The 133632-nt window shown below is 41.3% G+C and overlaps 1 protein-coding gene and 1 long non-coding RNA gene across 3 annotated transcripts; one reads left to right on the plus strand and one right to left on the minus strand.

The window, feature by feature from the left end:
• Positions 1-49819: 49819 nt before the first annotated feature.
• Positions 49820-89167, minus strand: LOC148150155 (uncharacterized). The gene is made up of 4 exons (XR_015756976.1): positions 89116-89167; positions 85157-85400; positions 68298-68407; positions 49820-49858 (listed from the first exon to the last, which is right to left on the minus strand). It is a non-coding gene; the product is annotated as an uncharacterized LOC148150155 (long non-coding RNA).
• A 341-nt stretch (positions 89168-89508) lies between these two features.
• On the plus strand, positions 89509-118775 carry LOC122549153 (14-3-3 protein beta/alpha-1). Of its 2 annotated transcripts, none has more exons than XM_043688498.2 (6): positions 89509-89651; positions 90382-90836; positions 108638-108761; positions 116081-116244; positions 116322-116417; positions 117266-118775. In XM_043688498.2, the coding sequence occupies exons 2-6, from the start codon at positions 90543-90545 to the stop codon at positions 117320-117322; spliced, it is 735 nt and encodes a 244-aa protein (XP_043544433.1). In that variant the 5' UTR covers positions 89509-89651; positions 90382-90542; the 3' UTR covers positions 117323-118775. The 2 variants fall into 2 exon arrangements, with proteins under 2 accessions (XP_043544433.1, XP_043544434.1); XM_043688499.2 differs by lacking the exon at positions 89509-89651 and adding an exon at positions 89945-90074.
• The last annotated feature ends 14857 nt before the right edge of the window (positions 118776-133632 follow it).

Genomic DNA, 133632 nt, shown 5'->3' on the forward strand with positions numbered 1-133632 from the left:
AGTGTTTTAAAACAACAGGGTTCCGGTACATTAGTTCTTTGAAATTTGTGTCACCGAGGGTGGTTAAAAAGGCATTTAGCATGTTGCCTTCATTGCAGACCTTTTGAGTATAGGGACAATATGTTGAGGTTCAAAAGATATTGGTGAGGCCTTTTATGGAGTACGGTTTCTAGTTCTGGTCACCCAGTTATAGGAAAAACAATATGAAGCTGGAGAAGGTTCAGAATAAATTTACCAGATGACAAATCTCTTGTCAGGAATGGAGGGTTTGAGTTATGAGGCTGGATAGGCTGAGAATTCTTTTTCATCGGAGTATCAGAGTTTGAGGGCTGGCCTTTTATAACAGTTTATCTACAGCCCTCATGATTTTAGAAGGTGAATGACAAGGGGGTACAGGACTAATGGGCATATTTTAAGGTGTTGGGAGAAAGTTTTTTTTTACACTCAATGGTTCATTTGTGGAATGAACTGCCAGAGGAAGTTGTGGATGCAGGTACAGTTACATTGTAAAATGGTATTTCGAATAATACATAAGTCTTTGCAGGGTTATGGGCCAAGAATAGTTTCGTTTGGGACTATGGTCGGTATGGACTGGTCGAGCTGAAGGGTCGGTTTTCATGCAGTTATAACTCCTTGTAAGACTGCCCCTATCCCTCCCCACCCCCACCCCCCCCCCCCCCCCCCCCCCCAAAAATACATAGTCGGGTAAATGGGTCTGAGTGGGTTCCTCCTTTTGACTTGTTGGGCTGAATGGCCTGTTTCCACACTGAAGGTATTCTATAATTCTCACCTTCCTGGGCATTACTCAAGTAGCAATTCTTCACAAATGAATCTAGACAAGTCTGATTTTGATTCTGTACTCTAACCAATGACATTTTTTATCTCATTGAAATCCGTGGTGGGGGCGGGGAGGAAAGAGTGTAAAAGCAGAGAATCTAGCATTAATGTTGGTAAACTATTCTCTTGGTAGAAAATATAGATGAGTCTTTCCATTCACCTTCTCTATCCCCCTCATGATTTTATAAAACCTCTTAGATCACCCCTCAATATCTATGCACCAGTGGAGGGGGGGGGGGGGGGAAGGGTAGAAATGTCCCAGCATATCCAGCCTCTCTTTACAACTCAAATTGAACTTCATCTAATTGCATGATTCAATTTAAGTTGAGTTTATTAATCCTTATTTTAAGTTATGTGAAACTAAATTTGAGGGATCACATTATGTACATACATCTCTGCAAAAGTTAACATCATTGCTATTTTGAATGTCAATACAGGACAAATATTTTAGACTTTCTGGCCAAAGGTAGGGACACTATCATTGAACAGCAAGAGTTCTCTCAATAGTGCATACCATCTATACTCGTGTAAAGGTTGATCTCGTGGCCAAAAATCTTGCATTTTCCATATCTCGAGTAAAAATCGAGTAAAAATTATAAACCTCTTGCAAAGAAACTGTGTGTTCTCATTAACCCACTTAAACACAAGCACATTCATCCATTCATCATTCATACTGGTAACTCTCTACTCATCATTCTTTATTCTCTATATTGCGTCTCTAGTCATTCATTCAAACTCTACTCAGCTCACTTAGTTAACTACAGTACGTTTTCATTCATTTAGACCAATGCTACATCTATTGGTACTTAATGCACTTTGTTCACTATACATCCAAAAGTTAATCATTTTAATTGTGCCATTATATCTGAATAGAAGTGAGATATATTAGCTACATATATCTTCGGCAAATTTAATATTGCTGAGGCTCATTACATATGAGAGTAAATGGGAGGGAAGTGGAAGAATTTGGTGGGAAAGTTACGCTTACACATTCAGAATTTAGTAAATATTTCATTAAGTGTGCCTTTATACCAGGCCATGACTATGTTGAGCAGTGTGATTTTGCAGGAGTTCAATGAACCATTGACGTGTTAAATTTTTGTCCAGTACGTAAAGTCAAATAAAATTTACTACCAGTAAATCATTCTTGTTTCTCTTGCTTTTATCTGCTAATTATCTTTACCCGGTTTTAGTTGAGCTCTCAGGAAAGATTAGATTGGTTGAGGTTGTACTCCTTGGAGCAGCAAAATTTGAGAGGAAACCTGATGGATAAGATAAGGGACATATATATGTAGGATGGATAAGGAGGCATTTTTTCCAATAGTAGCAAGAGGAATAACCAGGAAATGTAGACTATGTTGGATTTAATAGTTGAGGTATTTTTCACTGCAGATGGGAGTCCAGAATTCACTGCCTGAGAGGGTGGTTGAATTAGAAATTCTTGGAACATTTAAGCTGTATTTAGATAATTTATTTGCATTGCCACTACCTTCAAGGCTTTAAGGTAAAAGCTGGAAAATGGGATTTGTGTAGTCAGATTTTTTTGACCAGTGTGGACGTGATAGACTTGGATGTTTGTAGTAAAGAAAGCACTCACTTAATCCATCAGTTCATATCAGTTTCAAGTTTTATATCGCTTCCTTTTTTGTTTAAATTAAAGAACTTCCTGTCTAATGCTTTGGCATTAGTGGTATCCTCTAAACCCTTCAATGAGAATACTACTATTTGAGTACAATTTGTGAACTCTAAGCCAAAATATATTGATTGATCAAAATTTAAATTTAGTAAATTTCCAGTGTTCTCATTGCTACTGATTTGGATATTTTACAGCAATCTTGCTGTGATGTGCAACTGGTATTTTATCGAAGTTGTAACTAAAGCAGTATTCCAATTGCCATTTGTAAGGTACTTCCTGTTACTTGTGGCTTCCACTTCTAGAGTAATAGAGATGTACAGCAGGAAACAAAACCCTTTGGTCCAACTCATCCATGTTGACCAATATCCTAAATTTAGTCTAATCCCATTTGTCAACATTTGGCCCACTATCCCTTTGAACCCTTCCTGTTCATATACCCATCCAGATGCCTTTTAAATATATTAATTATACCAGCCTCCACCACTTCCTCTGACAGTTCATTTCATACGCACAATATTCTGAAAAAGTTGCCCCTTGGGTCCCTTTTAAATCTTTCCCCTCACTTTAAACATATACATTCTAGTTTTGGAGTCAGCCACCCTGGAAAAAGACCATGGCTATTTATCCTATTCATGTCCCTCATGATTTTAAAATCTTTGTAAGATTAGCCCTCAGCCTCCAACACTCCAGGGAAAATAGCCCCGGCCTATTCTTCCTTTCCCTATAGCTCAAATCCTCCAACCTCGTCAACATCTTTGTAAATCTCTTCTGCATCGTTTCAAGTTTCGCAACATCTTTCCTATAGCAGGAAGACCAGAATTGAAAGCAGTATTCCAAACGTGGCCTAACCAATGTCCTATACAGCCACAACATGACCTAACTCCAATATTCGTTGCACTGACCAGTAAAGGCAAACCTATCAAACATCGTCTTCACTCCCTGTCTACCTGCGACTCCATTTTGAAGGAACTATTAATCTCTCTTCCAGCACCTCTTCGCTGTTTCAGCAAAACACCAAAGGAACGTTCGTTACTAACCCAAGCAAGTGACTAGATGGAACTTCTCAGCAATCAGTAAATTTCTCCCTTTTAATGGCTAACATATCAATCCTTAATTAACTTTGTGAAAGTCTCTCCCAAACAGCCTTTTCTGATGCAGTTATACAGATTTGCAAACACCTATGTCCCAAGTTTCCCTTGCTTATGGTCATTATGTTCTGCTCCATTCATATTTTGCATATTGTCATGACTTGAGATGAGGTTGGGATAGTCAGCTGTACATTTTCAGTGTTGTCATTTTACTGCAGCTGTTTTATTTGGTATTATTATTGATAAAAGAAAAAGCTGTTCTTCCTGAAATAACTCCCCAGAGGCCAGTGTATTATCATCAAGCCACCCTTTATTTACATGTGGAGAGTCCTTAACACTGATCCAGCTCCCTCAAAGCTGGCTCTGAGTGAACAGGATGTCTAACTTTTTTATATCTCTCAGCCAGGGCTCCCTAATTGGTCTAGATTAACAGTGCCAGTCAGTGAAGTCCTATTGATGTCACCTGGCTGACCTTGTTACAATCACTACATCCCTGTCCCTCTGAGTCTAAGAACATAGGCTAGTTTTGTTTTTTGGCTTCTCCAGGAGTGTTTTTTAACAGAGGGCCAGATTTTTCCAACTGCCTCTGATATGGGTGGCATGGAATGCACAGTTGCTCTCTTCTTGTGCCTACTGCACCTTGAAAGAAATTCAGAAAGTAAAGATGTTGAGGTGGCAACATCAGTGTCCACCTCAGATTCTGAGGTGGTCTCAACACTTGGAGAGGGAGACCGCATGGGTTCTGAAACAGTCAGAAAGACTGTCGAGGGGCTGGGCACATTTTGCTCCTGTACAGTTTGCGAGTTTGCAACTTTTATTCTTTTGCACTAGACCTGACCTCCTGTTTACCATGCCTCTTACCCATGCAGGGCCATTTCCTTGCTTCCTTCACCAAACTTCATTCCCTGAAGTAAATTGTTCCCTTCACTTAGCGGAGTCTTGTGTCTGGCATTGGTGTTCGTGTTCAGGAAGATCAGATTTAACTTGGTGTGGAAGCTTCTCCCCATTAGCAATTCTGTTGGAGCTATCCCTGTAGTTTTATAAGGGGTGGTCATATAATCAAATGGGAACAGGGACCATTTGGTATTTAGTGAAACTGTAGACTGTTTCTACAGAATTTGCCTTCAAAGTTTGGACTGCTCTTTGTGTCAGACCACTGGATGATGCATGGTATGGAGCTGTCCTCGTGGTGAATACCATTTGATTTTAGAAAATGCTCAAATTCCCTGCTGGTAAATGATAGCCATCATCTGGGCCAACATATCTGGGAATCTGCATATTACAAAAAGATGTGCAGTTTTCTATTGTCATCCTCATGTTTGACAAATGAACTCTATGTACATTCAGCCACTGAGTGGCTCAATGCTCTTAGTCAATGAAATGACCTGCTTAGTTGATGTGAAACCAAGTGCAGGGTTTGCTAAGCCATTCCCAAGAATGTGGGGGTGCTGTTAGCAGTAAATTTGGCCCCTATTAGCACTTGGCACTGCCCTATCAACACAGTTATGTCTGCACCCAATCCTGGCCACTGACATAACTTCTTGCCAACATCTTCATTTTGGAAATCCCTGGGTGATCCTGTGAAGTTCAGCCAATATCTGGTGGTGACCTTTGCTTGGGACAATCTCACTCTTGCTTCCTGTAATAGTATACTGTCTGGCCTGTCCGGATGCAGAAAGGTTTCAATTCCGGTTGTCATGGCCCTTTGGTTTCCCCCTTCACCACCAGCTATTAGTTTTGCCATGACCGGATCTCTCTGCATCTGAAGTCTGATAATGTCAGCTGTGACAGGAAGTCTAACCAAAAAATCTAAACATTAGACTCTTCCAGTGGTGGTGCCATCACTGGTATATCTGCCAGCGGGAGGCATCTCAATGCATTTGCTACTTGGCCTTCCGAATGGTGTTCCAACTTGTAATTAGATTGGGTTAGTAAATTTGCAGATGACACTTAAGATCGGTAGAGTTGTGGATAGTTCCAAAGGATATTGTGGGTTACAGAGCTGAGCTGAGAGGTGGCAAATGGAGTTCAATGCGGAAAAGTGTGAGGTGATTCACTTTGGAAGGAGCAACAGGAATGCAGAGTACTGGGCTAACAAGATTCTTGGTATTGTAGATGAGCAGAGAGATCTCTGTATTCATGGACATAGATCCCTGAAAGTTGCCACCCAGGTGGATAGGGCATATGGTGTGTTAGCTTTTATTGGTAGAGGGATTGAGTTTCGGAACCATGGGGTCATGCTACAGCTGTCCAAAACTGGTGCAGCCGCACTTGGAGTATTGTGTACAGTTCTGGTCACCATTATAGGAAGGATGTGGAAGCTTTGGAAAGGGTGCAGAGGAGATTTACTAGGATGTTGCTTGGTATGGAGGGAAGGTCTTACGAGAAAAAGCTGAGGGACTGGAGTGTGTTTTCGTTAGAGAGAAGAAAGGTGACTTAATTGAGACATATAAGATAATCAGAGGGCGGGTAGACAGTGAGCCTCTTCCTCGGATGGTGATGGCTAGCACGAGGGGGCATAGCTTTAAATTGAGGGATGATAGATATAGGACAGATGTCAGAGGTAGTTTCTTTATTCAGTATTACGGGCATGGAACGGCCTGCCTGCAACAGTAGTAGACTTGCCAACTTTAAGGGCATTTAAATAGTCATTGGATAGACATCTGGATGAAAATGGAGTAGTGTGTAGGTTAGATGGGCTTCACATTGGTTTCACAGGTTGGCGCATCAACTATATTATGCTGTTATGTTCTATATGCACTTAGCTTAGAGCCCACTGCTGAATTTCGCCTGAAGATGTGGGTGGGCACTGTTTTGTCCTGTTTATGCATACCTAGGAGAAATGTCTAAGGTGAATTCAAAGTTCACTAAATGCTCCTTATTTGTCTTCCCTATTAGTAGCATGTCATCTAGATAAATGACAACCAGGGGTAGACCTTGTAAAATGTTCTCCATCGTCTGCTGAAAAACTGCACAGGCTGACGATACCCCAAATGGCGGTTTTTTATACTAGTACAAACCCTTATAGGTATCAACTCTTCTAGGAATCCGCTTCTAATTGCAACTGCGAGTACACATGGTTGTTCTCCAGTTTCATGAAGCCAGCTTTGTGCATAAATCCTCTATGCTGTGAAAAGCAGTTTATCATTTACTTTAAATCCCCACAAAGGCAAACCAACTTGTCAGACTTCACAACCAGTATGACTGATGCTGTCCATTCAGTAAATTGTATTGGTTTGATGATCCTTCACTTTCCAGCCTTCTGATTTCTGCGTCTATGTTGGCTCATAAGGCAAATGGTCTGGATTGGTCTTGCAGAATCATAGATTGCTTCCTGGACAACATACAAGGTGACCTTGACTCTTGTGATAATCCTGAAAAATCTCTGGGTATTTAATTAGGACTGCACTCAGGCAGCCATTTTGTAAACAAAAAATTGAGCCAATCTAGGTGAATCTTTCTCAACCAATTTCACTCCAAGCTTGGGTCCAAGCCTTTTACTACAATCAATAGTTCCTGAAGTAGCTGCTTCTCATGAGAGGTCGGAACCAAAATTGTACCATTGATCTATAAAGGTTCCCCAGTATAAGATCTCTGTCTAGCCAAGGTCTTGCGCAAATAGAAAGGTTGAAATACAGAGCAAAGTTTGTGAAGAATAGGTACTGTTATCACTTAAAAAGCTGCATTGGCATCAACCTCCATTACAACTGGGTGACCATTTAACCAGACTTTCATTTTTGGTTCTGATTTGGTTGTTGCTAAGCAATTTAACTGTTCCAAACCAGATGTAGGTGACCTTTCCAGGGTGTATACTAGCCTATGAGTTCTCTTACTCAATTTAGGTCTAATGGGACTGTTTTGCTGTTTTGGGTCTCCATACCAGTAGCAATTACATTGGCTCACTAGTCTGGATCCTGAAGAAAATTTTAACTGTTTGGCAGAGGCTTGGCTTTATTTTGGGTTTTGTGGGCTGAGGTAGAGTTCCTCTGTTCAGGATATGTTCTGAGTAAGGCTTTGCAATTGCCTTTGCCCAGGGAGTGTCCCCCAAGCTCAGTTGGACTGGTGAGGGTGTCCACTTCTAACAGAATACTGTGCAACTTGTATGCTCTACTTGCCATTTTTACTAATGATAAAGCCAGTTGTAGTGCCTGGTTGAAGTCCAGTTGGGCTGCAGCTAGTAGGTGCTTTTGCATGCTTACATCATTAATCCCACATACCAAATGATGTCTCAGCATCTCATTAAGGGTTAAACCAAAGTCCCATACCTCCTCCACCCTTGAACCCCGCCCCTCCAACCGCCACCAGGACAGAACCCCACTGGTCCTCACCTACCACCCCACTAACCTCCATGTACAGCACATCATCCGCCGCCATTTCCGCCACCTCCAAACGGACCCCACCACCAAGGATATATTTCCCTCCCCTCTCCTATCAGCATTCCGTAAAGACCACTCCCTCCGTGACTCCCTCGTCAGATCCACACCCCCCACCAACCCAACCTTCACTCCCGGCACCTTCCCCTGCAACCGCAGGAGGTGCAAGACTTGCGCCCACACCTCCCCCCTCACCTCCCTCCAAGGCCCCAAAGGAAACTTCCATATCCGCCACAGATTCACCTGTACCTCCACACATATCATCTATTGCATCCTTTGCACCCGATGTGGCCTCCTCGATATTGGGGAGACGGGCCGCCTACTTGCGGAGCGTTTCAGGGAACACCTCTGGGACACCCGGACCAACCAACCCAACCACCCTGTAGCTCAACATTTCAATTCCCCCTCCCACTCCACCAAGGATATGCAGGTCTTTGGACTCCTCCATCGTCAGTCCACAGCGAAACGACGGTTGGAGGAAGAACGCCTCATCTTCCGGCTAGGAACCCTCCAACCACAAGGGATGAACTCGGATTTCACCAGTTTCCTCATTTCCCCTCCCCCAGCCTGTCTCAGTCAAATCCATCAAATTCAGCACCGCCTTCCTAACCTGCAATCTTCTTCCTGACCTCTCCGCCCCCACCCCAGTCTGACCTATCACCCTCACCTTGACCTCTTTCCACCTATCACATTTCTGACGCCCCTCCCCCAAGTCCCTCCTCCCTATCTTTTATCTTAGCCTGCTGGACCAACTTTCCTCATTCCTGAAGAAGGGCTAATGCCCGAAACGTCGATTCTCCTGTTCCCTAGATGCTGCCTGACCTGCTGCGCTTTTCCAGCAACACATTTTCATCCCATACCTCTGTCAATCATTTTAACATAGTAAAAAAAATCCCAATGCGGATTCTGCTGGTTCTCAAATTAGGTGAAAACAATGACTGCAGATGCTGGAAACCAGATTCTGGATTAGTGGTGCTGGAAGAGCACAGCAGTTCAGGCAGCATCCGAGGAGCAATAAAATCGACGTTCCGGGCAAAAGCCCTTCATCAGGAATACAGCTGTGAAAATTGCTGAGTAACACCAGTAGCAACTCATTTTCTTTGCCTCTGTCTGATCTCACTAAAATCACTACACATTCTGAATAGGTTGCCTTACCATTTGTACTCCTCCACTCATCTTTCAGATTTTTTTCCAAACTCCAAGGGTAGCAAATGTGCCATTATTCAAGGGCTGCAAAGAAAAAAAGCCTTGGAACTATAGACCAGTAAGCTTAACATCTGTGCTGTGTAAGTTACTTGAAGATATACATGCATTTGGAAGACAGGGTTTGATTAGGAGTAGTCTACATGGCTTTATGTGAGGGAGATCATGCCTCACAAATTTAAGAGTTCTTTGAAGTGACCAAGAAGGTTGACAAGGGCAGGGTGGTAGATGTAATCTGTATGGATTTCAGTAAGGCCTTCACATGGTAGGCTGCTCTGGAAGGTTAGATCACATGAAATCCAGGGCAAGCTGGCAAATTGGATACAAAATTGACTTGATGGTAAGAAGCAGAGAATAATAGTGGAAGAACCCTTGTTGGATTGGAGGCCTGTGACTAGTGGAGTGCCTCAGGCATAGGTGCTGGACCCACTACTGTTTGTTATCTATATCCATGATTTGGATGAGAATGTACAATAGACAATGAGGAAGGTTATCAGAAATTGCAGCAGTTCTTTGATCAGCTAGGAAGAACTGGCAAATGGAGTTTAATATAGGTAATAGTCTTGCATTTTGGAAAGTCCAAATCAAGGTAGGAGTTCCATGGTGAATGGTAGGGCCTTAAGGAGTGTAGTGGAACAGAGGGATCTTAGCATTCAGGTTCACAGTTCTCTGAAAGTGGAGTCACAAGTAGACAGGACAGTGAAGAAGGCTTTTAGCACACTGATCTCCATCCGTCTGGGCATTGAGTATGGATGTTGGGAAATTATGTTGCAGTTGTACAGGACTTTGGTGAGGGTGCACTTGGAGTATTATGTTCAGTTTTGGTCACCTTGCAATAGGAAGGATGTTATTAAACTGGAAAGAGTGCAGAAGAAATTCACAAGGATGTTGCCTGGACTCAATGGTCTGAGTTGTAGGGAGAGGTTGGACAAGCTAGAACATTTGTTTTTAGAGCTTAGGAGACTGAGGGGAGATCTTAGAGATGTGTAAGATCAGTAGAGGCATGGATAGGGTGAATGCACTTGGTCTTTTTCCCTAGGGTTGGGGAATTGATGACTAGAAGGCATCAGTTTAAAGTTAGAGGGGAAAGAATAAAAGAGAACGTGAGCGGCAACATTTTCTTAGAGGGTGGTAGTTATATGGAATGAGCTGCCACCGGAAGTGGTTGAGGCGGGTTCATTAACAACATTTAACAGGCATTTGGACATATATATGGATAGGAAAGGATTAGAAGGATATGGTCCAAGTGTAGGGAAATGGGGTTAGCATGGACAGACATTTTGGTCAGCATGGATCAGTTCTCCTGTCTTCCTGTAGCTCCTTGCTACCTCAATTTTCCACTTGTTTCCCTTTCACCGTGTCAGTTTATAAACTGACATTCTGCTTACAATCCTTTGAAAAATTCCATTGTTGCTACTTTAACATTTAATGTTTATGTATCTTGTTAGCTGCTGCTACCTGGGGAGCTAAGATACAATGAAGTTGATGAATAAGAACTTTTATTCAAAATTGTACGCCCTTGAATTGGGAGAACTTAAAACTTATTGTCAGGGCATCTCCAATGTTCTCACTATTCCTTCTAACTATCCTAAATATAATGGAATTATTGGGTCCTTGGAATATAATCACTTTTTTTCTTTCTTCATCCTTACTGTTTTGCTTGTGTTGCTATGGGTGAGTCCTAATGCCTGATTCAGTATTGGCTTTCTTGATGTCAAACGTGCTGACATTTTCCTGTACTAGGGCAAAGTAATCATTCAGCATCTATTACTTTTTTATTTCATTAACTAACATCCGTTATTAGTTTTCAAGGTGCTCATGTTGCACGTAGCCATCTTTCTTTCTTGCTAACAAATTTTTGAAAAATATAACAACTTTGATTCTTTATACGTTTCATATTCCTTATCGGTTTTCCATAGTACAGTGTAGTTGGAAAAATTGTGAATGTATTCAAGGCCACTGAAATGGTTTGGTTGGGGGAAAACAGTATGGAATTTGATCCCTAAAACATTGATTTTTTTTTTCCAGAGTTCAGTGTGTTAAATTTTTCTTTATATCTGTTGCTCCAGTTGTAATGGTTTTCTTTAAAGATATAGACTAGGACTTCTAAGGTTAATTGGTGTGAAGGTGCCGGTTTTGGACTAGGGTCGACAAAGTTTAAAAATCACAGTGCTAGGTTATAGTCCAACAGGTTTATTTGGAAACACAAGCTACCTGATGAAAGAGCACTGCTCCGAAAGCTTGTACTTCCAAATAAACCTGTTGGACTATAACCTGGTGTTCTGATTTTTAACAAAGTTCATTGGAACAGTGGTGATTGTAACTCTGCAAAAATATGGCAGTACGAATATAGAGCCAGAAAGAACTAATGCTGTACCAACCAGAGCATGCTTTTCTTTTAGTTACTTATCATAGAAAGCTGGTACTGAAATTGAGAAAGTTTATGTTGTGAGCAAAAGTTTGCTTACAGAGTCGTTCAGGAGGAAATTCCAGGGGAGTGGGGTTGGTTAGTTTGAGACCACAGCTGCCAATGCTTGTATGACAGTAGTTGACGCTTATGTAATTGGATAGAAGTGGGGGGGATAAAGTGGAAAGTTCAGTTATAGATCTGGGTGTTAGCATTGTAATGAATTAAAACTGATTTGATTTTTGTCAACATTTTTCAAGTCTTGCCTTAAACTATGCCAAGGTGAGGCCAATACAGCGATATGGCAGATCAGGTGGAGCACGGAATAAGATTAAACATTTTTGTTCTGTTCCAATTAAGTACCTGGTCTCTCTCCTAGGAAGGATGTTGTGAAACTTGAAAGGGTTCACAAAAGACTTACAAGGATATTGCCAGGATTGGAGGGTTTGAGCTATGATCAGGAGAGGTTGAATAGGCTGGGTCTGTTTTCCATGCTGTATATCTCTATTACTCTAGACTCATTAGTCTTAGTAAGTATATCTGAGAAGCAACCACTGAATTTCAGTGCTCATTATCTGCCACCTTTTTTGTAATTTGTTTGATTGCTAATGCTGGTGGAATATATTGCTTTTCACAACTGAAACTGCCCCATTAATCTCTCAATCACCATAGCTAACTTAATTGCTACTGTTGGTCTGTGCTAGAGAAGTAATTTATACTGGTATACAAATACAAGCATTTGATATAGTCACTGGAATTTTAATTTTAAGCTGTACTTGCACTTGTTTAAAAATGCATTATTAAATTGCTGAAGAAATTATTTTTCCCAGTATGCTTTTTCCATTAATTGAAACAATATAAACAATTAATACTCTTGTTCTTTCTAACAGTCATAATTCCATTGAATGCTTCAGTCATTATTTACGAAGCATGGCATACCTGGACTACAACTTCTGTGTGGTTAAGTAATATATACCTTTTTGATTTTTTGACTATGTAGATGTGGCCTGTGGACATTTTTAGAAATTTCAGTCAAAAACTGTGGAATGTGAAGAAGCTGAACAAAGAGGACATGATCAAAAGACTGTTGCAAAAGCAGTTCTGTTTTTCTAGTTTGCATTTCCTATTAAAAGGATATGGGGATCTTGGAATCAAGAATTCCTTAGTGGTTTTTCATCCTAATTTAGGTTAGTATTTTTATATAACAAACAATGCATGATTTATTATTAGTGGAAGAACCTGCCTTTGTGTCCAATGTAGAACAGGTTTTAATTCAGATGTATTTCTCCCTGGTATGTGCTTAGTGCACAGTTTGTTTTTCATAACCCACGTTTTGGAGTTTTTTCCACACTTGTGTTTATTTGAACATAATTGTCCATACAGAGTTCTGTCAGAATGTGCTCTTTAGGTTGTCCATAGAGCCTATACAACTTAATCATGCTAAAAGCTTTTGATTTCTTCAAGGGTGATTCCTGTCCTTGAAAACTAAAGAACAATGTTGCTCCAGGAACATTCTTTGGAAGTGTATTTGTAAATCTTGTTTTACTCAAACTTTTAAAGGATTAAAATAAAAACATGGACAATTAATGAAACCACTGCCTTGGATTTGGTGCAGGAATTTTGAGAATAAAACTTCGTGGGAAATAGATCATCTGAAACTTAAGAGTTGGTTAAATGTACAACGTTCCTGCTACTAAACAAAATTACATGTTGTTCTCAGTCTGTTGGTTTTATAATATAACAGATCCTATATAGAAGCCATAACTATTGATTTTTTTCCTTGGTTACCCAGGATCTGATCCTAAAATATTCCTTTTGTTTCCTTAGGTTCAATGGGGCATTTTTAATGAGCTTTGCTCAAAGAATTTCTGTTTCAAATAGGAACTGGTTTTGAAAATTCTGAAAGTCCTTTAAAACAAATTTGAGTAGATGTTTTAAGGTATATGATATTCTCTGAATTGCACTGGCCATTTTACAGTTAAACACAATTGATTTTAATTAGTACTGATATTGAGGAATGTTGGTCAAGACCCTTGGGAGTCTGCTATAGCCTTTGTGCTTTTGACATGTAGGCCCAGAGAAGAATAAATGCAATTGAAAAAACACCGTCTGAAACTCATGAGAAAATATGAACCTTTAAACAATTTCTTATAGCTGTTCCATGTTCTCAGGTCTTGACTTTAGTCATAAAAAATGAAATACTGTGGTTAGTTATTGGCTACATGTAAGTTGATTGTATTTGTAATAGATCATATCATAATTTCTGTGTTTTGTATTAAACCCAGATACTTGAAAATAACATTTAAACAGCACTTTGCAAACAACCATCCTAAAGTATCAATGCTTGTGCAGTCATAAAGATGAGTGTGTGAACATGTCACTTCGGTATGCAATTTTTTGGGGCGGGGTGGATCTGCTTCATGCATCCAACTTGATCCACATAAATAATTGAGACAAATGAATGGCACTGAATTACAACTCTGCTTGTTCTACTTCAGAAACCTGCCCCAAGGATAAAGTCCTGATGCAACAGACTATATCGGTCATTCCTGATTAAATCGTCTGTGCATTTACAGTATGATTATTCAGTTTGTACTAGTCAGCACAGGAATTTACTGACATCATAACTTGGGAGTCCACTCATTCTTTTTTTGGGTGTGCTGAATGAATGACTTAAACAGGCGTTGTGCAAAGCTTGCAGATAGAATATTGCCTGCAGTGTACTTCAGAATCTTGGATCTAAGCATAAACTACTTTTGTCAAGTTAGCTGTATGTTTCATGGAAATTCAAGTTTATTTCAAAGCAAAATTCACTTACCAGCAAGATTCAATCATTTTATTAAACTTAATTTTGAAGTTTTTGCTGCAATCTCAAAATCCTATCCTAAAGCTTTGAATCAGAGCTTTCACTATTAATTTCTCACATCAATTTAAAGTTCAAAACTACTTTTAAAAACAGGTGTAATTTAATTGCAGTGATTTTTCAGAAGTCTAAAAGGGTGTCAGATTAAAATGCTAATTATTGCATTTTTGTTTCTAGTGACACAGATCCCATTTGTTTCTTTTGACTACATTCACATTGCACGGAGTTTTTTTTTGCCATAAAATAGACCCTTTCTATTAAGTTTGTATTGAACCTTAATCCAATTCAAGAATCAGCTTTGTATGATTTGGGCTGGGCCACTTTGCTCTCATTAGGTGTAACTATGTACTGGATCTAGAGCCTCTGTCAATGTAGGAGAAAATTACTCCAGATTCTGGAATCTGTACTGAAAACAGAAAAGTGCTGGAAATCACAGCAGGTCAGGCAGCATCCGTGGAGAGAGAGCAAGCTATTGTTTTGATACTAGATGTCTCTTTTTCCAAGCTGACGTGAAGTTTGAAGGGGCAGCACTTATGCAATTATGTTTGGGGGTGGAGTGCTGGGGGAGAAAGTGTGCTGTTAATGATCAGAATGTGAGAACAGCAGAACAATGGATGCCCAACTGCCAAACTGGAAAGAACAGATGGTCACACTGGAGTGGGAGGAGGGAAGGAGAAATGGTGACAGAATGCAACAAGTAAAGCTAAACTCAATATTGAGTCCAGAAGGTTGTAATGTGCTTACTCTGAAATTGTTCCTCCAGTTTGCGCTGTGATTTGCTGGAGGTCGCAACATGCTGAGGACAGACAAGTGGGCATGCGAGCAAGATGCCATGTTAAAATGACTGGCTGCGGAAAGGTTGGAGTCATGCTTGAGCATGGACTGGAGCTGTTCCACAAAGCGGTCAGCTAGTCTGTTTGGTCTCTCCAATGTAGAGTAGGTCACACTGGGTGCAGCAAATGCAATAGACCCAGCGTCTCAACCGTTGCTTCAAAAAATACTTTTTCTCATTCTTTCAGGCGTCAAGGACTGCAAGCAACTTTATTTTCTCCAACACCAGTCCTGCAGTGCCTTCCTCTTTCCTCCTATTGGACCCCATCCTCTCCTGTCATTCAGAGCCGATCCCTTACCCTCCCTTAGCATCCACCTGTTCCCAATCCTCAAGTGCCATCTCTTTCTGTAGAGGACCTGACTCGTTCACCCCCCACCCCCCCATCTCTGAGGCTCAACATACCGTTCTCGGCAAAGGACTCAGCTTCATAGTGTTACGCCTCAACCTTAATGAATTTTGGGCTCGCCATGATGTTGTTTTTTCTCAGTCTTCGTTTTCACTTCAGGAGGAACTCCCTACCCCACTCTCCAACAACCCCAAAGATCCCTTCACCCACTTCCAGTATTCACCCTCCACTTGGACCCCTTCTTCTGGCCTCTTACCTACCCTCCATCTTTTCACTGAAAACTGTCGGCGTGACATCAGCTGAGTCAATTTCTCTGCTCCTCTCACTCACTAACTTGTCCCCTTCTGAAATTGCTTTGCTCTATCAGGTCCAACCCTAATTTTGTCATCAAACCTGCCCACAAGGATTTGCAGACGTTCAACACCAACTGCCAGGCACTTCTTCATATCTCACTCTGGACTATGCCCCACATCAAGCCGTTGCTGCCAGGACTGGCACTGACCTTATTACCTCTGGAGATCTCTGCCTGGCACCCCAGCCCTAACTGTCTCCTCTTCACCATGGATATCTAATTTCTATACCTCCATTCCCCACCAGAATGGTCTGACAGCTGTGTCAGCTTTATCCTCGACCAGAGGCCTGCACAATCCCTATTTCCCATCATTCTCCTCTGCATGGCTAAAGGTGTTCCCTCACTGAACAATTTCTCCTTTAATTCATCTCACATCTGCCATGTCAAAGGAGTGGCTATGGGCACCCTCATGTGTCTTATACCTGCCTCTTTATGGGGTATGTGGAACAATCTTTGTTCCAGGCCTACACTGGCCCCCCCCCCCCCCCCCCCCCCAATTTTTTTTTGGAGTACATCGACTGTATCAGTACTGCTTTATGCTCCTGTCTTGACATTGAAAAATTTGTTAATTCTGTCTCCAACTTCCACCCCTCTAATTTTTCATGGGGTGGGGGGTTCCATGTCCGATACTTCCCTTCTTTTCCTTGACTTCTCCATTCCGGGTTATAAACTAGCCTTCCATAACCTTAGTTTCCTGCCTATTGTGGTTGACAAGGACATGGAAGATATAATGTCTTGAAACACACAAGTGGATAAATTGCCAGGACCTGATCAGGTGTACCCTAGAACTCTGGGAAGCTAGGGCAGTGATTGCTGGGACCTTTGCTGAGATATTTATATCATCAATAGTCATAGATGAGATACCAGAAGACTGGAGGTTGGCTAACATGGTGTCACTATTTAAGAAAGGTGGTGAGGACAAGCCAGGGAACAATAGATCGGTGAGCCTGATGTCAGTGGTGGGCAAGTTGTTGGAGGGAATGTGGCTTTGTGCGCGGGAAATCATGTCTCACGAACTTGATTGAGTTACTGAGTAGAGAAACCTTGTCGTCACAGGTAGATAGGATAGTGATGAAGGCGTTTGTTATGCTTTCCTTTATTGGTCAGAGTATTGAGTACAGGAGATGGGAGGTCATGTTGCGGCTGTACAGGACATTGGTTAGGCCACTTTTGGAATATTGCAAGCAATTCTGATCTTCCTATCAGAACGATGTTGTGAAACTTGAGAGGGTTCAGAAAAGATTTACAAGGATGTTGCCAGGGTTGGAGGATTTGAGCTACCGGGAGAGGTTGAATGGGCTGGGGCTGTTTTCCCTGGAGCATCGAAGGCTGAGGGGTGACCTTTACTGAGGTTTATAAAATCATGAGGGGCATGGATAGGATAAATAGACAAAGTCTGGAGTGGGGGGAGTCCAGAACTAGAGGGCATAGGTTTAGGGTGGGAGGGGAAAGATATAAAAGGGATCTAAGGGGCAAGTTCATGCAGAGGGAGGTATGTGTATGGAATATGCTGCCAGAGGAAGTGGTGGAGTCTAGTACAATAGCATCATTTAAAAGGCATCTGGACGGGTGTATGAATAGGAAGGATTTGGAGGGATATGGGCCAAGTGCTGGCAAATGGGAATACATTAGGTTGAAATATCTGGTTGCCATGGACGAGTTGGACTGAAGGGTCTGCTTCCATGTTGTATATCCCTATGACAGAGCAATCTTACCTATGAACCATGCTTCTGCCCTTGCCCCTTCCCATCACACTAAACGGTGTGATTGAGTCCTCTTGTCCTCACTTTTCATCCCATCGGCCTCTACATTCAAAGGATCACTCAGTTGAAATTGTCTGAAATGGTGCAGAATGCCACCACCAAACACATGGTCCCTCTGCTCCCCCTGTCTACATTTTGCAGGGATCTTTTAACTCCAGGACATCCTTGTCCACTCCTCGATGGCCATCAACAGCACCCTCCCTGCCCGTGTAACCGCAGAAGGTGTAACACCTGCCCCTTGCTCACCATCCAAGGGCCTAAACAGTCTTTCAGGGTGAAGCAGCATTATACCTGTACCTCTCCAATCTGGTCTATTGCATTCACTACACCCAATGTGGTCTGCTCTACATTGGAGAAACCAAAAGCACTTCAGTTCCATGTCTTCCTGTAGCCAATCATTTTACCATAACATCCTGCTCACATGTCCACTTGTCTGTCCTTGGCATGCTGCAATGCTCCAGCAAATCCCAGTGCAAACTGGGGGAACAACATCTCAGCTTCAGAATAGGCACTTTACAACCTTCTGGACTTAATATTGATTCAACACCTCCAGATTGTGAACACTCCCTTTCTTCAAGCTTTGCTTGCATTCTCTGTCACCATGTTCCAATCCCCATCCTCATTCCAGTGTGACCATCTGTTCTTTCCAGTTTGGCAGTTAGACATCATTGCTCTGCCATTCTCATTCCGGTCACTTAATCTGCACTATCAGCCCCCTTTCTACTCCAGTATTCCTCCACCACGCTATATTGTGTGAAAGCTTCATCCTCCACACTTCATGTCAGCTTGGTTGAAGATTCATCTAGACTAGAAACATTTGCTTGCTCCACAGATGATGCCTGACACACTGATTTCCAGCATTTTGTTTTCACTAAAGCATCTCACCTCCACTTGTTGAATCTGTCTGCAGTGCGTACCATTACCTTCTGATATATGCAAATATGTGAAACATTGACTTCTCCACCTCCCTGATGCTGCCTGGCCTGCTATGTTCTTCGAGACTCCTGCCTGTCTATATTTGCATATATAAACTGACCTCTGGATAATCCACTGGCTGTGAATATTTTTGGATCTGAAATAATTGCTATTTCATTTTTGGTAACATAAGATTTGTATAGGAATTTATATAGCCAGTTCTTTCTACTTGCCCTGATTGTAATTAGTTTCAGCTGGACCTTATACCTTAAAATTCATATTTGAATTTTAAGGTATAATTTTTCAGTTTAGTGCTGCATTGTGGATCTTGCCATCTGTCTGTTTGAAATATTGAATTATTTGGTACAAACTTGAATTTACTAAACATTATTAAAAATGTACAAAAACCTACAAAAATAAAGCCGGTTGGATCATCTTGAGGCATCAATGGTCTTGTCAGTCAACTGAAAAGCTAGCAGGAGACATGCTGTCTGTTTCAGAAAGGCCTGCTGAGTCAATATGTCAGTCAGATTGTGGCAAGGGTGCCAGCAGGCCTTCCATAGTCCCTGGAGGTGAAGCCTGACCTAATGAGTTGTTGACCAACCAGCAGCATCACAGGAGAGCATGGGTGGAAGAACAATTCTGAAGTCCCAGATTGTGAATTAACCACTTATCAAAGGTAAATGGTGAGGCTGGTCTTGGGTTGAATCATAAGAGTATGGCTTGCAGTAGGGAACCCCCTGTCCATCCAGTCACTAAATTTAATGCCAGCTACTTTTTTGAGTGAGATCCCATACACATGTGACAGAGTGACCACAGGAAAACTGCTGTCATACATAGTAACAGGCCCATTTGCAGCTAGGTTAATTCCAGGGACAGTGGGCTGACAGCACTTAAGTGGTACTTAATTATCCACTTAGCCTTAGTTGGTGGCAGAGATGGGAAGGCAACAAGGTTCATTTACAGTACCACCCTATCTGTTCCTGTCTCCTTGCTTGCCACTTCTGAGAGCAAAAGGTTGTGCCTGAAGCCTTGCATTTTTGGACTCTGTTTGCCCTTGTGGAAAATGAACAAAACAACTCAATTAAAGATTTGATCATTTCAATGTTTTCTGATCATTGCTGTAGAATTTATCTTTATATTTATTATATTGTGTATCGTAGCATTTAATAAATTACCAAATCAGTTAATTTGTGTTTAGTCTGAGTTATTTGTGTTAATTGTCAACAATTCTAAAAGTAAATTTCAGCAAGAGTACACTTAATATGCATTGCCTTTACGTTATGTTGAAAACACTAAATGCTATTGTGGTCTCTTTTGACATAATCTGGTATTTCATACAGAAGACATTATCATTACCATTATAAAGTAATACTTGATGATCAAGCTAAGCATAACTGCAGCTTTCAATCAGGAGCAGGGATCCAGTCGGTTCCTTGATTTGAAAATTGGAAGTGTTGTTTCTTTATGTAACTACTGAGTTTAAAAATAACAATACCAGACTTCTCCCTTGCTTTATCTCCTTCCACTTAAACTTTTGTTTTTATCCTATCAAACTTGTAGATTTTTTTTCCTAATCCTAATTGTTAAATGTTTATTTGAAATCTGAAGATATGCTGTCTGAAAAATCATAGACATTGTTCAATGTTCTACTGATCCAGATGAAGGGCTTTTTTTTAAAAAAAAACTATTTTTCTAATCAACCTGTTCAAAGATGTTATTACACACCTCCTGGAGGAGGTGGGACTTGAACGTGGGCCTCTGATGTAGGAACACTACCACAGTGCCACAAGAGAGCCGTCACGAAGAACTTTTTGTTACCAATTCACCCATCTTCTTTCATCCCCACACTCCTTTAGACATTTAAGCAGATGGTTGATTAAAAAGCTGAAATTCTCCAGTCTTTTCTCTATCTCAGTCTTTAATACTACAAGTTGCCATCCAATAATGTTAGTGACTGGAGTTGGATGCAGTCTTTGAGATGTGACCTGACCAGAGCATTGTGCAATTTGATTACAACTTCTTCTGACTTCATTGAATAGTTTAACATCTTATTGGCATTGCTTTTCTGCATACTTGGAAATGTGGAGTTCCAGGTCTGTTAAGACTTAATCAGTCAGCTCGTGGCTTAGTGCTTGGACTTCCGGTGTCTCTGTCAGAATGTTGTTAACTGAAGCCACACTCGAGACTTGGATATGTAATGCATGTTGACAATGCAGTGCAGTATGAAGGAGTACTGTCTTATGACTAGAATGAGAGGAGTTACAAAGCTTGCATTCAGGTGCAAAACAATCCCATGCTGTTATTTGCAGAGAAGAACCCTGGCCGAGCACAAATTAGCAGTAGCAGACTAAGCAAGTAGTCAGACGTATAGTTATTACTCAGATGGCATCCTGATTCTAGAAACTTTTACACAGATGACCACTGTATTTGCATGAGCAATAAACTGAATGTCCTAGCCTAGATTCATAATTTTCATCCTTTTAATCCAAAAATGTCTGTGCCATGCTCTACTGTCCCATTCTTCTAATGTCTGCATATTTCAGAACACCTTGACTCTTCTGGGTCTGTTGACGAGGCAGGAAATTTAATTCTGCGGGGTCTTCTGAAGTGCAATGGAAAGATACTATTGTTGGAGATGCTCCAGCTATAATATAGTTAGCTGGATAAATGTGGAAGCAAAGAAGGCAATCTCACGAAACTACACAATGGAGATACAATTGAGAGCTGCAAAACATCAGGATGAACTTGGAGAGGTATACCAAGTCAGGCTTGTTTAAAGCTGTGGCAGAGATGGAGTCCTAATTGAATCTTCACATGGAGTTCTGGACTAAATGGGCGTGCATTTGGATGATTTTTGAAAAGAAATCTGGTATACAGAGGAATGTAACTTCCAAGGACCAAAGTCTAGTGTGGGTTTGTGGTATAGGTAAAAACAATTTTGAAGATGAAGCAAGACAGTATATAAGTGTGAACCATATAAAATATCAGCTAGTATGGAGGTCAGGTTGAACATTTGGTCAGCAATTTAGTGGGATTGGAATCAAATGATCCCACCCCACTGTGTCTACATTCTTCTGTCATCATAGGTAAATACTGAAAATCTATTTTTCATTGATCACTTCATCTACATATCTCCATCATTCCTAAATGCTCATCCTCTTTTGCATATTAAAGCTCTTTTTCTACATTATCATCTATGAGCCATTTTTGTTTGGACTGTTGTATTCCCCTTTTATTTACCAATTTATTGTTTGCCCCAGTTTTTAAATTTGTTAGTCCACTTATCAATGGAGTGCTTATAAGTGGCACCAATTAAGAATCAGTTTTGCACTCTGTTCTGTTTCTGTTCTGAATATTTCCATAGTCCCAAAAACTATCTTGTGCTTTAACTCTCTTCTGGGCTAGATTCCTTCTTTCAGTATTATTATTTTTGCAACATCCAAATCAATACCAAATTTAGTTTCAGACCCACACTAACCACAGGGCACCCATCGTTTTCGGCAAGGCTTATACGACATAACAGGCTACAAAGCAAAGTAGAATAGAATCGCAGACAACAGTACATGAGCTCAATGCAATCTATGCTCTCTTTCAACAGAAAGGTAGTGAAACTATATCGCCTGTCTCAGATGCACCTGTGAACTTGGTGTACAGGACTGCATTATTGATTGGTTGCTATTCCTAATGGATAGCTTGGTGATCAGAATTTTGTAATTAAGTTATATTTGTCATTCAAAAGTCAATCTACAATAAATGTTTGAGTTCTGCAATTAACAGCAGATGGTTGTGTGTTTCAGTATTTCAAGCTAGAGAGTGTTGCTGAACAAAGAAACCTTGGAGTGCAGGTTCATAGCTCCTTGAAAGGGGAGTCGCAGATAGATAGGATAGCGAACAAGGCATTTGGTATGCTTTCGTTTATTGGTCAGAGTATTGAGTACAGCAGTTGGGAGGTCATGTTGCGGCTGTACAGGACATTGGTTAGGCCACGGTTGGAATATTGCGTGCAATTCTGGTCTCCTTCCTATCGGAAAAATGTTGTGAAACTTGAAAGGGTTCAGAAAAGATTTACAAGGATGTTACCAGATTTGGAGGATTTAAGCTACAGGGAGAAGCTGAACAGGCTGGGGTGTTTTCCCTGGAGCGTCAGAGGCTGAGGGGTGACCTTATAGAGGTTTACAAAATTATGTGGGGCATGGATAGGATAAATAGACAAGGTCTTTTCCCTGTGGTTGGGGAATCCAGAACTAGAGAGCATAGGTTTAGGGTGAGAGGGGAAAGATATAAAAAAGACCTAAAGAGCAACTTTTTCACACAGAGGGTTATATGTGTATGGAATGAGCTGCCAGAGGAAGTGGTGGAGGCTGGTACAGTTGCAACATTTAAGAGGCATTTGGATGGGTATATGAATAGGAAGGATTTGGAGGGAGATGGGTCAGATGCTGGCAAGTGGGACTAGATTGGGTTGGGATATCAGGTCGGCATGGATGGGTTGGACCGAAGGGTCTGTTTCCATGCTGTACATCTCTGTGACTCTAAGACTGTAAGCCTACCTGACCAGCAATAGGCCACTGTGAAACTAAAGCAAATGCATGTATTTTTACATGTCCATATGTGCATGTTTGTACATCTTTGAAAGCAACAGAACAGGTAAATAAAGTGATTAAGAAGACATATGGAATACTTGCCTTTATTGATCAAGGCACTGAATACAACAGAAAGGAGGTTATGATGGAGCTATGTAAATGTTAGTTAGGCTGTAGCTGGAGTACTGTGTGCAATTCTGTTTGCCACACTATCGGAAGGATGTGACTGCACTAGAGAGGACAGAGAAAAGGTTCACCACGATGCTGCTTGGGCTGGACCTTTGAGGAGAGACTAGATAGGCTGAGGTTATTTTCCTTAGAGCAGAGAGTGGGGGATCTAATTCAGGTGTAAGAAGTTCAGAGGCATAGATAGGGATAGGGAAAAACCTTTCCCCTTATTCCAGCAGGTCAATAACCAGGGGCATAGTTTTAAGGGCAGGAGAAGGATGTTTAGAGGGGGTTTGAGGAAAACATTTTTATCCATAGGGTTGTGGATTTCTGAAACGTAATGCCTGAAAAGTGTGGTAGAGGCAAGAACTGTCAAGACATTTAAGAACAATTCAGATGAGCACTTGAAATGTCATAGCATACGAGGCTACTTGAGGAAAAGGGATGAAAAAAGATGGATGTTTCATAACTGATGTGGACATGATGGGATTAAGGGCCTCTTTCCATGTTCCAAAAGCTCTGAATTCTCCTTAAATGTCTTGACCATTCTTGTCTCTACCATCCTTTTCAGGCAGTAAGTTTCAGAAAATGATTATAGTTTGAGATAAAATGAGGAGTATTCTCTTGACTTTACATGTAAAGGAGGATTGACTAATGTCTATTTCACGATGTTATACTGATTATGTTCATTTATCAGTTTTATACAAATGAGACAACTTGTTTGTTCAAAGCCTAAATTTTAATCTGTTAAGAGTATGTTTCCAGGATGCTAATGAAGAAAGGTGAATAAAACTATTTTGACACATAATAGATCCCAATAGTATGTAAGAGTTCTCTATAATGAACACTGCAACTGATCTAGTTATTTAATAACAAAAACATTCAGAGTTTATGGGGCATATGTCCACTTGTGTACAATGATACTGAACCTGAGAAAATACCTAATGTAAAAACTCACCGTGACTCAGACTCTTCCAATTAAGGCAGACAAAAAAGCTTATTTTCTGCCTAGCTGGATTACGATTGCCTTGTATTTAGTGTGGTTCAGGGGGCTCATTTCCTGTTTATCAAAGTGTAAACCTGTGATTATTGAATCTTTGCATTCACTTGAATGTCTTAATTTTCTGTTGGAGGATAATACCTGTCCACAGATTTTAACAACTATATATTTGGAAAATTATCCTTCTTGCGTTGACCTTTGGTGGTCTTTAACCTTTAGTCAATTTTTCTGCTTAAATGTACCAATCATTTACTAACATCTTAGGCAGCATGGTGGTTCAGTGGTTAGCACTGCTGCGATACAGTGCCAGGGACCTGGGTTCAATTCCAACCTTGGGCAACTGTCTTGTGTGGAGTTTGCACATTCTCCCTGTGTCTGTGTGGGGTTCCTCTTGAGTGCTTTGGTTTCGTCCCACAGACCAAAGATGTTCAGGTTAGATGAATTGACCATGCCAACTTGCCCATAGTATCCAGGGATGTTCAGACTAGGTGGATTAGCCATGGGAAACGCAGGGTTACAGTGATAGGGTGGGTTTGGGTGAGATGCTTTTTGGAGGGTTGGTGTAGACTTGATGGGCTGAATGGCCTGCTTCCACACGGTAGGGATTCTATCAAATGGAGAAATTTTTCTAATGACATTTATTGAGTTTACAATTCTAGAAAATTCCCTACATTGATCCAAATTTTGGGGTAATATTTCACAAACATTTTTACAGGTACTGCCAGGAATATGCAATTTGAATTCTACCAGTGAATCTTTAAAACATTCTGGAGATGTACTGCTTATGCAAAATATATCTCTGAAAATATTAAATCTAATTAAAACTGTAAATCAAAACAACTCATGGGTTAGTCGAAGGAGATGTGAGTTTGTGGTCTAGATTTTGAAATAGTAATGATGATAGAAGTATCAGTGTTCACTTTTAAAATGTCAGCAATGCCTGGAATCCACTCATATGCAGTTAAACACAGAAATCAAGAAGTGATTCTATACCTCCCCACTGGGGGGAGGTCCTCACAGACTGCTTAGATCTCTAAATTGCAAAGAATTTGTTATTTTGCACTTTACAGATCCCATTATGTGAGCTGGTGAAATTTAAATATAATTTATACAATCTAATTGAAAACTAATCTCAACTATGATGAACCATGAAATTACCATCAATTGTTGTAAAAATATGTTGGTTCACTAATATTCTCTCGAAAAGGAAGTCTGACATGTCTCTTCACACAAGTGTCTTCCAATCATTATTTTTTCTGTCTGTAAATTATTAATTAAAATTGAAAACCTAGTGCATTTTATTCCTTGTTTTCAAATCTATAAGAATATTTCAGTGGTCATCTGCCTAACCTGTTTGCTGAGATCAATGCAGCTAAACTGAGATATCTCTTTGAATTGGCACAAGATTCAAACTGACTTTGGGAACAAGGAAATCCATGCCACAGATAACACTAGATCTTTCTACATAACAGTCAGTGAGCAATTAATATGAGTCACTGGGTTTTAAGTTTTTACATAACATATTCACCATAACACAACAAACAAAGGCAAAAACAAACAAGCAAATTGTAATGTCAAGGCAATATGCCAATATTACTTGTGAACCATTTACGAAGGCACATGGTATCTTATTGTATATACAGGATCTAACCAGCTTTAGTTTAGTGCTTCTTCAGTGCAAGGTACTCTCCCTAAAACTTGTTACTTACGCATAGAAATGCATACATTCTATTCAAATCTGAAAAAGCTTTTTACTCTTCCAGATTTTTCGATATAATCAAGTCACTCTGACATCTTCATTATATTCATTATATACTTTCTGCTGATGTCTCATTATTCTACATCTCCCCCCAGGTCTTTATCCTCCTTATGAGCATCCCTGTCCTTCAATGTCTCAGACTTCATATGGTTAGTCTTCTTGGTGCTTTGAACAATCTTTGTGATCTGAGATGGATGCCTTTCCTGAATGTTTGTAGAGCTATGTCTTTTCCTCTTCTTCTCATGGGAAATTTTTCCACATTTCTATTAGTTTCTTGTTCAACTATGTTCAGTTAATTCTATCACTGCTTTTCCTGTGATCTTATGTAAACAGTTTTCCTCAATTTATCTCATCATCAGGAGTAACTCATGAAATTACTCCTTGTCTGACCATTGAATCCTCTTTTTAGTTTCCTTAATCTAGGAGTGGGTGGGGCACTTTCCTTGATGTGTACGAGTGAATTGGTATGATACCTCAGGGTAATATGCTCTGCTAGTTCTCCCAAACCTTTATACAATACAGTCATAGAGATATACAGCATGGAAACAGACCCTTCAGTCTAACTCGTCTATGCCGACCAGATATCCTAAATTAATCCAGTCTCATTTGCCAGCACCTGGCCCATATCCCTCCAAACCCTTCCTATTCATATATCCATCCGGATACCTTTTAAATGTTGTAATTGTACCAGCTTCCACCACTTTCCCTGGTAGCTTGTTCCATACACAGACTCTCTGCATGAAAATTTAGATCCCTTATATCCCTTTTAAATCTTTCCTTTCTCTCCATGAAAATTTAGATCCCTTATATCCCTTTTAAATCTTTCCTTTCTCACCTTAAACCTATGCCCTCTAGATTTGGACTCCCCTACTCCTGGGAAAGACCTTGTCTATTTACCCAGTCCATGCCCCTCAATTTTATATATCTCTATAAGGTCATCCCCCAGCCTCTGACTCTCCAGGTTAAATAGCCCCAGTCTATTCAGAACTCTTCCTATAGCTCAAACCCTCCAATCCTGGCAACATTCCTGTGAATCTTTTCTGAACCCTTTCAAGTTTCAAAACTTCCTTTCAAAAGCAGGGAGACCAGGACTGCACACATTATTCCAATAGTCCTGTACAGCCGCAACATGACCTCCCAAGTTCTATGCACTTGACCAATAAAGACAAGCATACCAAATGCCTATCCTATCTACCTGCGAGTCCGCTTTCAAGGAACTATGAACCTGAACTCCAAGGTCTCTTTGATCAGCAACACTCCCCAGGATCTTACCATTAAGTCTATAAATCCTGCCCTGATTTGCCTTTCCAAAATGCAGCACCTCACATTTATCTAAATTAATGAGCCACTCTTCGGCCCATTGGCCCATTTCATGAATATCCCATTGTACTCTGAGATAGCCTCCTTCATTGCTCAATACCTCTCCAATTTTGGTGTCATCTGTAAACCTAATACCATACCTCCTATGTTCACATCCAAACCATTTATATAAATGACAAAAAGCAGTGGACCCAGCATCGATCCTTGTGGCACACTGCTGGTCACAAGCCTCCAGTCTGAAAAACAACCCACTACAATAATCCTCTATCTGCTACCTTTGAGCCAGTTCTGTATCCAAACTGCCAATTCTTCCTCTATTCCATGTAAACCAACCTTGATAACCAGTCTACCATGAGGAACCTTGTTGAATGCCTGACTGAAACCTTATAGATCATGTCCACTGCTCGACCCTCAACGATCCTCTTTGTTACTCCTTCAGAAAAAATTCAATCAAGTTAGTGAGACATGATGTCCCAATTACAAAACCATGTTGACTATCCCTAATCAGTCCTTGCCTTTTCAAATACATGTAAATCCTGTCCCTCAGGATTCCCTCCAACAAATTGCCAACCACTGATGCCAGGCTCACCAGTTCCCTGGCTTTTGCTTTCCATCTTTCTTAAATAGTGGCACCACGTTAACCAACCCCCAGTCTTCCAGCACCTCACCTTTGGCTATTGATAATACAAATATCTCAGCAAGGGACCCAGCAATCACTTCCCTAGCTTCCCAGAGTTCTAGTGTACACCTGATGAGGTTACGGGAATTTATCCAATGTTACTTGTTTTAAGCCTTCCAGCCTCATCCTCTGTAACATGTACATTTTTCAAGATGTCGCTACTTATTTCCCCATGTTCTCTATCTTCCATATCCTTCTCCACAGAAAACACTGATGCGAAATACTCAATTAGTATCTTCCCCATCTTCTGCTGTTCCACCCATAAGTGGCCTTGCTGATCTTTAAGGGGCCCTATTCTCTCCTTAGTTACCCTTTTGTCCTTCATGTATTTGTATAAGCCCTTTGGATTCTCCTTAACCCTATTTGCCAAAACTATCTCATGTCCCCTTTTTGCCTCCTGATTTCCCTCTTAAGTATATAATCTTATAGGGATTCACTCGATCTCTGCTGCCCGTACTTGACACATGTTTCCTTCTTAATCTTAACTAAGACCTCAATTTCTCAAGTCATTCGGCATTCCCTACACCTACCAACTTTATCCTTCATCCTAACAGGAACATAGAGTTTCTGGGCTCTCATTATCACATTATTGAAGGTTTTCCATTTTCCAGCCCTTCCTTTACCTGTGAATATCCATCCACAATCAACTTTTGAAAGTTCTTGCATAATATTATCAAAATGTTCCTTCCTCCAATTTAGTTCTTCAACTTTGAGGTCCGGTCTATCCTTTTCCATCATTATTTTAAAACGCATAAAATTATGGTGGCTAGCCCCAAAATGCTTCCCACTGGCACCTCAGTCATCTGCTCTGCCTTATTTCCCATGAGTAGGTCAAGTTTTACTCCTTCTCAAGTAGGTACTTCCACATACTGAATCAGAAAATGTTCTTGTACATAGAGGAAAGGAAACTTGTCTGTTTACCCTATCCATGCTTCACAAATTCCTCTCCATCTAATCCCTTAACACTACAGCAGTCCTAGTCCATGTTTGGAATGTTAAAATTCCCTATGTTAACCACCTGATTATTCTTACAGATAATTGAGATCACCGTACAAATTTGTTTCTCAATTTCCTATTTGGGAGTCTATAGTACAATCTAAATAAGACGATCATCCCTTTCTGATTTCTCTGTTCCTTCCAAATAACTTCCCTGGACATATTACCAGGAATATCCTAAGTACAGCTGTAATGTTATCCCTAATGAAAAACAACACACCCTCCTCTCTTGCCCCCTTTCTGTCCATCAAACCCTGAAACATTAAGCTGCCAATCCTGTCCATCCCTGAGCCAAGTCTCTGTACTTATTATGATATACCAGTCCCACGTTTCCAGCCATGCCCTGATTTCAACTGCCTTACCTGTTAGGCCTCTTGCACTAAAATAAATACACAACACCAGATTATAGTCCAACAGGTTTAATTGGAAGCACACTAGCTTTCGGAGCGACGCTCCTTCATTAGGTGATTGTCCTAATGAAGTATTGTCACTCCAAAAGCTAGTGTGCTTCCAATTAAACCTGTTCGACTATAACCTGATGTTGTGTGATTTTTAACCTTGTACATCCCAGCCCAACACCGGCATCTCCAAATCATAAAATAAATACAGTTTAATTTATCAGTCCTACTTCATTCTCTGCTTTGTTCCTGCCTTCCATGACTATTTGACTTACTCCTCTACCCAACTGTACAGTCTCAGACTGACCTATTTTCTCAGTATCTCCCTGGGTCTCCCCCTGCCGTTAAATCTTCCTGAGCAGTGCCAGCAAATCTTCCCACCAGCATGTTAGTCCCCTTCTAACTCAGATGCAATCAATCCGTCCTTCTTACACAGGTCACTTCTATCCCAGAAGAGATTCCAATAATCCAAAATTGTGAATCCTTCTCTCCTGTATTAGTTCCTCAGCCACACATTTTTCTAGTCTATCCTCCCATTCCTACCCTCAGTAGCTCATGGCATCAGAAGTAATCCAAATATTACTATTCTCGAGGACCTCCTTTTTAAATTCATGCCGAACTTCCTATATACGCTCCTCAGAATGTTGACCTTTTCTTTTCCTGTTGGGTTAATTCCAATCTGTACAATGACTCCTCTTGGCTTTTGCTTCGAAATTCATTTCCATCATTTGTATCTACAATATTTTTGATCTTGTGAATTAAATTTCTGGTTTAAACACACATCTTAGATTAATAGAGAACATTCTTGATTCTGAATCACACTAAGAAGTTCTGTGATTTCTTTTCCCAATTACCTGAGCTTTGTTGCGAGTTGAAGTTTTATCCTCAATGATGTTCCTCTAAGTCACTGTAATTTCATTGATGATGACTGCATTTTGATCTTTTTTAAGATTAAGCCAGTATGATAACACTGAGACACATGACTTCATATCCAATTTAGACTTCATGGTTTTCAGTTTGACACTCCAAAATTCATTCCCAGAACCACTGACTTCTCCCAGAATTGTTTTTTTTTCTGGTTTTGTAGCATTTCCACTTCTTTTCTTGGGGACTGGTATTTTCTTAAAGATGATTGGCTCCAATATAAAAAAGCAATTTCTGTAGTTGTGGCACACCAAAGACTGGCTGATCCTAAAAGGTGTTTAGATTAATCTTCTCTGTATTAAGAGGTCTCTGGTAAAAAATCATGGGCTATACAAAACTAAGCGTGGTTACCTAGGCCTGATCTCAGAATTTCTCCTATTGTTGCCCTTCTCGATTGGATTCAATGGGGTCCTTCTTCAATGAGATAGCTGACTTGGCAACTTTTGTCTCCTCAATGTGAAAGCTCCTCCACTGAGCCATATTTTGGTCCATGTAGCAAAAAAAAACTCATCAACCTTGGTGATCCTTGCAGACATGTACTGGAGTGTTCCTTCAGTGTGGTCAATGTAACTGAACTAATAATAAACTATTCATAAGCCAGTGACCGACTCAATGATGTTACTTGCCTGCACATGACTGCTGTTCTATTGGTGCTGGGGCCCCATCTCCAGCTGCCTCAAGGGAGTCAGAAACAACCTCCTTAATGGTTACCTCTGTCATTCAGAAGCTAAGATCAGACCTGTGGTGTGGGCAGGAGCAGCTGAGACAGCCTCAGGACATACATTCAGAGAGGCTTTTTTGTGATCCCACACCATCTAAATGGAGTGGAAATTTTCCTGTTCATAATTGGTGTTCCTGTGGCTACATGTACGCAATGTCACATTTGTTGGAAAATTCATGTGAAATCCCCAGCAGATTAAAGAGTACACCTATGATGGTGGAAATGCATGATCAGGCACTCATTGCAAAATGTTGCAAGGATCAGTATCAAGACCTTTGCTTTTTATGCAATATACATTTGTGATCTACATCTTGCTGAGCAGGGAGTAATTTCAGAGTTTTCAGATCACAATAAACTTGGAAGAATTGTAAACTAAGACGAGGAAGGTGTGGAACTCCAAAAGAATGTTAACAAGTTAGTGGAGTGAACGGATAGGTTACAGATGATGTTCATTGCGGAGAAATTTCAGCTGTTGCACTTTGGTCAGAAGAACATTGAAAGATAATTCTAAAGAGGTGCAGAAATAGAGGCATCAGGATATATATGCAGACACACCATTGAAGGTAGCAGGACAGGTGGAGAGAGCAGTTAATAAAGCATACAGTTTTATCAGTTTATTCATAGAGCATATTTTATAATAGCAGTGAGGCTATTTCAACTTGTACATGACACTTGTTAGACCTCAGCTGAAGTATTTTGTACAGTTGTGGGTACCACATTGTAAGAACGATGTGAATTCATTGGAGAGATTGCGGAAGCGATTTACAAAAATAGTTCACGGAATAAAGAACTTCAGTTATGAGGATAGCTTGAAGAAGTTGGAATTGTTTTCTCTGAAAAGAGGAAAGGTGAGAGGAGATTTTGTAGAAGTTTCAAAGTCTTGAACAGGCTGGATAAAGTAGATTGGGAGAAGCTGTTCTCACTCATAAAAAAGTGAAAACAAGAAAGCAGAGATTTAAAGTGATGCTTGAACGAAGCAAGAGTGACTTTATCAATATTGAGTAACTAGACCATAGAGATAGTTTTAATCAACCTGTTTAGATATGTTACGATACAGGTACTCTGGCATAAGTGGAACTCAAACCCAGGTCTCCTGGCTCAGAGGTAAGGACACTGCCACTGCACCACAAGAACTGCAAATTAGGGTATGGATGCATTGCCTAGAAATGTGGTGAAGGCAGGTCCAATTAAGGCATTCAAGAGGGCATTGGATGATTATTTACATAGAAATGATGTACAGGGATATGGGAGATTTGCATTCGATGATCTGTGCAGGTATGATCAGCTCAATGGCCTTCTTCTCTGCTGTAATAATTCTGTGATTCTGAGATCTCTGGATGGAACCAGCAACATAGAAATTAAGTAACTCACTAACAGTACAACATGGGGATCAGTTCAGCATGGTTCCAGATATTGCTGACCATGCTTGCCAGACCATGGCACATCCAATCATTTATTTTGAGACTTATAACCTTTGCCTGCACTGGGTCTTGGTCATGCCAAGATAGGGCCTTCTGAAAGAGTCGACATTTCCCTCAGGGTAATATTATCTGCTGATATATCATACTCTTCCTCCTTCCTTCTGTGGTCTCTATTGACTCCGGCAACTCCACCAGGCTCTGGATGCACGTTGCCAGTGCTGCACTGCCTCTATGATCCATATTTGGGATGATATTATGCCACTTTATTTCCACTATTGTTTGCTGCAAAAATATGCCCTTCCAATTCCACAGGCTCCACATGCCCCTGACTCCCTCTGGGTGAGCCTCTGTGATGGAAAACTTTATGTAGCTAGACTTTAAAATCTATGTGCTCTGTGCAGGGAGGCCCTCAGAGCTTATATGATTTGCCTTACAGTCATGAGTCACAAAGGGGTCACAGGACCCAAAATGTTGACCCTGCTTTCTTTGCACAAATGCTGCCACACCTGCTGAGTTTCACCACCAACGTCTGTTTGTTTTTCATATTTCCAGCATCCGCAGTTCTTTGTTTTTTTTAGTGAGGGCTCGGTCACCTACAGCTACATAAAACGGGGACAGGACTTGTGAATCCAGCCACCATCTTGAATGCTTTGGAGAGTCTCCCCATTTGGTTCGAATATTTGGTCTTCATGGAAGTGATAGCACCTTGATGTATCAAAATATATCACATATGGAAGTGTGCTAGCCCTCTGTACCCAAACTTCCTGTACAATACGTTTCCCACATAATTGAGACCATTGGGAAGGCATTAAATAAAAATGAATAAATGTTCAAACCATGATTTTTTGACACCCAATTTTACTGTATTGTGTACATTTTTCTCAACTAGTATCCATAAATTCAGATTGCACTGGGCCCCCCACAGTTCTCTGCATGAGAACAATTAACTGGTTGTTTTCTTTTGGATAACTAATTGTCCTATAATTAGCCACAGCATGAGCTAATTTTGCAGCATATCTTGGAATGAGATAGTTGCCCATGCAACGCTGTCCTGCAGTCAACACCTAATTTCAAGTTTGCATAGTGCAACTATTTGTCTTCATCAGCAGTCAAGAATGAGGTATATAAATGCTGTTTATCTTTGGTATTGTTTGTACATCATAGATGACTATAATATACACATTTGCATTTGTTTTGCAGAAAGGGGAGGTAGCCTTCGATGCATGAGTTCAAGAAGGACAAGGGAAAGTTTACCTTTGTTATAGTTACATTGCATTGAGCTTCAGTAGAACACTGCAGCAGACCTATGATGGAAATGTTATTATGGGATAAGCTGGTTTGATGAAATGGCAAGCAACTGATAAGCTGGTGTCATTCCCATGAACAGAGCAGAGGTGTTCTGCAAAGCAGTCACCCGGTCAGAGTTTGATTTTGCCAATGAAAAGGAGACAGCATTGTGAGCAGTGATCACAGGAGTCTAGATTGAAAAAAACATAAGTAAAATACTGCTTCACCTCTGTAATGACATGGGAATGCGCTATTGGGGAGGGGATAGGAGTATTGTACCTGGGTATGGCAGAGGGTACAGTTCCTGTGAACAGTAAAGGCAAAAGGGAAGATATTTGGTTGTGGCATTCTGCAAATAGCATAGGATGATCTTGGTGGTGAAAACACTGGGTCAAACCTTATGCAACTTCAGCTCTTCACTTACTGTCAGAGTGCTCATTCACACTGAACTCTAGATGCCTTAAGGGGATTGCCTTAACTCAGGGCTCCCAGCACAGAAAGTAAAGGGCAACTTCTAATACCAGGTCAGGCCCTGCTCAGAGCTGTCAGAGTCAGGATTCTCCTTACATGACATGTTGGGCAGCACACCATGTATCTTGACATTTTCTGCCCAGTTGTTTTCATTATAGAATGAGACAGAGCTAGATGTTTATGGGATTAAAATGCTTGGCACAATTATTACTGTTGGTGGATGTAGAGAGGGACTCAAAACAAGTAGGCAGTGTCAAGGGCATGCAGGACTCATCCCTAGTTGCCCAGATACAATTAAGAATTAACCACATTGCATTGGTATGGAGTCACATGTAGTCCAGACCAGGTAAATATGTCAGTTTTCTTCCTTGAAGGACATTAGTGAACCAGATAGGTTTTTCAACAATTGACAAGGGATTCATTGTCATCATTAAATTCTTATTTCCATTTTTTCTTGTTGAATTCACATTCATGGCAGGATTCAAACCCGCAAACTCCAGAAAATTACCCGGATCTCTGGATAACAACCCAGTGATAATGCCACTAGGCCATCACCTCCCCAGTGTCATGTTCAACTCACTAAGATACTGAATTTGTAAGTGGAGATTATGAATGTACTAGATAAGAATGTTATTAATGTGGACATCCAAAAGGTACTCAATAGAACTGTTAGGAAAATAACAAAATTGTTTCGACACAGAAAGATGGCATTTTGTGTGTTGGCACCAACTCGCTGAATGAGCATTATAACAGCAACAATCTCTTGCCTTTTTCCAGTACCCCTAAGTATTATGTTCAAATAATCATTTAATACCCTCTTGAATGCCTCCCACCACCACAAATCCATGCAAGGATTTGGAGGCAACCTTTTGACACAGGGAGGGAATTGTATAAGCGAATGTCGATAATACCTGTGTACTCCATTTGAATATGACTACCAGTATCTCCCACGAAGCTATACTGAGCCCTCAACCTTTTTATGTCTATAAGTTACTCGGATGAAGGAATATTTGCTGATGTCATTAAACTTGGTTTTGCAGGGATGTTTAGATGGGAGCAGAAAGCTTCAGAGACAAAATGACAGGTTAAGAAAGTCATTGAAACTGTGGCTAAAGCAGTTCAATATGGGAAGTGCCAAGTCATCCACTTTGGACCAAAGAAATAGCATAGAATTTATAAAAGGTGTGAACCTATGAATTATAAAACAGGAGAGAGAATTGACAGACCCTGTATAGAAAACATTAAAAATTAAATGGAATAGAATATAATTAAAACACTAATGGATTGTTAGTATTCATCTAGCAATTGGGTGGTTCTGACAGGTGGGTTACTTTGGATAAAAGTTATGTTACAGTTGTATAATGCTCTGGTGTTAGACATCTTTTACTAAAAAAATTTAATTTTACAATCCTATCCTGGTTCTCAAAACATTCTTTAATGTGCATTCTCCTGCATTCATCAGTCACTTGTTTGAGCCTATACCCTTTGTGTTTGGTGTTCCTCATGACTCACTACTTTTTACATCCAATGCTCTAGTGCCTTTATTTGCTCAAATATAGGTGATTTGTAGTGTGCCCAAAGATCAAATGGAAAACCCTCGATACAACATTCCTGGTGTTATCATTTAAGTTTGTACAATTTCAGAAAGCAACTGAATAAACATTTCAGTAGATAATGGCAGACTATAATGACCAAATGCATTTATTAACAAGAAATGGATAAGCAGACAGATGTAATGGTGTGGTATATTTTACAGTAGGTAGAGGCTTAACTGCCTTTCATTCAAAGAAAGGAAAATAATATTTACCTTGCTTCCACCGAACTGTAGTATAGATCTGTATATTAATCTTATGTAGATCTAGCAGCCAATCATCAATGAGTTTTGCTGTCTATGTATCTCACTCTAATAACTTTAAATAGAATGTTCAGTTTGAGCAAAATGCAAAAATTGACTGAAAAATACTTCTCAGAGAGTGATAAAGGACAAATTAAATTTAAACATGCTATCAGACCATCTTTCAGCCACCTAGCCAGACACACATAGAGCAACCTGGAATTGCCTGCAAGTCCTTAAACCAGCGCTTGTATGGAGAAGGGAAAGTGTTTCTCCTGTCCCTTCAGTTCCTGAACCTAGCTGATTCGCAATGGCCAGGCTCATTTTAATAATTTTGACAGTCTCCAATGTGATTCATAATTCATGTCTGCCTGGGTAAGTATTGAAAATTGCTGCTAAACACCTTGGGAGCATGCAGCAATGTATATTGAGCAGCTACACCTGGGAATAACTGAAATGATTTTTATATAATAAAATAAAGAACTATGGATGGTGGAAATCTGAAACAAAAACAGAAATTGCTTAAGAAACTGAGCAGATCTGACAGCATCTGTGGAGAGAAAACAGTTAATGTTTCACTGACCCTTCTTCACTGGACCCAAAATGTTAACTCTCCACAGATGATGTCACCAGACCTGCTGAGTTTCTCCAGAAATTTCTGTTTTTGAAATGACACCTAGCTTTTTAAAAAAATCTGCAGAGCAGGTTTGATGCATTCAGTTGGTTACACTTCTAAATTTGCTGTCAGCACTATCACAATCCAACACCACCAATAAATAAAGCACAGGATTTTCAGTGCCACCATTCCATCGTATAAATTATAGAAATGTTCCATCATTACAATATGCTCATCCTGTACTTTGACTGACACAATGAACATTAATCTCATTTCCAGCAGGAAATCCCAGGGAGCTGGCATTACCCTAAGGAAAAATATGTCCCAGTTTCTATGTTAAAAAGCTATCCAGTAGAAATAACCTGGGCTATTTTCTGTGACCCAACATGAACCACAGCAGAATAGTAGTAATTACATAATATTTGGGGCAGAAATACTTCAGTGGGCCTCCTTTATTTTGGTAGACTGACAGCCACAAGGCTGAGTGGATTATCTTGTTGTATCATATCAAATGCATTGCATTACTTGCTGTTCCGGCCCATATGGTAAGGGTTATGTCCAACTTCTGCCCCACCATACCAAGCGCCATTTCCGGAACAACTCGACCGCTCGTCACTCACCTGGTATCTAATCACTGTATCACTTGTATCTCCACCATCTTTGAAAGCCTGCTGCAAGGCTGGAATAAGATAGCTCCTGACCGCTCCCCTGCCCTGGGGACTCAGAAGACATGGTAGAGAAGGGTATTTGACACCACAGTTCTCCAACAGCCACCTGGTTGAAAAGTTGAAGTAGGGGAAGGCTGTACTCTGCTCGGAGGACCGGTAGAGAGGACTATGACACCAAGGATCGAGGTCCTTAATGGGCACTAATTGCCATCAACTCGCAACTTGCTTCACTCAGCTTGTGCAAAGCATAAAAGATGAGGCAAAATGATCTCCATGATAACACACCTGGCCAGACTTTTTACCCAATCTAGCTGCACATCTCGCCACAGCTCCTTTACTCAGACCCCTAAAAGATTGCACCTACTCTTGTTAAGTCTTTCTCCACCTAGGCTTTCTAAGTATGAGTGCCACCATCATGGTAGCTGATGAGGTTTGAAGCTACATTAATTCTAACATTACAACACAGTGCTGTTCTTCTTTTGTGAACCATAATAACATTACTTGACAATGTTGTAGCTTAGACAATCCTAGTTCATCACCCACCATTGTGCTGTAACCTAAATGTGGAGCAGCACAATATAATGATTGGGGTCACAATAGAGGTCATGAGTTTGTTTTTTTCCAAAATGATGGTCCACCTTTATGAATGTTGATACGTCACATATTTGGAGAATTTAATTACCATATATACTCAAGTAATAGTTAATGTCATGTAAAAGTTGACCTATCTCTGACCAAAAAAATCTTGAATTTTCCATATATCTCATGTCAAAGTCAACCCTAGTTCTTCACAGATAATAAATCAACATTTATGAGTCAGTCTGCCAGTGGTCCCGCTCACTCCGGGTTTTTAGAATTACTGTAATTTGTTTTGTTTCCTTTAATTCTCCTGAGATCAATTGAGCTTCTGCTGATGATAAGGTATGAATTTTTATGGGCTTGAATTTCAGCCACTCACAAGTAGTATCGATGTAATAGTCAACGCCATAAATTTAACCTTAAAAAGTAGTCAAACAAATTCAACTATTATTTGAGTTTTTATGGTATAAGTTTCCAAAGATGCATATTTTTGTAAAATCTTTTACTTATTCTTCCTTGTGAAACAACTGCTGCTAGTAAAGCTGGCTTTTGTTGCCCATTCCTAATTGCTTTAAAGTTGGTGATGGTGAGCCATCTTCCATATGGTGTAGGCAGAACCATCAGAGAGATATTTGAAAGGGAGTTCCAGGATTTTGATGTGGAAATAGTGAAGGAATGATGACATAGTTCCAAGTCACACAACATTGTGATTTGTGGGGGTATCTTGCAGGTAGTGATATTCGTATGCATTGCTGACCTTGTTTTTCCTCGAGCTCATGAGTTTGCAGCATTGGTGAATTTCCACAGGGCATTAGATATTTAAGACACTCTGGTGCTAATATGGTCAGTGTTGAGGAACAAATGTTTAGATTGGTAAATGAACTGCTGATCAATCAGGCTGCTTTGTCCTGGATGATGTAAACATTTTTAATGTTGTTAGAGCCTCACTCATTCAAGACAAGAGGATGATGCAACACCACCATTATGATTGTCTTCAGAATGTGCTGTCAATATTGTTCTTTAGAATTGTAGCCTCTGAATTGTACTGACAATATTTATACATTCTTCTTCAATTATTCAATAACTTATTTCTCCTAACAATGGCATACACCTCAAGCAAAGATGTTTTCTCCCCTTAATATAATTTATGTGATTACACAGCACTATTACCCTTGATTACATTGCAATCTTCATGACATTAACTACCCTTTAATAGTACTTCACCAGATGTAAAGAATTTTGGGATATCTTGTGGTAATGGAAGACACTAGGCAAATTTTGTTCAGTCTTTGCTTGACTGTGTTAGTGTGAACAATGAAGCTTGAGTAGAAGACGAGTTCGCCATAAAGTCTTCACTTAGGAATTTTCAGTTTACGAAAGTATTTTCTGCATCAGTGGACTAAATCATTTAGTTAGCCATTGCACTTTCCACATTGATCACAAAATATTGTGACTATGCTTTTATAATTGGGAACTATCACTTGTAGAATGGCTGTATTGGTTTCCTGGTCATATTGTAAATACAGATCCCAAGCATATCCATATTCAACTGCTCTGTCTGTCTCAGCAGCTGCCTCTCAGCCAAATAATGTGAAGAGAAATAACTCAACCAGATGAATTCTCTACTTCTTGGGTTAATGGATCAATGTGATGAATGAGTTGTCCCTCCTATTAGAAAAGCAGTAATATAAAAGTAAAACTACATCAAGAAAACAATGGTACATCAGGTGACTGCTTTCCAGAGAACACCAGTGTTTAGACTGCAAGCATGACTCAGATTCGATTTGATTTCCACACCACTCTGACCTTTCTTATCCATGACTTGCCACAGTGTTCGAATGAAGTTCACACGCTCAGGAAACAACACCTTATCTTCCCACTCGGCACTATCCAACATCCTCAGCATTGTGTTCAACAACTTAAGGTCAGAATCTTTGCCTTCATGTTGAATATATGTTTTTCTGTTGTGTTGCTGGATTGGTCTTGTCTTGTTTCTTTCTTTATTCCTTCATATTACATTCAGATGGTCACATCAGATCTGGACACAATTTCTGATTCTTTACTATACCCATTCCCACTGTCTCTGGCTGGTGCATCTTGAAGTTTTTTGTTGTTTAATCCCTTTTGTTATCCACACTATCATGGGCCTTCTCTTTTGTTCTTCCAGCTACTACACAAACCTGCCATCCCAACCCTTTTCCATGTGCTTAAAACTCTAAAATGTATATCTTTCTTCACTTTAATTAAAGGCTGTTTGACCTCAGATGTCAACTCTGTTTCTCAACACAGATGCTAGTTGACATATTGAGTATTTCTATCATTTTCTGTTGTTTTTTTAATTTAAATTGTCATGTATATGGTGAGGTTAGTGCAGGAGAGAGAGAAAGAAACCCACATTGCGAACTGACACAGCAGTGAACCTGCACAGTTACTGCCTTTGCTGTTTGAATTCATGTATTGCTGGACATCGGAGTGCATCTGGGAAAATTAACAAACAGTGAAATTCACAACTGATCACGGGGGAACCTGTTTGGGAGAGGTCACAGCATAGAGACAGAAAAGTGAATAGTTTTAAGTGTGGCCTTGGGGCCTTGCTGTAAGTCTGCAGGAGTGATTAGAATGGGTCCTTATTTGATTATATGTTTTATTGAGATATATCTCTTGATTAAACTTAAAAATATAAGCCATAAATATTAAGGTGGCCTGGAGCAGTGTTTTGTAGAGGAATAAGACGGTGTTATTTTCTGGGTCTACAGATTGGAAGGAGCAAAAATTGCACTTAATAGAGTGATATGCTCTTCTTGTCAGATGTGGGAGTTTTGGGAGAGTTTATGTGTTACTGAGGATTATATCTGCAATAAATGCCATCGGTTGCGAATCCTATCAGATCGAATGGATTGGTTGGACAGCAGTTGGAGGTAATGAGGAATTTACAAGAGCAAGGGGGTGTGAGGGATGGCAGTTACACGAAGGGAGAAAAGTCGCAGATACATTCACATAGATGGGTGAACTCCAGGAAAGGTAAGAGAGGTAGGCAGGTAGTGCAGGAGTCTTCTGTGGCTATCCCCATTTCAAACAAGTATGCTGTTGAGAAAATGTAGGGTGTGGTGGACTCTCTGGGGAATGTAGAATGAACAGCCAAGTTTCTGGTATTAAGACCAGCTCTAATGCATTGAGGGGTATGTCAGGTTCCAAGAAATCGATTGTGTTAGAGGACTCTCTAGTCCGAGACACAGATAGACGTTTCTGTAGCCAGCAACAAAAAAAACAAAATGGTGTGTTGCTTCCCTGGTGCCAGGATCAAGGATGTCTTAGAGAGGGTTCAGAATGTTCTCAAGGGGGAGAGGGTTCAGCAGGAGGTCATTGTACACATTGGAACTGATGACATAGGAAGGGAAAAGGATGAGATTCTGAAGGGAGAATACAGAGAGTTACAGCAGGAATTTAAAATGGAGGTCCTCGAGAGTATTAATATCTGGATTACTCCCTAGTGAGGGCAAAAATAGGAGGATAGAGCAGATGATTGCATAGCTGAGGAGTTGGTGTATGGGAAAAGGATTCACATTTTTTGATCATTGGAATCTCTTTTGGGGTAGACGAGACCTGGACAGGATTGCACCTAAATTGAAAGGGGACTAATATACTGGCAGGGGAGATTTGCTTGAGCTTCTCGGGAGGATTTAAACTAGTAAGGTGAGGGGGAGTGGAGTGGTGGGACCCAGGGAAATAGTGAGGAAAGAGATCAATCTGAGACTAGTACAGTTGAGAAAAGAAGCGAGCCAAACAGTCAGGGAAGGCAGGACAAAGCAGAGAACAAAGTAGGACTGATAAATTAAACTGCATTTATTTCAATGCAAGGGGCCTAACAGGGAAGGCAGATGAACTCAGGGCACGATTAAGAACATGGGACTAGGACATCATAGTAATTACAGAAACATGACTCAGGGATAAACAGGATTGGCAGCTTAATGTTCCAGGATACAAATGCTACAGGAAAGACCGAAAAGGAGGCAAGAGAGGAGGGGGATTGGCATTTTTGATAAGGGATAGCATTACAGCTATGCTGAGGGAGGATATTCCCAGAAATACATCCAGGGAAGTTATTTGGGTGGAACTGAGAAATAAGAAAGGGATGATCTCCTTATTGGGATTGTATTATAACCCCCTGAAGAGTGAGAGGGAAATTGAGAAACAAATTTGTAAGGAGATTTCAGTTATTTGTAAGAATAATATGGTGGTTATGGTAGAGGATGTTAACTTTCCAAACATAGACTGGGACTGCCATATTGTTATGGGATTAGATAGAGAGGAATTTGTTAAGCATGTATAAGAAAAGATTCTGATTCAGTATGCGGATGGACCTACTAGAGAAGGTGCAAAACTTGACCTATTCTTGGGAAATAAGGCAAGGCAGGTGACTGAGATGTCAGTGTGGGAGCACTTTGGGGCCAGCGACCACAATTCTATTAATTTTAAAATAAGAATTAAAAAAAGACCAGACCTAAAAGTTGAAGTTCTAAATTGAAGAAAGGTTTTAGGCAAGAACTTTCAAAAGCTGATTGGGGGCAGATGTTCACATGTAAAAGGACGGCTGGAAAATGGGAAGCCTTCTGAAATGAGATAACAAGAGTGCAGAGACAGTATATTCCTGTTAAGGTGAAAGGAAAGGTTGGTAGATATGGAGAATGTTGGATGACTAAAGAAATTGAGGGTTTGGTTAAGAAAAAGAAGAAAGCATATGTCAGGTATAGACAGGATAGATCAAGTGAATCCTTAGGAGAATATAAAGGCAGTAGGAGCATACTTAAGAGGGAAATCAGGAGGGCAAAACGGGGACATGAGATAGCTTTGGCAAATTAAGGAGAATCCAAAGAGTTTTTACAAATACATTAAGGACAAAAGGGTAACTAGGGAGAGAATAGGGCCCTTGTGTGAAGCCGCAGAAAATGGGGGAGATACTAAATGAGTATTTTGCATCAGTATTTACTGTGGAAAGGGATATGGAAGATATAGACTGTAGGGAAATAGATGGTGACATCTTATTAAATGTCCATATTACACAGGAGGAAGTGCTGGATGTCTTGAAACGGGTAAAGGTGGATAAATACCCAGGACTTTCTCAGGTGTTCCCTAGAACTCTGTGGGAAGCTAGGGAAACGATTGCTGGGTCCTTTTGCTGAGATATTTGTATCATCGATAGTCACAGGTGAAGTGCAAGAAGACTGGAAGTTGGCTAACATGGAGCCACTATTTAAGAAAGGTGGTAAGGAAACTATAGACCATGTGAGCCTGACATAGATGGTGGGCAAGCTGTTGAAGGGAATCCTAAGGGACAGGATGTACATGTATTTGGAAAGGCAATGACTGATTAGGGGTAGTCAACATGGCTTTGTGCATGGGAAATCATGTCTCACGAACTTGATTTGGTTTTTTGAAGAAGTAACAAAGAGGATTGATGAGGGCAGAGATGTGATCTATATGGACTTAGGTAAAGCATTCGACAAGTTCCCCCATGGGAGACTGGTTAGCAAGGTTAGATCTCATGGAATATGGGGAGAACCAGCCCTTTGGATACAGAACTGGCTTGAAGGTAAAAACAGAGGGTGGTAGTGGTGGTTTGGTTTTCAGGTTGGAGGCCTGTGACCAGTGGAGAGCCACAAGGATCGGTGCTGGGTCCACTACTTTTTATCATTTGGATGTGAGCATAAGAGAATATAGTTAGTAAGTTTGCAGATGACACCAAAATTAGAGGTGTAGTGGACAGTGAAGAAGGTTACCTTGGATTACAACAGGATCTTGATCGGATGGGCCAATGGGCTGAGGAGTGGCAGATGGAGTTTAATTTAGCTAAATGCAAGGTGCTGCATTTTGGGAAAGCAAATCTTAGCAGGACTTATACATTTAATGGTAAGGTCCTTGGGAGTGTTGCTAAACAAAGAGACCTTGGAATGCAGGTTCATAGCTCCTTAAAAGTGGAGTCACAGGTAGATATGATAGTGAAGAAGGCATTTGGAATGCTTTCCTTTATTGGTCAGTGTAATGAGTACAGGAGTTGAGAGGTCATGCTGCGGCTGTACAGGACATTGGTTAGGCCACTATTGGAATATTGCGTGCAATTCTGGTCTCCTTCGTATTGGAAGGATGTTGTGAAACGTGAAAGAATTCATAAAAGATTTACAAGGACGTTGCTAGGGTTGGAGGATTTGAGCTATCGGGAGAGGTTAAATAGGTTGGGCCTCTTTTGCCTGGAGCATCGGAGGCTGAGGGATGACCTTATAGAGGTTTATAAAGGATGACCTTATAGAGGGGCATGGATAGGGTAAATAGACAAGGTCTTTTCCCTGGGGCATGGGAGTCCAGAACTAGAGGGCATAGGTTTATGATGAGAGGGGTAAGGTATAAAAGAGACCTAAGGGGCAACGTTTTTACGCAGAGGGTAGCACGTGTGTGGAATGGGCTGCCAGAGGAAGTGGTGGAGGCTGGTACAATTGCAACATTTAAAAGACATTTGGATGGGTATATGAATAGGAAGTGTTTGGAGGGATATGGGCCAGGTGCTGGCAGGTGGGACTAGATTGGGTTAGGATATCTGGTCGGCATGGATGAGTTGGACTGAAGGGTCTGTTTCCGTGCTGTATATCTCTATGACTCTATGACTCTAGTCTGATTCGGAGTATTAATATCACCAATGTACATCAACATGTCATCCAGGACTCTTGTTAGAATGATATCCACTTGCCATTTGGATGTAGTAATGTTTTCTCATTCCGGAAGAAAGCCTCCATGGCACAGCAAACAGAGGCTGTAACTGGTCCTGCCATTTAGAAAATTGTATTTAGTGTGGAGTTCTCAATTACTTTCTGCCCTACCCTCTCAGCTGCCTAAACCCATCTCCATGCAAGGTTCTACTGATGAGTTTGTTGCAGTTATGTGCTTTTTAATAAATTGTTTTATATCACTAAAGTCTAGTCTATATTAAGGCTTTGCACCATCAGCAATGCTCACAAATTCTGTGACAGCTGTATGACTTTTAAATCCCAAGAAGAATTGCAAGAGTGGGATGCCTCAACAAAAGAGGGACTGACCTGCTGGAGTTTCCACTTCACCCAAATTACCATATAGAGTGTGCCCTCAGTATCAGGAATGCTACTTTGGGAGTTTGCCAATGTGCATGGAAAATGTGCCTGTTTTTACAGGAGTTAGTAACAAGACTCCTATGCAATATCTTATTCAATATCTTTTGAGAATCTTTTACAGCTTGTGTAGCATCAACATCGTCAAAACCTTTTATTGTTTCCTTCAAAAAAACTTTCAATTTGTCAGTCATGACTTGCTTTTTTCTATAATTCTGCTTTAACTAATTACACTCTCACCAAATGAATATTAATCTTATCCTTTTAAATTACTTCAACAAGCATATCTATTAAGCCAGCCACTCTAAAGTCACCGTATTTATCACTTTCTTCCTTTTTGAATTAAGGTGTTAGATCCTCCAGTTTTTCTGTAACAAGTTATTTGAAAGATTCTGCTCCAGGCCTTTGTTAAGTCCACTCTAAATTTCTCAGCATTTTATGCTGCATGCAAGCAGAAGGTGTTTCACTATAGGTTGTTGTGAATATTTAATTCATAGTTCAAATATTTTGGAACATTTATTTTTTGTTTTAGGAATTCAAGTTAAATTGTAGAAAATGGTAGAAATGCAATTAAAACAAGCTCTGAGCCTCTTCACTTAGAAGATTGAGATAGCTGGTTTTGCAGAATGAAAGAGCTAGAGATCAGATGTCTGCAATCCTGGTTCATCACCCACCACACTGAAAACATCACTGTGCTTGTAACCTAAATATGAAACAGCACAATATAATTAGAATCCTTACAGTGTGGAAACAGGCCCTTCGGCCCAATAAGTCCACACCAACCCTCTGAAAGCAACCAACCCAGATCCATTCCCCTACACCTAACACTACGGGCAATTTAGCATTGCCAATTCACCTAACCTGCACATTTTTCGATTGTGGGAGAAAACTGGATCAAACCCATGGGGAGAATGTGCAAACTCCACACAGACAATTGCCTGAGGCGGGAATTGAACCAAGGTCTCTGGCACTGTGAGGCAGCAGTGCTAACCACTGTGCCACCCCATGATTGAGATTATAACAGAGTTTGTTTTTTCCAAAATGATGATCCACATTTGTGAATTTTGACAGATTCACTTATTTGGAGAAATGTCTCGGGACTATATCTAATTTCTCAATAAATGTTGCTTATTGGTTCAATGTTTGTGAGAAGATTTGTAGCTCGGGTGCTCGTTGTTGTGGTTCTGTTCGCCGAGCTGGAAGTTTTTGTTGCAAACGTTTCGTCCCCTGTCTAGGTGATATCCTCAGTGCTTGGGAGCCTCCTTTGAAGCGCTTCTGTGGTGTTTCCTCCGGCATTTATAGTGGCCTGTCCCTGCCGCTTCCGGTTGTCAGTTTCAGCTGTCCGCTGTAGTGGCTGGTATATTGGGTCCAGGTCGATGTGTTTGGTGATGGAGTTTGTGGATGAGTGCCATGCTTCTAGGAATTCCCTGGCTGTTCTTTGTTTCGCTTGCCCTATAATGGTAGTGTTGTCCCAGTAAAATTCATGTTGCTTGTCGTCTGCGTGTGTGGCTACTAGGGATAGCTGGTCATGTCGTTTCGTGGCTAGTTGATGTTCGTGGATGCGGATCGTTAGCTGTCTTCCTGTTTGTCCTATATAGTGTTTTGTGCAGTCCTTGCATGGGATTTTGTACACTACATTAGTTTTGTGTTTGGAGGGTTTCTAGGCGGAAGATGGGGCACTCTTCCTCAAAGACTGAATTTCTCCTCAGACATGGTTAACGATGCTCTCCACTGCATCTCCTCCACTTCCCGCTCTTCCGCTCTTGAACCCCGCCCCTCCAATCGCTACCAGGACAGAACCCCACTGGTCCTCACCTACCACCCCACCAACCACCAGATACATCGTATCATCCTTCGTCATTTCCGCCACCTCCAAACAGACCCCACCACCAAAGATATATTTCCCTCCCCCTCCCCTATCAGCGTTCCGGAAAGGCGACTCCCTTGTCAGGTACACACCTCTCACCAACCCAACCTCCACTCCCGGCACCTTCCCCTGCAACCGCAAGAAATGCAAAACTTGCGGCCACACCTCCCCCTTCACTTCCCTCCAAGGCCCCAAGGGATCCTTCCATATCCGTCACAAATTCACCTGCACCTCCACACACATCATTTACTGCATCCGCTGCACCCAATGTGGCCTCCTCTACATAAGGGAGACAGGCCACCTACTTGCGGAACATTTCAGAGAACACCTCTGGAAACTCGCACCAACCAACCCAACCGCCCCGTGGCTGAACACTTTAACTCCCTCTCCCACTCCACCAAGAACATGCAGGTCCTTGGCCTCCTCCATCGCCAGACCATGGCAACACGACGCCTGGAGGAAGAGCGCCTCATCTTCCGCCTAGAAACCCTCCAACCACAAGGGATGAATGCAGATTTCTCCTTCCTCATTTCCCCTCCCCCCACCTTATCTCAGTCCCAACCCTGAGACTCAGCATCTCCTTCCTGACCTCTCCGCCCCCACCCCCTCTCCGGCCTATCACCTTCACCTTAACCTCCTTCCACCTATCGCATTCCCAATGCCCCTCCCCCAAGTCCCTTCTCCCTACCTTTTATCTTACCTTGCTTGGCACACCTTCCTCCTTCCTGAAGAAGGGCTTATGCCCGAAACATCGATTCTCCTGCTCCTTGGATGCTCCCTGACCTGCTGGGCTTTTCCAGCAACACATTTTTCAGCTCTGATCTCCAGCATCTACAGACCTCACTTCCTCCTTCATGTCCAGCTTTGTGAAGGTCAGCACCGTCCTTGCCAGCTTTGCCTAAAGATCCCCTATATGAGGAGGCGGGTAATTTTCCAGCTGAGAAAAGCAGTTTACTGTTTGTTCAAAATCCCCACAAAGGCAAACTGACCAGTCAGGTGGTGCTGACAAACTGGACTGCTTTCATGATTCCTTCACTTTCTAGCCCTCTGATTTCTGCCTCTACTTTTGCCCGTGAGACAAATGGCACTGGCCAGGCCTTGCAGAAACTTAGAATTGCTTACTGATCAATGTGAAAGGTGGCCTTGTCTCCTTTGATAGGCCCTAGATCTTCCTGAAAATCTTCTGGGTATTTAATTAGGGCTTTACTGAGGGAGCCATTTTCTAATTGAAAGATGTTGAGGAGAAATTGAGGTCTGCAGATGCTGGAGATCAGAGCTGAAAATGTGTTGCTGGAAAAGCGCAGCAGGTCAGGCAGCATCCAGGGAACAGGAGAATCGACGTTTTGGGCATAAGCCCTTCTTCAGGAATGAGGAAAGTGTGTCCAGCAGGTTAAGATAAAAGGTAGGGAGGAGAGAATTGGGGGAGGGGCATCGGAAATGCGATAGGTGGAAAGAGGTGAAGGTGAGGGTGATAGGTCAGACTGGGGTGGGGGCGGAGAGGTCAGGAAGAAGATTGCAGGTTAGGAAGGCGGTACTGAGTTCGATGGATTTGACTGAGACAAGATGCGGGGAGGGGAAACGAGGAAACTGGAGAAATCCGAGTTCATCCCTTGTGGTTGGAGGGTTCCTAGGCGGAAGATGAGGCGCTCTTCCTCCAACCGTCGTGTTGTTGTGGTCTGGCGATGGAGGAGTCCAAAGACCTGCATATCCTTGGTGGAGTGGGAGGGGGAGTTGAAGTGTTGAGCCACAGGGTGGTTGGGTTGGTTGGTCCGGGTGTCCCAGAGGTGTTCTCTGAAACGCTCCGCAAGTAGGCGGCCCGTCTCCCCAATATAGAGGAGGCCACATCTGGTGCAGAGGATGCAATAGATGATGGTGTGTGGAGGTGCAGGTGAATCTGTGGCGGATATGGAAGATGTTGAGCCAATCTAGGTGAATCTTTCTACACAGCTACTTTAAACAATTTTCTTCATCCCTCTAATTGCCCTTATTTAAGTTGAGGATACTGATTTGACACCTGAGTTGCTGTCCCTCAAACTGAATTAAACATTCTACCGTGTTTTCATTGCTTCCCCTAAAAGGATCCTTAACTACAAGATTTTTTTTATTAATCCTCTCTCATTACACATTTCTGAATCTAAAATAGCTGGTGCCTGGGCAGGTTATGTAATTAGAGCTCTAAGAAACAATCCTTGATTCACTCTACAAATTTTTCTTCCATGTTACCCTTGCCTCCTGATTTGTCTCATCAATATGCAGATTAAAATCACCATGACAATTATAGTGCCTTCTTACCTGCTTCCATTATTTTCTCATTTTGTCCTCCAGTGAGGCAACTCTTTGGGGGCCTGTAGAGCACTCCTATACATTTATTTCCTTTATTATTTCCCTTGTTTTCCTTATTTCATCATGATCTATTGCACCTATATCGTTACTCACCAACTTTAATTAACAACACCTTTTTTTTTACTTATTTCTCTAGGAATGTCAAATACCCTTAAGTATTGAGTTCCCAGTCTTAATTTCCCTGCAACCACAACTCCATATTAGCTATCAAGTCATTTTCATTTATTTCTATTTGTGTTGTCAACTCATCTACCTTGGACTCTCCCCCCTCAGCACAGATACCTCTTGCCATCCACCACCAAGCATATAACAACTTATCTCAGTCCTGCTCACAGTTCTTCAGAGTCTTTGCCATGTGAAGCAAAATGGATCTTGCTCTACTCAAAATGATTAGATTTTGGTAATATAAATAACTTAGTAATTCTCTTACTTTTGACTGATTGATGATAGGTGACATCACTGGTATTGACAACCTGAAATCAGAGACAAAAGAGTAATTGTTACTGGAATGAAGACGCAGGAACAGCCAAGACTGGCTTAAGGTATGAGAAAGGTCATATCCCTCTAATCCTGCTGATGGAAGATTCAACTGCACTTTGAATAACCTTAATTTCTGAGGCTGGAAATTCCCTTGAATTTTCCCCATGCCCGGTGTGGCTTAATTCTGCCAGAACAGCAGTGACAAGTGTTTCCAATGCATTCCTGGTATGGGTGAAGGGGCAAAGCCTCTAAGGATATTCTTGTCCCTGCCAAGTGTTCAACCACTTAAGCGAATGGCAAGACACAAACTCCGAATCATTTTAGGTTGGGGTACCAACATCAAATTTGTAATAGGCTAGCAGGCACTTGCCACAACAAACATATAATGTCCACTTGCTCCACACAATCTGAAGATCTAGCATCTGCCAATTGCAGAATTAGAGAGAGAAGGCTGCTCATCACCCTTACCAACAAGATCTCAACCGCATTCAAGGAGACTGGCCCAAAAAAAAATTTGGCCCATTATTTTGTTCCAAAATTAGACAATATTATTTGGAATAAAGTAAAAGCACATTTCAAAACACGGTCATTTGAAAACTACAGAATTTACCACTAAATTCAACATGTCTCCATTCTATTCTTAGATGCCTCAATTCAATTTCAAAATGCTTCATATTTACAATATATTTTTCATGTTAGGCATACAGCCCAAGGACAAAACATTTTAAATTGAAAATTTCAGGAAGTGTGATTGAAATAAGCTTTTCTCTGTACACCATGACCCATTCCAAGATGCCCCAGTCCAATTTCAACACTCTGGATGTTCACAAAACACGTTCCCAGTCAGGCATACAGTGCAATGGATTCAATGGTTTTGAGCCCATCAGCGTGCTATGGATGGGAACCCCCTTCCCCATGGTTTGGGTATCCAGGGCCTTCCTTCTTCCTGGTGGACCCCACCTCCCAACAGCCAACTGGAGTCTACGGCATCTCGTTTTACTCAAGATAAGCATCCTCAGACCAATGCTGGGTCCCAACTGAGCCAGGGGAGTGGGATCTCTTGACATAGAGTGGAACAAGCATTGGCTCTGTCCTCTGAGAGCTGCCATGCTCTTGACCATGCTTTACAAAACTCTGGTGTGGCCGCACTTGGAGTATTGATTAGATTAGATTACATTACAGTGTGGAAACAGGCCCTTCGGCCCAACAAGTCCACACCGACCCGCCGAAGCGCAAACCACCCATACCCCTACATTTACCCCTTACCTAACACTACAGGCAATTTAGCATGGCCAATTCACCTGACCTGCACATTTTTGGACTGTGGGAGGAAACCGGAGCACCCGGAGGAAACCCACGCAGACGCGGGGAGAACATGCAAACTCCACACAGTCAGTCGCCTGAGGCGGGAAATGAACCCGAGTCTCTGGCGCTGTGAGGCAACAGTGCTAACCACTGTTGTGAACACATCTGGACACCGCATTGTAGGAAGGAAGTGGAAGCATTGGAAAGGGTGCAGAGGAGATTTACCAGGATATTGCCTGGTATTAAGGGAAGTTCTTATCAGGAAAGGCTGAGGAACTTGACGCTGTTTTCATAAGAAAAGAAAGTGAAGAGGTGACTTAATAGAGACATACAAGATGATCAGAGGATCAGATGGGATGGACAGTGAGAGCCTTTTTCCTCAGATGGTAATGGCTAGCATGAAGGGACATGGCTTTAAATTGAGGGGTGATAGATATAGGATAGATGTCAGAAGTAGGTTCTTTACTCAGAGAGTAGTAAGGGTGTGGAACGCTCTGCCTGCAATAGCAGTAGACTTGCCAACTTTAAGGCGTTTAAATGGTCATTGGATAAACATATGTATGATAATGGAATAGTGTAAGTTAGATGGACTTCAGATTGGTTTCACAGGTCAGCGCACCATCAAGGGCTGAAGGGCCTGTACTGTGCTGTAATGTTCTATGTTCGATGTTTTAAATGCTGAGTTCAAATGATGAGTCTCCGTTTTTGAGTTTTTACCATTATTCCTTATTCTAGATCTAAATTCTTCTATACTTTTCTGTTTATATTTTCCCACCTGCCATACTTGGATTATCATTCATGCCTTCATTACTGTTACTACAAGGCAGTGAACCCTCCTGTTAATTAAACCAAACATCCAGAAAAGCTCACCTCGCCTCGTAAGCTGTTAAAATATGAGTGACAGAGAACTCCAAAATTCCACTATTTAAAGAAAATACTATCAATTTATTCTTTAACTTGAAAAGTTAACATTAACAACAACTATTCACAACTTTAAGCCTCCGTTTCTCTTAACTGCTTATTATCTGCTTCCGACTCTATAACAATATACAGTTCGAATAAAACACTTATTAAAATTACATCAACTTAATTTCAAAACCATACAGCAGCCATCATCATTGGTGTCTTCCTTCTTCTGGCTCCCTGGGTTATCGTTCTCTTTTACTGCGAATATGTTTCATACGAAAAGGTACCTTTGATAAAGTGTATTTCAATGGCAGTTACTCTCTCAATGGCAGTTACTCTGGCTAACTTTCAAACTGTCTGCTTTTTTTGTATCTCCCCAACATCGGATCGTCTCATTGGTTCAATGTTGACAAAAACAATAAATTCAAACTTGATTGGGTTTTAGTATCCTGGGATATAATTTAAACTAATTGGTGACACTTGAATTGTTGTCAAAACAGCAACCAACTCAGGTAGCAATTTCACAGTCAAATGTTACATATTTTCAATTTTCCAGTACACTCTGAGACTGCTAGTTAGTCATATAACAGGTGCTTGTCAACTCTCAGTTCAGAATAGCATTCACTCTCTTTTAAAGGTAAGGTACACACCTTAACATCATAATACTACCCTGTACCATTGATCTCTTGTTTCTTTTCAATGATTTTTTTAAACTTCCCTTCATTTGTACTCTTCCTCTACTAATTATTTTAAGGCCTATTTGTAACTCCAGTTATAAAATTCACCAGGACCCTTTTACAGCATGTTTCAAATGAAACCCACCCCAATGGAACAGCTCTCTTTTTCTCCAATACTTATGCCAGTGCCCCATGAATCAGAATCTATTTCTACCATGGCAATGTTTGATCCACTCACTTAACTCTCTAATTTTATTTGCCCTGTGCAAATTTACAAATGACCCAGGTAGTAATCTTGAGATTATTACCTTTGTGCAGTTTTACTTTCTTAATTTAGCCCCAAACTCCTTGTAATCCTTGAGCAAAACCTTTTTTCTGGTCCAAGTTATGTCATTGGTACCTATGAGAACCGTGAAAACTGATTCCTTCTCCTCCCATCCAAGTTCATCTCCAGGCTAGAAGCGATGTCCTGAATCTTGATACCAGCTGAGAGGGTAAATGAACGTTTTACTTCTGAGAACACCTGAAGCTGAAGAGAATTCTTGAGAGGACTATGACATACTTTTGGGTGGTCTGTATCAAAATGATTAACTTTAAGACTGATGTATATTGTAAGAGAATTCTTGTGGGAAGTAAAAAGTAGACCTGAGTGTAAAACGTATGGAGTTATAAGTCATGTTGTTGGGTTAATAATGCTTATTTTGTTTAATTGTCTTCATTGAATTTTGTTTTAAAAAAAACTTTGTGATGCAATTATTGTGGTTAAAATCAAAAATTGTATTTCTCTCCTATCTATGGTCTGCTATGATATCCAGATCTGCAAAAATCATTTCCATCTTCACTCCTTCTGTCTGCAACTCCTCTGATAAACTGGTGGTTGTGCCTTGTCAGAACAATCTTGAAAGGCCACAATATTTTTATTTGCTTGTGGGATGTGGGTGTCGCTGGCTGCCCTTGAATTGAGTGGCTTACTAAGCCTTTTTAGAGGTCAATTGAGAGTCAACCACATTGCTGTGGGTGTAGAATCACATGTAGGCTTGATTTCGTTCCCTGAAGGACATTAGTGAGCCAGATGAGTTTTTCAACAATCTGTAAAGGTTTCATTGTTATCAGTAGATTCTTAATTCCAGATCTTTTTAAACTGAATTCAAGTTCCATCATCTGCCAAGGCAGAATTCAAACATAGCTGAGTTTCTGGATTAATAGTCTAGCAATCGTGCTTTCCCTTTAAAATGTAGTCCTCCATCCTTTGTGACACTACTTGTTTCACTGATACTGCCTGGAAATGACTTCTTCCTCTAGACTTTTTTTAAAGCATCAGCCATTCAATCCAAAGAGGTGTCTTTTTCTGATAACTGAATGTCTGTTAAGACCATACACTTATCCATAGGTGATGTATTATCACAGTCCAACAAGTTAACCTTCTGATAGCCAAATGCTGAAGTAGAAAACCTGACACCAATCTTTTAATTAATACTAGAAGCTTTTTTCCAGGATGCAGTCAATGTCTGCCTCTTCCCAAAACAACATAATGACCCAAAAGATTTTCTTCACAAGTGCTCAAGATGCTTACAATAGCAGATCAGAGGCTGGGAATCCTGAAGTGAGTAACTCACTTCCTAAGTTTCCAAAATCTGTCCACCAGCTATAGGACATAGGGAAGGAGTGTGATGGAATACTTCCCACTTCCCTGGGTCAGTGCAGCTCCAACACTCAAGAAGATTAAAACCATCTAGGACAAAGCACTCCTCTGTTTGATTGGCACCATATCCACACACATTCACAGTCTTCATCACCAATGCTCAGTCACAGCAGTGTGCACCATGTGCAGGATACGTAGCAGAATTCACCAAAGTTCCAACCCACAACCATTACCATTTAGAAGGCAGCAGTTACAGGGGAACATCACCAGCTCCAAATTCCCCACTAAGCCACTCACCATTCTGACTTGGAAATATATTGCAGTTCCTTCCCTGTCACTGGGTCAAAATCCTGGAACACTCTCCCTCTTGACATTGTGGGTCTGCTTACAAAACATGGACTGCAGTGGTTCAAAAAGGCAGCCCACCATTACCTTGCCACTGTCGCCTGACCTTTACCTATGCTGTGACTGCTTTCACCTTAGTTTGGGGCACCTATCAAACACCTAGAATCTCATGGAATTGTGCTATTCTTCAATAAAGAGCTCTTTGTATAGTTTATATTCTTACACTGTTTGGTAGTTTTGCATTAAGACAATAGGATACAGGTATCACAAACCAAACATTTTGGTCTCCAAACTTGTATTTTTTGCATTGGTCAAAAAATGTAGTAATCATGGACTGGCATAAAGAAATTGAGGCAGGAATGTGGATAATAAATTGGAAGAACTTGGGCGAACAATTGTAAGTAATCTAACAGCACATGGTCTACAGTGGTTTAAGAAGGCAGTTCATCACCATTCCCAATGGGAATTAGGGATTGACAATAAATGCAGGACTAGCCAGTGATGTCAACATCCTGTGAAGAAGTTTTTAAAAAAGGCAAACTGTGTACTTGAGGTAAAGAAGCTCTTATATTCAATGATGGTTCCATTATTGTGCACACAGGGCAACATATGATGGGAAATTTAGAAAATTCCACAGCCTTCTGATATTTTTCGCTATCACTGAGGAAAGTGTTCAATGTTTACTTGGCAAACAGTGCATCAATCATTTATTTGATACTCATACTCTCGATTGACTTCTATTGCTGACAATACTTTTACGTAGTATATATGGCACTAAATGCAAAAAGGTTCAGGGATATTATTATCTTCACTGCAATTGGTAGTTCTGTGTGTCTCCTGAAGGATGGTGGCAGTTCATCTTGCAATATGTGACACAAGTCTGGCACTGCCATCTTGGGAAAATGGAGCAACTACATTCCCCTTGAAATGTGCAGGAATATTTGAGAAGGTGAGAAAGGAATTAAGCAGCCCTATAGCTTGAACAGCATTTCTGCTTTCCTCTTCTTTCTCCAAAATTCTCAATCAAAATCAGAATTCTCAATCAAAAGGTGAATCAAGCTGCTAGTTATGGAGCCAAAATAACTACAGGCGAATTTTAATACTAACCCTTTTTATAAGGTTACCTGACATAATAATATCCAATATTTCTGCACAACACCAAGAACTAGACATTAAAGGAAGGAAATATTGCACTGATGTCTTCCCATTTATTTATGTACATTAAGGCAGCTTTTGCTATTTTTGGATGAGAGCTTCTAGCTTTGCCAACCTGGAAATTGATTGGGCCTGATTTCAAGTACAAGTCATTGTAAATCTGGAAACGTAATGCCAAATGCACTTAGATTTCTTGGGTCAGCACATTTGCATCTTTATGCATAGTCTGAAAACTTAAAGAAATCCAAAACATTGGTCAGACTGAATCAATGCTAGCTCATTCTAATTGCATCCTTCCCTAGCAAATTATTCATCATTAAAGTCTTGAATTTTTTTCCATAATTTAACAAAAAGCTCACAAGTCTGCAGTCCAGCATTCATCCTAGCCATGTTTCTTTAGAGTAGTGATCACTGATGAAATTTCTGCTTCCAGAAATGAAGAGCACTTAATTAAGTGGGCAATGATGTACTTTAACTTCACTACCTCCTCTCTCCACTGGAATTAAATTCTGGTCAGGAAAGTCCATGGTCAAATTGACTAAAGTTGAGCCTCAGAAGCTCTGTACTACCTGTAACATCCATTGAAATTGTCCTTTTAGTGTTTGTAGGGAGTTGTCCCACCCTTACAGGCAACTCAAGTAGCTCTCCCACTTTGTCAGTGTCAAAACTTTCACAAAATAATGATTTTCTGGTTCTACCACCTCCCTAGCCTTGAGCAAAATAAGTCATTGTTAAAGGTCAAAGGTCAATCAGTATCCTATCCTATCTTGCTCCAGATATACGTAGGGAAGTCTTTGTATTTGTCTTTTGCTTGTATTTGTCTATGTCTCAGTATTCTGAGATTGTGACTGACATTGATTTTTTTGACCCATAATATTAAAAGTTACAGCACAGAAAAAGGCCATTCAGCCCATTATGTCTGTGCCTTCTAAATACACTTAAGATTCTAATTCCACTTTCCAGAACCTGGTCCATAGTCTTGCAGATCCAGGTTCCCTTTAAAAGAGTTTCTGCTTCAACCATTCAACTGGACAGCAAATTCCAGACCACCCACCACCCTCTGGGTGAGAAAGATCCTTTTAATCCTTCTAACAATCATTTTAAATCTGCTCTCCACTAGAGAAACATGTCTTCCCTGTACTCTATTCCCAGCCACTCACTATTTCGTACACTTTGATTAAGTGACCCCTCAGCCTCATCTGCTCCAAGAAACCAACTCTAGTCTATCCAATCTTTCCTGATATCTGTAATTTTCAAGCCCTGGAAACACTGTAAATCTCCTCTGTACTTTTTCTAGACCAATGATGTTTGTTCTGTAATATGGTGACCAGAACTGTATACAAAACTTCACCTGTGATCTAAGCCGTATCTTGCATAGTTCCAGGATTACATCCCTGCTTTAGTATTCAGTAACTCTCCCAATGAAGCAAAGAATGTTTTCTTTACCATGTTATCAACCTGACCTGCTAATTTCAGGACAAGGTCTCATTCCCTGTACCCCTCTGAATACCGTTTTTGTGTATTTACCTGCTTTGTTTGCCCTCCTTAATTGCGTAGCCTCACACTTCTACAGAGTTATATTTAGCACTTTTCTGCCTCACTCAATCAAACCATTGATATCATTTGCAATCAACAGCCGTTGTCTTCACTATCAATCATCTGGCCAATTTTTTGTGTCAAGTGTAAATTTCCCAAAAGAGCCTCCCATGTTTTAGACTAGGTTATTAAAAATAACACAAACAGCAAGGAAGGCAAAATTGAGGCCTGTGGAACAGTGAAGGAACAATACATTTCCAAGACAGGACGGTGAATAGCTTGGAGGGGAACTTGCCAGTGGTGGTGTTCCCACATATCTGTTGCCCTAGTCCTTCTTGATGGAAGTGGCCATTGGCTTATAGGGTGCTGTCTGAGGATCTTTTGGTGAATTTCTGCAGTTCATCTTGTACATAGTACATACTGCTTTTACTGAGCGTCAGTGGTTGATGTTTGTAGATTTAGTGCCAATCAAGTACACAGTTTTGTCCTGGATGGTACCAAGCTTCTTGAGTATTGATAGAGCTTCAGCCATCCTGGCAAGTGACACATCTCACACCTGACATTTGCCTTGTGGATGATGGAGAGGCTTTGAAGAGTTAAGAGGTGGGTTACTCATTGCAGTATTCCTAGTTTCTGACCTGCTCTTGAAGCCACTGCATTTAATTGTTGAGTCCAGTTGAGTTTCTGGTCAATGGTAATCCCCAGGATGTTTATAGTGGGAATTCAGTGATGGTAGCACGACTGAATGTTAAGGGGCAGTGGTATTTCTTATCTTTTACTGTTGATGGTCATAGCCTAGCATTTGTGTAGCATGAATGTTGCTTGACACTTGTCAGCCTGGATTACATTACATTACAGTATGGAAACAGACCCTTCAGCCCAACAAGTCCACACCGACCCGCCGAAGCGCAACCCACCCATACCCCTACATTTACCCCTTACCTAACACTACGGGCAACTTAGCATGGCCAATTCACCTGACCTGCACACCTTTGGACTATGGGAGGAAACCGGAGCACCCGGAGGAAACCCACACAGACACGGGGAGAACGTGCAAACTCCACACAGTCAGTCACCTGAGGCGGGAAATGAACCCGGGTCTCCGGCTCAGTGAGGCAGCAGTGCCACAATATTATCCAGATTTTGTCGCATTTGTTACTTCGGTATCTGAGGAGTCGTAAATAGTGCTGAACATTGTGTGATCATTAGCAAATATCCTCACTTCTTACCTTATGATAGAGGGAAAGTCATTGATGAAGCAGCTGAAGATGGTTGGCCTAGGACACCTACCCTGAGGAACTCCTGCAGAGATGTTCTGGAGCTGAGATGACTGACCTCCAACAACCATAACCATCTTCCAATATGCCAGGTATGACTCCAACCATTGGAGAGTTTGACCCCTGGTGCCCATTTGTTCCAGTTTTGCTAGGGCTCCTTGACGTCAAGGACTGTCACTCTCACCTCACCTCTGAAATTCAGCTCTTTTGTTCATGTTTGAATAAAGGTGGAATGAGATCAGGAGCTGGGTGGCCTTGTTGGAATCCAAAATAGGCATCACTGAACAGGTTATTGCTGAGCAGGTGCTGCTTGACAGCACTATTGATGACACCTTCCATGATTTTGTTGATGATCGAGAATAGACTGATTAGGGTGGTAATTGGCGAGGTTGGATTTGTCTGATTTTTTTATGTACATGATATACCTGAGCTACATCAATTGACACTTCATATTCAGCGAGGTAAAAACAATGACTGCAGATGCTGGAAACCAGATTCTGGATTAGTGGTGCTGGAAGAGCATAGCAATTCAGGCAGCATCCGACGAGCAGCAAAATCGACGTTTCGGGCAAAAGCCCTTCATCAGGAATAAAGGCAGAGAGCCTGAAGCCTGGAGAGATAAGCTAGAGGAGGGTGGGAGTGGGGAGAAAGTAGCATAGAGTACAATAGGTGAGTGGGGGAGGGGATGAAGGTGATAGGTCAGGGAGGAGAGGGTGGAGTGGATAGGTGGAAAAGGAGCTAGGCAGGTCGGACAAGTCCGGACAAGTCAAGGGGACAGTGCGGAGTTAGAAGTTTGAAACTAGGATGAGGTGGGGGAAGGGGAAATGAGGAAGCTGTTGAAGTCCACATTGATGCCCTGGGATTGAAGTGTTCCGAGGCGGAAGATGAGGCGTTCTTCCTCCAGGCGTCTGGTGGTGAGGGAGCGGCGGTGAAGGAGGCCCAGGACCTCCATGTCCTCGGCAGAGTGGGAGGGGGAGTTGAAATGTTGGGCCACGGGGCGGTTTGGTTGATTGGTGCAAAAATGCCATCCCGTATTCCCAATTCCTCCGCCTCCGCCGTATCTGTTCCCAGGAGGACCAGTTCCACCATAGAACACACCAGATGGCCTCCTTCTTTAGAGACCGCAATTTCCCTTCCCACATGGTTAAAGATGCCCTCCAACGCATCTCATCCACATCCCGCACCGCTGCCCTGAGACCCCACCCCTCCAACCGTAACAAGGACAGAATGCCCCTGGTGCTCACCTTCCACCCTACAAACCTCCGCATAAACCAAATCATCCGCCGACATTTCCGCCACCTCCAAAAAGACCCCACCACCAGGGATATATTTCCCTCCCCACCCCTTTCCGCCTTCCGCAAAGACCGTTCCCTCCGTGACTACCTGGTCAGGTCCACGCCCCCCTACGACCCACCCTCCCATCCTGGCACTTTCCCCTGCCACCACAGGAACTGTAAAACCTGTGCCCACACCTCCTCCCTCACCTCTATCCAAGACCCTAAAGGAGCCTTCCACATCCATCAAAGTTTTACCTGCACATCCACTAATATCATTTATTGTATCCGTTGCTCCCGATGCGGTCTCCTCTAAATTGGGGAGACTGGGTGCCTCCTAGCAGAGCGCTTTAGGGAACATCTCCGAGACACCCGCACCAATCAACCAAACCACCCCGTGGCCCAACATTTCAACTCCCCCTCCCACTCTGCCGAGGACATGGAGGTCCTGGGCCTCCTTCACCGCCGCTCCCTCACCACCAGACGCCTGGAGGAAGAACGCCTCATCTTCTGCCTCGGAACACTTCAACCCCAGGGCATCAATGTGGACTTCAACAGCTTCCTCATTTCCCCTTCCCCCACCTCATCCTAGTTTCAAACTTCTAGCTCTGCACTGTCCCCTTGACTTGTCCAGACTTGTCCGACCTGCCTAGCTCCTTTTCCACCTATCCACTCCACCCTCTCCTCCCTGACCTATCACCTTCATCCCCTCCCCCATTCACCTATTGTACTCTATGCTACTTTCTCCCCACCCCCACCCTCCTCTAGCTTATCTCTCCAGGCTTCAGGCTCTCTGCCTTTATTCCTGATGAAGGGCTTTTGCCCGAAACGTCGATTTTGCTGCTCGTCGGATGCTGCCTGAATTGCTGTGCTCTTCCAGCACCACTGATCCAGAACTTCATATTCAGGTATGCCTGGTGCTGCACCTAACATGCCTCCTGCACTCTCCATTGATCCCCTGGCTTTATGGTAAAGGTTGAGTGAATGATATGTTGGGCCATTACTTTACAGATTATGTTGGAATATAATTTTGCTGCTGTTGATGGCTCACTGTGCCTCATTAATGCCCAGTCTTGAGTTGCTAGATCTGTTCAAAGTCTGTCTCATTTAGTATGAGTGATCGTGTCTCACAATACGATGGGGGGTATTCTCAATGTGAAAATAGGACTTTGTCTCTCCAAGGATTGTGCAGTGGTCACTCTTATTGATACTGTCATAGACAGATGACAGTATCCAACAGATACTAGTATCCAGCCAACAGATTGGTAAGGATGAGGACAAGTATGTTTTTCCTTCTTGTTGGTTCCCTCACCACCATAACTATGTCCTTTAGGGCCTGACCAGCTTGATTAGTAGTGCTGCTGCCAAGCTGCTCTTGGTGGTGAACATTGAAATCACCCACTCAGAATGATTTTGTGCCCTTGCCAGTGGTTCCTACAAATGTTGTTCAACATGGAGGAGTACCAATTCATCAGCCAAGGGAAGATGGTATGTGGTAACTAGCAAGAGGTTCTTGCTCACATTTAACCTGAAACCATGAAGCTTCATGGGGTCCAGACTTAATGTTGAGGATTCCAGGGCAACTTCTTCCTGTCTGTGCACAACTGTACCGCCACCTTTGCTGGATCTGTCCTGCCAGTAGGTCAGAACATATCTAGTGAGGTGATGGTGGTGTCTGGAACATTGTCTGTAAGGTATGATTCTGTGAGTACGACTGTGTCGGGCTGTTACTTGACTAGTTTATGAGACAGCTGTCCTAAATTTGGCACTAGCCCCAGAATGTCAGTAGGGCAGGGTCGATACGGCTGTTTCTGCTGTTGTCTTTTCCAGTGCATAATCGATGCCAGATGATCCATCCAGTTTCATTTCTTTGAGACTTTGACATAACTGAATGGCTTGTTTCAGAGGGAAATTAAGAGTCAACCACATTGCTGTGGTTCTGGAATCACATGTCGGCTGGACCAGGTGAGGATGGCGGACTTCCTTCCCTGAAGGATATTAATGAACCAAATGGGTTTTCCCCTGACAATCAACAATGGTTTCATAATCATCAGTAGATTCTTTAATTCCAGATTTTTAAAAACTGAATTCAAATTCCATAGCCTGTCTTATTCGAATCTGGGTCCCCCGAACATTGGCTGTTTCTGGATTAATAGTCTAGCGACAATATTACTAGGCCATTGCCTCCTCTGTTACATCCCTTGGGCTTTAACTTTCTGAACAGTCTTCAAATGGTTTACCAAAATCTGTGCAGACATCCACTGCACAACCCTCATAAATTCTCTTTGTTACCTCCTCAAAAAACCAAATTAATACAACATGACCTTGACTTAACAAAACTACATTCATTATCTCTGATTAATCCTTTCCTTTTCAAGTAACAGTTAATTCCATCACTCAATATTGATTCTAGTAATTTGCCAACCACTGAAGTCAAACTGACTGACTTATATTTATTTGGTCTATTTCCCCCAATCCCTTTTTACAGCGTAAAAAGCGTAATGTTACAGCGTTAACAGATCTCCTGTCCTCTGGCTCCTTATTTGTATATAATGAGAATTGGAAACTGACCCTCAGAATATCCATTATTTCCTCCATGGTTTCCTTTAACAGTCTAGGATACAATTCCACCATCCCTGGTGATATATTCACTTTCAAGGCGGTCAATACTTCCCTTATCATTATACTTTTTAAAATCTAATATTTCATGTTCCTATTCTTTATTAAAATAGGGATAATTACTCATTAAAACCCTGCCCTTCTACATCTGCTACAACCATATGCAAGTTACCATACAAATCTCTGATTGGCCCAACCCTTTTTTCCTTAGTCATATTCTGTTAAGGTACTGATAAAACACCTTAGGATTTTCCTTACTTTTACCAACATTTTTCTTGCATCCTTTCTTTGCTTTCATAATTTCCTTTTTCGCTTTGTCCCATGCTTTCTAAATTCCTCTAAGCTTCCTAAAATATTACATTAATGAGATTGTCATAAACTCTCTTTTTCTGCTTTATCCACCCTGCATGCTTCCCAACAGCAGGGGGCTCTTGGTTTGGCAGAAGCATGCTTTTTGTTTGTGGGGATATGTCTACACTGCAGACGTTTGCTTTCAAATGCCTCACATTGATTTGTTACTTTCATCCAAGTAGCTGTAACCAGTCCCACTTTTGCTAGATCATCTCTCAGCTTTGCCTTCCCCCAGTTTAGAAATTTTACTCCTGTTAGATCTTTGCACCTTTCTGTTATGATGCTAAGTTTAACTGTATTATGATCACTATCTCTAAAGTAGCTGCCCATTGCAATTTCATCTACCTGTGCAACTTCATTTCCTAAGACCACGACTAGAATTATACTCTGTCTATGGGATCAATACTTACTGGCTAAAAAAAAGTTCTCTTGAAAGTAATTCAAGATTTTTTGACCCTATGCCTTTTACTCTGTTTCCAGTTGATTAGGTAGTTGAAATCCCCAACAATAATTGCCCTCTTGCTTTTGCACTCAGAAATGTACCTACATATTTGCTTCACTAATTCTCTCCCACTTTTCAGAGGCCTATAGTACACTCCTAGCAATGTTTCTTGTTTCTGGACTCAACTCCTATAATTTTATTTGATGTTTCATTTAGTATATAATTCCTCCTCACAACTGTGATTTATTCTTTAATAATGTAATGACCCCACCTTTTTTATCCCCTCTATTCTGCATGAAAACACTATATCCAGAGGTGTTGAGCTGTGATCCTTTACCTTGTGTAAGCTAAATTTCTATTATAGCAATAATATAACACTGCCATTTATATATCTTTATCACCACCTTTATTCATTATACTATTTGCATTTACTTAAATACCTTTTAATCCAGTCAATTTTCTGTTCTGTACATTTTTAAACCTCTGTTGCCTTTGTCTTTCAGAATCACTCGATATGTTTTTAACCTGTTGTTCCATGCTCTCATTTTTCCCTCAGGTTCCAACACCCCTGTCAATCTAGTTTAGACCCTCCCCAACAGAACCAGCAAATCTCCCTGCAAGGATATTTATCCTGGTTCTGCTCAGTTGTCATCTATCCGGCTTGAGTGTACAAGCCCAACTTCTCCAAAACTGATCAAATGCCCTCGAAATTTGATGCTCACCTCCTACACCGGTTTTCCAGTCACATGTTCAATTGTTTAATTCCTCTACTTCTGTGCTTACAGTGTGTGAGTCGGGTACTAATCCTGAGTCTACTGCTTTAGATGTCTGCTTTTTAATCCTCTATCTGCTGTCAGGATCTCATCTCCTTTCCTGCCTATGTGATTACCATCAATTTGGACCACACCTTCGGCTGATTACCTTCTTCGAGAAGATTGTTTGCAGCCATTCCATAGCGACCTTTACCTTGCCACCAGGAAGACAATATACCACTGCACTCATGTCAGTGATCACTGAAATGGCTGTTTGCTGGTGTAACTTGTTTTGCAGGAGTTACCTACAGTGCCTTGTGCCTGCCTGTAGAATGTATGCAAAGGACCCCTTGTGATGAGAACCTCTCGTTCACAGGCAGAATTTCCATTCTTTGCATAAAATGGACTCTATAGAATGTAATGGCAACCGATCCAATATTGCTTTTTTACACCCCCAAGAAAGTTGAAAATTCCAGCTCACATCTATGATAAATGCACTTCAATCCTTGTGGAAGCAAGCTTATACCCTGAGATGCGACCATTGAATTGTTTTGAATTGTTGAGCTGTTTTATCTCACACAGAATAAACAATATGACCAAACTCACTGAATTCAGTCTGTTCAATTTATCCTTGCATATAATTATGTAAAGAAAAGAACTGTGACTACTCCTCACAACATTTAAATAAGATGGCTTCTAACGATCCTCCAGTATTTCTAACTTCAACAAATGCCTTCACAGCTTTTTCCATAACAAATTTGACTTCAGTCAATGTTATTGGAATCTATATTTAAGGACAAGTATGATAGAATACTTTGTGAAATTTGAGCTTATTAGAGAAGCCAATATTAATTTCTAAATTAATAACCATATCTAACAAACCCAGTTGAAACGTTTTGAGAAAAGGACTAAAGTAGTAGACATGGGAACTTTTTGGATGAGGTTTATATGGCCTTTCTTAGGCGTCAGTTATCTCAGTTGGCTGGCGGTTGGTTTGCGATGCAGAGTGTTACTTACAGCACAGGTTCAATTCCTGTATCAGCTGAGGTCAGCCATTTCTCAACCTCACCCCTCACCTGAAGCATGCTCAGGTTAAACTCACCATCAGTCATCTTCACCTCTAATGAGAGAACAGCCCTTTGGTTCACTGGAACTATGGCGTTTTTACCTATGTGGACTTCCGTCAGGCCATTCAATTAAGAAACTGTTAACTAAAAGTGAAGCCCATGGAATAATGTCCTTATGTAAATGATTGAGTGGAGATCTACTGCCGAGGTTGTGTAAACTCTGGTCAGATCGTATTTAGAATATTGTGAGCAGTGTTTGGCCCTGTATCTAAGGAAGAATGTGTTGGCCTTAGAGGGGATCAAAAGGAGGTTAACAAGAATGATCCTGGGGATGAAGGGCTTGTCAGACAGGGCGTGGTTGAGGATTCTGGGTTTGTACTTAATTTTGTTTAGAAGGCTAAGTGGAGTTCTGATTGCAGGATACTGAGAAGCCTGGATAGAGTGAATGGGGAGAAGATGGTTTCGCTAATAGGAGAGTCTAGGACCCAGGCACAGCCTCAGGGTGAAGTTATGACCGTTTAGAACTAAGATGAGTATACGTTTCTTCAGCCAGAGGATGGTGAGTCTGTGGAGCTCAATGCTGCAGAAGGTTGTGGAGGCCAAGCAATTGAATGTATTTATAGAACATAGAACAATACAGCACAGAACAGGCCCTTCGGCCCACGATGTTGTGCTGAACATTTGTCCTAGTTTAAGCACCCATCCATGTACCTATCCAATTGCCGCTTAAAGGTTGCCAATAATTCTGACAAAGACAGAGGTTCTTGATTAGTAAGGGCATCAAGAGTCACATGGAGAAGGCAGGAGAATGGGGTTGAGAAAATATCAGCCATGTTCAAATGGCAGAGCAGACTAGATGGACTGAATAGCTTAATTCTACTCCTATTTCTTATGGTCTTATTGACCTGGTTATGAGGTTAGGTGATAGAAAACAGAGGGCTAATTCGGAAGGAAATGATTAAGGAGGTCCCTCATGAATTTATGCTAGGACCTCCTTAGCTATGTTTCGCTATGTTTTCGCTATGTTGATTAATTAATTAGAATAGTATGTATCCAAGGTTATCAATAACACAAAACAGTATCATCGATAGTCACAGGTGAGGTGCCGGAAGACTGGAGGTTGGCAAACGTGGTGCCACTGTTTAAGAAGGGCGGTAAAGACAAGCCAGGGAACTATAGGCCGGTGAGCCTGACCTCAGTGGTGGGCAAGTTGTTGGAGGGAATCCTGAGGGACAGGACGTACATATATTTGGAAAGGCAAGGACTGATTAGGGATAGTCAACATAGCTTTGTGTGTGGGAAATCATGTCTCACAAACTTGATTGAATTTTTTGAAGAGATAGCAAAAGAAGATTGATGAGGGCAGAGCGGTATTGTGATCTATATGGTCTTCAGTAAGGCGTTCGACAAGGTTCCCCATGGGAGACTGATTAGCAAGGTTAGATCTCATGGAGTACAGGGAGAACTAGCCATTTGGATACAGAACTGGCTCAAAGGTAGAAGACAGAAGGTGGTAGTGGAGGGTTGTTTTTCAGACTGGAGGTCTGTGACCAGTGGAGTGCCACAAGGATCGGTGCTGGGTCCTCTACTTTTTGTCATTTACATAAATGATTTGGATGCAAGCATAAGAGGTACAGTTAGTAAGTCTGCAGATGACACCAAAATTGGAGGTGTGGTGGACAGTGAAGAGGGTTACCTCAGCTTACAACAGGATCTGGACCAGATGGGCCAATGGGCTGAGAAGTGGCAAATGGAGTTTAATTCAGATAAATGCGAGGTGCAGCATTTTGAGAAAGCAAATCTTAGCAGGACTTATACACTTAAGGGTAAGGTCCTAGGGAGTGTTGCTGAACAAAGAGACCTTGGAGTGCAGGTTCATAGCTCCTTGAAAGTGGAGTTGCAAGTAGATAGGATAGTGAAGGTGTTTGGTATGCTTTCCTTTATTGGTCAGAGTATTGAGTACAGGAGTTGGGAGGTCATGTTGCGGCTGTACAGGACATTGGTTAGGCCACTGTTGGAATATTGCGTGCAGTTCTGGTCTCCTTCTTATCGGAAAGATGTTGTGAAACTTGAAAGGATTCAGAAAAGATTTACAAGGATGTTGCCAGGGTTGGAGGATTTGAGCTATAGGGAGAGGCTGAATAGGCTGAGGCTGTTTTGCCTGGAGCTTCGGAGGCTGAGGGATGACCTAATAGAGGTTTATAAAATTATGAGGGGCATGGATAGGATAAATTGACAAAGTCTTTTCCCTGGGGTCGGGGAGTCCTGAACTAGAGGGCATAGGTTTAGAGTGAGAGAGTAAAAGAGACCTAAGGGGCAACTTTTTCACGCAGAGGGTGGTGCGTGTGTGGAATGAGCTGCCAGAGGATGTGGTGGAGGCTGGTACAATTGCAACATTTAAGAGGCATTTGGATGGGTATATGAATAGGAAGGGTTTGGAAGGATATGGGCTGGGTGCTGGCAGGTGAGACTAGATTCATAGTTGAGATATCTGGTCCGCATGGACTGGTTGGACCAAAGGGTCTGTTTCCAAGCTGTACATCTCTATGACTCTATGACTCTATTATGGCATAGAAAGCAGCGTAGATAGAAGCATAAAATTACTAAGAGACATTTATTGATTACATGAGTGGACAAAACAGGGATTTTAACAGTGTAAGGTCATTCATTTTGGACCAAAAACAGAGAGATTAAAATAATGCCAGAATGATAAAAGGCTATAAATACTGAAAGTGTAAAGTGATTGAAGGGTCCTTCTGCACAAATAACTTAAATGTAGACAGGTCAAGTATGACAAATAATTCAAAAAAGCAAATAGAAGTTTAGCTTTTATATGTAAGGCTAGAATATAAAGGGGCAGAAGGTTTGTTTCAATCATCCAAAGCTCATTTAATACATTTTTTCCAAGTGACTTTCATTTTTTTTTCAGAATACATTTTACAGGTACTTAAAAAAAATTAAAATGCATTTTCTTTTGGACACCAAAACAATCCCAAACTATAACATTGCCTTTCATAATATATGCTTTCTTCTCATTATATTCATTCTTTTTGTACATCATTTTCTTAGCATTTCTCTGCTTACCATTATATTTCTCGTCGTTCTGTTCCTTCTCTGCACAATTTGTTCCAACACATCTTTGAGACAGTTTGTTTTTCAAATTGTCAGAGAGTCAGTAATCTGGAACTCATTGCCTGAAAGGGAGGTAGAAACAAAAACCTTCATTACATTTAGAAGGAAGTTGGATGTGCATTTGAAGAATATGGACCAAGTGCTGGAAAGTGACATTTAGACTAAATGGGTATTGTCAGCATCACCAACAAGATGGGTCGAATGGCTACCTTCTGTGCTGTAAATTTCTATTATTCTGTGATTCTATGATCATCTCACTAGTTTGTTTATTACTTATATTGGTTTTACTTTTATTTTATGCTGAATTTGTTTTAATTAGCTGTCTAAGAAATACTAACAAAATACTCTTATTTTCCTCCCATATAATTTCTTTCAAATAGATATTACTGTTATATTCCCTCATAAAGCATTTCTGGATCTAGGAGTTAAAAGATCATAGATTGTTTCAGCCTTCCTGCACTTGGTACTATCACTGTCTATGTGACATCAAATTCACATGCAATCACTTGATCAGATCTAGTGAACATCTGGTCTAGTACGAAATACAACTTGTCTCATCTCAAGTGCTACCTTTCCTGAAGGACAATACCTTATAATACTCTAAGACCTTCTTGGAAAATTGGAACAATTGCAAACTCCACAACTAATAATTTCTTCTAACCACCACCTTATATCTTCCATCCTCACTCTTGATGTCAAATACTATGAGTTTTAAAAGTAAGGTTACCTATTTTGGTAACTTTGATTTGTTTGGTTCAGACCCTGATCCCTTCCCTCTCTAAGTTCACATCTTAGTATAATCAATTGATTTCTCCTGTCTTGCAATTCATAATTAAATCAATTTCATCATAAAATTCACTATTTGATTCTTTGGTATCCCCTTCTACTGCTCCAAATTTGTCATTTGCTTCATGCTTACTGGCAACATTAGTGTGCTTTTGGCTTAAGCATTTTTCAAAACTACTGTTAGCAATTCCTCCTCAAAAAAGCTATTCTGGTGTCCCTCCATTCTATCTAACAATTCTGTTCCTCCCACCACCATCCCTAACCTTGCTCTCCACATTTAACATGCATTGTTTTATTATAACTATACTGCTCGCTCAATTATCATTTAAGACCCTCCTCTGTGGGCATTAATGGGGATACCACTATAGAAGAAGTTAGAAGGAACATCCTATGTTATTGTGATCACAGCTTCCCTGCTCCAATGCATGTGACATCAACAATAACAACTTTCTCAAACATTTCTTTTCCACAGATCACTCAACTCTTGGGATGATACTTTGCCCACATAGCCACCACTGGTTTCCATCCTATGCCCATCTCTGTCCCACAACCTTTCTATACTGTTATCAAAATCCTTCTTAATAGCATCACTTCTGATTGTGTTTTAACGCTATTTTCCCCTGCTCCCTTATTACCATCTGTTTATCTATTACTTTGTAAAGTTCTCTGAATGTCTGTTTTTGATGACTGCTGTAAAAATGCAAGTTTTTATTGTACAGCACATATCGCACTAGTGTTATTACTTTTATAAGAGGTTTAGACCCTTTAGAAACAGCTCCCTTAACAGTTCAGCCAGTTTATTCATTGAGTTTCTGAGCCATAAGATCAGCAAGATATATTCAATCCCTGAACTGTGCTGAGTTAGCAGCTTTCAGCCAGGACATCAACCAAGGCAGCCTAAAAGCTTCAACATTCTAGATTAGAGAAGGACAAAGCAGTCTGGAATCACACAACTTATAGTCATGATATATCCTGCTATTTATATGTGCCATGGATGTCAGGAGAAGTTATATTCAATATTACCCCACATTGTCAAATAACTTTCCAGAATATATATGACTAAACACCAAAACAAAGGTCACTTGAGTGAGGTTATACCGGGTAACTCACAAAATTGTGACCATATTTCAACAAGAATCAGTACATTCTTACAGTGGTTGTCAGCTCCCAAATCTTTGCTCTCCTCTCCAATTCCCAATCTATATGCCTCAGGTTTCTCCCCCCCATCTCATCAAATAGGCCCAAAACATAATTACAAGTGTATTTTGGTACATGATTCTTCATTAAATACCTAACCTGTCTGCATTCTTCGATGTAGTTGATCACATGCTCTTCTCCTCCACTGACCAATTTAATGAGGCTATTCATGCTTGGTTCACTCTTGCCTATACAATTATAGTAGAATATCTCCAATGATTGTTTCTTTCCCTATCTCTGCACCATTATTCTGGTTCTTCCCAGAACTCATCCATGATTGCTACTAATTTTAATGCAATTGCTGCACTATGCAATCAACATCAATATGTAGGCTAATGAGACCAAGTCCACCACTTCTCTCTCAGCCCCACCACAGCTACTACACTGTCAAAACACTTATCTGACACCAAGTCATCTGTAATTTCCTCCTGCTGAATATGACAAAGACAAAATCCTCCCAGAAACTAAGTAGCCTTGCCATTTGTCACTGCCTCTGTGCCCTTGAGCTGTGATTCTGACCAGGTAGCATCACGATCATCAAGACAACCTATTTCCATCTCCGTAACTTTGTTCATGTCTGTTCTTTGCTCCTAACAGTATGTAAACAATGCAAACAGCTAATTGTGATCATAATATAATTAAATTCAATGCTGTGTTTGAAAGGTAGAAATGTGACGCGATTACTAAAGTTCTATATATAGGTAAGGCTGACTTCAATACAGTGAAACAAACAGTTTACAATAAACTGGGAAAATCTATTCATGTGTAAATGAAGGTAAAATCAATGGGGAAAAAAGATGAATTTGACATGACACGGAATATGAGAGAGATAATGGTGTGTGTGTGTGTGTTCATCCAGAACATCAGCAATGTGGTTGATTAATCTGAGCAATACATGTGAGTCACTCTCACATCCTGTGAATGCGTGAGATAATCAAAAAATATAACCTGTCTACCTGAGACTCCATTGTTAAGGAACTATGAACCTGCACTCCAAGGTCTCTTTGTTCAGCAACATTCCCCAGGACCTTACCAGTCTTGCCCTGATTTGTCTTTCCAAAATGCAGCATCTCACATTTATCTAAATTAAACTCCATCTGCCACTCCTTGGCCCATTGGCCCATCTGATCAAGATCCTGTTGTACTCTGAGGTAACCTTCTTTGCTGTCCACTATACCACCAAATTTGGTGTCATCTGCTCTGAAACAGTTTTTGATGATCTCACATTTGGCCTAATGCTGAAATCCATTGGCTACGTCTTTTCCAATTAACTTCATCTATCAATATCTGTTTGTAACTTTATGTTTCTATTTACATTGCTTACAATGCCTTCTGTATTTGTGTCATCAGTAAAGTTAGATATGTAGATTTCTATCTTGCCACCCATGTCATTAACAAATAGGGTAAATTATTGAGTCCCTAATACAGAATCCCTGTGCGACGTCATTAATTACATCCTGTCAATTTGCCTAACAGCCCATTATTCCAACTCTCTGTCCTCTGTTTCCTGTCTCTCTACCAATTTCATAACCAGGTCAATAATTTACCATCAATTCTATGAGCTTCAAGTTCAGCTAATTGCCTATTACGAGGCATTTCTCCAATTTCCCGCTGGAAGTCCATATAAATAACATTCTCCTATCTGTTATCTTAGTCACCTCATCAAAAGAATTAATTAGATTGAACAGGCATGATTAGCACCTTATAAATACATCGTTTCTTTAGTTAGCTGAAAAATGTCAAAGTTTCTATTACAGAATCTCATAATTTCATGATTATATTGTTCGTTATCTGATTTATAATGCCCTGGTTACCCTCTCTCACCTTTCTTGAATAGTGGAATGAGACGTGCAATTTTCTAATATAAAGGAATGGGTCCTGAATGAAGAGAATTGCAGAAGACCACAGGCAGGACTCCCCTGTGCTCTCTCCTACTTCCTTTAAAACCCTGGAATGTAAAGAATCTGGTTCTGGGAATTTGTCCACTTTGACTGCCGTAATTTCTCACTCAATTATTTTGCATACATTGATTTTGGTGAGTTCTGCTGCCATTAAATTCCTCAAGATGACAAGCTATTTGCCCCTTCCTCTGCTCCAAGAACTTAACACAAAATAATTATTTAGCATGTCTGCCATTTTCTTACTTTTCACACACACACACACACACACACACCAATATCTCCCTCATATTCTGTCATGTTAATTTTTTTTTTCCGATTGCTTTCCCTTGATTTACACATGAACAGATTTTCCAAATTTACTGTAAACTATTTGCTTCATTGTATTGAAGTCAGCCTTACCTAAATATAGACCTTTAGTAACTGCTTCACTTTTCTACCTTTCAAACACAGCATTGAATTCAATTAAAATTGAATTGACCAAAATTGGAGGTGTAGTGGACAACGAAGAAGATTACCTTTGGGTACAACAAGATCTTGATCAGTTGGGCCAATGGGCAGAGGAGTGGAGGATGGAGTTTAATTTAGATAAATGTGAGATGCTACATTTTGGAAAGGCAAATCAGAGCAGAACTTATACAGTTAATAGTAAGGTCCTGGGGAGTGATGCTGAACAAAGAGACCTTAGAATGCAGGTTCATAGTTCCTTGAAAGTGGAGTTGCAGGTAGACAGGATAGTGAAAAAGGTGTTTGGTATACTTTCCTTTATGGTCAGAGCATTGAGTACAGGAGTTGGGAGGTCATGCTGTGGCTGTACAGGACTTTGGTTAGGCCACTGTTGGAATATTGTGTGCAATTCTGGTTTCCTTCCTATCGGAAAGATGTTGTGAAACTTGAAAGGGTTCAGAAAAGATTTACAAGGACATTGCCAGGGTTGGAGGATTTGAGCTATAGGGAGAGGCTGAACAGGCTGGGGCTGTTTTCCCTGGAGCGTCGGAGGCTGAGGGGTGACCTTATAGAGGTTTACAAAATTATGAGGGGCATGGATAGGGTAAATAGACCAAGTCTTTTCCCTGGGGTTGGGGAGTCCAGAACTAGAGGGCATAGGTTTAGGGTGAGAGGGGAAAGATATAAAAAAGACCTAAGCGGCAACTTTTTCACACAGAGGGTGGTACGAGTATGGAATTAGCTACCAGAGGAAGTGGTGGAGGCTGGTACAACTGCAACATTTAAGAGGCATTTGGATGGGTATATGTATAGGAAGGGTTTGGAGGGATATGGTGCTGGCAGGTGGGACTAGATTGGGTTGGGATAACTGGTTGGCATGAACGGGTTGGACCGAAGGGTCTGTTTCCATGTTGTACATCTCTATGACTCTATTTACAAAGATGTTGCCAGGGTTGGAGGATTAGAGATATAGGGAGAGGCTGAATAGGCTGGGGCTATTTTCCCTGGCACATCAGAAGCTTTGGGGTGACTTTACAGAGGTCTATAAAATCATGAGGGTCATGGATAGGGTAGATAGACAAGATCTTTTTCCTTGGGTGGGGTGTCCAGAACTAGAGGGCACAGGTTTAGGTTGAGAGGGGAAAGATTTAAAAGGGACCTGAGGGGCAACCTTTCACACAGAGGGTGGTGCGTGTATGGAATGAGCTGCTAGAGGAAGTGGTTGAGGCTGGTAAAATTATAACTTTTAAAAGGTATCTGGATGTGTTTTCGAATAGAAAGGGTTTAGAGGGATATGGACCAAGTGCCGGTAAATGGGACTAGATTAATTTAGGATATCTAGTCAGCATGGACAAGTTAGATTGAAGGGTTTGTTTCCATGCTGTACATTTCTATGACTCTATGAATCTACTTTCCAAATGGTGTTAAACTAGAAACAGTGAAGATCCAAACAGATTTAGTTATCCATGGAGATTATGAAAACATGGCGGATAGGTTCAGAAAATAATCAAAGACATTGTTGGAATACTGGCCTTTACATCTAGAGGACTGAAAGAAAGGAACAAAAGTTATGTTATTGTTACAAGAGGCCCTAGAAATATCACATCTGAAGTATTGTGTTCAATTTGTGCATCATATCTTAGGAATGATAAATTGACCTTGGTGCAGTGTGAATTGACCAGAATTATGCCTCAATTCTGCAGTTAATATATGAGGAGTGATTACACAACTAAGGTTGTATTTCTTGTGTTCAGAAGGTCGTTTTATTTAGGATGAATGCAGAAAAAATATTTCCACCAGTTGTAGCGTCTCGGACTAAAGGATATAGCCTAAAATTAGAGACAGGACATTTGAGAGTGAAGTGGGGAAATACTTTTCCATGCTCGGTAAATTGTTAATTTTAAATGTGATATTGATGGATCACAGAATATTTTATGGTGCAGAGGAATGCCACTTGGCCCATCGTGTCTGCAGCTGCTCTCCAGTATACTTGACTCCAGCAGATATTATGATTTAGTGCCATTCTCCTGCCCTTTCCCCTTAACCAAAAAATTTTGTTTTTATTCAATTAATTACTTAATGCCCTCCTGAATACCTCAAGTGAACTAGCTCTACCATACTTCTAGGCAGTACATTTGAAACTCTAGCTACTCATCATGTGAAAAAGTTGTTCTCACATTTCATTTGCTTCTTTTGCAAAACACTTTAAACCTGTGTCATTTTATTCTCTTTCCATTACAAGTAGGAACATATTTTCCTACCTATTCTATTCAGACCTTTCATGATTTTGAAACTTCTATCAAATCCTCTCTTAGTGTTTTCTTTTCCAAGTAAAACAGCCCTAAATTCTCTAATCCATCCTTATATCTGAAGTTTCTCATCTCTGGAACCAATCTCGTAAACATCTTCTGCAGTCTATCCAATTCATTCACATACTTCCTGAACTGTCATGCTCAGAATTGTACAGAATATTCCAGCCGTGTCTTATATAGATTTAACATATTCACTCTCCTCTTGTATTCTATGCCCCTATTCATGAACTGAAAATGTGTTGCTGGAAAAGCGCAGCAGGTCAGGCAGCATCCAAGGAACAGGAGAATCGACGTTTCGGGCATAAGCCCTTCTTCTTATGCCTGAAATGTCGATTCTCCTGCTCCTTGGATGCTGCCTGACCTGCTGCGCTTTTCCAGCAACACATTTTCAGCTCTGATCTCCAGCATCTGCAGCCCTCACTTTCTCCCCTATTCATGAAGCCAAGAACACCTAAATGTTTTATTAACAGCTCTATCTACCTCTCTTTATTTTGTACTGCCTCTCTGTGTTCTTTCTTACAAAATGTATCACTTCATATTTCTCCATATTGAACTTCATCTGCCATGTAATCTGCTACTCCTATTGTCCTCACAATTTGCATTGTTCCCAAGTTTTGTATCTGCTTCAAACTTTAAGATTGTTCCTGTATACCAAGATCTAGACCATAAATGCCTATCAGAGAAACCACAGGTCCCAATACTGATCCCTGGTCAAACTCCATTACAAACTTTCTTCAGCTCACATTGATCGTTACTCTCTGTTTGCTATTACCCAGCCAATTTTGTATCCATGTTGCTACTATCCTTTTTGTTCCATGAGCTTTAACTTTCCTCATAAGTCCATTGTTTAGATATTTCAAACACCTTTTTGAAAGACCAGTGCACTAAATCAACAGCATTACGTTCATCAACTTTCTCTAATACCTCTTCAAAGAATTAAGCAAGTTAGTTAAACATGATATTCCCTAAAGGAATCCATGCTGGCTCTTCTTAATAAAACCATCTTTGTCCATATGGCTCATAATTCTATATCGAGTGATTGTTTCTAAACGTTTCCCAAGCAACCAAGTTAAACTTACTGATCTGTAATTGCTGGACTTGTCCTTACATCCTTTTTTACACAAAGACTTAAAGTGAAATCTTCCCAGACCTTGAACAATGTGGACATTGGTGAGAAAGTTGGGAGAATTGGGTGAGATTGGCAGTGGTCAACTTTCCATTGTTCCCAAAGTAAAACATTCCATTTTCCAAAGAAGGCGAGAGTCCTATTTACATGCATTAGCATGTATTAACATCTTATTATTGTGTCATCTTGTTTCATTCATAGAATCATAGACCATTTGGCCCAGGAAGTCCACACAACCCTCCAAGATCCCACCCAGACCCATTCCCCAACCCTATTCTTCTACATTTCCCCGGACTAATGCACCCAACCTGCACATCCCTGAACACACTTCATTAATATACAGTTTCCTATTCTCAGACCACGAGATAGAAACTAAATGCCAGCAATTCCCAACACGAAAATCAGAGCAAACATCTGGCAATTTCAGTCTGCCACTTGCTCCTCTGGACCTCTATCAATCGCCAACATCTTATGGCATGATCCATGGGCAGTGACCAAACTCAGTTCTCTCCAGTAGGACTTCCAGATTCCCATCAATGAAGCAGGGTGCCTGTTATTCTGTATTTCAACATGTCAAGGGAAAATAAGACAAACACATCCAAAATGACACTTAGCCAATATCTGGTAAGATTCAAGCCATAATACTTGCAAACTTCCTCTGAGCTGCACAATAAATAGAGATTTCTGCACATGCCAATTAGTGGGCTGCCATTATAACTGCTCTAGAATGTTTGTATTTTTCTGATTTCCTTGCAGAAGCTTCTGCCCCTCATGGATCTTGGAGGTCAAAAAGAAAGATGAAAAGAAATGTTTGTAATTCTCCAGTCTTCTGGCACGATTCCTGAAAGATTATAGCCAGTACCTCCGCAAATTCCACTCCTACTTCCTTCAACATCTATGGATGCTTCTCGGTGCTTTGTCAAGTTGAAGTACTGACAACTTATCCAATAAACTCCTCCTTATCAGAATTTCCTCAGCTGTGACCATGGTCTGGGTAGTATCTGTTTTCTCGATAAAGACAGATGTAAAATATTCAATTAATACATCTGCTGTGTCCCCTACTTCCATATGTAAGTCCCCTTTCTGGTTCCAAATTGATTTCTTCTCCTTTTACAATCCTTTCACTGTATATCTGCCAATAGAAAACATTTGGATTCTATTTTATGTTGGTTGCCAATCATATTTCACAATACCACTTTGCTTCTCTTATCTGCTTTTTCATCTTCATTCTGAAGCTTCTGTTTTCAGCTTGGCTCTTAACTGTATTTTCTGCCTGAAACCTGTTAAAAAAAACTTTGTTTTATCTTAATTTATATCTCTTTTTTTCATTCAGAGTTCTGGATTAATTCGCCTCATCTTTCCCTTCAGCAGGGATATCCCTTGACTTTGTGCAAACCATCTCCCTTTTGAAGGTATTTCATTGTTCAGCTACAGATTTTCCTTTGGTTCCAGTCTTTCCAATCTAGCTCTGTACTCAGTTCCATTGAAGTTTCCCACAGTTAATTATTCTTACCCTCAATTGCTTATTCTCTTTTCCAGTATTATTCAAAATACAGTGATCACAAATTTCCCCCACTGACACTTTACTTGGTTCACCTAATTCCTGTGAACTGGGTTAAGATGCGCCTCCTTTCTCATTGGACTTGATATGTGCTGCTGTAGAGAATTCTCCTGAACACAATTAAGCAATGTTTGTCCCCATTTACTCTTTACACCACCAGAATCCCAATCTACATTGGATAATTGAAGTCCCCTATTATAACTGCTCTAGAATGTTTATATTTCACTGATTTCCGTGCAGATTTGCCCCTCTACATCCTTCCCACTGGCTGGTGGCTTATTGTTCTTTGGCACTAGTAAAATCCATTCTGTCCTTGAAACTTTTGGGATATTGTCTTTTTTAAGAACTTCAATGCTATCACCTCTCTCCTTTTCTTCCTTTCCTAGCTTTCCAATATCTTGCATCTAGGAATCTTTAACACCCAGTTCTGCTCTTCCTTGAGACAAATTTTTGTTATAGCAATAACATCAGAATTCCACATGGCAATCTGTGCTGTAGTTCACCAGTCCTAATTAGCATACACTCAAGTATAATCGCTGTAACCTTGCTTTAGAATGCTTTAATTTCTCTTATGTTCTGACTCCGCCTATTAACCAACTACTCTCCATTCTAAATGTCTGTCCCTGTATTTTGCACATCCTACTATTTCTATCTGATAATTTTTCCTGGTTCCTGCACCCCTGCTTATTAAACTTATGAAATGTTTTTGCTGAACACTGAAATGGATCCCACACACAAGTGGGCCATGCCATCAAATCAGCATGGCAGGCTGCAGGAAGTGTTTGTAGATACATTATTAATGTCGCATATTCCATATGCAGTGATGTCAGCACCTGGCATTGGACACTCATTAATTTGTCAGATCCACAATCAATGAGAGTTTAGCCAGACAGAGGGAGCAATGGAGTCAGCAGATCTGGAAATTGGCTATGTTAGCCCCAAAGCCTGAAAATTACTTTAAAGAGATGAGACTCCTTGCAGCTTTTGGTTTGTTACTTTGCAATAATGTGGCACTGCAAACCTGTGTTCCTGTACGTGTGTGGGCACTCTGCCTCACAATAAACACAGCCTTTACTTTAAACCCTCCCCAGTAGCACTAGCAAAATGTTCTCAGTCCCTTCTCTGTCCAGGTGCAGCTTGTCTGGCTTGTACAGGTGCCATCTCCCCAGAGTCAGTCCCAGGAATCTGAATCCCTCCCTCCTGCATCATCTTTCTAGACATGCACTCATCTGTCTTATTTTTCTATTTTTGTACTTGCTTGCAGGTGGCATTGGGGATTATCTAGCATTTACTCCTTTTGAGGTCCTGTTTATTAATTTTCTATCAGACTCCCTAACTTTTGACAGCAAAATCACACAGCCCTTCCTGCCTCTGTAGTTGGTACCAACATTTACCATGACCTCAGACTGATCACCTTCACTCAGAAGAATGGTCTGCACTAGGGAGGGAATATACCATCTTGGAGTCACATCTATTCCCCGAAGACCTGTCTGTTACCTTGATTAACAAATCCCCTATCACTACTGCTCTTCTGTCCTTCTTTTTCCCCTTCTTTAAAGTTGAACCATCCACTGTACCACAGGCCTGCCTCCTGCAGCACTTCTCTGAGAAGCCATTGCTCTCACCAGAATCCAAAACAAGAAAACTGATTAGCAAGAAAAATATTGTCTCATGGCACCTTCCACTATCTGCAAGACTATAGAGTCATAGAATTCCTACAGTGTGGAAGCAGGCCATTCAGCCCATTGGGTCAACAGCAACCCTTCAAAGAGTATCCCATCCACACCCACCCCACCCTTCCCCCACACTATCCCTGAAACCCTACATTTCCCATGGACAATATGGGCAATTTAGTATGGCCAATCCGCCTAACCTGCACATCTTTGGACTGTAAGAGGAAACTGGAGCACCCAGAGGAAACTCACGCAGACACAGGGAAAATGAGCAAACTCTCAATCCAGTCACCCGAGTCTTTTTGACTGTCTGACATTCCCTATTTTGCTCCTTACCCCCATCCTGAGGTGTGACCACCTCTCTAACTGTGCTACACACATGGCTATTGACTTCGAGGTTGCCCTACAGTGAATCCAGCCGCTGCTCAATCTCTGAAATCTGGGGCTCGGGTTTCTGCAGCCTGTATAACCATTTCCTGTTTAACCGTTTCAGAGAACACCTCTGGGACACCCGGACCAACCAACCCAACCACCCTGTGGCTCAACACTTCAACTCCCTCTCCCACTCCATCAAGGATATGCAGGTCTTTGGACTCCTCCATCGCCAGACCACAACAACACGACGGTTGGAGGAAGAGCGCCTCATCTTCCACCTAGGAACCCTCCAACCACAAGGGATGAACTCAGATTTCACCAGTTTCCTCATTTCCCCTCCCCCCACCTTGTCTCAGTCAAATCCATCGAACTCAGCACCGCCTTCCTAACCTGCAGTCTTCTTCCTGACCTCTCTGCCCCCACCCCAGTCTGACCTATCACCCTCACCTTCACCTCTTTCCACCTATCGCATTTCCAACGCCCCTTCCCCCAAGTCCCTCCTCCCTACCTTTTATCTTAGCCTGCTGGACACACTTTCCTCATTCCTGAAGAAGGGCTTATGCCCGAAACGTCGATTCTCCTGTTCCCTGGATGCTGCCTGACCTGCTGCGCTGTTCCAGCAACACATTTTCAGCCCATTTCCTGTTTATGTGCTCACCTAGAATATGTGAAATTTTTGTGACTCCTTACATATCACAATGGGTAATCTCAGTGGTTGAACTGTTCTGTCTTACCTTAAGCCTACATTTGGACTATTTACCATGACTGGAGATCAGAAAGTAGAATTGCTCACCCTTATTCACCAATTACTCCTTGTCCTGTGCCTATAAATTGCACATTCAAGACTGTAAAGACCGAATTATCTTATTTTCTGTATTTTTGATAGTGGACTAAGATGGGGAAAAGCTTGTTTAAAAACAAAGAACTGCGGAAGGAATTACTACACTTTTAAAACAAGTTACTGAAACTCATTGTATGTGGTTTTTACACTGCTGTTTTGTTTAAGTAGTATGAGAAGATGTTTGTGGACAGGATGGTACTGCGGTGTGTGCAGTGAGATTTGGCCAGCAACCAGTAGTTGATTAGTTTGTGCAATTGTGATCAGCCGTGAATGCCAAAGATCATCAACTTTCTGGTACCTAATAACTGAACAGTTTATGGTTTGAATGATACAGGGAGAAGCCTTTGGACTGCCAGAAGGACAGGCTGTTTGTTTGTGTGTGTCTGTCTCTCTTTCAGTCTCTACAGTTAAAAAATACCTGGACCCTAAAATAAAATGGTTATTTGCTCCTATCAGTTGCTGTTAGTTGTTTCTTTTCACTAGTGTACTGTGGATGTGTCGAAAGAAGATTGAAGAACAGAAATCCTGGCAAGCAAAAAGCAATATTTCAAAAAAGAAAATCACATGGTGCGGTGTGACTGAACCATGTTTCACAGTTATTTTCCCTTTTTACATGAAGCCAATGTCTTTTTTGTTTGTCTGTGTATGTATAGAGTCATCGGAAACAAACCCTTCGGTCCAACCCGTCCATGCTGACCAGATATCCCAACCTAATCTATAGTCCCATTAGCCAGCACTTGGTCCATATCCCTCTAAACCCTTCCTATTCATATACCCATCCAGATGCATTTTAAATGTTGCAATTGTACCAGCCTCCACCACTTCTTCTAGCAGCTCATTCCATACATGCACCATGCTCTGCATGAAAAAGTTGCCCCTTAAGTCCCTTTTATATCTTGTCCCTCTCACCCTAAACATATGCCCTCTAGTTCTGGACTCCCCCACCCTAGGGAAAAGACTTTGTCTATTTACTCTGTCCATACCCCTCATGATTTTATAAACATCTATAAGGTCACCCCTCAGCCTATTCAGCCTCTCCCTATAACTCAAATCCTCCAAACATGGCAACACCCTTGTAAATCTTTTCTGAACCCTTTCAGGTTTCACAACATCCAGAGACCGGAATTGCATATAATATTCCAAATGGCCTAACCTACGTCCTGTACAGCCGCAACATGACCTCCTAACTCCTATACTCAATACTCTGACCAATAAAGGAAAGCATACCAAACACCCTCATCACTATTCTATCTACCGGCAACTGGAGCTCTTAACCTGCACTCCAAGGTCTCTGTTCAGCAACACTCCCTTATCAGGATCATACCATTAAATGTATAAGTCCTGCTAAGATTTGCTTTTCCAAAATGCAGCACCTTGCATTTATCTAAATGAAACTCCATCTGCCACTCCTCAGCCCATTGGTTCATCTGATCAACATCCCATTGTAATCTGAGGTAACCTTCTTCGCTGTCCACTACACCTCCAACTTACTAACTATATCTCTTATGCTCACATCCAGATCATTTATATAAATGATGAAAATAGTGGACCCAGCACTGATCTTTGTAGCACTCCACTCGTTACAGGTCTCCAGTCTGAAAAACAACCCACCACCACCACCCTCTGTTTTTACCTTCGAGGCAGTTCTGTATCCAAATGGTTAGTTCGCCCTGTATTCCACAAGGCCTAACCTTGCTAACCAGTCTGCCATGGGGAACCTTGTCGAACGTCTTATTGAAATCCATATGGATCATGTGCATCACTCTGCCCTCATCAATCCTCTTTGTTACTTCTTCAAAACACTCAATCAAGTTCGTGAGACATGATTTCCCACGCACAAAGCCATGTTGACTATCCCTAATCAGTACTTGCATTTCCAAATGCATGTAAGTCCTGACCCTCAGGATTCCATCCAACAACTTGCCCACCACCAACATCAGGCTCACCTGTGTATAGTTCCCTGGCTTGTCTTACCACCTTTCTTAAATAGTGGCACCACATTAGCAACCTCCAGTCTTCCAACACCTCACGTGTGACTATCGATGATACAAATATCTCACCAAGGGGCCCAGCAATCACATCCCTAGCTTCCCACAGAACTCTAGGGTACACCTGATCAGGTCCTGGGGACTTATCCACCTTTATGTGTTTTGAGATATCCACCACCTCCTCCTCTGTAATATGGACATTTTTCAAGATGTCACCATCTATTTCCCTACATTCTATATCTTCCATATCCTTCTCCACAGTAAACACTGCTGCAAAATACTCATTTAGTACCTCCCCCACCTCCTGTAGCTCCACACAAAGATTGCCTTGCTGGTCTTTGAGCGGCCATATTCTCTCACTAGTTACCCCTTTTGTCCTTAATATATTTGTAAAAATCCTTTGGATTCTCCTTCACCTTATTTGCCAAAGCTATCTCACGTCCCCTTTTTGCCCTCCTGATATCCCTCTTGAGTATATTCCTACTGTCCTTATACTCTTCTAAGGATTCACTCAATATCTCCTGTCCATATCTGACATATGCTTCCTTCTTTTCCTTAACTAAACCCTCAATTTCTCTATTTATCCAACATTCCCGACACCAACCAGCCTTTCCTTTCACCCTAACAGGAATATACTGTCTCATTTTTGAAGGCGTCCCATTTTCCAGCCATCCCTTTATCTGCAAACATGTGCCTTCATTCAGCTTTTGAAAGTTCTTGACTAATACCGTCAAAATTAGCCTTCCTCCAGAATCAGAAAGTTTTCTTGTACACACTTAACAAATTCCTTTCCATCTAAGCTGTTATTGCTATGGCAGTCCCAGTCTATGTTTGGAAAGCTAAAATCCCCTTCTATAACTACCCTATTATTCTTACAGATAACTGAAATCTCCTTACAAATTTGTTTCTCAATTTCCCGCTGACTATTAGGGAGTCTATAATACAATCCCAATAAGGTGATCATCCCTTTTTCATTTCTCAGTTCCACGTGAATAACTTCCCTGGATTTATTTCCAGGAATATCCCCCCTCAGTACAGCTATAACGCTATCCGTTATCAAAAATCCCCCTCCCCTTCCTGTCTTGCCTCCCTTTCTGTCTTTCCTGTAGTATTTGTATCCTGGAACATTAAGCTGCCAGTCCTGTCCATCCGTGAGCCATTTTTCTGTCATCGCTATGATATCCTGGATAAATGCAGTGATGCATTTTGGAAGGTCGAACTCAAATGCTGAATATAGGATTAAAGACAGGATTCTTGGCAGTGTGGAGGTACAGAGGGATCTTGGTGTGCAAGTACATAGATCCCTCAAAGTTGCCACCCAAGTGGATAGGGTTGTTAAGAAAGCATATGGTGTTTTGGCTTTCATTAACAAGGGGATCAAGTTTAAGAGCTGCAAGGTTTTGCTGCAGCTCTACAAGTCCCTGGTGAGACCACACTTGGAATACTGTGTCCAGTTCTGGTCGCCTTACTATAGGAAAGATACAGGGGCTTTGGAGAGGGTGCAAAGAAGGTTTACCAGGATGCTGCCTGGACTGGAGGGCTTGCCTTATGAAGAAAGGTTGAATAAGCTCAGACTTTTCTCTCTGGAGAGAAGGAGGAAGAGAGGAGACCTGATTGAGGTGTACAAAATATTGAGAGGAATAGATAGAGTCAATAGCCAGAGACCTTTTCCCAGGGCAGGATTGACTGGTACGAGAGTCATAGCTTGAAAATATTAGGAGGAAGGTATAAAGGAGACATCAGAGGCAGGTTCTTTACGCAGAGAGTTGTGAATGCATGGAATGCATTGCCAACTGTGGTGGTGGAAGCAGAGTCATTGGGGACATTTCAGTGACTGCTGGACATGCACATGGATAGCAGTGAGTTGAGGGTTGCGTAGGTTAAGATACTATATTTTACATTAGGATTAAATCTCAGCACAACATCGAGGGCCAAAGGTCCTGTTCTGTGCTGTACTTTTCTGTGTGCTATGCTCTATCCCAGACCCATGTTACTAACCATGCCCTGAATTCACCTGCCTTCCCTGTTCGGTCTCTTGCATTTAATTCATCGGTCCTACCTTGTTCTCTGCTTTGTCCCTGCCTGCCCTGACTGTTTGACTTGCTTCTTCTCAACTGTACCAGCCTCAGATTGATCTCTTTCCTCACTATCTCCCTGGGTCCCACACCACCCTCCCACCTTACTAGTTTAAATCCTGCCGAGCAGCTCTAGCAAATCTCCCTGCAAGTATACTAGTAACCTTCCAATTCAGGTGCAATCCATCCTTCTTGTACAGGTCACTTCTACCCCAGAAGAGAATCCAATGATCTAACAATGTGAACCCTTCTCCCATGCACCAGCTCCTCAGCCATGCAGTCATCTACTCTATTCTCCTATTCCTGCCCGCACTAGCTCGTAGCACTGGGAGTAATCCAGATATTACTACCCTTCAGGACCTCCTTTTTAAATTCCTGCCTAACTTTCTATAATCTCCCTTCAGAATCTCATCCTTTTCCCTTCCTATGTCATTATGTGTTTACAGGATTTTACAAAGGAGTCAGAGTTTTAACCTGTACAGCCATATGTTGATAATCTGGAGTTATTTAGTTGTAATTAGAGTTTACTTACTTGTAATAAAAGTAGTTCTTCTTAAATTCAGGAACCTGGTCAGTGTTTTCTGTTAAGTTGATTTCATTGGGCAGGTAGATCAGAGACTTTGCATGCTTTGATTAAATAATTTACTTCTGTGGTGACCATGGGAGTGGTGGGGCTTGATAATCAGAGCACTTTCCCAAATGAGTCATAACTTGAGATTGGGGGCTTGTGTCTGGATTATTTTTAAACCGCAACAACAAGGATTTGGGTGTGGTATCTGTAAGTGAAAACAGGAGAGAAAATATTAGCTTTACTGCAAATAAAAAATGGCACTGGAAATTCTAAAGGATTTCCTAAAATTTGTCCCTGATGGTCTGAAGTGAACTTCTCAAAATCAAGTTGCTTGGATATTGGCTTTCTCTGCTAAAGCTAAGAAGGCAAACATAATTTAAGTATTAGCATAGCATTTGGGTTTAGTAGAAATACAAGCGAGACCAGGTACTCTGGGGTAGTGAAAACTTGGAGTCAGGTGATATTCAGTTACAGTTTAAGTAAATTGAGCATGAAAAAAAGATTTAAAAGTTTTAAACTGGCTAAATTTATGCTCTTATTCCTTTAGTTTTACACTCTCAGCCCATCTGCCACTGAAACTCTCAATCAGGTCTCTATCTGAGTTTGGAATGCTGCTCTGTCAAACATCCCATTCCACACCAAGCACTGCTTGTTCATCACATCTCACTTCAATGAATTTCACTGAGTCTCAGTTCCCCAGAATTAAGTTTGTATCCTTGTGTTTAAATACCTTCTTTTTGTTCTTCCGCCATATTTCAGTATCCCCGCTACCATCCCTACCCCCATCTTCTTTATATATCTAATTTTGAACTGTTGCTCATGCCCTTAACTGTTCACCTTACATTTGCTGCTTTTAAGCTTTCATTTGTCTAGGCCCTACTGTTTGGAACTCCCCCTCTAAAACTTATGTCTCTATACCTCCCTCTTCCAACTTCTTAATGAAGCTTTGGTCCTTTAGCTTGGCATTTCTTGGATTTACATGTCTGTTAAGCATTTGTAAATGTTTTCTGCCATACCAAAGCACATTATCAAAGTGAGGAGGGGGAATATATTTGAAAGAATGTACAATAATGTAAAATCTTGAGAACTGAATAAGTGTGTTCACTTCTACAGATCAGCTCACCATTCATGTAGATCATGGTTGATCTATACTTCAATTCAATTCAATATTTCTTTGTTCCCTGTCCATTGACATCTTTACCCAAAAACATCAGTCACATTTATGATCATTTAATTATCCAGGATTAGCAGCTTTGCTATTTTTTAAATCATATAATGACCCCAGTAATAGGACCTATGCATTTAAATAGTTGGAGGGAGTTAGCTAAACTTCTTACTTCTGTTTTTGAGGAGAGTATCCTGCCACTCATGAATTTAATGATCAGCTGTACATCTGCAATACTAAATTAGATCGCTCCCAAATTCGATCCATAATCTATGCTGAGTTAGCCCATTTCAGCCAAAGTAGCAATGCAGACAATATGCAACTTGTCTCAGCATTCTTGGAAGTACAACATCAACTCAGGTTCCTGCTGTGATTGCTATCCATTAAATGCTACTCAAAGTACCACCATTTATTGACGTTTGGCAAGAATAGGTTAACTTAGGCTTGGGTAAGATGCCACCATATTCAAAAAGGTTGCAAACACAATTTTGTTCTCGGATCATACGTGAAGAATAAGTACTCAGCTAAATTTTATCATTGGCAATGTGGCTTAATTGTCACTCCCAAGGGACTGCATCCCAGAATTAGTCACCTTGAGGGCTGTAGAGCCAGAACATGGAATAAAGTGTTTTCCATAACGTTGTTCATAATATAGATAAAAGAAAAAAAAGCTGTAGGATGAATCTCACATTTAAAGCGGGGAATTTATATCTTGAAACTCCTTGCATGTGTAGATGTGATGGCATCAATTGCTTTAGCTTTGATACCACAGTAGCTGGGACAGTGAGAAAATGGGATACTGGAAATCAAGATGGATCTTTCAAGAAAACTTTTCAAATTAATTAGCGGAATAACAACCAATCCAGAGCATACAGCTTATTGTGAATGCACACTTTGAAAAAGAATGTGCACACAAAAACTATAGAAACATAGCAACATCAAAAATTTGGCCGCCCTTCAAGCCTGCTCCATCGTTCAATGTGATCATGGCTACTCAGTATCCTATTTCCGCTTTCACCCCATATTGTTTGTTTGCTTTAGGTTTAAAAACTATATGTCCAATGTGAATTTGTGATGTTGGGATAATTTTGTTTACAGACTGTTTTAAAATGGTGTCAAACCTTGGGAGTCTTGAGTTTGAAAGAATTATGGGATTATCGAAAAAAAGCAAGCAGGATTGTGAAGCCTGAGATTGTGAAGTTGATAGGGAACAGGGTGGAGATGGTAAAGGAAGTGTTACATGAGAGAAGCACTAGACTACAAATAAAGTAAGAGGATCAACCTTTTCAAAGCATCAGCAATGTCAAGGGCAATTAGGAATAGGCAACGAAATGCCTACATCCCACAAGTTAATTTTTTTAAAAAGCCTCTATAAATCAAAATAAAGCAATGTTGCAGTATACTTATTTTCAGCACTTGTTGTAGTTTTATAAAGGACAACAATTCAGAGGCAATAGGTAGAAATCAGCAATATGAACCTATATACTGCCTTATTGGAGCATTTCTGTTTTACTTGTTTCAGTGAGATGACATTGTGGCAAAGCTTCCAAATGTCAAATTGGAAACAGGCAAATGCAGCTTTATCTTCACCACAAACAATAGGATTTCAGAAAGCAGGAAGAATAGATTTTCTGGCTAATATTTATCAATGAGAAAAATTGTTAAAACAAATTATTATTGTGTATTTCATTTAGTTTGTGAAATCTTACTGTTGTGTCTGTATACAGCAGTAACTATGTCAATAGTACTTTAATGCTGTGAAGCACTTAAGATATCATGGGGACAAATAAAAACATTCTGTTTCCGTCTACAGATTCTGTCTCACCTGCTGAGTATTTCCAGCATTTTTTTGTTTTTATATGAGGAGTTTTCCTTAAAAGCCTGATTAAAGTAAAAGCAGTTGACAGCCCAAAGATACTGCATCATTTTTTCTAGACAGCCTGCTAAATGACTCAAAAATTTAAATATACATTTCTAAAAGACCTGGATGGGTGAAAGTAGTTGATCAAAAATGCTGATACTCAAATTCTTTAAAAGCAGCATTGCAGTTGGAAAAATCAATTTCAAAAATACCAACGCCATACTCGTTTTAAATAAAGGTATTTAATATCTGCACCACGCATTGGAAGAACCATAGTAGGATATTGTGTTGTGTTTTAGGCACCATGTTGTAAATTTACGAGGATGACAAATTATAGTTATCACAAGAAACGGGAAAACTGGGATTGTGTTTGCTGCAGCAGAGAAAGTTCAGGAGAATCTAACAATAATCGTTTAAAGGACACATAATGAAGGATTATTGCTGGTCAGCGAATCGAAAGCAAGAAACAAAAAAAACAGTACCAGAAAGTTAAATCAATGGTTAGAGAAATGTAATGCAGAGCATTATTGGTATAGTTATGTATAATAATGAGTGGCCATTGAGCTGAGTCAGTTATGACATTGAAGAGGTTGGCGGAGTGGGGGAAAGATGAGATAAATGCTTGGAGAAAATAATGTTTACATAGCACAAGTAAAACAGGGTAGGGGATTGAATTAGGGTGGATGTTATCTTCAATGCAAGGAGCTGGCACCTGCACAAAGTCCAAGCTGCCTTACTTTTTAAATTATGCATGATCCTATTGCATAGTTTTATGCAACGTCTTAAGAAGATTGCGGTGCATCGAGGAGAGGTGGTGAAAAATTGTCATTCTAAACAAGCCGCCTTTAACCCTCCCTCCTAGCATTGTTTGTTCAGAGCTGTGATACTGCTTACTGCTGGGTGTGTTAAGTGCCCTCTTTGCCCCTCTGCTGTATCTCGACACACGTGTAGCATTGCGCAAAAGACACAAAAAAATGGCAAGATCCCTTGACAACAAGCTCCGTCCCAAGACATAGATAGACGGAGGTGGGTGGGGATTACTCATTTTGGGGTAGGAGGGCTTGACAAGATTGCTGCAGCGCAGATAGATGGGGGGGGGGGGGGGGGGGGAGAGAGAAAGAAAGAGCGCCTTTTCTCGCCTCTAATGTACATAATCGATTTAATACGTCAATCATGCCGCCGTTGCCCGGGCAGCGCCTGACGTCATCCCGCCCTGCAGCCCATTGGAGGAAACCCCGTCGCGGCCGGAGAATCCACTCAGGAATCAGCTGAGAGGGAAAGGGGGAGAGGAAAAAAAATCCCGCCCGCCCGCCCGCACCAATCAGCTCCACCCAGTGTGAAGTGAAGTGAAGTGAATCGGCGGCAGCTCCTCCTCATTCCACTCACTTAGCGACAGAGTCACCGTTAGAGGCTCACTTGGACCGACACAGGTATCATAAATTTGAGGGAGATAGATCTAAATGTCAAAAGGGGGAAAAAATACAGAAACAGTATACACGAACGGCGGGTGTATTTTTTTGGATCCTCATTGTTTTTTCATTCAGGAGGTAGATATGGGGTGGGGGAGAAAAAAACAAGAATCCGGATAGTCGGTAAATGGAGGCTTTGTACCGGGGGCGGGCCGAGCCGAGGAGGAGGGAAGCTGCCGCTTTTTGTGTGGCTCTCCATAGACCAGGGGAGAGAGAGGGAGAAGGTACAGGCCCCCGCGGGTTGTTAAACTGACCACCCACCCATCCCCCGGCGGCTCTGAGGGGAAGTGGAGACCCTCCTCTTTCCCTCTCCTCCTCCATCCACACGACCCACCGATAATATTGTCCCGGATACCGAGGCGGGCACTGCTCGCTCCTCGCTCGGTACGTTTTTTTCCAGTTATTAATTGGGGCGTTTTTTTAAAAACTATCTCCCTTTTTCTTCACTCCCCCTCCTCCCGTTGTGGGGTGGGGGGCGTGGGTTGGAGGGCGAGTCTTATCGGTTAATAGCATGAGCTTTTAAAAATAAATTAAATCTTTCCATAGGTATGAGTATCCAACTAGTAAAGTCTTTATTTCTAATGGGATAGGAGGTATTTTATCTTCACGCTGGTTGATTTATTAAGATAAGTCGTAACCATTTTTCTTTCTTTCTCCCCCCCCCCCTCCATTTTTTTTGCACACTGTTCAGAGACCGACAGCCAAGCCAGACCGAGACGAGAGAAAAGACCATCCTCCTTTCCCCTCCCTCTTTCTCTCTCTCTCTCCCCTCTCTCGCTCAATCACTCCAATCTCTCTCTCTCTCGTGTACACGAATTCACTCTCTTCCTCATCCCCACCTCCGGGACCAACATGGACAAGAACGAGCTGGTGCAGAAAGCCAAGTTGGCCGAGCAGGCCGAGCGCTACGACGACATGGCGGCCTCGATGAAAGCGGTCACCGAGCAGGGCCTGGAGCTCTCCAACGAGGAGCGCAACCTGCTGTCGGTCGCGTACAAGAACGTGGTCGGGGCCCGGCGCTCCTCTTGGCGGGTCATCTCCAGCATCGAGCAGAAGACCGAGAGCAACGAGAAAAAGCAGCAGATGGCCCGGGAATACCGGGAGAAAATCGAGGCCGAGCTGCGGGACATCTGCAATGATGTACTGGTGAGGAAGGGGGAGGGGGGGAGGAAAAGGGGTTTACATAACCCCCTGGTGTGGGATGTAAACTTGCGTTTACATTGCCGAAATTTATCTTAAATATTCATTGTCCTATTCGAGTATCAATGGGGGGGGGGGGGGAGAGAAAAGAGGTGGAGGGTTGAATCCTTTCTCCCATCAACTTATCTGCATTTCTTTATATACTTAAAACATCTAAGGCACAGGGCAGGTCGCCATTTATAATCTTGCACCCCTCGTATTTTAATTAAATCTTGATTTTTTTCCTCAAAATGGGAGGGGGTTCTTGATTTTCTTCAGGGTAAAGGGAGGAGACAGGCGACTTCTTAGTTTCGATTTCGTATAATGGTCTGGAAATGTTGCGGCCTGCGTTGTTTTATATGTTCAATTTCTGTCTCTCCTCTACCGTCTCGTTTCCCTTTCTAAATGGAGGAAATCTGCGGTGGTTCAGTGAGATCTTCGAATCCAGCTCAGAGGGCGGGGGTGGGGAAGTGAGATGTTACAATCCTTATTATCCAGCCACCGCAGCATTTATTTGTCTCCGCTTTGACCTTGTTCCTGTCAATCTAATAATTTAACGGTTCCTGCAAGAAACCTGATGCTGGGCTCGATATTAGATTATTTTTTGGTGGTGGGGAGATTCTGGATTAGGTGAATGAAACGCAGCCAGTTCGTTTTGGGCGTTGCCAGTATTTCGTCTTGCTGCTGGTCCAGGCCTTGCAGTAAACCGCCTCCCGGCCATGGTTTTACGCTTTACTTGCTTTTCTCCAATTCAAATGTTTTTCCCTTTTTTTGGAAGAAATTAGATACCTGAGCCTCGACCCTAGCGATGATACTTTCGCTATTTAATCGGATTGGGTTTATGTACACGCACATCTACCTCCTTGTTTAACCTCGCATCTTGGTTGCGTTTTATTTTTGAAATGTTTGACTGTTTTACTGGCTGGGTTCGGCGGTTTGGGAGTCTTTGAAAGCTGCTGATTACCAGTCACCCTAAGAGAAATGGTTGTGACAACGGGCTATTACGGCTAGGGAGCTATTGCAAATTGTTAATTTGTTTAATCACTGGTTTGTAATCTGGGAAAGGGTGGGGATAGGGGAGGTGACTTTGCAGCTGCCTCGTTTCTTTATTAGAGGATTCAGGTGAACTTTTCCTTGTAGGGTTGTTGTTGCAGCTGGGGAGAGAGGCAGGAATTCTTGCATCATGAAGTCATTTCCTGCTGCTTCCCCTGCATTATCCCTGATTTTCGCTGTAATATGTAGTGCTAGAATCGATTTTCAATAGCTAACTGCAGCACTTGCAAAGTGAGGAGACATTTGAAGACTTAACCAACAAGTTCCCTATCAGTTCTAATTCTAGACACTTGCATCTGCGATTTCAGAAGATCTGAGGAGTTAGTACACAGGCTGACAATACTACTTGTTTTCTAATTTAGTTTCTTGCTGTTCAGTTTCAAGCAATTATGATTAATGCTGCTTTGGACCTAAACCTGGAACAATGCAATTGCCAATTACATGTAGTTTGGATTTCTTAAAACCCCATTTAGTGACAGCATTTGGCTTGTGGCTCATTGGCACTTTTTTAAAAAAAAATGCTGTGTTCATGTATAACTTAATTATTGCGCTTTTTAAAAAAAAGTCTTGAAATCAACTGTTAGCTAGAATAGTAAAACAAATGTTCAGTATGTTGAGCAAATTTCAAGTTATGCTTAGCCAAAGTTTCTGGTTAACACTGTACCATTTTAGATGCTGTTTTGATTAGTACAGCACCTAGGAAAGCACTGCTTGATTCTTAGCTACATCATTCAGATAAGGTTTCAAATTGGTTGTCATAATTATTCTGTTTTTTCTTGGCTCGAAGAAAGTGGTCTTAAACAATGTTTGTTACAGTAGCCAAGCAAGAATTCTATTTTTGATTTCATAGCTACAGGTTGTTTTGACCACCGTTATTGAAAGATTTGTCATTATTTGATTCTGGTGTTTTCATTTGTTTTCCTGCTTGGAGGAATTTTGTGCATCTTTAAATTTACTGAAATAGAAATTTGAAAAAGAATACTGATTAAGTATTGAGTAATTTAAAATAATTTGGTTCCACTGTTGTAGCATTTAGCCAATTAGCTTGAGCTTAGCTTTCTTCTGCTTCCCTAGGCCACCCTCTGATTCGATCAAACAATGTCTAATATGCACCTCAACCCGGTTTACTGTTGGTTCATAATATTTAATACCTGTATCTAAAGCTTTTTTGGTTACTAAATTTCAATGGTCTCCACTTCTGTAACCTTTTTGACGCGTTCTGAATTTCTGCTAACCTTTGTGAAAACTTGGAATTTTTCAGTTCACTTAAAGTATTGGGTTCTGTGCAGTTGCAACTGCCACTTTATTATTCTGGTGAATCTATCTGCATTGATGTGCTCTTAAATCAGCTTTTTTAAAAATTCAAATGAGTGAGTTTTTTTGAGCAAACCTAAATTCTACATGGGGTTAAATCTTGAAATTGGGCTTGTCAATCTTGGTAAATGTTAATCAACTTATGGGGCTATATTATTTGGCACCCCTCTACCAGCTTCCTTCTTAGCATTTTTTTTTCCTTTTTTTTTGCTGCATGCTGAGGACACTTATAAAGTCGTGACTGACATCTGGTGAATCTTTTTTTATTACCTTGCTGAACTTGCTGTTTTTACTTTGGATTATCTGTAACTAAGACCAAGAATCTTGGTTGAATTAAGTAAAATTATACTCATAGTGAGATTTCTCAGCCATGAGTTTGGCTAAATCTTGCAATTTTAACCAAAATACTGAATTCAGATAGATTTTTTTTTTCCCCCCTTAGTTCCCAAGCTGGGGCAATTTTAAGCAATTCACTTAAACATTTTATATAGTGTGACGCTAATTTTGGATGTTCCCATATACACATTACAGTAACTCCCTGTTCTGAAACCTCTGGGTTAGTTCTGTAAAATAGAGCTAGCTTGCTTTGTGTATCTGCCAATCCTGCAGTTATCCAGGTTTTGAAGATTGATATACCCCAACTTCACTGCAGTCTTGAAACTCGCCTTTTCAATATGTGCATTTACCGAACAAAATGGGCAGGGAGTACTTTGTTCGGATAATGGATAGCGTTTTTATGGGACCTTGATCTTGTTCAGATAATTTGAACTTCGGATAGTTGATCAGATAATTGCAGTTCTGTATATAGTATTTTTAACTTCATTGAATATTTCCCATAGTTTTGGGGTAACGTGAAACCCAACTTGATGTTGAGTCAAAGTAAGACAAACTAAGGTAAGCTTGGCTACAGGTAGATTTTAAAGTCTTTTTAAGAAGAGTTGGGCTAATGGAGAGAATTCATGCAGCGTACTAGTCTTATTAATAGGGTAGAAAAGCACGGACTTTGGTTAAACCCACGCATAACACTGGTGTGGCCACAACTAGAATATTGTATCAGTTGTGGGCTTTGGTTTCAAGAAGGCTATGAAAGTATAATGCAGAAAAGTTGTGTAAGTGGCTCTCATTATGAGGAGCTTCACTTCCACTGATGGAACAGTTGGGATTTTTTTTCTTTGTAGAATAGAAACTTGATAGGAGATTTTATGTCCTTGTGTTTGGACAAAGTTGTGGAAAGCTGCTTATATTGGAAGAATTAAGAATAAGTGAATACAGATTTGGGGTGCTTAGTAGAAGAAGCAATGAAGCATGAAGAACATAAACACTTGCGAATAGGTTCTGGAAATGGACTGATTTGTGGAGAGCCTTTCCATTGAGGCTTTTGAGAAAGATCACTATCTGAAAAGGAAAAAATTGAGCAGAACTATTGCATGAGATGATTTGCTCCTTTGGATAACCAGCGCAGCCATGACAAACTGGATGTCCTCCTGTGCCACTGTATTGTGAAAATTCATAGCGATGGAAGTATTTGATACTTGAAAGTTGATTTAAATTTAAGGACTTTGAAGATGAAGGGTAGGTGGTTGGTTGAGCTTGACAGTTGTCAACAGCAGAGGTGCTCAGGTGGCTTTTGTATTCTCCTGTTCTGTTTTGAATATAGTCTAGGAGTTAGATGCCAAGTTCACTGAGGAATGGCTTTAGTACAGGTGATTGTGCTGCCTTTCAGTAACTGGGGAAGTGGATAGCAGTGGCACTTTCAACTGAACTGATCAATCTTTGACATTTGAGCTTGGCTTAGGTGAGGCAGGTAAAGAGCCATTGGTTAATTTTTTTCTTTAAAGTAATGCAGATCTTATGGATAGCTAATGCCTTCATCTTTTGAATTTTAGCTGTGTTGGCAGATCTGTTTTAAGTTGAAGACAATACGGTGTGTTGGAAATCTGAAACAATGTTGGAGGAACTCCGATCTGGCAGCATTTGAGGAGAGAAACAGTTAACATTTGAATTTGGTAGACTCTTCAGAACTGTCTTTGGCTGTTAAATAGAAGCCTGGTGCAATCTTGTGGACATGTAAAAGATTACGTGGTGCTATTTCTGAAGCCATCCTGGCAGCTATCTTCCATCAGCCAACTTACCAAAAACATCTCATTCTGTTGTAGGATTTTCTCATGCAAATTGGTGTGGTCGTCTTCTACAGTAGCTGAACATCATTGACTATAGAAAATGCTATGACTCCTTGATGTTGTGAAAGGTCCTGTAGAAATCAAAGTGCTTGTTAAAACAGTTGCAGTGCTCCTTGATCTGAAGAATGAAGATGACCATTACAATGGGTAGCACCAGAAAAGATGATGCTTAACATTTTATTATGGGTACAGGAGTTGATGTGATGGAGTGGTTAAGCAGATTAACAACTACAGAAATAAATGGTGAATGTGTTTGGAGTTGGGCAGAACAGCCTGTTTCCACACTTTTTAAATGCTGGTAAATGTCTAAAATGAGAATTGTCTTTGTGCTAATGTGCAGTGTACATCCTAGAATTGTTACTGAAACTGTAGTATAAATTCTGTTCAGAGTGGATCCATGTTATATTTTTATATCACATTTGTTTGAACAATTTCTTGGAAGTATTTGCCCATAAGTTGGGGGGAAGCATAGAACGTATCTATGACTTTGGCCATTGGGTGATACAATTTAATGTGAGCAAGTGTAAGTTTTTTTTTGGTGGAGGCAAACAAAGAATGGATGCACTGGTGATGGGAAGATGCTGAAATTGGCAAGTTGGGGATAGTCAATTTTTTTTCTGGCTGGAAATTCTTTGAGCAGAAGTTTGGACTATTTCAGGGGCCCTATAGTCATCTGTGCTGTAAACATTTATTTATATGCACAAGCTCTGATTCCTTGGTTATTCCATATCAATGCACACTCAACTTGGCAATCCATGGCTGACCTTGCAATATTTTTTCCAAATGGCCTTTTTAATATTAACCTACACAGCTGAGCATATATCATAGCTAATAAAATCTAATTGGAATGTAGGTATGTTACTTTTACGATCTCGAACTGGCCACTTATTCCTAACTCAATATGATGAGTGCAATTTCCATTTGAAAAATATGAATATACATGTTTGGAGACCGCTAGGTGGCAATCAGTAAATTTCTCTACTTGCCAGTAAATGAAAAAGGAATACAATATGGAGCTGTATGTTACTAAGATCTATAGAATGTCCTCTTCACTCTCCCTCTACCAAATTAATTAAACCAACTGAACCTTCTGTGTGAAATACTAGTGTGGCCTTTTGACTTGTCCTAAATGTTTGAAAAAAGTCCAAGCAAAGATGTTTACAATTTTATAGAACTGCTGACATGGGTCTTTGGATTCGAGCAGGAACAGGCCGTTCCGGCCTTCAAGTCCTTTATGCCCATCAGTCAGATCATGGCTTTTGTGATTGTGGTCTGCTTCACTTTCCTCCCTTCCAAAGCCCTGGACTCCTTTGCCCATCAAATTCCCCCTCCCCCCTCCCCGCAAGGTAATTGCATGTACTAACAAATCCCCAAGAGGGGAACTGATCTGTCTAAGTTTTTTTCATAACTCCTTCATTCCAGGTATGTCAAGTAAACCTTAAACTTCTATCATCTCATTTTTTTAAAAAATTCAACAAACTATACAGTTATAGTTCTCCTGATGCAGTCTTCACAAATGCCCTGTACATAAGCAGTAAGATGTCCCTAATTTGTTCCATTCCCACCTCAATTTAGTCAACATTTTGCATCTGCATTCTACCCTTTCCTGGATACCCAGATCCCTCTGTACCATTTGAATTCTGCAATCTCTCCATTTTAAGTTTCTTTCACATACTGTGTCTGCCATATTTTAGCCTATTTAACCTCTAACCCTTTGCAGATTTTCTCCTTTGCTGCCTTAGTTTCCTATCTTTGGTGCCATTGGTGATTTTTAGCAATTTTTTATTTAGTCCTTTTCATCTGAATCACTGATATTGTAAATAAAGATTACATCAGTGGCACTCCACAATTTAGGTGCATACAAAATACCCATTTATCGTGCCCCTGTACCTCCCGTTAGCTGATGAATCTTTTATCCATGCTAAAATATTACAATTTTTGCCATATTTTAAAGTACCTTTTCAGAAATCCAAGCACTTTCAAATTTCCCTTCATCTACCTTGTTACTTTCCCAAAGTTGATTTAGCTAAATACTATCTTATTTTTCACAAAGCTGTGATCAGGCAGTCAACATTGACTTTATGTATGCTGCTATAACTTCAGTGGACTTGATCAATAGTAGATGTTAGGAAAGTTGGCCAGTAGATTTACTGCTTTATCTCCCTCTTTTGAATAAACATCTATTTTCCAACCTGCTGCGACACTTCCAGAATCAAAGGAAGTTTGGAATGTTATAACTAATGGTTCTACCTCAAGCAGCTGCTTTAACCATCACTTGGGCTGGAGGCCATCCGGTCCTGGGGACTTGTCATCCTTTACATTTAATCATTTTTCCCAGGATTTCCCTCATGGTGATTTAGAGTCATAGATGTACAGCATGGAAACAGACCCTTCGGTCCAACCTGTCCATGCCGACCAGATATCCCAACCCAATCTAGTCCCACCTGCACCTGGCCCATATCCTTCAAACCCTTCCTAGTCATATACCCATCCAATGCCTCTTAAATGTTGCAATTGTACCAGCCTTCTCCTCGTCCTCTGGCATCTCATTCCATACACGTACCACCCACTGCATTAAAAAAGTTGCCCCTTAGGTCTCTTTTATAATCTTTTCCCCTCTCACCCTAAACCTATACCCTCGTTCTGGACTCCCAGATCCCAGGGAAAAGACTTTATTTATCCTATCTATCCCTTCATAATTTTGTAACCTCTAAAAGGTCACCCCTCAGCCTCCGACGCTCCAGGGAAAACAGCCCCAGCCTGTTCATCCTGTCCCTGCAGCTCAGATCCTCCAACCCTGGCAACATCCTTGTAAATTTTTTCTGAACCCTTTCAAGTTTCACAACATCTTTCAATAGGAAGGAGGCCAGAATTGCACACAATATTCCAACAGTGGCCTAACCAATGTCCTGTACAGCCGCAACATGACCTCCCAACTCCTGTACTCATACTCTGACCAATAAAGGAAAGCCTCCCAAACGCCGCCTTCACTGTCGTATCTACCTGCAACTCCACTTTGAAGGAGCTATGAACCTGCACTCCAGGGTCTTTGTTCAGCACTCCCTAGGACCTTACCATTAAGTGTATAAGTCCTGCTAAGATTTGTTTTCCCAAAATGCAGCATCTCGCATTTATCTGAATTAAACTCCATCTGCCACTTCTCAGCCCATTGGCCCATCTGGTCCAGATCCTGTTGTAAGCTGAGGTAACCCTCTTCACTGTCCACTACACCTCCAATTTTGGTGTTATCTGCAAACTTATTAACTGTACCTCTTATGCTCACATCCAAATCATTTATGTAAATGACAAAAAGTAGAGGGGCCCAGCACCGATCCTTGTGGCATTCCACTGGTCACAGGCCTCCAGTCTGAAAAACAACCCTCCGCCACCACCCTCTGTCTTCTACCTTTGAGCCAGTTCTGTACCAAATGGCTAGTTCTCCCTGTATTCCACGAGATCTAACCTTGCTAATCAGTCTCCCTTGGGGAACCTTGTCGAACGCCTTACTGAAGTCCATATGGATCACATCTACTGCTCTGCCCTCATCAATCTTCTTTGTTACTACTTAAAAAAACTCAATCAAGTTTGTGAGACATGATTTCCCGCACACAAAGCCATGTTGACTATCCCCAATACATGTACATCCTGTCCCTCGGGATTCCCTCCAGCAACTTGCCCACCACAGAGGTCAGGCTCAAAGGTCTATAGTTCCCTGGCTTGTCTTTACTGCCCTTCACAGTAGCACCACATTTGCTAACCTCCAGTCTTCTGGCACCTCACCTGTGAGTATTGATGATACAAATATCTCCGCAAGAGGCCCAGCAATCACTTCTCTAGCTTTCCAGAATTCTCGGGTACACCTGATCAGGTCCTGGGGATTTATCCACCTTTAACCATCTATTTCTCTACAATCTATATCTTCCATATCCTTTTCCACAGTAAATACTGATGCAAAATATTTGTTTAGTATCTCCCCTGTTTTCTGTGGCTCCACACAAAGGCCACCTTGCTGATCTTTGAGGGGCTCTATTCTCTCCCGAGTTACCCGTTTGTCCTTAATATATTTGTATATTAAGGATTCTCCTTAATTCTATTTGCCAAAGTTATCTCATGTCCCTGTTTTGCCCTCCTGATTTCCCTCAAGTATACTCCAACTTTCTTTATACTCTAAGGATTCACTCGATCTATCCTGTCTATACCTGACATGCTTCCTCCTTTTTCTTAACCAAACCCTCAATTTCTTTAGTCATCCAGCATTCCCTATATCTACCAGCCTTCCCTTTCACCCTGACAAGAATATACTTTCTCTGGATCCTTGTTATCACACTTCTGAAGGTTTCCCATTTTCCAGCTGTCCCTTCACCTGCAAACATCTGCCTCCAATCAGCTTTTGAAAGTTCTTGCCTAATACCATCAAAATTGGCCTTTCTCCAATTTAGAACTTCAACTTTTAGATCTGGTCTATCCTTTTCCATCATTTTTAAAACGAATAGAATTATGGTCGCAGGCCACTGACACCTCAGTCACCTGCCCTGCCTTATTTTCCAAGAGTAGGTCAAGTTTTGCACCTTCTCTAGTAGGTACATCCACATACTGAATCAGAAAATTTTCCTATATACACAAGAAATTCCTCTCCATCTAAACCTTTGGCGGTCCCAGTCAATGTTTGGAAAGTTAAAATTCCCTCCACAACTACACTATTATTCTTACCGATAGCTGAGATCTCCTTACAAGTTTGTTTCTCACTTTCCCTCTGACTATTGAGGGGTCTATAATATAATCCCAATAATGTGATCATTCCTTTCTTATTTCTCAGTTTCACCCAAATAACTTCCCTGGATGTATTTCCAGGAATATCTTCCCTCAGCACAGCTGTAATGCTATCCCTTATCAAAAATGCCACTTCCCCCTCTTGCCTCCCTTTCTATCCTTCCTGTAGCATTTGTATCCTGGAACATTAAGCTGCCAGTCCTGCCCATCCCTGAGCCATGTTTCCAAAATTGCTATGATATCCCAGTCCCATGTTCCTAACTATGCCCTGAGTTCATCTGCCTTCCCTGTTAGGCCCCTTGCATTGAAATAAATGCAGTTCAATTTATTAGTCCTACCTTGTCCCTGCCTACTCTGACTGTTTGACTCACTTCTGTTCTCAGCTGTACCAGTCTCAGATCGATCTCTTTCCTCACTATCTCCTTGGGTCCCCCCCCCACCCCCCCACACCTTGCTAGTTTAAATCCTCCCAAGCAGTTCTAGCAAATTTCCCTGCCAGTGTACATAGAACATAGAACAATACAGCACAGAACAGGCCCTTCGGCCCACGATGTTGTGCCGAACTTCTAACCTAGATTAAGTACCCATCCATGTACCTATCCAAATGCCGCTTAAAGGTCGCCAATGATTCCGACTCTACCACTCCCACGGGCAGCGCATTCCATGCCCCCACCACTCTCTGGGTAAAGAACCCACCCCTGACATCTCCCCTATACCTTCCACCCTTCACCTTAAATTTATGTCCCCTTGTAACACACTGTTGTACCCGGGGAAAAAGTTTCTGACTGTCTACTCTATCTATTCCTCTGATCATCTTATAAACCTCTATCAAGTCACCCCTCATCCTTCGCCGTTCCAACGAGAAAAGGCCGAGAACTCTCAACCTATCCTCGTACGACTTCCTCTCCATTCCAGGCAACATCCTGGTAAATCTTCTCTGCACCCTCTCCAAAGCTTCCACATCTTTCCTAAAGTGAGGCGACCAGAACTGCACACAGTACTCCAACTGTGGCCTAACCAAAGTCCTGTACAGCTGCAACATCACTTCACGACTCTTGAATTCAATCCCTCTGCTAATGAACGATAATACTCCATAGGCCTTCTTACAAACTCTATCCACCTGAGTGGCAACCTTCAAAGATCTATGTACATAGACCCCAAGATCCCTCTGTTCCTCCACCTGACTAAGAACCCTACCATTAACCCTGTATTCCGCATTCTTATTTGTTCTTCCAAAATGGACAACCTCACACTTGGCAGGGTTGAACTCCATCTGCCACTCCTCAGCCCAGCTCTGCATCATATCTAAGTCCCTCTGCAGCCGACAACAGCCCTCCTCACTGTCCACAACTCCACCTATCTTCGTATCATCTGCAAATTTACTGACCCACCCTTCGACTCCCTCATCTAAGTCATTAATAAAAATTACAAACAGCAGAGGACCCAGAACTGATCCCTGCGGAACTCCACTTGTAACTGGGCTCCAGGCTGAATATTTACCTTCTACCACCACTCTCTGCCTTCGACCGGTTAGCCAGTTTTCTATCCAATTGGCCAAATTTCCCTCTATCCCATGCCTCCTGACTTTCCGCATAAGCCTACCATGGGGAACCTTATCAAATGCCTTACTAAAATCCATGTACGCTACATCCACTGCTCTTCCCTCATCCACATGCTTGGTCACCTCCTCGAAGAATTCAATAAGACTTGTAAGGCAAGACCTACCCTTCACAAATCCGTGCTGGCTGTCCCTAATCAAGCAGTGTCTTTCCAGATACTCATAAATCCTATCCCTCAGTACCCTTTCTATTACTTTGCCTACCACAGAAGTAAGACTAACAGGCCTGTAATTCCCGGGGTTATCCCTATTCCCTTTTTTGAACAGGCGCACAACATTCGCTACTCTCCAGTCCCTTGGTACCACCCCCGTTGCCAGTGAAGACGAGAAGATCATTGCCAACGGTACTGCAATTTCCTCTCTTGCTTCCCACATAATCCTAGGATATATCCCGTCAGGCCCGGGGGACTTGTCTATCCTCAAGTTGTTCAAAATGTCCAACACATTTTCCTTCCTAACAGGTATCTCTTCTAGCTTACCAGTCCATTTCACACTCTCCTCTTCTACAATACGGTCCCTCTCGTTCGTAAATACTGAAGAGAAGTACTTGTTCAAGACCTCTCCTATCTCTTCCGACTCAATACACAGTCTCCCACTACTGTCCTTGATAGGTCCTACCCTCGTTCTCGTCATTCTCAGGTTTCTCACATACGCATAAAATGCCTTGAGGTTATCCTTGATCCTATCCGCCAACTATTTTTCATGCCCTCTCTTAGCTCTAAGTCCCCTTCCAGTTTAGATGCAATCTGTCCTCCTTGTACAGCTCACATCTACCCCAGAAGAGATTCCAATGATCCAAAAATGTGAATTCTTCTCCCATACACCAGCTTCTCAGCCATGCATTCATCTGCTCTATCCTCCTATTCCTGCTGTCACTAGCTTGTAGCACAGTGAGTAATCCAGATATTACTACCCTTAGGACCTCCTTTTTAAATTTCTGCCTAACTCTCTGTAATCTCCCTTCAGAGTCTCAACCTTTTCCCTTCCAATGTTGTTGGTTCCAATGTGGACAATGACCTCCTGCTGGCCCCTCTCCCCCGTAGGGATGTTTTGCACCCTCTGAGACATCCTTGATACTGGCACCAGGGAAACAACACATCATTCTGCTTTTTCTCTGCTGGCCACAGAAACTTCTGTCTGTACCTCTGAGTACCGAATGCCCTAACACAATTGATCTCTTGGAAGCCGATGTACCCCTCGTTGCATTAGAGCCATTCTCAATAGCAGAAACTTGGCTGTTCGTGCTACGTTCCCCTGAGAATCCATCACCCCCTAAATTTTCCAAAACAGCATACCTGTTTGAAATGGGTATATCCACAAAAGACTCCTGCACTAGCTGTCTACCTCTCTTAGCATTCCTGGAGTTAACCCATCTATGTGACTTTGTTTGTTTGAGACTTTCTCTCTCTCTCCTCTTCTTTTCTCTGCCGCCCCCCCCCCCCCACAAATAGCTGCAATCCATCACATGCTGTTGCAAATTCCTCATCGCTTCTGTCTCCAACTGATCCACTTGATCTGATAAGATTCGCATCCAACAGCATTTATGACAGATATAATCCCAGTAACCCTTAAACTCCCACATCTGACAAATACGTATCACAGCAAGGCCATTTTTTGCTCCTTCACAATCTACAGACCCAGAAAATAACACCATCTTATTCCTCTACAAACACTGCCCCAGGTTAAATTAATAGCTATGGCTTATATTTTACGTTTAATCAAGAGACTTATCTCCAAAAACACATAATCAAGAAAGAATCCACTATACTCACTACTGCAGCCTTTCTCTTGGACAAACTTAAAACAACAATTAACTTATCTGATCGTGTTGTGAACTTCGCCCAAACCGGATCCTCCAAAATTAGATGTGAGTTTCACTGTTTGTTAATTTTCCCAGATGCACTCCGATGTCCAGCGATACACTAATTCAAACCGCAAAGGCGGTAACTGCAGGCCCCCCCCACCCCCGTCTTAGACCTACCCTCCTCTCTTTCAAACTAAATGTAAACTATCAAATCATGATTGCTGTCACCTAAACACTTTTTCCTAAGGTTATTGATTAATCCTTTCTTGTTACTCACTAGCAAGTCCAAGATTGCCTTCATCTTGTTTAGATTAAAAACTACCCCTGCCATCCTTGGCATTCTTATTTACCCCATCTAAATTTTGATTTAATTCATCCACAATTGTCAAAGTAGAGATGGGGAAGGAAATGCTTGAGCACAATGGGAATATGGGTGGTGAGAGTCCTGCCTGTGATGGAGCACGAGTAAATAAGTTGTTTAAGCCACAATTTGAGAAACCTTGTGTTCTCACCGATTCTACATCTTGTTCTTTGATGCTAATGTCTTCTCATTGCTGTATTAATGACTGCTTTAACAATACTTAACACCTTTCCCCAGTTTTCTATCCTTTCAAAATGTGAAAATTCTTTAATATTCAAATTCAGTCTAGTCTTCCTGCAACAATACTTCTGCAATGGTAATCTGGTCTTAGATGTTTCTGTGCACAATTCATCCATTTTGATAAATGTCTATTTAGAAACTGTTGTGCAATTTCTGACCTTATCCGTTGATGTGCTGATCGTTTGAAGTTTGTACTCTACGCCTACCTGACACACTGGCTATTGTTTTCCAATTGCTACACTGTTGTATTATTTGTTGCTTCCCTTTTGTGCCATATCTCATTGAACCCTTCCCCCACTCTCTCAAGTTCAAATCCCCCTCTATTTGCCTAGCCACATAATCTGAAATGACTAGTCCCAGCATTGTTCGGGCAAAGCTGGTTGCAACCATATAACTCATTTTACCTGCACTGTTGCTGTGCTAGTACTTCATGAATTGAACTTATTTGTTCCAGTTTAGAGCAGTACAATAAAAGTTAGATAATTATCTTGGAAAATCAGTTGAGAAATCGAGAAAGAACTGTCCCTAAATTTATAGCTGTTATCTAATCTAAGATGGAGGCAGGTGCTTAAATCATGTGAAATGCCTTTGAAGTGTGTTTAAGTGCTCTATTGAAAGGAGCTGTCCAATAGCAAATTTCTAAGTTCTTGATTGTAGATGGGACTTAAACTTTTATGATTAACTTGATAAAAATTTAACTAATGCACTTCATTGCTGTCATACATTCAGCTGTTACTGTTGGAAGGCAAGTATATTTCTTGGTGCAACTGAAAGATCTTGGGTCATTACTCTTTGGGCAGATTAATTTTGTACATTTGTTTTCATAATTTTGCTAGTTAACATGTCCATATCTAGTTAACATCAATCTGATTCCTTTTACCCTAGCAAATCTTGCTTGCAATATATTGAAGTGGCATGTACTCACTGTAGCTAACATAATCTGCAAGAGGGCTGGTGTGTTTTAAACTGATTTAGAACGTGTCAATTCTGTGCTATTTGAAAGGTAAATCTGAGATTGTAGCTGCATTCTCGATAGTTGGGAGCAAAGTAGGCGATTCTGCTCAGTGTAGGCACTTTTATAGAATTCTCGAGTTAATTCCGGTTTCTCAACTACAGAGGAACCTCCTACTATCTGAAGAACACAGGCGGGGAGTATTTCATTCAGTTAATCGAATGCTGGATATTGGGGCAGTGCGATGGCTCAGTGGCTTGCACTGCTGCCTCACAGCACCAGGGACCCGGGATCAATTCCCATCTCTGGCAACTGTCTTTGTGTGGAGTTTGCACATTCTCCCCGTGTCTGTGTGGGTTTCCTCTGGGTGCTCTGGTTTTCTCCAGTCCAAAGATGTGCAGGTTAGGTGAACTGGCCATGCTAAATTGCCCGTAGTGTTAGGTGGATTAGTCATGGGTAAATATGAGGGGTGGGTTTCTCTTCAGGGTCAATGTGAACTTGTTGGGCCAAAGGGCCTGTTTCCACACTAGGTAATCTAATCTAATAACATAGACAAGTATGAGGACCATGCGATCTTGTTTGGATAATCTGAAATTAGGTTAATCGAATGCTGGATAATCAAGGTTCCTCTGTATTTTGGGATTGTTCTCTGGAGTACAGCATGTGCTGATGGAATTTGCCTTCTGGAATGTGAAATTTGTGCAGTTAAATATAAGTTTCAGCTGCCGAGTAGATTTTTTTGGGATTATTTGTGGAATAAGCCTTAGTGTAACCCCCTCCTATGACTTTTCATGTTGATAATTGAAATTTGTCTGTTATTTCCAACTTGATATTGGACATCTCAGTTAATGGGGCTTCTGTGGTGCAATGGAAATGTTCCTCTGAGCAAGGAGCCCTGTGTTCAAGTCTTGTCTGCTCCAGATGTGTGGACTAACATTGAACAGGTTGAGAAATTATTTTTCCAATTGGTTAATTGACCGGACCTTTGAATGTTGTTTCTTGAGCCATCCATCAAACTAGGTTTTCTCTAATATTCTATATTGGACGTATTGCAACTTTCATTGTGGACCAAGTTGGAAAGTGTCTGTCTTGAGGAATTTAAATTTATTTATTATGCTTATAGAATGTGGTAATGGTTGTTATGGGCCTGCTAGTCTGCTTAAAGCATGTGAAATTTAAAATTTCATCTAATTTTGAAGCATTAAAATATTGATCAAGGAATTAATCTTTCACTAGTTTGCAGTGCATTTAAATGTACTGAGACAGTTTCAGTTGTCAGGTTTTGATTTAAAGTCAACTAAACTGTACTTCAGTCATCTTGAAACAATAGTTAGTGAAATAAACCACATGTTAGTTTGTGACCAGGCTAATTTTTTTTTTGTAATGTTCTTTTTAAAGCTCAATCAAAAAAGTTCAATCTGGTAGTGCTGATTGTGTATTCCACTTTCCAGAATTGAGCAATGCAATCAATTCAAATGAAGCTATGAATATTGCTGAAAATGTTTGTTCCACTTGCACGTCAATTTGTCATTGCACCTGATAACTTTAGGGTACCTTGCCATGATCCACTTTTGTTCTTGAATTGTATTCCTGAACTCTGTTATGACGAAAGTTGCAAACAATTTTGCTTGACTCCATTGTGCAGTGTTGTAACTTCGCAGTCTTATTCACAATCAATGATGTGGACTTACAAGCCTCCATCATATTTTCCATTCTGTATCTTTGTGGCACTTAAAGACATTACAAATTCCAAAGATGAAACTTAACTGACCTAAATGGAAATTAAGTGATGTGCCTAGAGTGCGTTTGCAAAGACTCTTCAGTTTGAAGGAAAGGAACAGGAAACTTCAGAGGAATTTCAGTGAGTAGGCCTAATGGTAGTCACAGTTGAAAGTGAACCTTGTGATCTGTTTTCATTCTGCAAGAGCTATTTTGCTATCTGTTCTGGAAGAATTCTGGTATATCTGGAACTTTAGTGAAGTGCCAGTTAGTCAATAGTGTCAGTAGTGTTTTAGGACTTTGTAAACTGTAACCTTTTCCAAATTTAGTGATGTGATCTCCTCCAGAATTTGCAACTAAACCGTAGTGTCGTACCAAAATGGTTTAATATACTGTAGATAGCTGCATGTTATATAATAATGTAGCCCTGCATACCTGTCATATAATCTTTAACTATCCAGAGGTCTCATGGCATTCATACCTTCCATGTGGTAATTAATAGCTACTATTTGAAGTTAGATTTAAATCTAGTGCTGAGTGAGTCTGTTCCAAGTTTTACCATTATTTCATTTGTGTTGCTCTCAGTTGATTGGGTTGATGTACTGTTTCTGATTTTTAATACCTACCAATGGAAGAATTGGGATACTTTACACTTGTATTCATCCTTTAGGCCAGGGTATTTAAATGAGGCTGATCAGCAATTGCATAATGTACTCAGTTCAGTACAAGAACATGTAGTTTGGCCCATTTTAGAATGCCAAAACATTTGGGAAAACTGAGACCCCATTTTCCTATGGTGGCTAGCAGTGCAGTAAACCTGTTCTATAAACAACATGCAATAACTAACTTTTTCAATTGCCAGCTGTATAAAGATTGAGTTGCTGTATTCCACCATGTCCTTATTTGGGTCTTAATTGTACATCTCTCTTGCTGTACTTGTTAAAAGAAAAGTGGTAGCTACTGTAAGTGGGCTTATTTTGTGACTCTGACTAGGAGATAGTGGTGGCATTGTCATGTAGTTAGTTACCTCGAGCCTCTGGTTCTAATGTTCTGAGGGCATTGGTTCAAATTCCACAATGGCAGGTGGTGAAATCTGAACTCGATAAAATCTGGAATTTTAAGTTAGCTTCATTGTGGCTAACAATTGTCATTTTAAAAAAATTCATCTGGTTCACTAATTTCCTTCTTTTAGTGACTGAAATCTACTGTACTTACATGTAATTCCAAACACATGGTGGTTGCCTCAAAGTTCTAGCAAATGCAGTCCTAAAATCTGGCTCAGCCAGTGATGTCAACATCCAGTGTACAAATTTTTTAACTTCATTTGCCAGTTATCTTTGTTTCTTTATTCAACCTAACCGACACACATTTCATTCCTTGAATTATTTGAATGAGATAACAATCTGATTTGAGGCTGTGTGAAGGTAATACAATCTGTACTGCCACTTCTGATTTGCCAGAGAGCATCTACAATGTTTGTAGATTTCTGGTGAACATGGCACCCTTTTAGCTATAATTTATCTCCATTAGTACATTAACATCCTCCATTTCCTTGGTATAATGGGCTGTGCTGATATATATAATCAATGGTTTTACATTAATATAGTAATTTTTGCATATCACAAATCTAAAAACATTTGAATTAAAGATTGATCTTGCAAAGCTGCTTTATTTTGGATTCTTAATGTAGAAACTTGTGTAAAATATTGCTCTTAGAGTGCTGCATTTTAATTTTGTCCTGTACTTCAAATTAACAGGCTCTTCTTGATAAATACTTGATTACCAATGCTTCTTCTCCAGAGAGTAAAGTTTTCTACTTGAAAATGAAGGGAGATTACTACCGTTACTTAGCTGAAGTGGCTTCTGGGGATGACAAGAAAGGTATGTCAAAACCTGAAATTACTTAGTTGAGTATAGATCTAGTACTTGATGCCATCAACTCTAAACTTTCTCTTTAAATTTGCATGAAGAAACTATTTACAGTTTCAATTTAAGAACTAACTTTAATTTTAATTTGTCTAAATTGAAAACTTGATCATTACCAATGTTAAAATATAAAATGCACATTAAAATTTCAGTCGAGTGACGTCGGTGTTTTAATTTTGCTTAAGGAAACGGGTGACAAATGTTCCTACTTGTGGGCCCCTGGTTTTTCCCTGGGATGGGACATGTGATTTCCTACTGATGGAATGTGGTGTTTTATGCTGGTTTCTTGGTGTAGCTGCCTGTACTGCATTAGTATAGTGGGAAGGTAGTGCTACCCGATTCTTGACAACCCTGTTCCCCACTAGAAGGCACTGCATACTGAGACTGGTTTTTCAGGTACAGAGGGATCTCGATCATCCGAACAAGTTGGATGGGCAGTATTTTATTTGGGTAATTGATTCAATGCCTCTCCTCTTGGGCTCAAGTTTTCTGAAGTTTAAAAATAGCGCACATGGTTGCACATTACTTTTTACTGCAACGTTTTGGCAAATTCTATCTTTCCCCTGTCACAACAATGTTGGAGAGATTATCTGGAGAAGGGGGGTTTAGGGTAGACCCCTGAGTAGAACTCTAGGGAAAGTGCGGGGTGCCGAGACGGTGGGCAGTCAGTCATTTGGAGGCAGTGCCTGGGCTCCCATCAATGTCCAGGACTGTTCTTGGCAGCATTTCAGTCAGCCGCATTAATTTTTAATCATAAACAAAATACACTATCTGTTTGTAATGTTTCTTTCGGGACCATGATCATTGGATAATTGAGGTTCCTCTGTTAATACCTCTACAACACCTGGTAACTAGTCTTCACATGTCAACCCAAATGCTAAGGCTTTTTGGGAAGCTGCTTAATTGCAGCAGCAGCACAGCTAAACTTTAGATTCTGTACAGTGTGGAAACCAGTCCACACTGACTCTCTGAAGAGTAACCCACCCAAACCCATTTCCCCCTGACTAATGCACCTAGCATTATGGGCAATTTAGCATGGCCAATTCACCTGGCCTGCACATCTTTGGTCTGTAGGAGGAAACTGGAGCAAACCCACACAGACATGGGGAAAATGTGCAAACTCCATATAGACAGTCTGAGGCTGAAATCTAACCTGGAACCCTGGTGCTGTGAGGCAGCAGTGCTAACCACTGAGCCACCGTGCTGCCCTTTAACACCCACTTATGCATATTTTAACCTGATATCACTTCGTGCCATTTTCTTTCCTTTTTATTCTTTGTTCATTTGCCCCAACTCCCCTCTACAAGATTTAACTTCTGCTGCTGAGCTTTAACAAAGATTAAAAATCAGTTTGTGGATTGGAGTTCAGGGGGTATGAAGATCACTGGAAGAAAAAAGGCTGATTTTAGAATGGCCCAGCTTCAGGAAGTAGCATTTGCATTTTCTGTTGAGGTAGATTGCAAGGGTTGAGCTCATGAACAGTTATGGTTTTTTTTTTGGGAGAGGGTCAAGATTGCATTGTTAATGGTGTTGAGTGATTTTTAGGGACAGGTGAGATGCCCTAGGTTTTCACAGGAAGTGAGGAAAGATTGTTGAGCCTTTGGTAATGATCTTTGCGTCCTCACTGTTGGCTGGAGTAGTGCTAGATGATTGGAGGGAGGAAAACGTTTCTTCAAGAAAGGGAATAGGGATAATCCTGGGAATTAGAGCAGTCAGTCTTGCATCAGTGGTGGGCAAAGTATTGGAGAGGATTCTGAGGAGTTACGACTACTTGGAAAAGCATAGTTTGGTAGTCAGTCAGCAAGGCTTTGAAGTGGAGGTGGGTGCTGCAGATGCTGGAAACACTAGTCAAGATTCCTGCTGGAAAAGCACAGTAGGTCAGGCAGCATCCAAGGGCCAAGTAAATTGACCTTCCTAATGAAGGGCTTTTGCCCTAAGTGTAGATTTTCCTGCTCCTCGGATGCTGCCTGACCTGTGCTTTTTCCAGCACTACTCTAATCCAGGCTTTGACAGGGACAGGTCATACCTGAAACCCTTTTTGAATTCTGAGGATGTGACAAAACATGTTGAAAGTAGAGCAATGAATGTGGTGTACTTGGATTTTAGCAAGGTTTAATAAGGTTCCTCATAGGCTCATTTCAGAAACTGAGGTCTGGGATACTAGGAAACCCATCTGTCTGGATACAATCGGCTGGCCCATAGACAAGGTGATAGATGGAAAGTATTCAGCCTGGAGCTCTGTGTCCAGTGGTGTTCCAAAAGGATCAGTTCTGGAACCTCTGCTTTTTGTGGGTTTCTTTATAAATGACTTAGACAAGGAAGTGGTAGGGTGGATTTGTCAGTTTGCTAATGACAAAGGTTGGAGGAGTTGTGGATTGTGTGGATAGCTGTTGGTTGCAGCAGAATATTCCCAGCATACTGAACTGGAGGGAAGAAGGATGAGAGGTGAGTTGGTAGATGTACAAGATGCTGAAAGGCATAGTGGATAACAAGAGACTTTTTCTTTCCCCCCCCCCCCCCCATGTTGGAAATGTCTATTATGAGGGGGCATAACTTTGAGGTAATTGGGGGGAGATGTCAGATGCTTCTTAGAGGGTGGGTGTGTGGAATGCACTACTAGCTTTGGTAGTCAGATATATTAGGGACAGTTAAGTGACTCTTTGTTGGGCACGTAGAAGATAGTACAATGAAAGGGTATGTAGGTTAGTCTCCTCTTGGAGGAGGATAAAAGGCTGGCACAACATTGAGGGCTGAAGGGCCTGTTCTGTTCTGATATGGAGTTTTTCTTCCAGTTCTTGTGGATGGAAAAATTGAACTCCTTTTTGAGTGGGGGAGAATTTTAAAATCTTGCTTCAGAGCAATTTCCACTAAGCTAACAAATGACTTTTTCAGATCTACCAGCAAGTCAATTTGTGTTAGAACCCCATTTTGTAAACCTTTTAAGTGCATGATTCTAATGCACTTTCTTCTAGCCCTTGTTTATCCCAACAGTATTTAACCTTGATGACTTTCTTGCAACTAATTAGCTTTGCAGAATTTTGATCCTATGCAGAAAGATGACTAACATCTGTCAAGATGGTGGGTGACTTACATGGGTTACTTCGACATTGTCTGGCATAGTGCATAAAGTGTATTGTTAGAGCTAATTTGTGCACTTCTGGTTTACAGTGCTTCCCGGGTAGTTGCTTGAAAAAAAGTCTTAAAATTATATAAATGCTACCTTTTTTTAGATTTACTTGAAGGTGATTATTTTCTGGGTGGTCTGCCATTGTGTAGGAACATTGGGAGTCTGATTTGTTTCCCTAGTTGGTAAGATTGTCACTTAACAGACTAAATATAGGAAATTGTTTATCCTTAAGGCTATAGAACCTGAGCCATGGACCCCTCTAGATACCTGATGAATTTTCTTTAGGCTTTCTTGGTAACCAGAGTCTGTTGCAGCTACAGGCCAAACTATTGCTGATAACCTTGTGCAAGTGACTAGTATTATAGTATTTCACTTGAATGTCCTTGAGTCCATAATTCTGTCAGCATTTCAAAAGAACCTGAATATGTATTAAGGTTAAACTTTGATCCACTTTTTGGATTGCTAAACTGAATTTTTAATTACTGCTCTTGAAGAGCTATAACTATTTAGGCAGTTTCTTCCAATATGTAAAAATATCTGTGTATTGCAGATGCAAGTAACAGGACAGCAGAGGTGGCTGAAAGGGGTTCAGATTGGGATATACAAAAATGAGGTAGAGACAGTGAATTTTTTTTTCCCCCCCCACATAAGGGGGTCTCAGATCAGAGGGCATGAGTTTGATGAGGAACAAGTGGTTTGATTACATTCCCGACGGTATGGAAATAGGCCTATTGTGCCCAAAAAGAGCACACTGACCTTCGGAGTTACCCATCCAGACCCATTCCCCAACCTATATTTACCCCTGACTTGGCAATTTAGCATGTCCAATTCACCTGACCTGCACCTTGAGAGGAAATCCACGCAGACATGGAAAATGTGCAAACTCCACGCACAGCTGCCAGAGGTGGGAATTGAACCTGGGTCCCTGGTGCTGAGGCAGCAGTGCTAACTACTATGCCACCCCCTGCGCTGAGGGCTCCCCTTAGCAGAAATCGGAGTCTCTGCCCTCCCCATACCACTCCCTGTCCAGAGGGTAGTAGATATATGCAATGTGCTGCCTGAGGGTGATAGAGGCAAGTACTTGCCACATTTGAGAAACCTCTTAATGAGCCCTAAAAATACTAGGGCATAGGGTATGGACCAAGAGTAGGTAAATAGGATTAATGTGTTATGATGTTTGGACCACATGACCTATTTCTATGTGACTCTCTCAGCCAGAGAGACTATAAATTAGGAATGTCATTCATGTTCTATCAGATGGGATTTAAAAAAAAAAAGTAGATTCCCTGTAGCCCAACCAGTCCACATCGACCCTCCTGAGGAGTAAGCCATCCAGACCCACCTGAAGCTAATGGACAATTTAGCATGGTCAGTTCACCTGACTTGTACATCTTTGGACTGTGGGTGGAAACTGGAGCACCGAGGAAACCCACGCAGACACTGGGAGAATGTGCAAACTCCACACAGATGGTTGCCCGAGGCTGGAATCGAACCTGGGACCTTGGTGCTTTGAGGCAGCAGTGCTAACCACATTTATGGTATCTTGAGAGAAGGAAAGCAGAGTTTGAGAGGGTGTGCAATTTAAGTATCAAAAGCGTGGCAAGCATTGCTTTGGTAAAGATTTGAGATGACATGGAAAAGACATGAACTACGGGTGTATTTCCAGGGTGGAGCTATTGTTAGTAGCACCTAAAGAGCAAAGTTTATACAGAGGTTTTTCATCTAAGTCTGAGAACCCAGAAGTTGTGTGGGTGAATGAAAAGCTGTACAATAGGATGCATATTATGGAGGGCAAGCAATCAGCCAGACAAGCATTGTGTTAATCTGCTATTGAGGTCATGGGGGCAGAGATTAAGGTTTCAGTAACAGTTGGGCTACAAGTGGAATTAGGTAGTCATTATGATGGAAGTGCTGAGATTGGAAGTGGTGTTTAATTTGGAGTTCAACAGGATATTGCTGGGAGGGTCTTTGCATGACATGCTAGGTCTGAGTTTGATCATGGAAAGGACATGGCAAGCTTTTGAGGATCAGTCATTTGAATGAGATGGTAACAGCAACCATAAGAATTGTTATAACTTTATTGCCACTAAATGATCATTTAAGATGTCATGACAGCAGTAGGTTGCCATCCCTTGCATTGATCTTGTGCATTGACCCAACCCATTTTATCATGTCAGCGTGGCTGTGAAAAGGTAAGTTAGCCTTTAACAGAACAACCACATGCGAATTTGAGGAATGTTTCTTATTATAGGATTGGTATGCACTTGAGGGTTATGTACCCAAGCACAATCCTTGTAGATGTGCTTGTTGCAATGTGGGTGGGACCTCTCTTCAAATCTTATTGATTCTATGGTTGTGAACATTGGGGGGAAAAAATGGCTACCTGATCCTTTACTAATTAAATGACAACTTTTGCTTGTTTTTTCCCTCCGTCAAACTGCTTTATTCATACCATTTTTTTTCCTTTGGGATCAAAGGCAAAAGAGACTGGAAACTTCCTTTGTGGATTAACGTTTCTGATCCTGTGCATGAAATATGGATTACATGGATTTTAAGTGATGTCATGCATTTTTAAAACTATTCCTTTGTTGTTGGGTAAAACTTTGTAACTAGGGAATGCAAGCTTTCATTTGGTTCCTGGATTCAGCTGGGTGCATATCTGGGTTGTGATGGTATTTGTGCACTTTACTCAATCTGAAAATCTCCTCTTGTATAAACTGTTGGAACTGAGCATTGCTAGAATATTTGGCCATGGCATACTTATCAGAGGTAGTGTTGGATAAAATTGTTTGGGTGCTCCCAATTAATTCCATTTTAGCAGTCACACTTCATTGACCAAATGAAGTCAATGACATAATCAATTAGCAACTTGGATAGAAAAATGCTTTCCATATTAGAGGAAAGGTGTTCAAGGTTTCTAAACTGAATGGATAAAACCACTCTAATCCAATATTGATATGCTGTAGAGAAACTATGCTTAATCGAATGTTTTCTTTTTAGTTATGCAAGTGATGCTTCTTGAAAGTAACCTTTTTGTAACTTGAGCTTTAAAGTTGGTGCAGACCTTTTTGGGCTATGAAGACCACGAGTTTGGGTGGGTGAACAATGGTTGTGAAGCCTCCTTAATCTATTCTCTCCATTTGAGTCTGTAATGTTGCAGTAAGTTTGTGCCATTTACTGTTATCATAGTTGTAACTTAGTAATAAGGCACAGATATTTATATAAGTTTTCATGTTCTAACCGTTTGAAATAGTGACAACAGCACTTAAAATTTGGATCTTTACTCCAGTGAATCTGGTGAGGTCACCCATAAACTTAAACTCCTTTTTATTTTTATTTTGGTCATTCTGTTACTGGGAGTAATTGAGAATTTTTCTTACACTACATATTAGTGGTCTGTTCCTGTCAAAGAATGAAGTACAGTATAGAAGTCTTATCTGCGCAATAGTGAATTCAAATTGCTTGAGTTTACATTTGAAGCATATGGAAGAAGTGAATAATTCAGCAGTTTGCTGTCCTTTTGCCTTGTGGGTTTGTATCCACTAGTTTGATTGGATGAAGTTTTCCTTAAGCATTGAATAGAGTTTGATCTTAACCGATGCACGCTAGAAACTGGATTAAGTATTATCTAATTTTGAGAATGATTGGCAATTTCAGTTAAGGCATAGAATGACTGAGGGAAATGGAATGACTGGTACAATATCAAGTATTGGAAGTTGTGGCAGAATAACTATCCAGCCTGGAATTGTCTGTGGGAATTGTTCCACTTGGGTATCAGCATCAATTATGCATAAGGTTAATACATGGCTGTTGTGCAAATCACTTTCGTGCTTTTATTTTGTACTATAGCTTCTGGACTTGCATGTCTCTCTTAAAATGCAGAAGTGGGCCATTATGGTTTATATTTTGCTGTTTGTCCTTTTGAGCATTTTGCATGTACTGTGTAAAGCATCTGAACATCACTTTAATTGTTTGAGGTTTTCAATAGCTTGTTTAAAGTTGGTGGCTTAAATGTTACATTTCAGAACGTATATTAGAAAAACATTGAAATGACTAAATATTTGGTTCACTCAGTCAATTCTGATATCAATATCTATAGGCCTCAATGCATGTCTTGAATTGAGCTAGAGTTGTCAATTTTTTTTAGCCACTGTGGAACATTCGCAACAGGCCTACCAAGAAGCATTTGAAATCAGTAAAAAAGAGATGCAACCAACACACCCTATCCGCCTGGGATTGGCCCTTAACTTCTCGGTGTTTTATTATGAAATTCTTAACTCTCCAGAACAAGCTTGCTCTCTTGCAAAGTCTGTAAGTAAAAACAAAATTCACACTGACAGAGTTTTTACTATGATATTGTATCTAACTGCTTTTTCTAATTTCCAAAGGCATTTGATGAAGCAATTGCAGAGCTTGATACACTGAATGAAGATTCCTACAAAGACAGCACATTAATAATGCAGTTATTGCGAGATAACTTGACAGTAAGTACAATATCCTAGAGAAACTTCCCTTAACACACATTATATCAGCTGGTGGATGGTTTGGTAATCTGAGCACTAATTTCATTGGTTTTAGTCAGTGCTTAACTCTAAAAGCAATATAAGCAAATAATGCAGTGATATTGCACTGAGTTTGAGCTCTGTTCCCTATTGAAAGAATCCTGCTCAGAGGGGAACACCTGTGCAACTTTTATCCAGCTAAAAATAATTTTCAGACATTTAGGGTTTGGGTCAGCTTGACTCGCTGCATGAGCATTGCTTGTGCTGCAAAGGCTAAGATTTTGTCACTTTGCTAATTTTCATTCATCCTGTAGTGTATTGATCCGAGGTGTATGTAGTTCTCAAGTTTGACTTTGGAACAAATCCAAATTTCTTTTCCATTTTGGGGGAAATTGAGACAAAGCTGCTTTTGCTTACAGTCTGCTAACTCAGCCTTTTTATGCTATTGGTTGTAATCAAATCCTTGGATGTATATTGCAGTCTAAACCAAAGCGCGGTACTGCTGAAACTGGAAATCTGAAATAACATTCCTGGAAATGCCTGGCAGCAAAAAAAACTGTTGTATATGATTTGTCTGAATTTTGACTGAACTTTTTCTCTTTGCATTTGCTGCTAGTACTGATGAGTATTTCCATGCTGATTTTGTTGCAGTGTGAACATTTACACCATGAGCACTTCAGTTTTGAAACTACATTTCCTCCATATTATTTCAGTGCTGATCCTTCATAAAACCTGAAGGAACATGCTATACTTTAGTGTCTCAAAATAGCCAGTTACCTTTAATTTTAAGATACCACTGTATACTAATTTGAGTTTGATTTTGTTTCTAGTTGTGGACATCAGACAACCAGGGGGAAGAGGCTGACGCTGGTGAAGGAGAGAACTAAACTTCCACCTTCTAGTTCTGTCTGCCTCATTCCTGAATCTTCACCATCAAGACTATTTGTAATCTCTGCTGTCCCACTAGTTTCTATTTTAGGTCTTTTGGAGAGCTTCTGTCACTTCTGTTGGGTCTCTGTGTTTCCCATGTGGTTTGTGTTTGATAGGGGAGAAGAGCCAATTCATATTGGGAACTCTTGTACTGTATGTTCCAGGTGGCCAATGTAAATTCAGGGTGTGGAATTTTTTTTATACCAGTTTTAAACATTTGGTTAGTACTCTTTTTGTAGCTGTGGTTTACCACAAAGCTAATGTCAAATGTTTCCTGTACTAGCAAAGAAGGATGCCCATAACTTAGTGTATGTAATGGGAAATGGCATAGATTCAGTTTGAATTGTGCAATTTCTAAGGAGTTACTAATCGGTAGATCAAACCTGCACCATCTATTACATGTCTCAGGATTTTTGGGATAGGGCAGAGGAGGATTAACATTCCATGAGTTGCAAGATTCACCATTTCTCATGTCTTCATTTTGCTACACAAATGACATCTGAACATTTTATTTGTATTTAAAAGAAATTATTGTCAACGTAAGAACAAATGTACAAGCAAACATGCAGTTAAAATTAAATGCTTAACTTTGATAATGTATGTTTAAGAGGTAAAAAAAACCTTCCCATGTGTTTTTCTGGTAACTACCTTTTTTAGTTTTTGCTTTGTGGTCTTGATTGCCTAACACGCATGTGGCTGTGAAATAGTTAACAGGGAAGTAATGAGATATATTGCTGTATGGCTAGCTGCATTCATGTCTTCTGGACTTTTCATAAGAACACAAGCATAATTGTTATCAAGAAAATGTGTAAAGTTGATGTAAGTGGAATAAAATGTTTTATGAATGATTTTTTAAAATTTCAATTTGACTTACTAAATTATATGCTGATACTTGTGTCTCAAGTGGAATAGAATTCACAAATGTAGTCTGAATGTATGAGGTTGAAGGCTTTGGAAGAATGCTCAAACTGCTGCCTCATAAATGAAGGAATAATTGTTCAGCATAATTTCAATCTAGATTGGTTTTCTGACTGTCTTGACGTATTCCTGAAACTGTTGAAACCTAATTGAGTGGATGATATACCTCCATTTTAACTGTAAATAGTACATTGGCAGTGTTTTCAGTATTTGCTGAAAAATTTTGCTGTGCACAATTGTAAAACTTAAGATTATGCATCATCTGCAAATACTTCAGAATTTAAAGAGACCAAGCTTTAATTTTGGACATCTTACCATAGCTTTATAGTGATATTTTTTCCTAGTTCCCTAGTTAAACGATACCTATTTTAAGATGACAACTCCAATGTACTATGTTATGATGCATCGGTATCCTTTTGAAAATGTTAGCATATTAGATTTTTTGTTTAACCTTCCACTGATTATCAAAGTTAATAAAAACCCATGCAGAAATGTCTGGCAGAATAAATGTATGGACCATAAGGGATCAAAGACCAAATGTGAGAACACAAATTCAAAGTTGAAAGGAGGCAGTGAAGAAGGAACCAGCTACAGAAAGGTGTAATTGTTAACAGCTGTGATATGAAGCAACAGTTTTGATTTTTGACAGCAAAATCTGTACTGTCTTGTCTTTTGGGGTAAAGAATAAATGTACCAAAAACAAAATTAAATATCTGGAATAGTATGAAGAACAGAAATAAGAGTTTCCAGATTTGTCTTTGTATTGTCTCTGTCCTCCCTTCCATCCCAGCTTTTCCTTTCTCACTTGTTTAATATGTTGAATGGTTGATCTTGGCATCCAAAGATATTACTACTTGCAAAGTGACTAAAAGCTAATGTTCTGTCTTTTTTGCTTTTGTTAGGGCTGGACTTCCTATCTTGTCATTCCTGTTACTAAAAGTTGGCATTAACACAAAAATTGTGTAGGCTTTCCCTCTAATGAAGTCACTTGGAGTTTCAAAATATAGTTCCATTTAGTATGGTATCCTGTTTGTAAAATAACTTCTTAAAATTCAAAAACTGAACAGGAGGATGCAATTTTTCCAGAGGTTGTATCAAGACCCAACAGTGAACTTTTTTGTAGCACCTTTCAGAGCATAATGATCGAGACCTGCAACTCAATGGCCTGGCCTTCACAGCCTTCTGTGGTGATGAATTCCATAGATTTACCACTCTGGCTGAAGTTTCTCCTTACCTCCATTCTAAAAGATCTTCCCTTTTAATGCTGTGCCCTTGGGTCCTAGGCTTCCCTACCAATGGAAATACCTTCCCAACATCTACTCTGTCCAGGCTGTTCAGTATTCTGTATGTTTCAATTAATTCCCCCTCATACTTCTAAACTCTCAAGTATAAATCAAGTTCTCAAACATTCCTCATGTTAAGCTTTTTGTTCCTGAGACCATTCTTGTGTATCTCCTCTGAACATGTCCCAGGGTCAGTACATCTTTCTGAAATATTGGGCCCAAAACTCTGCTCAATTTGTCTTTTCAACAGCATATTTGTGAAGGGGGCAAAAGTCTTGAAATGAAAGTACATTTGGTTTTTACTGTTTTAAAAGGCAATTCTTTGTATTCAATAGGCCGTCTAAGTCCATCTTTTAAAATGTATGCTAATTTGTTAACATTTGAAGGTACTCCACGTTAAGTTGAAAATTGCATCTTTTATTACTTGGGCCTGGCCTAAGTATAATTTAAAGCAGATTTGTCTTTTAATTTTAAGACCGTGTTCAGACATTTCATGGTTGAGATTAAGCCTAGTTACAAATGTGTTTCTATTCAGATTTGAATACTATTTTGAATTGACTCTCAATGTTGCACGTTTGCTGGACTTTGCTAGTCTGGAATGGGTTTGTAATGCAAAGATTGATTATAATTTTGGCAAATACAATTTACTTCAGTTTGTTTTGGGCTGTGTATTTGGATTAACTACAGTCTTTCTAAATCAATGTTGCTGGATCATCTAGACAGGAAAATATCAGAATTGAGATTTTGAAATGTTTATTGAATGTTGCACAACTGCCACTTCAAATGTTGCCCCAAGCTGGGGGAAGGAAGAACTAGCAGGTGCTCTTGATTACTGTCCAGTGATTTTAAGTCCATGTGAGAGCAGGGTCTAATCTGGTTAGGAAACTGAGCATCAGTATCTTAAGTTGCAATTGTCCTGAAAATTGTACAATCAATGAACATAACTTTATGGATGGAATGACATTGACATTGGTTGGGCTTAGGACAATACTCAGGAACTCCTGCAGAGATGTCCTCCAACAATCGCAACCATCTTCCTTTGTCTGGCATGATTCCAACCAGTGGTGAGTTTGCTGCTGATACCCATTAATTCTAGTCTTAATAGGATTCCTTGTTGCCCCACACATGAAATGTGGCCTTTAGGTCAAGGGCTGTCACCCATCTTACCTCTGGAATTCTGTTCTTTTTGTACAGGTTTGAGCCAAAGTATAGAGAGGTCAATCCCTAGCAAAACCGTGTCACTAAGCAGGTTACTGCTGAGCAGGTGCTGCTTGATAGCACTGTGGATAACACATTCCATCACTACTGATGGAGCTACCTGGGGTGGTAATTGGCTCGGTTGTCTTTGACCTGCATTTTGTATACAGGACATACCTGGGCAATTTTCTAGTGTCAGATAAATGGTGCAACTGCACTAGAAGAAAAGCTTGGCTAGTGCAGTGGAAACTTCAGGAGCACAAGTCTTCAGTATTATTGCTGGAATGTCAGGGTCTATAGCTGTTGCAGTATCCATTTGTTACCAACTCACACTGGAACAAATTGAATTGGCTGAAGATTGCTATCTGTAATGCTGGAGACCATTGGAGGAGCCTAAGACAGATGGTTCACTTATCTCTTCTGGCTCACAATTGCTGCAAAATCTTCAGCCTTATCTTTTGCACTGTGCTGGGCTCTTCCATCATTGAGGATGGGGGCTCTGGATGTAGGCTTGCTCACTGAGCTGGAAGGTTTGTTTTCAGACATTTTGTCACCATACTAGGTAACATCAGTGAGCCTCCAGATGAAGCATTGGTGGCATAGCCAACTTTCCATTTGTGTTTGAGGATGGGGGATATTTGAGGAGTTGCCTCCAATGTTTTCTTAAATTATCCATCACCATTCACAACTGAATGTGGCAGGATTTGAGCTGGAATCTAATTACCAAGCTCTATCACTTGCTGCTCATGGCAAGCAAATGTCCTGCTTGGTGCCTTCACCACATTGGCACCCTTTTTTTAATAGATATGCCTAGTGCTGCTGCTGGCATGTCCTCCTGCACTCTGAACAACAATTGATCCCCTAGCTTGATAGTAACCGTTGACTAGAGGATGTGCAGGGCCTTGAGGTTGCAGATTGTGTGCTGGAGAACAATTCTGCCTGCTGTTGGCCCACAGCGCCTCATGGATGTCTTGAGTTGCGAGATCTGTTTGGAGTCTGTCCCATAGTGCCACATGAAGGCTGGTATTCTCAATGCAAAAGTGGGACTTCATCTCCATGAGGACTGTGGTGGTCTAAACCAATACTGTTGTTGAAAGATGAATCTGCAGCTGGCAGACTCCTAAGGATGAGGTAGGTTTTGCTGCAGACCCAGTCATTCTTTTTGGATCCAACCACCTTTAATGAGTAGTGCTACTATGTCACAGTTGGTGCATGTTGAAATGAGTACATTTGTCACACTCTGCTTCATCCCAAGTGTTTGTCAATATGACATACCAATTTATTAGCCAAGGAAGGACAGTGTTAACCAGCAGAAGATTCCCCTGTCTATGTCTAACCTGACTTCAGGGGGTCCAGATTCAATGTTAAGAACTCCTGTGGCAATTCCCTCAGAACTGTATACCCACTGTGTTACCACCTCTGGGTCTGTCCTGGTGGATCAGGACATCACCGGGATGTATGCTAGACTATTGCTGGAGTAGTCTGAGGGACAGCCCTCCCAGTTTGGACACTAGCTCCCACCTTAGTGAGAAAGATATTACAGGGTTCCCAGGGCTGTTTCTGCCAGTGCCTAGATAGATGCCATGTAGTCTGTCCAGTTTCATTCTTGTTGAGACTGATAGTTGATAATGCTGGACTTGTTTGACTGTTTGCTAGACTGTTTCAGAGAGCAGTTGAGTCAACTATATTGCAGTGAGTCTGAAATCACATGTAGACCACACCAGCATGCAGATTTCATTCCTTGATGGACATCAGTGAGACAGATGGGTGTTTCTTTTAAACAATCAACTAGTTTCATGGTCATTAGTATAGATTCATTCTTCCACATGTTTTACTATTGAATTCAACTTTCACTGTCTGCCATGGTGGGATTTGAACCTGGCTCTCCAAAACATTAACTGGGTTTCTGGATTAATAGTCTAACATGGGCAAGGAAAGCTATTTTATATTTGGATAGAGGTGAGGGAGGAGGTGTGGGCGCAGGGGAAAGTGCCAGGATGGGAGGGTGGGTTGTAGGGGGGCATGGACCTGACCAGGTAGTCACAGAGGGAACGGTCTTTGTGGAAGGCGGAAAGGGGTGGGGGGAGAAATATATCCCTGGTGGTGGCGGAAATGTCGGTTTATGCGAAGGTTGGTAGGGTGGAAGGTGAGCACCAGGAGTGTTCTGTCCTTGTTACGGTTGGAGGGGTGGGGTCTGCGGGCGGAGATGCGGGATGTGGATGAGATGCGTTGGAGGGCATCTTTAACCAATTGGGAAGGGAAATTGCGGTCTCTAAAGAAGGAGGTCACCTGGTGTGTTCTGTGGTGGAACTGGTCCTCCTGGGAGCAGATCCGGCGAAGGAATAGGAATACGGGATGGCATTTTTTGCAAGAAGTAGGGTGGGAAGTGGTGTAATCCAGGTAGCTGTGGGAGTCGGTGAGTCAGTGTCAAGTTGCTTGTTATTAATGGAGATGGAGAGGTCCAGGAAGGGGAGGGAGGTGTTAGAGATGGTCCAGGTAAATTTAAGGTCCGGGTGGAATGTGTTGGTGAAGTTGATGAATTGCTCAACCTCCTTGTGGGAGCACAAGGTGGCGCCAATGCCATCATCAATGTAGCAGAGGAAGAGGTGGGGAGTGGTACCAGTGTAATTACGGAAGATCAACTGCTCCTGGCTGCCATCAGATCTGTTCACTTGCTGGTTGACTGGGTTCACTTTTTAATTAAGTTTAAACTGTGTTTGGTCTCAGTTTGTGATGGTCAGAAATGCACTGGTCTCTTGGGATTGCTGACTTCCCAATCTACCCCACTTAATTGGTCACTACTGCCCTAATTTGCCCATCTAACATAGATGCAAACACAATCCTATCTTGTAGAGTGATTATTTCTCCTAATTTACTGTAGGGAATGGTGAAATAATGCAGACCAACCTGTCTCATGTCTGCTCAGAGTACATTGGTCTCTTACCCTTCTTGCTTCCTTTTTATTTCCTTTCGTTCATGGACAGTAGAATTTACAACCTTACACCACCTCTAGATGCATTTTGTGTGTCTATGACTTTGCATTATCTCACTTAATCTTTCCTGTCTCACCCTATCATAGGTGAAGGTGGGTACTGCAGCTGCTGGAGTTGAGTCAAGATTAGAGTGCTGCTGGAAAAGCACAGCAAGTCAGGCAGCATTCGAGGAGCAGGAAAATTGATGTTTCAGGCAAAAGCCCTTCTTTCGGAATGAGGCTGGGAGCCTATGGGCTGGAGCTGCAAAGAAGGTAGCTGTGAATGCAATAGGTGGATGGAGGTGATAGGTCAGAGAGGAGACTGGAGCAAATGGGTGGGAATGAAGCTTAACAGGTCATGAGGATGGAAGGTTGGAACTGGTGAAGTCCACGTTGATGCCGTGGGATTGAAGGGTCCACAGGCGCAAGATGAGGTGTTCTTCCTCCAGCTGTCGGATGGTGAGAGAGTGGCAATGGAGGAAGCCCTGGACCTGCAAGTCCTTCAGGAAGGAGGGCTCATGCCCGAAACGTCGAATCTCCTGCTCCTTGGATGCTGCCTGACCTGCTGCGCTTTTCCAGCAACACATTTTCAGGGTGGGTTGATGGGCATGGACCTGACCAGGTAGTCACAGAGGGAACAGTCTTTGTAGAAAGCAGGTAGGGGTGGGAAAGGAAATATATCCCTGGTTATGGGGTCTGTTTGATGTTGGCAGATGATGAGATTTATGCAGAGGTTGGTGCGGATCGGCAGGTGTGGGGTGCATGGTTCTGTCCTTGTTGGAGTTGGAGGGGTGGGAGGGTCTCCTGTACACTGGGGAGCCCGTCGCCTTCTCGCAGAGTGCTTCTGAGAACATCTCTGGGACACTCGCCCCAATCAACCCCACCACCCCGTGGCCAAACATTTTAACTCTCTCTCCTCCCCCCCCCCCCCCCCCCCCCCCACTAAGGACATGCAGGTCCTGGGCCACCTCCATCGCCACTCCCTCACCGCCCGATGCCTGGAGGAAGAACGTCTCATCTTCCACCTTGGGACCCTTCAACCCCACGACATCAATGTGGACTCCACCGTTTCCTCATTTCCCCTCTTTCCTTCCCCCCCCCCCCCCTTACCCCAGTTAACCTTCCAGCTCAGCATCATCCTCATGATCTGTCAATCTTCCTTCCCACCCATGTGCTCCAGCCTCCTCTCCAACCTATCACCTTTACCTCCACTTCCATCCATCTATTGCACTCTCAGCTACCTATTCCACCCCCGAGGCTCCCAGCCTCATTCCTGATGAAGGGCTTTTGCCTGAAACGTCTGTTTTCCTGCTCCTTTGCTACCTGACCTGCTGTGCTTTTCCAGCACCACTCTAATCTTCACCCTATCAAACACCTTTCCATTGCTGCTTCTTCCTCTTTGCTAAAATTCGTTGCATTTCTAACTTTTCCCAGTTCTAGTGGAAAGTCAAGGACCTGAAATATTAACTTTCTATCTCATGCTGCCAGATTTTCTGAGCATTTCCAACAAATTTGTGTTTTTTAGTTCATATTTCCAACATTCACAGTTTGTGTATAAATGCAAGTTTGATAGGTTTATCCTCATTGAATGTCATGTGTAATGATACAATTGTGGTTATTGTCTTAACTGTGGTCTTAGATTAAGGGAAGAAGGCATGGTTCCAAATTTAACAAAAGTATGGTCATTTTGAAATGAAAAGAACAACCAAGACAAAAAAGACAAACATTGGATTAGTAGTAATTTATAATTCATGATATCTTTTTCTTTGGTTTCTTTGCCTTTTGATGTGTGCAGTTTTTAAAAATCAATTAGGGAAACTGCTTAGGTGGGCTAAAACAATGACATCTGCAAAAGATTTGAGGGATTTGTTAAAGAAGCAGTAGGTGGACATGTTATGTTGAAATGTCAGAGAAAGAGGCTTCCTGATTTTAAGATATAAGAATTAGAACAGATGTACAAGAAGCTCTTGTGGTGCAATGGTGGTGTCCCTATTTCTGAACAGAAGTCTGGGTTCAAGTCCTACCTGCTCCAGAAGTATGTAATAACATTTCTGAACAGATGGTTCTAGACATTTTCTAATCAATGTTAGGTTCCACTATGCTGATGACACCTAACTTTACTGGACCACTAAATCTCAGAATGACCTGTGTCTCACAAAATGTTCTAATTTGACATCTAGATCTGAAAAAATCCACACAAAAAATCCAATTAATTAACAAGACTGAAACTGTTGTTTATAGTCCCAACCATGCACCCCATTCCATGCACCCACCACACATGTAAAGAACCCACCTCCAATCACCTTAAAATTATGTCTCCTTGTGATAGTAATTACTGCCCTGGGAAAAACTCTCTGGTTATCCACTCTATCTATGCCCCTCATCGCCTTGTACACCTCTATAAAGTCACCTCTCATTCTTCTTCACGCCAATAAGAAAAGCCTTAGCTCCCAAAACCTTTCTTCATAAAACATGCCCTCTGGTTCAGGCAGCGAGCAAATTTCCTCTGCATCCTCTCCAAAGTTTCCACATCCTTCCTATAATGAGGCAACCAGAACTGAACATAATATTCCAAGTGTGGTCTAATCAGGGCTTTACATAGCTGCAGCATAACCTCTCTGCTCTTAAACGGAATCCTCCTGCTGATGAAAGCCAACACATTGTACACCTTCTTAACAACCCTATCAACTTGGGTGGCAATTTCGAAAGATGTATGGCCGTAGAAGTGCCAAGAATCCTGCCTTTAATCCTGTCATCTGTATTCAAATTCAACCTTCCAAAGTGAATCATTTAACACTTTTCCAGGTTGAAACTCCACCTGCCATTTTTCAGCCCAGCTCTGCATCCTATCAATGTACCATTGCAACCTATACCAGCCCTGCACAGTATCCACAACTCCACCAACGTTAGTGTCATCAGCAAACTTATTAATGCACTCTTCCACTTCCTTGTCCAAGTCAATTATAAAAATCACAAAGAGCAGACGTCCCAGAACAGATCCCTGTGGAGCACTACTGGTCACCAAACTCCAGGTTGAATACTTACCATCTATTACCACTGTCTTCTATGGGCCAGCCAATTCTGTATCCAGTCAACCAAATTTCCCTGCATCCCATGCCTCCTTACTTTCTGAATGAGCCTACCATGGAGAACCTTATCAAATGCCTTGATAAAATCCATAAACACCACACCCACTGCTCTACCTTCATCAATGTGTTTTGTCACATCCTCAAAGAATTCAATAAGAGTCCTGAGGCATGACCTGCCCCTCACAAAGCCATACTGAATATCTCTAATCAAACAATGCTTTTCTAAGTAATCATAAGTAATCATGAGCAAAACTAATGTAGTGTACAAAATACCATGCAAGGACTGCACAAAACACTATATAGGACAAACAGGAAGACAGCTAACAATCCGCATACATGAACATCAACTAGCCACGAAACGACACGACCAGCTATCCTTAGTAGCCACACACGCAGACAACAGCAACATGAATTCGACTGGGACAACACTACTATCATAGGGCAAGCCAGACAGAGAACAGCCAGGGAATTCCTAGAGGCATGGCATTCATCCACAAACTCCATCAACAAACACATCGACCTGGACCCAATATACCAACCACTACAGCGGACAGCTGAAACTGACAATCGGAAGCGGCAGGGACAGACCACTATAAACACCGGAGGAAACATCAAAGAAGCGCTTCGCAGGAGGCTCCCAAGCACTGATGATGTCGCCTAGCCAGGGGACGAAACGTTTGCAACAAAAACTTCCAGCTCGGCGAACAGAACCACAACAACGAGCACCCGAGCTACAAATCTTCGCACAAACTTTAAGTAATCATAAATTCTCTCCAATACTTTGCCCACCACTGACATAAGACTGACTGGACTGTAATTCTCAGGATTATCTTATTCCCTTTCTTGAACAAGAGAACAACATTTGCCACCCACCAATCATCTAACGCTATTCCAGTGGACAGTGAGGATGCAAAGATGATCACCAAAGGTGCAGCAATCTCTTCCCTCGCTTCCTGTAGAAACCTTGGGTATATCCCATCAAGCACAGGGAATTCATCTATCCTCATGTTTGTCAAAATTTCCAGCACATCCTCCTTCTTAACATCAACCTGTTCAAGTGTATCAGCCTGTTTCCCTGCTGTCCTCACAACTGACAAGGTCCCTCTCACTGGTGAATACAGAAGAAAAGTATTCATTAAGGACGTCCCCTACCTCCTCCGACTCCAGGCACAAGTTCCCTCCATTATCCCTGAAAAGCCCTACCCTCACTCTGGCCATCCTCTTATTCCTCATAAGTGTAGAATGCCTTGGACTTTTCCTTAATCCTACCCAGAAAGGCTTTTTCATGTCTCTGTCTCGCTTTCCTAAGTCCATTCTTCAGTTCCATCTGGCTACTTTGTAATTGTCTAGAGCCCTGTCTGATCCTTGCTACCTCAACCTTAAGTAAGTTTCCTTCCTCCTCTTGACTAGATGTTCCACATCTCTTGTCATCCAAAGTTTCTTCACCCTACCATCCCTTCCTTACCTCAGTGGGACAAACCTATCCAGTATTTACAGCAAGTGCTTCCTAAACAACCTCCATGCTTCTGTTGTGCATTTCCCTGAGAATATCTGCTCCCAATTTATGCTCCATATTTCCTCCCGAATAGCACTGACATTTCCCCTCCCCCAGTTAAATACTTTCCCATACCATCTGCTCCTATCCCTCTGCATTACTATAGTAAAGGTCAAGAAGTTGTGATCACTATCACTGAAATGCTTTTCCACCGAGAGATCTGACACCTGACCTGGTTCGTTGCCAAGCACCAAATTCAATATGCCCTCCCCTCTAGTCGGCCTAGCTACGTATTGAGGATACACCTGACAAAATCTGCTCCATTCAAACTATATGCACTAAGGAGGTTCCAATCAATATTGGGGAAATTGAAGTCACACATGAAAATAACCCCGTTACTTCCGCATCTTTCCAAAATCTGCCTCCCAATCTGCTCCTCTGTTGCTATTGAGGGGTATAGACAAAACTCCCAATAAAATGACTGCTTCTTTCCTATTTCTGATTTCCACCCATAATGACTCAGTGGACAAACCCTCTTTGACAATCTCCCTTTCCGCAGATGTTATACTATTCCTGATTAGGAATGCCACTCCCCCACCTCTTTTACCTCCATCCCTATTCCTTTTGAAACATCTAAAGCCTGGAACATCCAACAGCCATTCCTGCCCTTGTGATACTGAAGTCTCTGTAAAGGCCATAACATCGTAGCTCCAAATACTGATCCATGGTCTAAGTTCATCACCCTCAGTCCTGACACTTCTTGCAATAAATTGACACACTTCAACCCATCACACTGACTGCAACTTCGCCCTAACAACTATCTATCCTTCCTCACAGATTCTCTGCATGCTGTATCTGCCTGTTCACCAGCTACCCCATCCTATGATCCCTTGCTCAGGTTCCCATCCCCCTGCCACATTAGTTTAAACATTAGGGGTACCAATATCCCGCCGAGGATATTGGTACCCCTCCAGTTCAAGTGCAACCTGTCCTCAACAGATCCCACCTTCCCCAGAAGGTATCCCACTGATCCACATATCTGAAGCTCTCCCTCCTACACCAGCTCTGCAGCCACGCGTTCATCTGCACTTGCTCTCTGCTCCTAGCCTCACTAGCCTATGGTACCATTAGCAATCCTGAGATTACTACTGTGCTTGTCCTGCTATTTAGCTTCCAACCTAAATCCCTATATTCACTTTTCAGGTCTTCATCCCTTTTCTAGCTATGTCATTTTTACCGACGTGTACCACAACTTCTGGCTGCTCACCCTCCTCCTTAAGAATTCTGTAGACTCAATCCAAGACATCCCTGACCCTGCACCGGAAGCAACACACCATTCGGAAGTCTCGCTCACGACCACAGAACTTTCTATCTATCCCTCTCACAACTGAATCTCCTATCACTATTGCTCTCCTATTCTCCCCCCTTCCCTTCTGAGCCACACAACCACGCTCAGTGCCAGAGACCTGGCCGCTGTGGTATTCCCCTGGTAGGCTGTTACCCCCAAAATATCCAAAGCGCTATAGTTATTGATGAGGGGAACAGCCACAGGGGGTCCCTGCTCTGACTGCCTATTCCCTTTCCCTTTCCTGAATGGTCACCCAGCTACCTTTATCCTGTAACTTAGGTGTGACTACCTCCCTATAACTCCTCTCTATCACCCCCTCAGCATGCTGAATGATCCGAAGTTCATCCAGCTCCAGCTCCCTAACGCGGTCTATGAGGAGCTGGAGTTGGGTGCACTTCTCGCAGGTGAAGTCAGCAGGGACACCAGTGGTGACCTTTACCTCCCACTTCTGTATCATTTCCAAGCAATGTGTTACCTGGCACCCTCCTTTCTTTGTAATAATTTGTTTTGCATGCCGCACATCTAATGGCATGAGCTTTAAAAGGGGATAAAAATCTCCTCTTACAAATATTTCGTGGGTGGCACGGTGGCACAGTGGTTAGCACTGCTGCCTCACAGCGCCAGAGACCCGGGTTCAATTCCCGACTCAGGCGACTGACTGTGTGGAGTTTGCACATTTTCCCCGTGTCTGCATGATTTTCCTCCGGGTGCTCCGGTTTCCTCCCACAATTCAAAACAAAAATGTGCGGGTCAGTGAATTGGCCATGCTAAATTGCCCGTAGTGTTAGGTTAAAGGGGTAAATGTAGGGGTATGGGTGGGTTGCGCTTCGGCGGGTCGGTGTGGACTTGTTGGGCCGAAGGGCCTGTTTCCACACTGTAAGTAATCTAATCTAATCTAAACTCTACAAACGCAATGATTTAATTAAAATCACAGATTGCAATTTGTTGTGCTCAAAATTGAGAGCCTCCTTTTTCAGCCATTGGCTGTCACTGTGGTAAAGCACCGCAAATCACCCCTTCTGTGTAAAACAAAATCAGGAGCCTCCTTTTTCAGCCATTGGCTGTCACTGTGGTAAAGCACCGCAAATCACCCCTTCTGTGTAAAACAAAATCACTTTAGATTATTGACAAAATGTCAATAAATGCTGTTGAAGATGTCACTAATGAATCAGTGAGGTGGAGAGCCCTATTTCCTGTGTAGGGACCCGAAAACCAAAATCAGTTTCAAGTAGTAAGGGACTGTTATCATTCATAGCAAATGTGGTTACAGACTGTTACTTTTGGGCAACTGATTACTGCATACTTCTTTTGCCAATCAATCAGTTTCCTCTGGTTGTTGGCCATTTAGCCATTCGAACAGTTTTTCTCTACCAATTCTGTTGAGGCCACACATTATTTTGAATCTCTATCACAAAGTCATAGAGATGTACAACACGGAAACAGACCCTTCGGTCCAACTAGTCTGTGCCGACCAGATATCCCAACCTAGTCTAGTCCCATTTGCGAGCACTTAGCCCATATCTCTCTAAACTCGTCCTATTCATATACCTATCCAGATACCTTTTAAATGTTGCAATTGTACTACCACTTCCTCTAGCAGCTCATTCCATACATGCACCATCCTCTGTGTGAAAAAGTTGCCCCTTAGGTCTCTTTTATATCTTTCCCCTCTCACCCTAAACCTATGCCGTCTAGTTCTGAACTCCCCCACCCCAGGGAAAAACTTTGTCTATTTATCCAATCCATGCCCCTCATGATTTTATAAACCTCTATAAGGTCACCCCTCAGCCTCTGATGCTCCAGAGAAAACAGCCTCAGCCTGTTCAGCCTCTCCCTATAGCTCAAATCCTCCAACCCTGACAACATCCTTGTAAATCTTTTTTCTATCCTTTCAAGTTTCACAACATCCTTCTGGTGTAAGGAGACCAGAATGGCTGCAATATTCCAAAAGTGGCCTAACCAATGTCCTGGAAAGCCACAATATGACCTCCCAACTCCTGCACTCAATGCTCTGACCAATAAAGGAAAGCATACCAAAACACCTTCTTCACTATTCTATCAACAGCGACTCCACTTTCAAGGAGCCATGAACTTGCAACTCTTTAAATTTTCTTCTCCAAATTATATGGGAAACTTAAGTCCTTCATCCTCAAAACTACTCTTTCCAGCAGTTGCACAATTCACCATGTGCACATTTGGGATAATTATTTTGGTCAGTGCAATTTTTACGAAGGGCTGGATCAAATGATGTTTTTTCCATCTACAGGATTACATTAAATTATTTCAAAACAATTTCAAAACAATTAATAGTCCAATATACTTGTTTTGATGTTTGGTGGCAAAGTAAAAACAGCTCCATATTTACAGTCATATGTTTCATAATCCACTTTCCCCAGTGATAAAGCATTTGAGATTGGTACATTCCCAAAAATATAGCAGCCGTTTATCAATAACTTCTGAGGAGTTGTGGGCAAGACCTAAGTTCGGGATGTCACAGTGATTAAAGAAATATTTTCATTAAGAGAACTAAATGCTCATTCAACGTTCCAGAATTGCCGATTGCACGATGTGTGAATGGCTGGAAACGTTGCTTCCAGAAAATTGAGGAAAAAAGGAAATGAAGTACAGAAAACAAATTAAGAGATGTTTGGAAATTTTATGTTAAGTCATGTTTAATATTGTGTGAAACATGTAATATTAGTTGCATATTTACAGAATATCTAAACATGGAAGAGCGCTATTTGTGTTTTCTCACTCACTCAAATTGTCTCAGAAATGCACGCAAGTTGTGCTACAATTTTTGATGTATCAAACAAAACATTCAACTTCAGCAGGAATGCAAAACAGGCACTATTACATCGCCTGCCCAATATCAGACCACATGCTTGATAATATACCATGTCAATTTTTCCTTTCAATAGAACCTGAAGCATGGAAGAGTACATGTTTAAATTTAGCAGTTAATCCATATTGTCAGAGAGTAGAGTAGAATAGAGAAAATATTTATTTGTCATTTCTACAATATACACATGAAACAGTAAAAGAGACAGCATCCCTTCAGTACTGAGGGTGCTACATGGACAATACAAACTACACAATCGTACACGGCATAAAGTGTATAATAAGTGAAAAAAACACAAATTACAGTGTAACGGAAGAATGATGTTTCTAGCCGCAATACGAAAGAATCTCAGATGGGAAAGAGTCCAATTATACGGTCTTAAGGAGCCTTATGGCTTGGGGGAAGAAATATTTGCACAGTCTGGCCGTGAGAGAACATATGCTCCGGTATCTTCTGCCAGATGACAGGAAGGAGAAAAGTTTGAATGGGGAATGGGTGGAATCTTCCACAATGCTCTTAGCCTTTCGGATGCAGCATGTGGTGTAAATGTCTGTAATGGAGGGGAGAGATCCCAATGATCTTCTCAGCTGTCCTCACTATCTGTTGTAGGGTCTTACGATCTGAGATGATGCAATTTCTGAACAGGCGGTGATGCAGCAGCTCAGGGTACTCTCAATGAACCCTCTGTAGAATGTGGTGAGGATGAGGAGTGGGAGGTGGGCTTTCCTCAGCTTGCACAGAAAGTAGAGATGCTGCTGGGCTTTCTTAGCTATGGAGCACATGTTGAGGGTCCAGTGAGATTCTCCGCCAGGTGTACACCAAGAAATTTATGATCTCCACAGGGAAGCCATCGATGTTCAGCAGACAGCGGTCGCTCCATGTCCTCCTGAATTCAATAACCATCTCTTTTGTCTTGTCCACATTCAGACAAAGGTTGTTGGCTCTGCACCAGTCCATTAGCCATGCACCTCCTCTCTGTAGGTTGACTCACTGTTCCTTCTGATGAGACCCACTACAGTCGTATCATTAGCGGACTTGATGATGTGATTCGACTTGTGCGTCATTGCACAGTCGTGTGTCAGCAGGGTGAACAGCAGTGGACCGAGCACACAGCCCTCTGGGGC

The sequence above is a fragment of the Chiloscyllium plagiosum genome, unplaced genomic scaffold, assembly GCF_037043375.1.
Source record: "Chiloscyllium plagiosum isolate Xiang-an unplaced genomic scaffold, Cpla_swu_hap1 HiC_scaffold_4, whole genome shotgun sequence".
Taxonomy (NCBI): domain Eukaryota; kingdom Metazoa; phylum Chordata; class Chondrichthyes; order Orectolobiformes; family Hemiscylliidae; genus Chiloscyllium; species Chiloscyllium plagiosum.

Excerpts from the sequence above, each read along its gene's own strand:
- LOC122549153 (XM_043688498.2), top strand. The coding sequence starts at position 90,543 with ATGGACAAGAACGAGCTGGTGCAGAAAGCCAAGTTGGCCGAGCAGGCC. Across the intron at positions 108,762-116,080 it reads TTCTGGGGATGACAAGAAAG|CCACTGTGGAACATTCGCAA; the intron begins GTATGTCAAAAC and ends AATTTTTTTTAG. Across the intron at positions 116,418-117,265 it reads TATTGCGAGATAACTTGACA|TTGTGGACATCAGACAACCA; the intron begins GTAAGTACAATA and ends TTTTGTTTCTAG.